At 44.4% G+C, this 144,179-nt stretch overlaps 1 protein-coding gene across 1 annotated transcript; it reads right to left on the bottom strand.

The window, feature by feature from the left end:
- Positions 1-66,919: 66,919 nt before the first annotated feature.
- On the bottom strand, positions 66,920-138,315 carry WDR81 (WD repeat domain 81). Its single transcript, XM_069761355.1, has 11 exons — positions 137,942-138,315; positions 129,106-132,664; positions 126,441-126,548; positions 125,150-125,325; positions 111,933-112,114; positions 99,972-100,137; positions 96,887-97,052; positions 90,093-90,758; positions 87,749-87,894; positions 87,279-87,458; positions 66,920-71,319 (listed from the first exon to the last, which is right to left on the bottom strand). Exons 2-11 carry the CDS (start codon positions 132,602-132,604, stop codon positions 70,993-70,995), a joined length of 5,616 nt encoding a protein of 1,871 aa, XP_069617456.1. The 5' UTR covers positions 132,605-132,664; positions 137,942-138,315; the 3' UTR covers positions 66,920-70,992.
- Between the last annotated feature and the right edge of the window lie 5,864 nt (positions 138,316-144,179).

Raw genomic sequence — 144,179 nt, 5'->3', positions numbered from 1 at the left:
CCGGTCACCATTCTGGTCGCTCTTCTCTGAACTTGCTCCAGTTTGTTGATGTCTTTTTTTAAATGTGGTGCCCAAAACTGGACACAGTATTCCAGGTGAGGTCTGACCAAAGAGGAGTAGAGGGCAATAATGACTTTGCGTGATCTAGACTGCATGCCTCTGTTAATACATCCCAGAATTGCATTTGCCTTTTTTGCCGCTGCATCACACTGTTGACTCATGTTCAGTTTATGATCTATTAGTATACCCATGTCTTTTTCACATGTGCTGTTGCTTAGCCCTATGCCTCCCATTCTGTAAATGCTTTTATTCATTTCTATTGCCCAGATGTAGTACTTTGCATTTTTCCTTGTTAAAAACCATTCTGTTAGTTGCTGCCCACTGCTCCAGTTTATTTGTATCTTTCTGAATCCCCTCTCTCTCTTCTCTAGTATTAGCTATCCCTCCTAGCTTTGTGTCATCAGCAAATTTAATTAGTTTACCCTCAATTCCTTCATCTAAATCATTGATAAAGATGTTGAACAATACAGGGCCCAGGACAGAACCCTGTGGTACCCCACTTGAGACATTCTTCCAACCAGATGTGCAGCCATTTATGAACACTCTTTGGGTCCGATCACTAAGCCAGTTATGAATCCACCTAACAGTTGCCTTGTCCATTCCATACTTAGATATTTTTTCAATAAGGATGGTGTGAGATACTTTGTCAAATGCTTTGTTAAAGTCAAGATATACTATATCTACAGCATTTCCCTGATCCACCCAGTCAGTGATTCTGTCAAAGAAGGAAACTAAGTTAGTCTGACATGACTTATTAGTTACAAACCCATGCTGACTCTGGTTAATCACTTCATTCTTATCCAGGTACTTACATACATGTTGTTTAATAATTTGTTCAAAGATCTTTCCTGATAAGGAAGTCAGACTCACCGGGTCCCTGGGCCAACTTCTTCCCCATTTTGAAGATAGGAATGACATTTGCTCTTCTCCAGTCTTCTGGGACTTCTCCATATTGCCATAAATGAAAAGGAGGTCAGATTCTATACTTTCATATTTTGAACTCAATTTGTCTCACAATGCAGCGCTCAGATCAGTGAGAAATTTCTCACTGCTTTTTCTCACGGTGCTGGCACCGTCTAGGTTGAAAACTGTTTATCTCCAGATATGGATTACAGCATGGGACAGAACGACGGATAAATAAGGAATATGGTTGTTTTTTCATTTTTGTTTTATTACAGGAGACAAGGGTTTCAATGGAATGGGCGTTAGGTGAGTATAACTGTGTTTTTTATTTTTAAAAATGAACAAGTGTGTTTTGTTTTTATTTCAGATAAAAGTCTTTTATACTTGCTGTGTGTTTATTTATTTATTTACCATACAACTATAGGATTAGTAATGGATAGGTGTCTTATAGACGTCTCTCTATTACTAATCCGTGGACTTGATGTCACCAGATGATACAAAGGTGCATCAACCCCACAAATATTACATCACTTGCCACAAACACAGGGCAAGTGGGAAGGGCCGGGCAAAGCACCACAATTCACGCATCTAATATATATGCCTTTTCAGGGTGGCTACAGGTTGCAAATGTTAGGCCTGGGGGGCCAATATCCATGGCCCCTTACCAGCCTTACCAGCCTGAGAATATCATCAAAAATATGGCTTGATGACACCTCTATTCTTGATAACCAGCCTTGTTGAAGCTGACAGCTCAGGGTTGCAGGCCCCAGCTGTGAATTTTGCCTGGCTGGTTATCAGAAATACAGGGGAAGCCACGCTGATTAAAAAAAAAATTATTTATTTACAGTGCAGGAGCCGGCTAATGAATACACCCATCAGCCGCTCCTGCTCTCGCTGTTATTAGCTGAAGCAGGTGTCAGATGATGGGAGCTGTAGCCCCATCAGCTGACACCAGTGACCGAAGGTAAACTTTATATCTCCAATCACAGCGCTCACACTGTCTTTTGACAGCATGGGAACTGCAATCATTAGCGGTGTTTGCCCCGCTGTCATGCACATGACAGCCTAACAAACACCCAGTATTTGGGCAGCCGAACCCAAACAGTAACATGGACTTATTGATGACGTCCGTGTTCGATGTACGTAACATAGCTCTGATTCTATTGAATGGAATAGACTGTGTTCTGCAGTATCCCCAGTTATTCCAAATAAATTTCGAACTGATCAAAAATTGATAGATAAAAATATTGTAAGTCTTGTACCTGCAACATGTTTCACCAATGGTTGAGCATCATCAAGGGAAAAACAGAACAAGAGACAACGCGTTGGCAGAGCCTCACTAGTGGAGTCGTCAGTATGCTGTATTAGGTGAGTATATGATTTTTTAATTTTAATTTAAACTTATGGGGGCATCATAAATATTGGGGGACTGAATCAGTGTGGGGGGTGCCTCAAACACTATAGGGAATTCTGTGTGGGGACTTATAAAGTGTGCGCCCATTATATAGTACAGGAGCTAATGTGGGCGCCATTATACAGTTTGGGAGGCTAATGTGGGGCCCATTATACAGTTTGGGGCTTATTGCAGGGGTCATTATACAGTGTGGGAGCTAATGCAGGGGCCATTATATAGCTTGAGGGCTAGTGTGAGGGCCATTATACACTATGGGGGCAATTATACAGTGTGGGTTCTACTGTGGGGGTCATTGTACAGTGTGAGGGCTTCATTGGAAGTCATTATACTGTGTTTTGGGGGAGCAGTGGGGACAATATACTGTGTATAGAGCAGCTGTACATTGGGGGACTCAGTGGGTATTATCAAATGTTAAGAATCATTATTGTTCTAGGGGCACTCAAGAGTAGTGTGGCCATCAAAGAGGCAAAATGTAGACATGGAGTTACCAGTTAGAGGCCCACTCAGGTTGCACCCCTCTCTCTTCTCCCCCTGAGCTGAACCCCTAGCTACAGGTCCTAGCGTAAGAAGGTCCTGAAAAAGTAAGACTTGAAGTGGGAGCCAGACAGAGCATCTAACCACGAACAAGACAGAAGGTAAACAGAGGGGGTGACAGCCTCATGAGTCTGAGTAAGGCCAGAAACAATGAACATACTCTGTTTCCTCTACATTTTCTATAACAGGTCAAGCAACAATTAACATTATGCCTCCAGTCTTGAGTAAATAACTTGCCATTGTCCATACTTAGCTGCATTAGGACTCCTCCCATATGGTCTGGACTGCGGTATTGTTGGTGCATGAGCCACAATTTGGTGCACTCTATACAAGAATACTATCTTCTCCATATTTGTGGTTCCCCTGCGCATGTCTTACTTACTGGCCACTGATTTGCAGAAGACTCTCTTTGTAATGCTGACACCTAATGGTTGAGCTAGTATTGTCTCTTTCAAGGAGGAAGAGATAGAACTAATAATGATTTCAGCATTTACTGTCCATAAGGTGGCATTTAAATATCCATGTATCATGGTTCGCAAATCTCAAAAGTGTTGGCACTCTTGAAATTGTTCCAGAAAATGAAGTATTTCTCCCATAAATTACACGTTTTGTTATACCTACAGTCATGGACAAAAATGTTGAGAATGAGACAAATATTATTTTTTCCAAAGTCTACTGCTTCATTTTTTCTAATGGCAATTTGCATATACTCCTGAATGTCAGAGTGATCAGCTTAACAGCAATTACTGTACTTGCAAAGTCAATATTTGCCCAGAAAATGAACTTTAACGCCCAAAGCACATTTCAACATCATTGCAGTCCCGCCTTAAAAGGAGCAGCTAACATCGTTTTAGTGATTGATCCATTAACACAGGTGTGGGTGTTGATGAGGACAAGGCTGGCGATCAATCAGTCATGATTAAGTAAGAATGACATCACTGGACTCTTTAAAAGGAGGCTGGTGCTTGGTTTCATTGTTTCTCTTCAGTTAACCATGGTTATCTCTAAAGAAACACGTGCAGCCATCATTGCACAGCACAAAAATGGCGTAACAGGGAAGAGTATCGCAGCTACAAAGATTGCACCTCAGTCAACAATCTATCGCCTCATCAAGAACTTCAAGGAGAGAGCTTCCATTGTTGTCAAAAAGGCTCCAGGGCGCCCAAGAAAGACCAGCAAGCGCCAGGACCGTATCTTAAAACTGTTTCAGCTGCGGAATCTAACTACCAGCAGTGCCGAGCTTGCTCAGGAATGGCAGCAGGCTGGTGTGAGTGCTTCTGCACGCACTGTGAGGCGGAGACTCTTTGAGCAAGGCCTGATTTCAAGGAGGGCAGCAAAGAAGCCACTTCTCTCCAGAAAAAACATCAGGGACCGACTGATATTCTGCAAAAGGTACAGGGAGTGGACTGCTGAGGACTGGGGCAAAGTCATTTTCTCTGATGAATCCCCTTTTCGATTGTTTGGGACATCTGGAAAACAGCTTATTCGGAGAAGAAGAGGTGAGCGCTCCCACCAGTCTTGTCTCATGCCAACTGTAATGCATCCTGAAACCATTCATGTGTGGGGTTGCTTCTCAGCCAAGAGAATCGGCTCACTCACAGTCTTGCCTAAAAACACAGCCATGAATAAATAATGGTACCAGAATGTCCTCCAAGAGCAACTTCTCCCAACCGTCCAAGAGCAGTTTGGTGCCCAACAATGCCTTTTCCAGCATGATGGAGCACCTTGCCATAAAGCAAAGGTGATAACTAAATGGCTCATGGAACAAAACATAGAGATTTTGGGTCCATTGCCTGGAAACTCCCCAGATCTTAATCCCATTGAGAACTTGTGGTCAATCATCAAGAGACGGGTGGACAAACAAAAACCAACAAATTCTGGCAAAATGCAAGCATTGATTATGCAAGAATGGACTGCTATCAGTCAGGATTTGGTCCAGAAGTTGATTGAGAGCATGCCAGGGAGAATTGCAGAGGTCTTGAAGAAGAAGGGTCAACACTGCAAATATTGACTTGCTGCATTAACTCATTCTAACTGTCAATATAACCTATTGGTACTCATAATATGATTGCAATTATATTTCTGTATGTGATATAAACATCAGACAAACACTAATAAAAACCAGAGGGCAGCAGATCATGTGAAAATATAATTTTGGTGTCATTCTCAAAAATTTTGGCCATGACTGTATGTTCATTTCCATTGTGTGTATTGGAACAACACAAAAAAAAAAGAAAAAGGCAAATTGGTCATGATTTCACACAAAACCCACAAAATGGTCTTTGTCCTGCTGAAAGACCAATGATCTAGAATGGAAACACAGCTTTCAAACACTGGGCACTACATTGCAACCTAAAATCCGTTGGTAATCTTCAGATTTCATGATGTCTTGCACACAGTCAAGGCACCCAGTGCCAGAGGCAGCAAATCAACCTCAAAACATCTTTGAACCTCAACCATATTTGACTGTAGGTTCTGTGTTCTTTTCTTCGTAGGCCTCATTCTGTTTTCAGTAAACCGTAGAATGTGCTTTACCAAAAGCTCTTGGTCTCATTTGTCCACAATACACTTTCCCAGAAGGATTTTTACTTACTTACGTACATTTTGGCAAACTGCTGTCTAGCTTTTTATGTCTCTGTGTCAGCAGTGGGGTCCTTCGGGTCTCCTGCCAAAGTGTTTTATTTCATTCAAATGTAGACAGATAATTTGCACTGACACTGATACATCCTGAGCCTGCTAGAGTGCTTGAATTTCTTTGGGACTTGATTAGGGCTGCTTATCCTCCATCCAGACTATCCTGCGTTGCAACCTTTCATCAATTTTTCTCTGCCATCCACGTCCAGGGAGATTAGCTACAGTGCCATGGGTTGTTGAAAACTTCTTGATTATGTTGCACTCCATGGACAAATGAACATCAAAATCTCTGGAGATAGACTTGTAACTTTGAGATTGTTAATATTGTTCAACAATTTTGGTTCTCAAATCCTCAGACAGCTCTCTTCACCTCTTTCTGTTCTCCATGCTTGGTGTGGCACACACACAGACACACAATACAAAGAATAATTCAACTTCTCCCCTTTAGGCTACTTTCACACTAGCGTCGGTACGGGGCCGTCACCATGCGTCGGCCTGACGTAGCGACGCAAACTGTGAAAAAAAGAACAACGTGGGCAGCAGATGCAGTTTTACAACGCATCCGCTGCCCCATTGTAAGGTCCGGGGAGGAGGGGGCGGAGTTCCAGCCACGCATGCGCGGTCGAAAATGGCAGACTGGACGCACCAAAAAACATTACATGGAACGTTGTTTTGTGCCGACGGTCCGCCAAAACATGACGCATCCGTCGCACGACGGATGAGACGTGTGGCGATAGGGTCGCAATGCGTCGCTAATGAAAGTCTATGGAGAAAAAACATCCTGCGTGCAACTTTGCAGGATGCGCTTTTACTCCAAAACGACGCATTGTGACGTACATCAAAAAACGCTAGTGTGAAAGTAGCCTTATCTGGTTTCAAGTGTGATTTTCACATTGACCACACCTCTTACTTGCCACATGTGAGTTTGAACAAACATCCCATGCTTGAAACAGAGTTGGTATTCTCAAAATTTTAGAAAGCTGCCAACAATTTTGCCCAGACCATTTTTTGCGTTTTGTGTGAAATTATGTCTAATTTGCTTTTTTCATTTTCTCCTTTTTTGTGTTGTTCCAATAGTCACAAAGGAAATAAACATGTGTATAACAAAACATGGGTAATTGCAATAATTTTCTGGGAGGAATACTTCATTTTCTGGAACAATTTCAAGGGTCCTAACACTTTCGGCTATGGCTGTATACAATATGTCTCTGGGGCTGTTAGTTCGGATCAGGAGACCTGCCGCAAGGATGTGAATCAGAGTCTGTGGTCAGACCATGACACACAGATGTGTAGATTGTGAACCTTCACATGCAGGTTCCTCTCTCCTCCTGTACCAGTCATGACTTGTATTGTTTAAGATTACTGTACTTGTTTTTCATTATGTATACCCATTTTCACATGTAAAGAGCCATCAAATAAATGGCGCTATAATAATAATAATAATAATTATGTGTGAATGTGGCATGACTTCTGGATATGGGATGGACTCTCATTCCTAGCACATGACCCAAACTACACAGTAACATATGTACAAAGGAAGGTTACAGATAAAGGTCGCAAAGATACATCAAATTAACCTAAACAGTTAAGTAAGACATCAAATATATAAGTTCACAGTAAAACAAGGAAAAAGGGGACGGCTCGTAAGGGAAAGGGGAAGAGACAGTGAGGCAGGAAGTTATATTTTTCCATAAACTCCTGCCTTCAAACAGTAATAAAAAAAACAGGCACACAGACGGACACTTGTTTCCAAAAGCAGAAACATCCAGCCTAATACAATCAATATAAATACAGATAATAAAAACTCCAGGAGTTGAGGGTATCCCCTTCCTCCGTTTATGTGTCCCCTTCGGTTAGTGCTCTGGGGAGCTCATTATGGTCACTGTTCCATCCAAAATGTGCAGACTCTAGAAATATTAGAGTTATAAAATACCCAACTAGGCTGGAAGGATCTTTGCAATTGGGTGGGTTAATCTCGCTATTTAAACTCTTTCCTTTTCAGATTGCTCAACTAAGTGGAAACTTTGTCTTGATGCATATTTGACAGTAATAGTTTGCGCTGTTTGTGCAGTGATTGTGTAAGGCTACGTTCACATTTGCGGCTTTGGACGCAGCGTCGTGGACGCAACGCACGACGCACGAAAGACGCAAGTAGAACGCATGCATTTATGACGCATGCGTTCAACCCTTTTTTAATATATAGATTCTTTTCAGTGTCTCTATTTTTAAAGTAAAGAACGCATGCGTCCTACAACGCACAACAACGCAAGTACTTGCGTCTTCTGCGTTGCCAATACACTTCAATGGAGGTTTTGAAGCTTCGACGACGCAAATACAACGCAAGTGCGACGCAAGCGTTTTTTAAAAATTTTGGACGCAGAAAAAATGCAACATGTTGCGTTTGCAACGCACTGCCAGGTGCGTCGAAAGGACGCATGCGTCGCAAAACGCACCGAAACGCATGAAAACGAACGCACATGCGTCCCCAATGTTTAAGATAGGGAAGCATGACGCGTGCGTTGTTTTGCGGCGACGCCGCTGTGTCCAAAGCCGCAAATGTGAACGTAGCCTAAGTTACACTTCTCGAGCTGTAGTACTAGATTAGTGCCTTCACTAATGTACCTGCCCTATGAAGTATGATTCATGGAGATCTGACTGCTGCTTAGAAAACAATATGTAGGACGGTTTTAGACCTCACTCAGACATCAGCGATTTTTCTTGTGAGCAAAACACAGGCTTATTTTTATTTTATTTGTTTATAATTTCATCAGTGTTTAATCAGTGTCAGATATTACCATTGGCATTTTATTAGCAGAAAAAAAAAGTTCAAAGCTTCCACCCATTACATTATGAATGGACAGCTCAAAAATTGCACGCAGATGGCATGATTTTCCCAAATCCATTGATTTGTATGGATGTTTTTGACCCATGACTCAAAATCAGACATGTCTTGGTCCAAAAACAGAGACATGTAAAATGTCACAGATTACAATGGGTATATGTTCTATCCCTGAAAAACACATATAGAACATGTATTTTCACCTGAAGTCTGAATAAAGCCTTAGTCATAATTGCAGGAGGAGCGCAGGCAGAGTCTGGGTTGTCTCCCTCCACTGGAATAACTCTACACTATGGAGAAGCCTGGTTCTTTGTTTTTTGGAATTTCTGTAATTTCCATTTATATCATTATTGTTGCAGTTCTGGTTCTTCCTTCTATTTACATTACGCAATAATGGCTGCAATTAGTAGTATAGTCCAATAATTGCTATGTATAAGTGACCCTTTAGCATATGATCAGTAATTAGATTGGTTGCACTCGTTTTCACACATCAGGTACAATATGTTCTCAAAATGAAATATATTTATCAGTAAGTAAACTAATGATAATTATAGTTTACGCCACATTAAGCTTAATCCGACATGTAATCCCTTCCTAATTCTTGCAACATCCATATCAGTATCCAATCACTGCCACTATAAATACTTTAATTAGGTCTGATACACACAAGCTGGGATCATGTGGCTTCACTGGCTTAGGTTCCATGTGCTATTCATCTCAGCAGGCATCAGCAATAATACTGAGCCACATATCCTGGAGATATTAACAGAGGGATCCATTTCTAGGCATGGAATAACTGGTCCACTTAGCAAGTATATATACAAGATTCTTCCATAAATGAATAAATTATAATAGATTTACCCTAAAATCATTAAAATTGGTCATACATTATGTAAATTAAAGACAAATGTAAACTTTTTTTTTTAATTATGTTCACTTCACTTGCAGATATACAGTATTTGTGTTATATTCATTTGTAAGGGCAGTCGCTTTTGGCACTATTTTTGTCACTTTTTCAATTTTCTCTGTAATTTGGCACTTTCATCCTGTCAAAATACCGTAACTGATTGTCAACAATTTTTGAACTCTTCCTGTAGTCACCTTTTCCAAAAATTTGAAAAAAAGCAGGAATTAATGTATAATTAATCCTTAAAAATGCCCTTGAAACTCATTTTGATGATTATATCTGGTCAACTGGCAAACATTTGTGTACTTTGTGGATCTTTTGCATTCCTGTCTGCTCATTCATCATTCATCTTGTCACGGCGCCGCTCAGCGCCGCCGCTCCTGCTGCCCCGCCTGCCGTTCTGCCCCCCGCTCGCCGACATACTTACCCTCTCCGGCGCACTCCTCCTTCAGGCGCGCATTCTTCCTTCTCCTCCTGATTCACCGCAGCTTCCTGGTGTCCGTCGTGTGCCCGTGCGCACTCCATCTCCCTCTGCGCACGCTCACTTCCTCTTTGATATGCTGGTGCACAGCTTCTCCTCTCTCTGACCCTGGAGGACCCTGACTCGGAAGTCCTTCTGCGTCTCTTCTATTTAAGGTAACTCCTTCCTCTGCTCCATGCCTGATTGTCATTTGTCCTCATTTGACCCAGGTCCCTCTGTACCTTGCTCTGTCCTGTGCGTTCGCCATATCTTGCTCTATTCTGTGAATCCACCATACCTTGCTCTGTCCTGTGCATCTGTCATACCCTGACTGTCCACTGTTTCCACCATACCCTGCCTGTCCAGTGTTTCCGTCATATCCAGTCCGTCCTGGGCGTCCGCCATATCCAGTCTGTCCTGGGAATTCGCCATAACCTGCCTGTCCTGTATTTCTGCCATATCCAGTCTGTCCTGGGCGTCTGCCATATCCAGCCTAGTCTCAGTCATTGCCAGTCTCTCCTGTGTCTCCGTCTAAGCCAGTTCTGCGTCTTTTTCGATCCTACTTCCTGTCCCCGGGTATCAGCTTCTGCGGCAATAGTCCCCCTCGGGCCTGCCCCTAACACTCCCTGTATTGGGGGTGGTCCACCTGGCCAGCTCACCCTTGGGAGGCTCGTTGTCGTAGTTCTGCGGCTTCACTTTAGGAGTTCCAAAAGAGCTGACAGATCTGTGTATTGTGTATTGGTGTCTTTGAGTAGCATGACAATTTCTCTTTTAGGAAAAAAATTTTTTTATTCATTGTAATAGGTGGCACTAGAGTTCTAGTCCTTTTCCTCTCTGAAGAGACAATTTGCATATTTCCCAGAGGACCAATGCGGATTTAAGTCTCCTCACCTCGACATGCTTATCATGTCACTCTCCGCAAGGAAAAACGATACTTCTTGGATCCCGGTCAGACGCCTCTCACTCAGCCAAATCAGATCCCCACTTTGCACTGATGAGGGGCAGTACCCCGAAACAGTGTCTGCAAATTGAGATTCTGGTTTGGCTTTTATCCTAAGTCATGTGACAAGGCTCGTTAAAGGGTCAACATTGACTGTTAAGATTGCTTCTTGCAATAGGTGGCGCTAGAGTTCTAGACCTCTTCCTCTCTGAAGAGACAATTTGCATATCACTTTGCAACTAAGGAACATACAAAGCATCCTAAAGAAAATGGACATAATATCAATGGAATTAAGAAAAGTAAACTGATCGTGGTTAGACTACTTCTGAACAAATGATTGAAGTCAATTTATGTCCAAACACAACAAATCATCAGATACGGTACCAAGGCGTTCAACAAGCAAAAACAAAGGAAAACCACCTGTACGTCTTTCATGCAAAGCATATGCATGTGGTTATAACCAATGTATTTCATGTCTTCTGCTATATATGTTGCATTTTTTATTGTGTAACACTATATTAACTCTGCTTGTCATTTTCTAATATGTTTATATTTGTAATACATTTGTATTCAGTATATTATAAAATGAAAAACAGTAATGCAGAGAGCTTTGAAACAGCCATATAGAGAAGATCGGTGATTGACAGTTGCTATAAACTATATACCAAGTAAAGGCCATGTATGGATCTCCTTGTCACGCTCTCATCTTTAGGAGAAGTGGTTGTTCTCTGTCACCTCTTGGAGACTGCAGTCTCTGTCAAATTATCTCCTATTCATTGTAGCTAACGTGACACACAAACACCTCTGTACTGTCTATAAATACAATACAAAAAGAAAGCCTTTATCTCTATTATCACTATACCACAATATTTTCTAAATTAAAAAAATCAATCAACTAAAAAAACAAATAAGAACATTAAAGAACAAAGTTAAAAACTATATTTAAAAAGTTTCATCAAATAAATGTATGACCCGTGAAAAATCAAACTTTTTAAAAAGTAGTTCAGCATAAAAAAATGCAAGTTTTTCAATTATAATGACTTGTCAAGCTAACCATCTAGCTGCAGACAAAACTTGTATAAAGAAAAAAAACTATTGAAAAGTGCTTTTCACTCTGTCTCCAAAATAATACAAAAGTCAAGTACATGTACCTAAAAATGATATCAATGAAAAGAAAATTATATTTGCAAAATAAAAGCCTTTACACAGCTAAGTCTTTGAAAAAAATATGAATCTTCAAATGTAGCATGATAAAAAAATGACTTTCTTCTAGGAAAAGTTTATATTTGGAAAAAATACTTTTTGTTTAAAAATCACTAAATTACTGTAATGCCATGTTCACAAGTTCAGCATGTGGTCAGTATTTTTCATCATTATTTGAAGTCAAAACCAGGAGTGGGTAATAAATACAGAAGTTGTGAGTGTTTCTATTATACTTTCCCCCTGATTTTCCACTCCTGATTTTGGTTTAGGCCGGTGTCACACTCAGCGTAGGGAAATATGGTCTGTTTTTTACGGCCGTAATATGCAGAAATGTTCCCAAAATAGTGGTCCGTATCTCCTCCGTAGGCAGGGTGTGGCTGCGTATTTTGCACATGTCACCCTCCGTATGTAATCCGTATGGCATCCGTACTGCGAGATTTTCTCTCCTTCTTGCAAAACGGACATACAATGGATCCATGGGCTCAAATATTCGTTAAAACATATATACAGTCTATATATGTATATATATATATATATGTATATTTCATACAGCGCTAGATAGCAGAAAAGCCGGTAATTCAATTGCCAGCTTTTGCTATCTCCTTCCCAAACCCGACAGGATATGAGACATGGTTTACATACAGTAAACCTTTTCATATCCCTTTTTTTTTTGCATATTCCTCACTACTAATGTTAGTAGTGTGTATGTGCAAAATTTGGGTGCTCTAGCTGGTAAAATAAAGGGTTAAATCGTGGAAAAAACTGTCGTGGGCTCCCACGCAATTTTCCCTGCCAGAGTGGTAAAGCCAGTGACTGAGGGCAGATATTAATAGCCTAGAGAGGGACCATGGTTATAGGACCCCCCCCTGGCTAAAAACATCTGCCCCCCAGCCACCCCAGAAAAGGCACATCTGTAAGATGCGCCTATTCTGGCACTTGGCCACTCTCTTCCCACTCTCGTGTAGCGGTGGGATATGGGGTAATAAAGGGTTAATGTCACCTTGCTATTGTAAGGTGACATTAAGCCAGGTTAATAATGGAGAGGTGACAATAAGATACCTATGCATTATTAATCCAATAGTAGTAAATGGTTAATAAAACACACACACACATTAGGGGAAAAGTATTTTATTGAAATAAAGACACAGGGTGTTGTAATAGTTTATTATACTCTCAATCCAATTGAAGACCCTTGTCACCTGAAACAAAGTTAAAATAAAAAATCAACAATATCCCATACCTTTCGTCATTTAGTCTTGTCCCACGCTGTAAATCCATCTGAAGGGGTTAAATAATTTTGCAAGCAGGAGCCTGCTAATGCAGCTGTGCTCCTGACTGTAAAATCTGGGGAATGAATGGAAAGCAGGGGAACTTAGCTACCTAGACTTGCGGTGCTGCGCCCCCTGCTGGCATAACCTCAGATGAACTTGAGCGTGGGAATTTTTCTGAATATTTCCTAAAAACTCAAAAAGAAGATAACATAAGTAAATCAATACGTTTATATAAAAAAAACCAACAAAACAATATACAGCTGCATCATTGGAAAAGGAAAAAAACCTATGGCTCTCTGAATGCAAGGTTGAAAAAAATAAACTGGTAATACAGGCCTTGGTGTTAAGGGGTTATTATTAGTGATGAGCGAATATACTCGTTACTCGAGATTTCTCGAATATGCTCGGGGGTCCTCCGAGTATTGTTTAGTGCTCGGAGATTTAGTTTTTCTTGCCATAGCTGAATGATTTACATCTGTTAGCCAGTATAAGTACATGTGGGGGTTGCCTGGTTGCTAGGGTATGCCCACATGTACTTATGCTGGCTAACAGATGTAAATCATTCACTGGCGGCAATAAAAACTAAATCTCCGAGCACTAAAAAATAATCGGAGGACCCCCGAGCATGTTCGAGAAATCTCGAGTAACGAGTATATTCGCTCATCACTAGTTATTATCACTAAAATAAAATGAGGCATTCCCTTTGATTCTTGTACAGTTTATTTTCAGCCCTTGTGGACTTCCAGGGCTCAAGCTCCTTTTTGACTTTTTAAATCTGAGGTTTTCATTTCTTGTTTTTTTTAGGGTATACACATAGTTAATATGTTTTCTCTACAAATTATTCATGAAATTATACTGGGATGTAGATTATTCAGGTTGTGAATCAGATTTACGACCTACAGGTCAGTTTTTAATTATGTTCTTCCTTATAATTGCTTGATGTTGTCGACTACTTCAGTTTATTATTGTTAATAAATAGACTGAACCAGAAAGTGGAGCGTGTTCCATGTGATTAATAATTGCTTTATTAATTTACAGTACACAGTCAGTTTGCAGCTGGAGGATAAGAAGATCATGATGGCTAATGGACTATTAATAAGTGTATTATAATTTTCTGATATCATTTTGCTTATTCCTCCATTGTAATATAATTAAGTTCAATAAACATTATGAGAAGTGACAGATACTGCCGGGTGTCAATTAAAATCATTTCACCACCTACCATAGCAGCATTTGATGAAACGTTTGTGGGAAAGAAGCCTAATCTCAAAGCTGCTCTATACATAAAAGGGGTAAACCATTAAAATTCACTTATAGTACATTATGTATTTCTCTTTAAATGGTCAATGTTCTGCCCCCGTTTTTATTGTATCTCTTTTTTTTCTAACTTATTAGTGGCTTGCAAGATATTGTACAGGTTGGTGGAGCTAAGACCTGCCAGTGTTGCAGGCTGCAGTGTGGTGTATGAGTACCGGTATCAGCCCCAGACTACATGCTTTATTCTCCATCTCTGAAGTACGCTGAGGAGCCGCATCCTGTGAGTTACAAGACATATAATATTTATTGATGAATGAGCATGCTCGCCACTGCTCGTTACTCAATCGAGCATCGTGGGTGCTCGAGCACCATACTGGAGTCCCCACCCCAAATCTTTTGCGGCTGTTAGACAGCCAATAAGGATGCAGGGATTGCCTGCCATACACAGTCATGCCATAGCCATGTTGGCTACTGACATTAGGTTGTGTGCCTTTGTCAGTAAAACTAGCATTTTGGACGCAGCGTATTTTCAGTGCATCCAAAATGCTGTGTTGGACAGTAGAACCGCAGTGGATAAGATTAATAGAAATTCTGTGCCCACTGTGCTTCTTTTATAATCTGCGTAAAATCAACTACCTTGCGGGTTTCCGAGCCACAGCATGTCTGTTTCTCTTCCGAGAACGCTCAGTTTTCTGTGTGGAATTTCCCCATAGACTTGCATTAGATGCGGTAAATCCGCAGTTAAATAAAACACATGAGTTGTCAGTGCATTTACACAGGTGTTTTAAGTCTGGCTTTAATAAACAAATAAATAATTTTTAAAAATGACATGGGGTCCCTCCTATTTTAGGAAAAGCAGACAGCTGCGGGATTATATTATGAAACTGGGAAGGTCCTTAGTTATTTGACTCATCCTAGCCTAAAAATACAAGCCTGCAGCCACCCCAGAATTGGCGCATCATATTAGATGCGCCAATTCTGGAATTTTGCTCAGCTCTTCCCGATTGGCCTGGTGCGGTGGCAATCAGGGTAATGGTAGCTAGGGTTGAAGACAGCTGTGATTAGTAATAGAGAGATGTCTATCAAACACCCCCATTATTTACCTGGTAATAAAAAATAAAATCACCCACAGAAATAAAACTTAATTTGAATAAAGACTCCCCCACACTATTCCTCATTTACTAATTTCTTGGAAAAAAGGTCCACATTCCTAACTCTGCCTCCAGAGACTGTGAATAGCAGTAAAGTCACTGCTATTCCTAGGCGCCAAGTCGTAAGTCAACAAGAATTCATCCATGGGTAAGTCTAATTATTAGAGGTAAATCTAATTATTAGTTAAACAAGTGTCCAGGGAACAGTTAACTATAAAAGGGTGTTTCTTAACAAAGAAAACTGCTTCCCATTTCATACTGTTGGAAATAGCACCACATGGAAGAGAAATGTCACACTATTATGAACTGTCCGAAAGAAAATCTGCCTTTGTTCCCCATAGCAACCAATCACAGTGCATCTTTCAGTTCCTATACTGCTGAGATAAAATGAAAGCTGTGCTCTGATTGGTTGCTATGAACACCACCAAACTTATGAACTGTAAAAAAAAATCTGTCTTTACTGCCCATAACAACCAATCACAGTGCAGCTTTCATTTCTTATACTGCTGTGGTAAAATGAAAGATATGCTATGATTGGATACTATGGACGCCACCACACACTCTTTGGAAGCTGGGTTAGGCCGGTTTCACACGTCAGTGGCTCCGGTACGTGAGGTGACAGTTTCTTCACGTACTGGAGACACTGACTCACGTAGACACATTGAAATCAATGTGTCTCTGCACATGTCAGCATGTTTTCACAGACCGTGTGTCCATGTGCAAAACACGGAGACATGTCAGTGTTCGTGGGAGCGCACGGATTGCACGGACCCATTAAAGTGAATGGGTCCGTGTAAAACACGTACCGCACACGACGCTGTCCGTGTGCAGTCCGTGTGCCGTGCAGGAGACAGCGCTACAGTAAGCGCTGTCCCCCCACGTGGTGCTGAAGCCACCATTCATATCTTCTCTCCAGCAGCGTTCGCTGGATAGAAGATATGAAAAATCCTTTTTTTTTTTCTCGTGTTTAAAATAAAGATTTTACCTTTGCAGACCTGTGTTATTAGGGCCAGTTCACATGGTGGATCTTCAAGCAGAAGTTTGGCTAAAAACAAAGCGAAGAAACTTGCTAACACGTTGCTCATTGTAAATTTAATTGTTGGTAATGTACAGGAACAGTTTCATCTTGTAGAAAGCACCAAGTTGGCATAGGCAGACTAAGGCTATGTTCACATGCAGCATTTTTGCAGCGTTTTTTGGTACTTTTTTTTTTATTACAATGCGTTTTACAGTACCACCAAGTCTATGACATTTTAGAATTATCATGCACACTCTTGCTTTCTTTTTCATGACTGAATTTGAGAACTGCAACATTTTTTGAAATTTGCAGAAAGTCAATTCTTTCAGCATTTTGGAAGCATTTTTTCACTCATAGAAAGCAATGAGAAAGTGAAAAAATGCAAAAGAAAAGCAGTGTTTTCACTATTTTTTGCAATATTTTTAAATAGTTTTTTTGTTGAATAAGCTAATTTTATTAAACATGTACTGTGAATAATAAAGCACTCATGCAGCAATGCTCCCTTGGTAATTGAAAACTGCAAATTGTCTCTTGAGGGAGGAAAAGAACAGAAACTCTAGTCATGTGGCAAGGCCCTTTAACGCTACTTTCCCATGATCACAAAGTAGCAGCACTTTGGACGCAACGTATTTTCGCTGCATCCAAAATGCTGCGTTGTAATCACACAGACACAGGTAAATCCGCATGTGATCACTGAACAGTGCGGATTTACCACATCCAATACATTATATTGTGGAAATTTCTATTGCGGAGACTAGTGCCTCTGCAACAGAAATTGACATGCTCCAGCTCATATATCTGCGCCGTGGGTGAGTTTACGCTGTGTCAATAAATCCCATCCACTGTGCTTGTATTTTACAAGGCAGCGTCTTGAACGCAGCGCAAGTGCGCTGCATCCAAAACTTTGCTATTCCTGATCGTGGGCACGTACCCTAAGGCCAGGTACCCACGATCCGGAAGTAGCAGCACTTTGGATGCAGTGTCTGTTCGCTACGCCCAAAGTGCTGCCTTCTATTGAACGCAGGTGAATCCGCATGTGATCACTGAACCGTGCGGATTCACCGCGTCCATTACATTCTATTGATGTAATTTCTCTTTCAGAGACGCTAGAAATTGATATGCTGCGGTCTTGATAGATGCGCTGCATGTCAGTGTCGGCGAGTAATCCGCAGTCTATACACACATAGTGGACATTGAATTTCTAGAAATCCCATCCACTGTGCTGTAACATCTGGCTGCTGCATAAATAGGCAGCGTCAATCCCGCAGCAGTTCCTGATCGTGGGCACAGACCCTAAGGGTCTTTATTAACTTTTAGTATTGGTACTGCTAATAGCTGGCAGAGTTCCTGTTCTCTTTCTCACTGAAGATACTATTTGCATATTGTGGTAATGGTATTCTAACATACATAAGAGCTTTGCAAGTGTCAGACTGACTGCGCTGATGAATCATCACCTAGGTCTTATCAGGTGCAACATGCCTCCCAAAGGTCCCAGCTAGTGATGAGCGAGTGTACTCGTTGCTCGTTTTCCCGAGCACCCTCGGGTGATCTCCGAGTATTTGTTAGTGCTCGAAGATTAAGTTTTCATCGGGGCACCTGAATGATTTACAGCTACTAGCCTGCTTGATTACATATGAGGATTCCCTAGCAATCAGGCAACCCCCACATGTACTCAGCCTGGCTAATAGCTGTAAATCATTCAGCTGAGGCGATGAAAACTTAATCTCCGAACGCTAACAAATACTTGGAGGTCACCCGAGCAACGAGTGTACTCGCTCAATACTAGTCCCAGCACATAATGCTTCATTTGTAGTGAAAGTGTCACAGATTGCATCACCTACAAAGGCAGATTGGCACAAGAACAAGTGTGAGGTTACTTTTTTTTGGCAGAAGAAGCAGAAATGTGGAGAAGGTGTTTTTGTAGGGGGTGTGACAGTTATAATGCCTTTTTCTCTCCCAATCTTTGTTTATATATTTGATGTCATGAATATGTTTTATACACGGTGGTACTGCTACACGGACGTATAAGTTTATTACCAGCCATGTATATGAGTATTGCTACACCTAAAGTGTATTACTCTGTATATGTATATATGTCTGATTGTTTACATGTTTTGCACAGTTATTGCATGATAGGGAAAGTGAGTACCCCAGGGCCGGTCATTAGGTAAAGTGCTAGGGGAATAGTACCACAAGTTGGCCACTAGATGGGGGCATTATAAGTAGGATAGCAAATAGATAACTGTAGGAGGGGCACGGTGGCATAAGTAGTGAGGTCTTCCCGGTTTTAGTTACTTGGGGCCGGGTGCCCGTATAGCTCACAGGGCTGGCTAGGCCAAGACAACACCGTGCCACGCAACATTGCAAGAAGAGTGGGCTCAACAGTTATCATCCAGGGGGACCAGAGTACAGAAGAGAGTACAGCAGCAACAGCAGTGTTAGCAGTGCAGTATCAGTGGGACTGCAGTTGCTAGAGGAAGAAGGCTGAGCAGAACGGGAGCAAGTTATCCAACGCTATTCTAAGGACCGGGGCGAAACGGCAGAGAATACCCCCACGAGAAGCAGAAATTCTGCACATTGAGGACACTGTGGGATTGGAACATATGATCAGTCCTGGGGACAGGCTTAGCAGCAGAGAGAAGAGGCAAGGGAAAGCATTGCCAATTGTTGTGATTGATCGTGCCCTGCATGATGCTGTATTGAGTAAAGAAGTTAAAGTGAAGCTGGACTGTGACTCTTTATTTGCGGAACCGTCTGTAGAGAACACATTCCCGTACTGGGAGATTCCAGATGATGCAGAGGAGCAGCACCGAGGTACTCAGGGAAGGAAACATGATCGTGCGCTGGGCGGGGGCCAGGGGGTGATGCAGGGGTTACTGCCGGCCATGACTGCAGCCCTGGTCCCAGCCTCCTACATTTTGCTGAGTTACAATAAGTTTGCAGACACTGCTGTTGTCTGTGGATATTGGTGGCACCGGAGGCATAGCTAGGGGTTCAGCTTAGGGGGGAATTAGTGGGCCCCTAACCAGGTAATGCTGATTACAACTACCTCAGCAGATGACTATGTTGCTACCAAAAATAAATCACTATAGAAAGGCCAACACCGATATTACCGCCGTATGGTGACCACATAATGGTAGATATCAGTCCTGCAGAATACACTGTATAAGAGATTACAATACAGTTATATATAGTGTTTTAAAGAGGACGTTCTTTCTGATATAATTGTTTACTTTTCCTGTCTTTTCTATCTGGCCCAGACCACCATGACAACTTCTTCCAGCCAGGACTCGTCCGCAGATATTACAACAACGACATATTTGACATCTCTCATTTCCAGCCCTGTCCCCATCTATCCCCAGCCTGCACAAATGCCTCATCCTGCATTTACTCCAATGCTGAGCCGCTGCTGCCATATGTGTCCCTACAGCTGCACCTGCTGTTTGGCACAATAGCAGTTCTCCTTACTGCCCCACATAATAATGCCCACACTGTACCCATTACAAAGTAAAATGCCTCCTTTGTGCAATATGGATCGTAAAATTTCCCTCTAGAAAATATTAATACCCTGTGCAAATTCTCTAGAAAACAGTGCCCACATTTTGCCCCTAGAAAGTAATAATGTCCCATGTGCACCTTTGATGGTCACAATAGTCTGAGTGCCCCTATAACAATAATACTTATTAATTGCCCACTTGACATTGAATAATGTCCCCTGAGTTCCCCCATGTACAGCTCTCCTATACACAGTATGATGTCCCCATTGCTCCCCCAAAACACAGTATAATGACCACCACAGTAGTCCTCACACTGTATAATGCCCCCCACACTATATGTGGCCCCCTCAGGAGCCCCCAAGCTGTATAATAGCCAAGACACTTTATGATGGCACCCAAAGTAGTCCTCACACTTTGAGGGCCCCCACACTGTTTAATGGCCCACTACAGTAGTCCCCAAACTGTATTTTATATTAATATAATTTGTATCACTTAATGCAGGACTAAGTATGCTGAGAGCCTCTATTTTCTGTTTGAGCCCCCACACAGCCCCCCTTATATACAGTATTAGCTCCCACACAGCCCCATATATACAGTATGAGCTCCCAGAAAGCCCCCTACATACAGTATGGGCCCCCACATAGCCCCTCTGTATGCAGCATGGACCCCCACACAGCCCCTACATACAGTACGAGCCCCCACATAGCCCCTATATACAGTATGAGCCTCCACATAGCCCCTATAGTGTGAGAACCCAATAGCCTCTCTGTATACAATATGATACCTCCACATAACCCCCTATATACAGTAGGAGCCCCCAGAGCCCTCTATATAAAGTATGAACCCAACATAGTCTCCTATATACAGTATGAGCCAGCACACACGCCATACACATGAAGAAAAAAAAGCAAACAATACATACTCACCTCACTCCCGTTCCCCTGGCACTCGACTTTGGTCTCTGATGCACTAACTCTCCTCACAGGAGACGAGATGTAGCGACATCATCGCAACTGCTGTCTCAGTCGTACATGCTGATTGGTGGAAGAAGGATTCGGCAGTGCCAACCTCCACCAATGTATTCTCCACTGTTCATCTCGAGGATGCAAATAGCGGTGACATCAGGAAGCAGCCAGCAGCAGGCGACAAAGGCATGGTGTGGCTCATGAGACTCTGTTTTCAGCCCTTCAGGTGTTTCTGTCCAGACTGGAAGTCTCAGAGTGCCAGAAAAGGTCCGTGAGCTGCACTTTTCCCAGCTCTCCATTATAACAATCTTTAAAAAGAGCAATTTCTGGTCATCCTTCCCACATATATTTAGAATTACAACAACTGAGCAAGTCATTGAAAAAGTTAAATGTATAAACTCCACTGTTGGAGTTGTCTTGTACATATTTGCAAACTGGATCATATTTACCAAAGTGGACCGACACCATGAAAAATCTGTGAGCAGAACCATAAAGGCAGATCTTAAACCAGATCAAACCTCAAAATTCCCCAATAATTTGTCTAATTTCTACTTGTTTTGGGGTTGTTTCTAGTGATGAGAGAGCATGCTCACCACTGCTCGATGCTTGATCGATGAGCATCGGGTTTCTCGGGTACTCTCGTTATTCGATCGAGTATAGGAGATGTTCGAATGCCATGCTCGGGTCCTCCACCCCGCTGTTAGACAGCCAATAAACATGAAGGAGGATTGATTGCCATACAAGGTAATGCCGTAGCCATGTTGGCTACTGGCATTACATGCGGTAAATCTGCAGTTAAAAAAAAGCACATGCATTGTAAATGCATTTACGCAGGTGTTTGTTAGCCTGGTTTTAATAAATAATTTAAAAAAATTAGGTGAGGTCCCTCCTATTTTTGATAACAAGCCAAGGTAAAGCAGACAGTTGCGGACTTACAGTCAGGCTGGGAAGGTCCCTATTATTGGGCCTACCCCAGCCTAAAACTACAAGCCCGCTGCCACCCCAGAAATGGTGCATCACATTAGATGATGGTGTCCACCTCTTCCTGATTGCCCTGATGTGGTGGCAATCTGGGTAATAATAGTTGGGTGCACAGCTGCCATCAAGCTCTTGGGGTAGCAATGGAGAGGTGTCTATCAGACACCCCCATTACTAACCTGGTAATAAAAACAGACACAGAAATGAAACTTTATTTGAATAAAGACTCCCGCACACTATCCCTCGTTCACCAATTTATTGTAAAAAATAAAAAAAATCCCATGCAGGTCCGCTGTAATCCAACAAATCTCAAGTAGTCCAGATATGGATACTTGAAAAACATGAAAAAGACATAATGAAAACAATAGACTGTCACTCCTTCACCAATTTATTGCCCAAAATATTGACACGAAGCTCCACCACTTTCCACGTTCCCTGATGTCTCCGGCGACTGTAAATAGCAGTAAAGTGATTTTTTTAAAATTTTTCTCAATAAATTGGTGAATGAGGGATAGTGTGGGGGAGTCTTTATTCAAATAAAGTATTTTTTTGTGTGTTCTTATTTTTATTACCGGGTTAGTAATAGGGGTGTCTGATAGACACTTGTCCATTACTAACCCCAGGGGTTGATGGCAGCTGTGATTTTTGACAAATAACAGCTGTCATCAACCCCAACTACCATTACCCCATTTGCCACCGCACCAGGGCAATCAGGAAAAGCCATGCAATGTACCAGAATTTGAGCATATAATGTGATATGCCAAATTTGGGGTTGCTGCGTGCTTGTATTTTTCGGCTGGGAAGGGCCCAATAACCAGGGACCTTCACAGCCTGATAATTTAAGCCCACAGATGTTTGCTTTAACCCCTTCACCCCAAAGCCTGTTTTCACCTAAGTGACAGGGCCAATTTTTACAATTCTGACCACTGTCACTTTATGAGGTCATAACTCTGAAACGCTTCAACGGATCCCGGTGATTCTGACACTGTTTTCTCGTGACATATTGTACTTCATGATAGTGGTAAAACTTCTTCGATATGACTTGCATTTATTTGTGAAAAAAACAAAAATTTGTCGGAAATTATGAAAATTTAGCAATTTTCAAACTCTTAGTTTTTATGCCCTTAAATTAGAGAGTTATATCACATAATATAGTTAATAAACAACATTTCCCACATGTCTGCTTTACATCAGCACAATTTTGGAAACATAATTTTTTTTTGTTAGGACGTTATAAGGGTTAAAAGTTGACCAGCGATTTCTCATTTTTGCAACAAAATTTGCAAAACCATTTTTTTACGGACCACCTCACACTTGAAGTGACTTTGAGGGGTCTATATGACAGAAAATGCCCAAAAGTGACACCATTCTAAAAACTGCACCCCTCAAGGTACTCAAAACCACATTCAAAAAGTTTATTAACCCTTCAGGTGCTTCACAGGAATTTTTTGAATGTTTAAAAAAATTGTACATTTAACTTTTTTTTCACAAAATTTTTACTTCAGGTCCAATTTGTTTCATTTTACCAAGGGTAACAGGAGAAATTGGACCACAAAAGTCGTTGTACAATTTGTCCTGAGTACGCCGATACCCCATATGTGGGGGTAAACCACTGTTTGGGCAAATGGCAGAGCTCGGAAGGGAAGGAGCGCCATTTGACTTTTCAATGCAAGATTTGCTGGAATTGAGATTGGAGCCCATGTCACGATTGGAGAGCCCCTGATGTGCCTAAACAGTGGAAACCCCCACAAGTGACACCATTTTGGAAAGTAGACCCCCTAAGGAACTAATCAAGATGTGTGGTGAGCACTTTGAACCTCCAAGTGCTTCACAGAAGTTTATAATGTAGAGCCGTAAAAAAAAATTTATATTAATTTTCACAAAAGATGATCTTTTTGCCCCAAATTTTTTATTTTCCCAAGGGTAAAAGGATAAATTGGACACCAAAAGTTGTTGTGCAATTTGTCCTGAGTACGTCGATACTTCATATATGGGGATAAACCACTGTTTGAGCGCATGGCAGAGCTCGGAAGGGAAGGAGTGCCATTTGACTTTTCAATGCAAAATTGGCTGGAATTGAGATCGGACGCCATGTCGCATTTGGAGAGCCCCTGACGTGCCTTAACAGTGGAAACCCCCCACAAGTGACCCCATTTTGGAAAGAAGACCCCCTAAGGAACTTATCTAGATGTGTGGTGAGCACTTTTAACCCCCAATTGTTTCACTAAAGTTTAGAATGTAGCATTGTGAAAATTAAAAAATCATTTTTTCTTTCCACAAAATGATGTTTTAGCCCGCAATTTTTTTTCCCAAGGGTAACAGGAGAAATTGGACCACAAATGTTATTGTCCAATTTGTCCTGAGTACGCTGATTCCCCACATGTGGGGGGGAACCACCGTTTGAGTGCATGGCAGAGCTCGGAAGGGAAGGAGCACCGTTTGAAATGCAGACTTAGATGGAATGGACTGCAGGTGTCATGTTGCATTTGCAGAGCCTCTGATGTACCTAAACAGTAGAAACCCACCACAAGTGACCCCATATTGGAAACTAGACCCCCCAAGGAACTTATCTAGATGTGTTGTGAGAGCTTTGAACCAACAAGTGTTTCACTACAGTTTATAACGCAGAGCCGTGAAAATAAAAAAAATTTTTTTTTCCACGAAAATGATATTTTATCCCCTATGTTTTTATTTTCCCAAGGGTAACAGGACAAATTGGACCCCAAAAGTTGTTGTCCAACTTGTCCTGAGAACGCTGATACCCCATATGTTGGGGGGAACCACTGTTTGGGTGCACGGCAGAGCTCGAAAGGGAAGGAGCGCCATTTGAAATGCAGACTTAGATGGATTGGTCTGCAGGCGTCATGTTGCATTTGCAGAGCCCCTGATGTACCTAAACAGTAGAAACCCAACACAAGTGACCCCATATTGGAAACTAGACCCCCAAGGAACTTATCTAGATGTGTTGTGAGAGCTTTGAACCAACAAGTGTTTCACTACAGTTTATAACGCAGAGCCGTGAAAATAAAAAATATATTTTTTTCCACGAAAATGATATTTTATCCCCTATGTTTTTATTTTCCCAAGGGTAACAGGACAAATTGGACCCCAAAAGTTGTTGTCCAACTTGTCCTGAGAACGCTGATACCCCATATGTTGGGGGGAACCACTGTTTGGGCACACAGGAGAACTCGGAAGGGAAGGAGCCCTGTTTTACTTTTTCAAAGCAGAATTGGCTGGAATTGAGATCGGACGCCATGTCGCGTTTGGAGAGCCCCTGATGTGCCTAAACAGTGGAAACCCCCAATTATAACTGAAACCCTAACCTCAACCCTAACCCTAGCCCTAACCCTAGCCCTAGCCCTAACCCTAGCCCTAACCCTAGCCCTAACCCTAGCCCTAACCCTAGCCCTAGCCCTAACCCTAGCCCTAACCCTAGCCCTAACCCTAGCACTAATGGGAAAATGGAAATAAATACATTTTTTTACATTTTATTATTTTTCCCTAACTAAGGGGGTGATGAAGGGGGGTTTGATTTACTTTTATAGCTTTTTTTGGCGGATTTTTATGATTGGCAGCTGTCACACACTAAAAGACGCTTTTTATTGCAAAAAATAGTTTTTGCATCACCACATTTTGAGAGCTATAATTTATCCATATTTTGGCCCACAGAGTCAAATGAGGTCTTGTTTTTTGCGGGACGAGTTGACGTTTTTACTGGTAACATTTTCGGGCAGATGACATTTTTTGATCGCTTTTTATTCCGATTCTTGGGAGGCGGAATGAACAAAAACCAGCTATTCCTGAATTTCTTTTAGGGGGGGCGTTTATACCGTTCCACGTGTAGTAAAATGGATAAAGCAGTTTTATTCTTCGGGTCAGTACGATTACAGCGATACCTCATTTATGTAATTTTTTTATGTTTTGGCGCTTTTACACAATAAAAACTATTTTATATAAAAAAATAATTGTTTTTGCATCGCATTATTCTGAGAGCTATAACTTTTTTATTTTTCTGCTGATGATGCTGTATGGCGGCTTTTTTTTGCGGGACAAGATGACGTTTTCAGCGGTACCATGGTTATTTATATCCGTCGTTTTGATCGCGTGTTATTCCACTTTTTGTTCGCCTGTATGATAATAAAGCGTTGTTTTTTGCCTTGTTTTTTTTTTTTTTTTTGCGGTGTTCACTGAAGGGGTTAACTAGTGGGATAGTTTTATAGAGCGGGTCGTTACGGACGCGGCGATACCAAATATGTGTACATTTATTGTTTTTTTTTTTTTTTACATAAATAAATGGATTTATTGGGAAATTTTTTTTTTTTTTTTTATTTGGGGATTTTTTTTTATTTTTTTTTACACATTCTATTTTTTTTTTTTTTTTACTTTCTAACATTGTCCCAGGGTGGGACATCTCTGTATTAGATCAGATCGTTGATCTGACACTGTGCATAGCACACTGTCAGATCAACGATCTGACAGGCAGCTTAGCTGGCTTTCCAGCGCCTGCTCTCAGCAGGCGCCGGCTAGCCAGGTCACTTCATGACCCGGAAGGAGTCCGGCGGCCATCTTGGATCCGGGGACTCCTTCCGGGTCACCGGAGCAACGCGATCTCATTGCGTTGCTCCGGTGGGAGAGCGCAGGGAGCCCCCGTCCCTGCGCGATCCCCCTCTATGCCGCTGTCACTACTGACAGCGGCATCAGAGGGGTTAAATGCCCGCGATCGGCGATAGCGCCGATCGTGGGCATTGCTGTGGGGTGTCAGCTGTCATGTACAGCTGACACCCGCACCCGATCACTGCGGCGCTCAGCGCGAGACCGCGGTGATCGGTGCGCCGTACTAGTACTGCTGCTGGCACTAATGCAGTGCCGGCAGCGCAGTACTAGTACGGCGCATGTCACGAAGGGGTTAATTTTGTTGGTTATCAAAAATAGGGGGGGATTAATACTCTGACAACATTGTTCTCAGCAGCGACCTGGGAGTCAGAGATGTGTCCAGGTATCTTCTCCATGCTGTTCCCATTCTATTTCAGCGATTTCAGGCCCCTCCCCCATCCCTACTGTTAGGGTCTTCCTTAAAAATTACTTCCATTATGCTTGTTTTATTTTTTGGGTTTTTTTTTTTTAACTCAAATAGTTTTTTATTAAGTATAAAATCACAATAAACATTTTACAACAATACAGGGATTCAGTGAAGCTCATCCGAACATTCTACCTGCACGATTCGAATACCAAGCACATCTTAGCGCTCAATCATCACTAGCTGTTTCGTTTGATCATGCATCCCGAGCGAAAGAAATTACAGTGTTTTAAAGAGCAAGACAGATTTGTTTTCTGATTATAAAGCTGGCTATTTGAGATATGTAGATATTTCTCCCAACTTCACTACATTGATATACACTTAACTCAGCTGACCGTGGATGTTTTATTTCCCAAAGGCAGATAGGAATAGGCAGCTGCCAGACTCCCACAGGAGTACAGGTTTGGAGGACATACTGACCGTCACTGAAATTTGTATTCATTAGCCTTCTGACTGAGCACTCCTCCTTTTAGCCATAGGTGTTTTTAATCACAGCAGGGCCACTACCCCTCCACAGAGAGAGAGAGAGAGATTTTAGTCAAAGAGAGGACTCACATTAGGTTCCCATTCAGATGAAGACTGTATTCTCAGAGAGGAAAGGCATTGCTAGTCCCTTGTATACGAGAAATGCCTTATAGTGGCTACAAGGTACACATAAATTGGCCAATTTATGCGCTAAACGTTCTCAATTTTTCATATTTCTAGTACAGTAATGCAATTCAATTTTCATGTTTCATGTTTGCAGGTTTTGGCGCTACAGTGTGCTGCCTTATTTATTTGACTGTATACGAGTTGGTGACTCTAGGTTCAGCACCTGTTCACACTTATTCTATGTTTGGATGTGACTTTCAGTTTTTTAAAATGTATAATCATTAGATCAGCAGTCAATCCTATTGGTTGGCCAACTTCTACTAAAGTGGATAGTCAGCTTAGACAACAAAGGTTCCTTTCAAATTCCTGCAGATTGTCAACACCGACATGGCAGTTAAGAACCAACTCATTATGGGTTGTATGATGCATAAAATAGTCACATCCCTGTCCAGCTAAACTATGAAATTGACAAAAAGCTTTTCTGACTTCCCTAAAAAGCCATAAAACAAAATTCATATAAAAACTTGAAATTTGTGGAATGTTTAAATATATGAGAACATTCTGACAATATCTATAATTTATTCCTTTTCCTGTTCTTTAGTATTAAAGGACCCCTTTTGTTCATGATTACAAGTTTCTCTCTATGTGTTGCTAAAAGGAAAATAATTCTAAGGTTCACTGTGTTCTTAACTACAGAAAAGAACCTTCAGAGAGTTCATCTGTGGTCAGCATGTGACCCAATATCACAGCTACAGCTGATCATATTACGAGAGGCTAGAACAGGATGAATTCTAGAAGTTATTTTGATAGTTATTCCCATTTTCCTCTGTTAGGGGACTCCCACACCATCATATAAATCAGCCGAGTGCTATACAATTTTTCATCAGATAGCTCTCGGACCAATGTTACTCTACAGAGCAGTGCTGATGGCCGATTTTTTTCACTGACAAACAATATCTGTAAAAAAAATTTGCAGCATGCTATGTTTCCACTTCGAAATTGGATGGGTGAGAGAAAAAAATGGGATGACATACGGATCACAGTAAAGCATCCGACTTTTATGGATACGTAACAATTCTGTAGCATAGGAAACTGTAAATGATTAATTGCTCCTGAATAAAACAAACAGATTGCACACGGATGACTAGTGAGAAAAAAAATAATTTCCGGATGAAAATCACACCAATTTTTATTACACTCATGTGACCCTAACCACCCCTTAACGACCGTTGATACGCCTTTTAATGGCGGCAGTTAAGGGTGCTTATGCCTCAGCACTGCTTTTTAACGACATTGAGATATAAGTGTATAGCGCCCCCCAGAGTCAGAATTTCTCCAGGGTCTCAGGTACTGGTGGAAGCTGAGACCACAGAGAACATGATTTGGGTCAGTTTTTACTGACCCCAGTGTTGCGAACACCGTTATTAAGGTAATAACAGTGACCCCAAAAAAGTCAGATTTCCCATTTAATTTCTCTTTTCTCTGATGTGATCGCACATCAGAGGAGAGAGAAATGGGATCCCCTGATCTCCTCCTGTTACCTCCGGTGTCCCTGCAATCCCCCGTGAAGTCCTCTGGCCGGCGTCTTCTTCAGGGAAGAAAATTTTTCCTATTGGTTCATTTTGATCACTGTGATAGACTCTATCACAGTTATCAAAATGCAAAAATAGTAAATTAAACCCCCTTTATCATCCCCTTAGTTAGCTGAAAATAAAATAAAAAAATGTATTTATTTCCATTTTTCCTTCAGGGTTAGAGTTGGGCTAAAGTGAGTTGGGTTAAAGTTAGGGTTAGGGCTAGGGATAGGGTTAAGGTTGTGGTTGGGATTACGGTTAGGGTTGGGATTAGGGGTGTGTTAGGGTTAGGTTGGTGGTTAGGGTTATGGTTAGGGTTGGTATTAGAGTTAGGGTTGGGCTAGGGTTAGTGTTGGGTTAGGGCTAGGGTTATGGTTGGAATTAGGGTTAGGGGCGAGTTAGGGTTATGTTTGTGGTTAATGTTATGGTTGGGGTTGGGATTAGGGTTGTGTTAGGGTTAGGGTTGGAGTTAGAATTGGGGGTTTCCACTGTTTAGGTACATCAGGGGGTCTCCAAACGCGACATGGCGCCACCATTGAATCCAGCCAGTTTTGAGTTCAAAATGTCAAGCGGTGCTCCCTCCCTTCTTAGCCCTGCCATGCACCCAAACATATGCGATATCGGCGTACTCAGGAGAAATTGCACAACAAATTTTGTGGTCCATTTTAGATTTTCTAACTCTGTTTTCTGCAAAATTGTATTGGAGCGATTACTTTACCTGAGCTGCTGTTTACAGAATTCAGAAATATGCAGCAGTTACATTAACCACAGGAAACAATAGACTGCGAATGTTCATTTATTTAAAGGGGAAGTGTGGTAGGTGAGCTCTGTGATTTGTACAGCAGTCACTGTGCATAAAGGGGAAGAAGTTGAGCTGTACTATCAGTTATTGTGAATTATGTGAAACTGTGTCGTCTATATCTTATACATAGCTGTTGTATTCCATTTTATTCTTGCCTGTAATGATAATGACATGAGTAATGAGTAGAATATATTGAGGAAAAATATTTGCAATGCCCTGGTCCGTCATTTGTATCAGTACTTTGTGGCAGTGAAAGCCTCCTTGGCTGGCATTCGTATGCCAGCATTCTGGGTATCACTACTAGGCCTCTGCAATGTCATGACATTGCAGGGACAAAAATCTTTTTGCTCAACTTTACTGCTGAGAAATGATCTCTACAGAACAATAAGTGTCATCTAATTATAGGACTTAGCAGTGAAAATGCAAGAATTCTCTACTTTTTCTTTAAAGGGAACCTGTCAGCAGGATTGTGCTGAGTAACCTACAGACTCTGTCAGGTTGGTGCCGTTATACTGATTAAAATGATACCTCTCTTGTAGTTGATGTTTAATCTTTATTTTCAGTTTTGAGTTAATGATATGCTCGTGCTCCGGGGCGGCCTGTGGAGGGTCTTCATGTGGTGCTCTGCTTAGGTATTCATCTGGATCCCTCAGTGACCTGCTCCCTATTTTACATAATGAATATTACATATATTGAGGGAAAAAAACACCTGCAACAGGCAGGCAGCGGAGGCACCTGCGCTATATGTGTAATGTGCAGTTAATTCTTTTATTTCATGCTATAAATTCATTAAAAAAAATTGTCTCAAAATGGCGCCGGCCGTGTCTGCGCGTTAGCAGCTATTGACCATCCAATATAAAAGAATCCACAATATCTATAAACAGAAAAATGGTGAGGGAGGGAACACTTAGCTAATTTAAATGAATTTAAATCTCCTAGTCCAGATGTATTGTGAAAATTGTCTCTTCAGAGAAGAAGAGAACTAGAACTCAAGTGCCACCTATAGGAAGTAGCAAACCTAGAAGTCAATGTCGACCCTTTAACGAGCCTTGTCACATGACGTAGGATAAAATTCAAACCAGAATCTCAATTTGCAGACACTATGTTTTGGGGTGGTGCCCCTCACCAGTGAGAAACGTTACCCCTTGGATCCCGGCCAGATGTCTCTCACCTAGCCAAACCAGATCTCACACTTTGCACAGCATAGGTTACAGTACAGTTCTAGTCCTCTTTCTCTTTGAAGAGACAATTTGCATTTTTCATCACTGCTGAGGGCTTTGCCACACACTTTAAAAATAAGATCTACCAAACAAGGCAAGTCTTCATTGTTCAACCACCACAACTCCTTTGTATACCAGACCAATGCCGAAACCACATAACCTCCCTATCCAACATCACTGAAGGGGAGCTTAATTGTCTCCTCTCCAAATCGCACCTCACCACCTGTGCGCTCAACCCCATCCCATCCCACCTCCTCCCCAACCTCACCACCACTCTTATCCCATCCCTAACCCACTTCTTGAACCTACCACTAACTTCTGTTACCTTCCCTTCTGCTTTCAAACATGCCACAATCACGCCTATACTTAAAAAGCCAACCCTCAACCCAACCACTATGTCCAGCTATCGCCCAATATCGCTGCTCCCATTCGCTTCCAAACTCCTGGAGAAGCATGTCCACACTGAACTTTCCTTCCACCTCTCATCTAACTTGCTCTTTGACAACTTCCAATCTGGTTTCTGCCCCCATCACTCAACTGAGAAAGCCCTGACCAAAATCACTAATGACCTGCTTACAGCCAAAGATAACGGACAATACTCTGTACTCCTCCTCCTAGACCTGTCCTCTGCTTTCGACACAGTTGACCACTGCCTCCTACTACAGATTCTCTTCTCCTTTGGCATCAAAGACCTCACCCCATCCTGGATCTCCTTATACCTTTCCAACAGCACATTCAGCGTCTCCCACTCCCACACTACCTCCTCATCCCACCCTTTCTCTGTTCTAGGACCCCTAATCTTCTCAATCTATACACTTGACCTGGGACAACTCATAAACACCTTTATGCTGATGACACTCAGATCTACCTCTCTGGCCCAGACGTCACCTCTCTGCTGTCCAGAATCCTGGAGTGTCTATCAGCCATATCCTCCTTCTTCTCCTCTCGCTTCCTCAAACTCAATGTGGACAAATCTCAACTCATCATCTTTCCTTCATCTCACAGATCTTCCTTACCTGACCTATCTATTGCAATTAACGACATCTGTTGTGAATTCTGTGGCTGAGTTCACTTCTGTGGTCACAAGTGGTATTGCAGTCTCTGGGCTTCCTCCCTCAGGTGTTTTGGTGAGCTCGTTGGCTGCCTTGCTATTTAGCTCCACCTGAGTCTGTCTTCCTTGCTCCTTGTCAATGTTCCAGTGTTGGATCTGAGCTACTGCATCTTTCCTTGGGCCTGCTGCTCTGCTAGATAAGTGCTTCTAGTTTGTTTTCTGTTTTTTCTGTCCAGCTTGCTATTAACTTTTGCTGGAAGCTCTGAGAAGCAAAGGGGTGCACCGCCGTGCTGTTAGTTCGGCACGGTGGGTCTTTTTGCCCCTTTGCGTGGTTTTCGTTTTAGGGTTTTTTGTAGACTGCATAGTTCTCTTTGCTATCCTCGCTCTGTCTAGAATATCGGGCCTCACTTTGCTGAATCTATTTCATTCCTACGTTTGTCTTTTCATCTTGCTAACAGTCATTATATGTGGGGGGCTGCCTATTCCTTTGGGGTATTTCTCTGAGGTAAGTCAGGCTTGTATTTCTATCTTCAGGCTAGTCAGCTCCTCAGGCAGTGCCGAGTTGCATAGGTAGTTATAGGCGCAATCCACTGCTGCTTATAGTTGTGTGAGGATAGATCAGGTACTGCAGTCTACAGAGATTCCACGTCTCAGAGCTCGTCCTATTGTTTTTGGTTATTGCCAGATCTCTGTATGTGCGCTGATTACTGCACGCTGTGTTGCCTGATTGCCAGCCATAACAGTACAAGGAGCCACACCAATGATTCCCAATAGAGGGAAAAAAGAAATCCTGACATCATTTTTTTTTCTTAGCTCTGTCTTCAGTCTTTTTTTTCCCCTAGACATTAGAATGCTTCAGGACACAGCTGTGGACATGGATATTCAGGCTCTGTGCTCCTCAATGGATAATCTCGTTGTAAATGTACAAAAGATTCAAGATACTATTGATCAGAAATCGATGCTAGAACCAAGAATTCCGATTCCTGATTTGTTTTTTGGTGACAGAACTAAGTTCCTGAGCTTCAGAAATAATTGTAAGCTATTTTTGGCCTTGAAACCTCATTCTTCTGGTAATCCTATTCAACAGGTTTTGATTATTATTTCTTTTTTGCGCGGCGACCCACAGGACTGGGCGTTTTCTCTTGCACCCGGAGATTCTGCATTGAGTAATGTTGATGCATTTTTCCAGGCGCTGGGATTGCTTTACGATGAGCCTAATTCAGTGGATCAGGCTGAGAAAAATCTGCTGGCTTTATGCCAGGGTCAGGATGATGTAGAAGTATATTGTCAGAAATTTAGAAAGTGGTCAGTACTCACTCTGTGGAATGAATCTGCACTAGCGGCTTTGTTCAGAAAGGGTCTCTCTGAAGCTCTTAAGGATGTAATGGTGGGATTTCCTATGCCTGCTGGTTTGAATGAGTCTATGTCCTTGGCCATTCAGATCGGTCGTCGCTTGCGCGAGCGTAAATCTGTGCACCATCTGGCGGTATTGTCTGAGAGTAAATCTGAGCCTATGCAGTGCGACAGGACTATGACTAAAGTAGAACGGCAAGAACACAGACGTCTGAACAGACTGTGTTTCTATTGTGGTGATTCTACTCATGCTATTTCTAATTGTCCTAAACGCACTAGGCGGTTCGATAGCTCTGCCGTTATTGGTACTGTACAGTCCAAATTCCTTTTGTCCATTACCTTAATGTGCTCTTTGTCATCGTATTCTGTCATGGCATTTGTGGATTCAGGCGCTGCCCTGAATCTGATGGATTTGGATTATGCTAAACGTTGTGGATTTTTCTTGGAGCCTTTGCGGTGTCCTATTCCGTTGAGAGGAATTGATGCTACACCTTTGGCCAAGAATAAGCCTCAGTACTGGGCCCAGCTGACCATGTGCATGGCTCCTGCACATCAGGAAGTTATTCGCTTTCTGGTACTGCATAATTTGCATGATGTGGTCGTGTTGGGGTTGCCATGGCTACAAACCCATAATCCAGTATTGGATTGGAACTCTATGTCGGTAACCAGCTGGGGTTGTCAGGGAGTACATGGTGATGTTCCATTTTTGTCTATTTCGTCATCCATTCCTTCTGACATCCCAGAGTTCTTGTCGGACTTTCAGGATGTATTTGAAGAGTCCAAGTCTGATGCCCTACCTCCGCATAGGAATTGTGATTGTGCTATCGATTTGATTCCTGGTAGTAAATTCCCTAAGGGTCGTTTATTTAATTTGTCCGTACCTGAACACACCGCTATGCGCAGTTATGTGAAGGAGTCCCTGGAGAAGGGACATATTCGCCCATCGTCGTCACCATTGGGAGCAGGGTTCTTTTTTGTAGCCAAGAAGGATGGTTCGCTAAGACCGTGTATTGATTACCGCCTTCTTAATAAGATCACTGTTAAGTTTCAGTATCCCTTGCCATTGATTTCTGACTTGTTTGCTCGGATTAAGGGGGCTAGTTGGTTCACCAAGATAGATCTTCGTGGTGCGTATAATCTGGTGAGAATCAGGCAGGGAGATGAATGGAAAACGGCATTTAATACGCCCGAGGGTCATTTTGAGTATCTGGTGATGCCGTTCGGACTTGCCAATGCTCCATCTGTTTTTCAGTCTTTTATGCATGACATTTTCCGTGAGTATCTGGATAAATTCTTGATTGTTTACTTGGATGACATTTTGATCTTCTCAGATGATTGGGAGTCTCATGTGAAGCAAGTCAGAATGGTTTTCCAGGTACTGCGTGCTAATTCCTTGTTCGTGAAGGGATCAAAGTGTCTCTTCGGTGTGCAGAAAGTTTCATTTTTGGGGTTCATCTTTTCCCCTTCTACTATCGAGATGGATCCGGTTAAGGTTCAGGCCATCCAGGATTGGACTCAGCCGACATCTCTAAAAAGTCTGCAGAAATTCCTGGGCTTTGCTAATTTTTATCGTCGCTTCATCTGTAATTTTTCTAGCATTGCCAGACCATTGACCGATTTGACCAAGAAGGGTGCTGATTTGGTTAATTGGTCTTCTGCTGCCGTGGAAGCTTTTCAGGAGTTGAAGCGTCGTTTTTGCTGTGCCCCTGTGTTGTGTCAACCTGATGTTTCTCTTCCGTTCCAGGTCGAGGTTGATGCTTCTGAGATTGGTGCAGGGGCGGTTTTGTCACAGAGAGGTTCTGGTTGCTCAGTGTTCAAACCATGTGCTTTCTTTTCCAGGAAATTTTCTGCTGCTGAGCGTAATTATGATGTGGGCAACCGAGAGTTGCTGGCCATGAAGTGGGCATTCGAGGAGTGGCGTCATTGGCTTGAGGGTGCTAAGCATCGCGTGGTGGTTTTGACTGATCATAAGAACCTTACTTATCTTGAGTCTGCCAAGCGCTTGAATCCTAGACAGGCCCGTTGGTCGTTATTTTTTGCTCATTTTGATTTTGTGATTTCATACCTTCCGGGCTCTAAAAATGTGAAGGCGGATGCTCTGTCTAGGAGTTTTGTGCCCGACTCTCCGGGGTTATCTGAGCCGGCGAGTATCCTCAAGGAAGGAGTCATTGTGTCTGCCATCTCCCCTGATTTGCGGAGAGTGTTGCAGAAATTTCAGGCTAATAAACCTGATCGTTGTCCGGCCGAGAAACTGTTCGTCCCTGATAGGTGGACTAGTAAAGTTATCTCTGAACTTCATTGTTCGGTGCTGGCCGGTCATCCAGGAATCTTTGGTACCAGGGAGTTGGTTGCTAGATCCTTCTGGTGGCCTTCTCTGTCACGGGATGTGCGTGCTTTTGTGCAGTCCTGTGGAATTTGTGCTAGGGCTAAGCCCTGCTGTTCACGTGCCAGTGGGTTGCTTTTGCCCTTGCCGGTCCCGAAGAGGCCTTGGACACATATTTCGATGGATTTCATTTCTGACCTTCCCGTTTCTCAAAAAATGTCGGTCATTTGGGTGGTCTGTGATCGCTTTTCTAAAATGGTCCATCTGGTGCCCTTGGTTAAATTGCCTTCCTCCTCTGATTTGGTGCCTTTGTTCTTCCAGCATGTGGTTCGTTTACATGGCATTCCTGAGAATATTGTTTCTGACAGAGGTTCCCAGTTTGTCTCGAGGTTCTGGCGAGCCTTTTGTGGTAGGATGGGCATTGACCTATCTTTCTCCTCGGCCTTCCATCCTCAGACTAATGGCCAGACCGAACGAACCAATCAGACCTTGGAAACATATCTGAGATGTTTTGTTTCCGCTGACCAGGATGATTGGGTGTCATTGTTGCCGTTGGCTGAGTTCGCCCTTAATAATCGGGCCAGCTCGGCTACCTTGGTCTCTCCATTTTTCTGCAATTCTGGGTTCCATCCTCGTTTCTCTTCAGGACAGGTTGAGTCTTCGGACTGTCCTGGTGTGGATTCTGTGGTGGACAGGTTGCAGCAGATCTGGACTCAGGTGGTGGACAATTTGACCTTGTCCCAGGAGAAGGCTCAGCTTTTCGCTAATCGCAGACGCCGTGTGGGACCCCGACTTCGTGTTGGGGATCTGGTTTGGTTATCTTCTCGTCATATTCCTATGAAGGTTTCCTCTCCTAAATTTAAACCTCGTTTTATTGGTCCGTATAGGATTTCTGAGATTCTCAATCCGGTGTCTTTTCGTCTGACCCTCCCAGACTCCTTTTCCATACATAATGTATTCCATAGGTCGTTGTTGAGGAGATACGTGGCACCTATGGTTCCATCTGTGGAGCCTCCTGCCCCTGTTTTGGTGGAGGGGGAATTGGAGTATATTGTGGAGAAGATTTTGGATTCTCGTGTCTCTAGACGGAAACTCCAGTATCTGGTCAAATGGAAGGGTTATGCTCAGGAAGATAATTCCTGGGTTTTTGCCTCTGATGTCCATGCCCCAGATCTTGTTCGTGCCTTTCATGTGGCTCATCCTGGTCGGCCTGGGGGTTCTGGTGAGGGTTCGGTGACCCCTCCTCAAGGGGGGGGTACTGTTGTGAATTCTGTGGCTGAGTTCACTTCTGTGGTCACAAGTGGTATTGCAGTCTCTGGGCTTCCTCCCTCAGGTGTTTTGGTGAGCTCGTTGGCTGCCTTGCTATTTAGCTCCACCTGAGTCTGTCTTCCTTGCTCCTTGTCAATGTTCCAGTGTTGGATCTGAGCTACTGCATCTTTCCTTGGGCCTGCTGCTCTGCTAGATAAGTGCTTCTAGTTTGTTTTCTGTTTTTTTCTGTCCAGCTTGCTATTAACTTTTGCTGGAAGCTCTGAGAAGCAAAGGGGTGCACCGCCGTGCTGTTAGTTCGGCACGGTGGGTCTTTTTGCCCCTTTGCGTGGTTTTCGTTTTAGGGTTTTTTGTAGACTGCATAGTTCTCTTTGCTATCCTCGCTCTGTCTAGAATATCGGGCCTCACTTTGCTGAATCTATTTCATTCCTACGTTTGTCTTTTCATCTTGCTAACAGTCATTATATGTGGGGGGCTGCCTATTCCTTTGGGGTATTTCTCTGAGGTAAGTCAGGCTTGTATTTCTATCTTCAGGCTAGTCAGCTCCTCAGGCAGTGCCGAGTTGCATAGGTAGTTATAGGCGCAATCCACTGCTGCTTATAGTTGTGTGAGGATAGATCAGGTACTGCAGTCTACAGAGATTCCACGTCTCAGAGCTCGTCCTATTGTTTTTGGTTATTGCCAGATCTCTGTATGTGCGCTGATTACTGCACGCTGTGTTGCCTGATTGCCAGCCATAACAGACATCATGCTTTCCCCCGTACAGGAATTCCACTACCTCGGAGTAACCCTTGACTCTGCCCTAACCTTCAAACCACACATCCAAGCTCTTTCCACCTCCTGTCGCCCCCAGCTCAAAATCTCCAGAATCCGTCCTTTCCTCAAACCTCAATCTACTAAAATGCTTGTGCATGCCCTCATCATCTCCCGCCTTGACTACTGCAACATCGTTTTCTGTGGCCTCACTGCTAACACCCTTGCACCTCTCCAGTCCATAATCAACTCTTCTGCCCAACTAATTCATCTCTCTCCTCGCAACTTCTCCGCTTCTCCTCTCTGCGAATCTCTTCACTGGCTCCCATTCCTTTAGCGTATCCAGTTCAAATTACTAATACTGACCTATAAGGCCATCTATAACTTGTCTCCTCCATATATCTCTGAACTTATCTCCTGATATCAGTGCTGCCTGTGCTTTGAGACAGAGGATTGTATGTTAAGGAACAGTTCTGAGGAGGAGGTGAGATGGATGGGGAGGATTGAAGCAGAGATAAACAGTTCCTTACTTGGTGTGGGGATTGGGGAAGGTACCAGAAAGTGAAGGATTATAAGGGTAAAAGAGAAAACAAGTAGAAACATTGTTTACAGTGACTGGCCAGTTACCTTCAGGTTCAATTCAGGTTTTAATTCTAATGTAATCCACACTTTTAGGACACACTTCTAGGGATCACACAGCAGACTAAAGTCATTGCAGACTTTTGCTATGCAATATATGGAAAACTAAGTGCATTCAGGTGTGAAGCAGAGAGGAGTGGTCTCTGCTCATCTTGGTCAGAGAATTAAGAGTGGACCAGATGCATACAATCAAGCCTGAGTAAACAAGGTCATAAATATCACAGGGTAAGCTGGGGTTAGCTGAAAGGCATACCATGTGGAAGCTAGGAGCAGAGGGAAGTCTATGTGCAAAGCTGGGTGATGTACTATGTGCGCTTCATAGACAGACAGCAGCAGAGCTGGGTGGATGAACATACCATGTGGAAGCTAGGAGCAGAGGGAAGTCTATGTGCAAAGCCATTAGCCAGAATCTTTTAAAAATCCTGGAGAACAGCAGAAGTCCCAGGCATTTGTTGTATTTATTGTGACAGTGTCACTGGCACTGTATGTGAGGGGAGATATGTGTCACAGAGATTGCTTTCCTCCATGATCTAGAAACCCATACGTTTCTTTTCAACATGCTATGTGCTAAAGGAGTTAAGCAGCCATGTTATGGGTGGGCTGTTAGGTGAGTAGGTAAAGAGATGGGGAGGACGCCTACTCGCCGCCATATCTCCGCCTCAACGATGTGGCTGGGGAAATAAATGTCCAGCGAGTTTTTTTTCTATCCTCGGTCTGTGTTGTGTAGAGGTAGGAAGCAACTGGACTGCTAGCTCCAGCGAGGACTGCCGTATGTATTGTCCCAGAAAACCTGTGCAGGACTGTAAATGAACTTTTTTATTTTCATTTGAGCTGGACAGGCTGTTTTTCTGTTACCGTTTTGGGTGTTTGGTTTATGATTAGTGATGAGCGAATATACTCGGTACTCGAGATTTCCCGAGCACGCTCGGGCGTCCTTTGAGTATTTGTAAGTACTTAGAGATTTAGTTTTCAGCGCCACAGCTGAATGATTTACATCTGTTAGCCAGCATGTGTGGGTTGCCTGGTTGCTTGGGAATCCCCACATGTAATCAAGTTAGTTTTTATTGCTGCAGCTGAATGATTTACATCTGTTAGCCAGCATAAGTACATGTGGGGATTCCCTAGCAACCAGGCAACCCCCACATGTACTTATGCTGGCTAACAGATGTAAATCATTCAGCTGCGGCGCTGAAAACTAAATCTCCGAGCACTTACAAATACTCGGAGGACACCCGAGCATGCTCGGGAAATCTCGAGTACCGAGTATATTCGCTCATCACTATTTATGATGCAATAAACCACCGAGAGATTTTAACCACATGTGTTCCTGTGTCTACCTCGAGGAGCAGCTTAGTGAGCCAACCTGCCACACTATCTTCAAAAAACGAAAGACGATGCAGTCAGGAAACTACAGGCTAGTGAGCCATACTTCTATACCAAGAAATATATTTCAACAAATTATTAAACAGCATGTATATACAGTCATGGCCAAAAGCATTGACACCCCTGCAATTCTGCCAGATAATACTCATTTTCTTCCTGAAAATGATTGCAAACACAAATTATTTGGTATTATTATATTCATTTAATTTGTCCTGAATGAAAAAACATGAAAAGAATTGTCCTAAAGCCAAATTGGATATAATTCCACACCAAACATAAAAAGGGGGTGGACAAAAGTATTGGCACCGTTCGAAAAATCATGTGATGCTTCTCTAATTTGTGTAATTAACAGCACCTGTAACTTACCTGTGGCACCCAATAGGTGTTGGGAATAACTAAATCACACTTGCAGCCAGTTGACATGGATTAAAGTTGACTCAACCTCTGTCCTGTGTCCTTGTGTGTACCACATTGAGCATGGAGAAAAGAAAGAAGACCAAAGAACTGTCTGAGAACTTGAGAAACCAAATTGTGAGGAAGCATGAGCAATCTCAAGGCTACAAGTCCATCTCCAAGGACCTGAATGTTCCTGAGTCTACCGTGCGCAGTGTCTAACCTCCCTAGATGTGGACGGAAAAGAAAAATTGACAAGAGATTTCAACGCAAGATTGTGGGGATGTTGGATAAAGAACCTCGACTAACATCCAAACAAGTTCAAGCTGCCCTGCAGTCCGAGGGTACAACAGTGTCAACCCGTACTATCCATCGGCGTCTGAATGAAAAAGGACTGTATGGTAGGAGACCCAGGAAGACCCCACTTCTCACCCCGAGACATAAAAAGCCAAGCTGGAGTTTGACAAAACATACCTGAAAAAGCCTAAAACATTTTGGAAGAATGTTCTCTGGTCAGATGAGACAAAAGTAGAGCTTTTTGGGCAAAGGCATCAACATAGAGTTTACAGGAGAAAAAAAGAGGCATTCAAAGAAAAGAACACAGTCCCTACAGTCAAACATGGCGGAGGTTCCCTGATGTTTTGGGGTTGCTTTGCTGCCTCTGGCACTGGACTGCTTGACCGTGTGCATGGCATTATGAAGTCTGAAGACTACCAACAAATTTTGCAGCATAATGTAGGGCCCATTGTGAGAAAGCTGGGTCTCCCTCAGAGGTCATGGGTCTTCCAGCAGGACAATGACCCAAATCAAACTTCAAAAAGCACTAGAAAATGGTTTGAGAGAAAGCACTGGAGACTTCTAAGGTGGCCAGCAATGAGTCCAGACCTGAATCCCATAGAACACCTGTGGAGAGATCTAAAAATAGCAGTTTGGAGAAGGCACCCTTCAAATATCAGGGACCTGGAGCAGTTTGCCAAAGAAGAATGGTCTAAAATTCCAGCAGAGCATTGTAAGAAACTCATTGATGGTTACCGGAAGCGGTTGGTCGCAGTTATTTTGGCTAAAGGTTGTGCAACCAATTATTAGGCTGAGGGTGCCAATACTTTTTTCTGGCCCATTTTTGGAGTTTTGTGTGAAATGATCAATGTTTTGCTTTTTGCTTCACTCTCTTTTGTGTTTTTTCATTTAAGACAAATTAAATGAGGATAATAATACCAAATAATTTGTGTTTGCAGTCATTTTCAGGAAGAAAACGAGTATTATCTGACAGAATTGCAGGGGTGTCAATACTTTCGGTCATGACTGTAAGTACTTGGATAAGAATACAGTAATTAACCAGAGACAGCATGGCTTTGTAGCAAACAAGTCATGTCAGACTAATTTAATTTCCTTCTATTATGGAATCACTGACTGGGTGGATCAGGGAAATGTGGTAGATATAGTATATGTCACGGAGTTACCGCGACAGAGCAGTACCAGAAGACCGCGACGTCTGATGACTCCTGCTTTGCCGCTGAGAAGAAGCGCTTCTCCAGTGTATTAAAGGTGTTTGTTTTCTTTCAGCAGGACAGGGCTTAATAGGCCATGTGGAAATCCCTGCTTTCAGCTGTGCTTGGTTAGCCACTCTTCTCTCCTATAAAAGCTAGGCCTTCTGGTCAGATCCTTGTCTGAGATAGCAGTTGCTTGATAGACCTGGAGTAGTGATGAGCTGGTGTTTGGAGAGCTGGAAGAATTTATTGTGCGAAAGTTGTTTGGTTTGTACACTTGGAAATTCCTCATCCTTACCTGCCTTATTTACTTCCCCCGTCCTTCACACCCTGGTGAATACCTCTGCATACAGGAGGAGGGGGGAATTATGAGCCATGTATACAGGAGGGGGGATCTGAGCCATCATACAGGAGGGGGGATATGAGCCATCATACAGGAGGGGGGAATATGAGCCATGCATACAGGAGGAGTGGGGAATATGAGCCATGCATATGGGATGGAAGGGAGATGAACCATGCATACAAGATGGGAGGGGGGCATTATACAGTATTGAGCATCATGTGGGGTCATTATACAGTATGGAGCATCATGTGGGGTCATTATACAGTACTAGATGGTGGCCCGATTCTAACGCATCGGGTATTCTAGAATATAAGTGTAGTTTATTTATGAAGATTTTAGAATAATACAATGAATACACAGAATTCAGCTGGCAGGGCGCGACCAATTAGCGAAGCGTGGTTCAAATCCTGCGCCAATTCGCGCCTGTCGCTGATTGTTCGCGGCCGGCCACGTAGTATATAGCACGGCCACGTAGTATATAGCACAGCCACGTAGTATATCGCAGCCCACATATCATATAACACAGCCACGTAGTATATAACAGCTCACGTAGTATATAATACAGCCACGTAGTATATAACACAGCCCACGCAGTATATAACACAGCCCACTTAGTGTATAACATAGCCCATGTAGTATGTAGCACAGCCCACGTAGTATATTGCTCAGCCCACGTAGTATATTGCACAGCCCACGCAGTATATAGTACAGCCTACGCAGTATATTACAGCCACGTAATATATTACACAGCCCACGTAGTATATTGCACAGCCGACGTAGTATATAAAACAGCTCATGCAGTATATAACACAGCCCACGTAGTCCCACGTAGTATATTGCACAGCCAAGTAGTATATTGCACAGCCACGCAGTATATTGCACAGCCACGTAGTATATTGCACAGTCCCCGTCATCTATAGCACAGCCCATGTAGTATATTGCACAGCCACATAGTATATTGCACAGCCGACGCAGTATATAGCACAGCCCATGCAGTATATTGCACAGCCCATGCAGTATATTACACAGCCCACGCAGTATATTACACAGCCCAAGCAGTATATTACACAGCCCACGCAGTATATTACACAGCCCACGCAGTATATTACACAGCCCACGCAGTATATTACACAGCCCACGCAGAATATTACACAGCCCACGCAGTATATTACACAGCCCACGCAGTATATTACACAGCCCACGCAGTATATTACACAGCCACGTAGTATATTACACAGCCCACGTAGTATATAGCACAGGCACGTATTATATTGCACAGCCGATGTAGTATATAACACAGCCCACGCAGTATATAACACTGCCCACATAGTATATAACACAGCCCACGCTGTATATAGCACCATATCCCTGTTAAAAAAAAAAAAATTAAAATAAAAAATAGTTATATACTCACCCTCCGACGGTCCCCGGATCCAGCCCAGGCCTTTCCCGCTCCTCGCGCGCCGCTCTGGTCCCAAGCGGCAATAACACGTGATTATGTAACGGTCTCGCAAGACCGCTACGTCATCTCCGGTCATTGCTGCATTGCATTCTGAGGACCGTAGCGGCGCGCGAGGAGTGGGAAATGCCTGGACTGGATCTGGGGGCCGTCAGAGGGTGAGTATATAATGTTTTTTTTATTTTTTTAAATTATTTTTAACATTATATGTTTTTACTATTGATGCTACATAGGCAGCATCAATAATAAAACGTTGGTCACACATAGGGTTAACGGACTGCCTTACACCGCGTTATGCTGCAGTGTAAGGCAGTTCGGTTAACGCTATGTGGGCGCTGACTGGGGGGGGGGAGTAGGGAGGGGGCACTGACTGCAGTGGATGAGGGAGGGGCCAATTCGTGGCTGGACTGTGCCCGTCGCTGATTGGTCGCGGCCTCGGGCCGCGACCAATCAGCGATGCGGGATTTCCGAGACAGACGGAAGTGACCCTTAGACAATTATATAGTAGATGGAGCATCATGTGGGGCCATTATACAGTATTGAGCATCATGTGTGGCCATTATACATTATAGAGCATCATGTGTGGCTATTATACAGTATTGAGCTTCATGTGTGGCCATTATACAGTATGGAGCATCATGTGTGGCCATTATACAGTATGTAGCATCATGTGTGGCCATTATACAGTATTGAGCATCATGTGTGGCCATTATACAGTATTGAGCATCATGTAGGGCCATTATACAGTATTGAACATCATGTGGGGTCATTATACAGTATGGAGCATCATGTGTGGCCATTATACAGTATGGAGCACTGTGTGGCCATATTTATTTTTGTTTATAATTATTGTATATGAAACAGTGTGATCAGCAGTACTAAATGGGTGTGGTTGGGACGTGGATATGGGTGTGACTAGTTGTGAAATGGGTGTGGTCAGAGGCATGGCCTAAAATTTGCCGCGGCGCACTACGTGCACCACAAACTTTATACCTCTTTCCCTTCTTCAAAAGTTGGGAGTTATGGTACCACATTTGCCAGATCACGGCAAGTGCCACAAATCCCATGGGGAATGTATGAGGCCGAACGCAGTGTGGCCGTAAGTGATCCGTTACATGGCAGATGCAGAAAAACTGCCAGATCTGCTGCAAAAGGCGACTTTCACATCAGCGATTCTTGCCAAAGTCTATGCCGATAGTGTCATACTCAACAATGGGGGAGGCAGCACTAAAAGTGCCAAGGGCAGCAGAAACTCTAAATACGGCCCTGGGTATACACAGACTGAGGTATACAGTGCATATGAGACACAGCCTGAGGTATACAGCAGATAGGGAACACAGCCTAAGATATACTGACCCTTGGAGGTGGGAGCAAATTTGATCACCACAGTCCATCTGACGCCAATGGGAGCTGGTTTAAGTGCTAACTGCTGAGAAGAACAGGAAATCAGAGCGTGTAAAGTAAACTATGTAAAAAGAGTCAGCGTCGGACATAATATCGCTTGCACATCTCAATAATTAAAGGGTCCGTGGTCAAAAAATGGTCCGAGTTCCTGTAAGTATTTTTTTTAATGCCTTTAACTTCATACACAGGCACACAAATTTTTTTGTGTGTGATGTGAATTTTGCCTCATGTCAAATCCAAAACCATGACATGCTCTATATAAAGCTATGTAAAGGCCATGTGCACAGTATTTGTAAGCAAAAACCAAGAGTGGGTGAGAAATGCAGGAGTGGTGATGTTTTTCTATTATACTTTTCCACTGATTGTTCCACTCCTGATATTGGCTTACAAATACGGAGGTAAAATACTTACCAAATACTGAAGTTTATTCCACTGCAGTTGAGAATACCTTTGTGAGAACAGCAAAACCTTCTTTCAGATCCACAAGGTATGAGCTCACCTGAAAAAGTGCTTAAAGGAGTATCTGGAACTTTATTAAAAAAAAAAAACGATATACCTACGTGTGGCGCCCCTGGGGTCCAGACGCTACAGAGATACTGTGAGTCGCCCGCCAGGGCTGTGGGGTACTCGGTACCGGGTCCGGTGCTTAAAGGGGATGTCATGGTGGCTGTGACCCGGTCTGTGGCCCTGGGCGCCCAATTAAATGGAATGTCTTTTAAAGGTTTAATAAAGTTTGTTCGTGACGCCACCTGTGGTATTCGGTCAGTAGGGACTGACGCTGCTTAAAGGGGTCCTCTGGGGTGATGGTATGGCAGCTAGATGGTATAACTTCCCACAGACGAAGTAGGTCCCCAGGGCTCCCATGTGTAGATGGAGATGGTGAATAGTTCAGTAAAGAACGAGGACACAGGAGTGCAGTCTCTTTACCTGGTTTACTGTAGCTTCAGGCAACCGCAGTCCAGGGCACCAGATTACAGGTACAGGCAGGTCCGGCCGGCTTGGAAGCAAGTTCAGAGGTCCAGGTGGAGATGAAAGCCTTCCTCTTAAGGTGGTGGTATTGTAGTCCCTTACTGCCTATGGCTTCTGATAATGTCCTCACAGTTCCTTTCTGTCCTCCATAAAGGTGGGACCTGTATGACAGGTGGCTCAAGCCTTTTTATAGGTTCTCTATCATGACCCGGGGTCTATGTGCCACTGTGCTTCCTGGGTATTAGGGTGGACAGGTTACTTGTAATAATCCAGCTGTCCTGCCGGTTTCTGCTGTAAGTCTTAGAGTCCCTCACAACCTCGGTTTTCCGGCTACCGGTATCTGCGCTTCACAGGGAGATAGCTCAATTGCAGCTGGCCTCCCCTGGTGTCACTCGCCTGTGCTTAGCTCTCCTGCATGCTCACTACAAATCTGTTTGTCTTTCTATGTCTCTGTCCAGGAGCTGCACCTCTTTCTCGTGGCTGCAGGGTCCCTCAGTTCTTTATCTCTCTTTCTGCCAGGAGCTGCAGACTCCCACGTCTGCTCAGCTATTCTCCTCTCGTACCAGCTCCGCCTAGCTGAAGTTCCGTGACAAGCTCCCTTCTGGCAATCTCGCTCTAACCCCCTCTGAGAGGGAGTTCCTTCTTAGCACATCTTTCCACTTTGCTGTCCTCTCTCAATCTGCCTTTCCCTCCAAAACCAGAATCTATAAATTGGGGAGTTTCCCTGAAAACCAGGTTCAGAGCTCCCCCTTCTGGCATGGAGTGTGAACATGTTGTGTGCATTGTGGTTACCTAATAGAAGAGATCTTCCCTTGCTTCCAAGCGTGACATTACTCTCCTCATGAGGAAAGCAATGTCACTGTGACAACCAGGACCCTGGGGCGTCACAACTGCACCTCACCCAGAGGTGTGGAATCCCACTCTCAGGTAAGGAGGGAACACCACCCAGGACTCTAACACTCACATCCAACACACACCAGTTCAGTTGGGGCACCTGGGTGTACCCTTAGGGAGGAAGGCCTCATCCCAGGCTGGATAGGAAAGGGTGTTGAGGGAGTGGGTGGGGTAGGTAGAGTAGGGCACACTATAATAGATAACTTATGGCCCCCCAGGAAGAAGCGACAGCGAAACGTGCATCGGGGTATCCCCCCCCCAAAGCACCTTCATCCATACAGCTACTGGTAGCACCCCCTTAAACAAAAAAATCTTTCTTTACTGTGACCTCATTGCTACAATGGTCCTTATGCACTTTCAAGCACTTGCACTTTAAAGAGACTTCTCTATTGGGCGCACTTGCCTTTTTTTATTTTTTGTGCAATATAACATTTTAAGCAGTGGTCATTTGTACCATTCATCGTATATGTATATACATTGTGCACAGGGTGCCACCAACACGCATATATTGTATTTATCGCTGTATATGTTGCCCTTTCTTTTTTGCTGAAAATAATTTTCTCCATTGGGTTGATATTATAAATCTATCTATAGCAACTGGGTATGCTTAATAGCATTTTATATGTTATAGCGTGTGTAGTTACCGGTGTCACTTGATCTGTATTGGTTGCTTGGAGGTCACTCTGCTCAGGGTTCTTTCCCCTATATTATGAATACAATGGTTTCTAATTTTATGTGAATTTCATTAATAAAAATTTTAGTATTTTATCTTGGGTTGTGCGCTTCCCTTTTCTTTGGGTATACTGTTCAATATTGGAAGTCTACCTCTCATATCTCTTTATGGTCTTCTAAATTGGCTTTGAGAGTAGGGGAGGAGCTTAGGAAGCAAGAGTGAGTCAGATTGTTAGAGGAAGGAGATGCAGTGAGGTGTGCTGAGAAGGAGCTCCCAGTCAGAGGGAGCTAGAGAGAGCTTGTGAGAGAAGTTGAGGTGAGCAGATGTGTGGGTGTGCAGTTCCTGACAAACAGAACAGAGAAGTGAGAGGGAGAAGCATAAAGAAGCTCCCAGAAGGACAGAAGGGGTCCTAGGGGCATGGGTAGTGCAGAAGTCACCTGTGGGGCCAGTATCCAGAGTGGAGGGACCAGGTTGCAGGCAAGGGGCCAGGCCCCAACTTAGTGGAATACTTCAAGTTCAGCTAAGAAACCAGAGGCTGTTGCTTTTGCAAGTAGCACAGCCACATCCACCCATACTTCGCCGAAAAGGCAGCCGGATAGACTCCAGGAAACACAGAGAACGTCACCCAACCAGGTTTGTGGCTGCTGGATTGGGACACTGTGGGTAACACTGGGCAGGAGAAGAGGAAAGCGAGTGTAGTGAAACAGCTCGAGAAAGGAACATAACAAAGGAGTCCTAGAAAGGTGCATCCCAATCTGCCTGGGAGTTTGCAGGACCACTAACCTGAAGAACGCAGCATCAGACTTGCGTTTGTGGACTGGAGAACTGTGAGTAAAAGTGGAAACTGCATCTTACTGTGTCCTTTGCGTTATTTCTACAACACCTGCCTGGCCTACAACATTCACCATCACGTTTTACACCATACAGTTGCCGTGGGGTCTAGCTCTTCCTATAAAAAAAAATCAACCTATTGTTGAAGGAGCTTCTACTTTGAAGTCACTCAATAGTTCATATCAAAATGCCCCTTCCCCCACAAATAAAACGCTGGCAAAAACAGTGTAAATTAGATAGAAAAGACACCAGAAATAGCGGCTTGTCCACCAGTGCACCAATGTCTAAACAACTTTGTGTGCACATACCGTTGGTCAAGCTTTCCTCAAACAAAACAATGGCTCAATTCACTACCCTGTTACCCTTTGTCGAAATCTATGCCCCATCTATGCCTCCATCTTCTTCTCCATGTGGGTGGATGATATACAGAAATAATAAATGTAGACTGTGACATCACTGTAGCCTCCTGAGAAATAGAAAAAAAAGCACTATTTTGTTTCATAATTTTGTTCTAAAAAATATCATAAAGCCTAACTCTATGGGGAATACAATCAGGCAGTCATCAGCGCCACAAGTACTTGAGGGAATTTTAATTTTTTTAATTCCTAGCATCTCTTGTCAGACTTAAAATTTTCAAAGTGATCCAGTTCTGTCAATCATTACTTGGTTTGAAAATGATATTCGCACTGCAAAAATATGTGGATTACGTTATTAGCATCAGATGCATTATACACAATGTCCAAACAGGAGATCAGTCATGGCATAATGCTGTGTACTGATGATGAGCTCTTGGTGAGAATTTGACAAGGTGTATTTTTACCGCATTAAAACGCAGTGCCTTATGGAACCGGAAGAGTGGATGAGATTTATAGAAATCTGCTCGTTTTGCTTCTTTTTCAAATTTCAAATCCGCAACATGTCAATTTCTCTTGTGGAGACACTGTGTTTTCGGTGTGGAATTTCCCCATACACTTGTATTAGATGCGGAAAATCTACAGGAAAATAAATGCTCATGGGTTTTTAGTGCGTTTCTGCAGCAGAAATGCATTTAAAAAATGCACGTAATATGCACATGACTATATCAATAAAGTTTTATCAAGGCGAAATACCAGGAAGTATAAAAAACAAAGCAACTTTTTTTTTTAAATCAAGACACGTCAAAAAAGAGACGCATCAAAAACCCGAAAAAAGTTCAAGTAACCTTATTGTCATAATAGGTGCAGAAATTCTGCAACATGAAAAACTCACCGAAAGCTCATCGTGGGAATCTAGCCCAAGGCCACATTCACACGTTCAGTATTTGCTCGGTATTTTACAGTACAGTATTTGTAAGCCAAAACCAGGCGTAGTTTAACCCCTTAGTGACAGAGCAAATTTTTGCAATTCTGACCACTGTCACTTTATGAGGTTATAACTCTGGAACGCTTCAACGGATCCCGCTGATTCTGAGATTGTTTTTTCGTGACATATTGTACTTCATGTTAGTGGTAACATTTCTTCGATATTACTTGCAATTATTTATGAAAAAAACGGAAATATGGCAAAAAAATTTAAAATTTTGCAATTTTCAAACTTTGTATTTTTATGCCCTTAAATCAGAGAGATATGTCACGAAAAATAGTTAATAAATAACATTTCCCACATGTCTACTTTACATCAGCACAATTTTGGAACCAAAATTTTTTTTTGTTAGGGAGTTATAAGGGTTAAAAGTTGACCAGCAATTTCTCATTTTTACAACACCATTTTTTTTTTAGGGACCACATCACATTTGAAGTCATTTTGAGGGGTCTATATGATAGAAAATAATGAAGTGTGACACCATTCTAAAAACTACACCCTCAAGTTCTCAAAACCACATTTAAGAAGTTTATTAACCCTTTACGTGCTTCACAGGAACTGAAACAATGTGGAAGGAAAAAATGAACATTTAACTTTTTTATGCAAACATCTTAATTCAGAACCATTTTTTTTATTTTCACAAGTGTAAAAACAGAAATGTAACCATAAATTTTGTTATTCAATTTCTCTTGAATACGCCAATACCCCATATGTGGGGGTAAACCACTTTTTGGGCGCACCGCAGAACTTAGAAGTGATGGAGCGCCGTTTGACTTTTTCAATGCAGAATTGGCTGGAATTGAGATCGGACGCCATGTCACGTTTAGAGAGCCTCTGATGTGCCTAAACAGTGGAAACTCCCCACAAGTAACACCATTTTGGAAACTAGACCCCTTAAGGAACTTATCTAGATGTGTGGTGAGCACTTTGAACCCCCAAGTGCTTCACAGAAGTTTATAACGAAGAGCCGTGAAAATAAAAAATCGCTTTTGTTTACACAAAAATGATCTTTTCGCCCACAAATTCTTATTTTCACAAGGGTAACAGGAGAAATTAGACCACAAAAGTTGTTGTGTGATTTCTCCTGAGTACACTGATACCCAATATATGGGGGTAAACCACTGTTAGGGCGCACCGCAGAGCTTGGAAGAGAAGGAGTGCCGTTTTACTTTTTCAATGTAGAATTGTCTGGAATTGAGATCGGACGCCATGTTGCGTTTGGAGAGCCCCTGATGTGCCTAAACAGTGGAAACCCCCCACAAGTGACACCACTTTGGAAACTAGACCCCTTAAGGAACTTATCTAGATGTGTGGTGAGCACTTTGAACCCCCATGTGCTTCACAGAAGTTTATAACGTAGAGCCGTGAAAATAAAAAATATTTTTTTTTCCACAAAAAAGATATTGTAGCCCCCAAGTTTTTATTTTCACAAGGGTAACAAGAGAAATTGGACCCCAAAAGTTGTTGTCCAATTTGTCCTGAGTATGCTGGTACCCCATATGTGTGGGTAAACCACTGTTTGGGCGCACGGCAGAGCTCGGAAGGAAGGAGCGCCGTTTTGGAATGCAGACTTTGATAGAATGGTCTGCGGGCATTACGTTGCGTTTGCAGAGCCCCTGATGTACCTAACCAGTAGAAACCCTCCACAAGTGACCCCATTTTGGAAAATAGACCCCCCAAGGAACTTATCTAGATGTGTGGTGAGAACTTTGAATGCCCAAGTGCTTCACAGAAGTTTAGAATGCAGGGTCGTGAAATTAAAAATTTTTTTTTCACAAAAAAGATATTGTAGCCCCCAAGTTTTTATTTTCACAAGGGTAACAGGAGAAATTGGACCACTAAAGTTGTTTTCCAATTTATCCTGAGTATGCTGATGCCCCATATGTGGGGGTAAACCACTGTTTGGGCGCACGGCAGAGCTCGGAAGGAAAGGAGCGCCGTTTTGGAATGCAGACTTAGATAGAATGGTCTGTGGGCGTTATGTTGCGTTTGCAGAGCCCCTGATGTACCTAAACAGTAGTAACCCCCCACAAGTGACCCCATTTTGGAAACTAGACCCCCCAAGGAACTTATGTAGATGTGTGGTGAGAACTTTGAATGCCCAAGTGCTTCACAGAAGTTTATAATGCAGAGTCATAAAAAATATATATATATATTTTTCCACAAAAAAGATTTTGTAGCCCCCAAGTTTTTATTTTCACAAAGGTAACAAGAGAAATTGGACCCCAGAAGTTGTTGTCCAATTTATCCCAAATACGCTGATGCCCCATATGTGGGGGTAAACCACTGTTTGGGCGCACGGCAGAGCTCAGAAGGGAGGGAGCACCATTTGACTTTTTGAGCGCAAAATTGGCTGTCCTGTTTGGAGACCCCCTGATGTACCTAAACAGTGGAAACCCCCCAATTCTAGCTCCAACCCTAACCCCAACACACCCCTAACCCTAATCCCAACCTGATCCATAATCCTAATCACTAACCCTAACCATAATCACAACCCTTACCCCAAAACAACCCTAATGTCAACCCTAACCATAACCCTAATCAAAACCCTAAATCCAACACACCCCTAATCCTAATCTCAACCCTAACCTCAAACCTAACCCTAATCCCAATACACCCCTAATCACAACCCTAACCTTAACCCTAATCCCAAACCTAACCCTAATCCCAAGCGTAACCCTAATGCCAACCCTAACCCTAATACCAACCCTAATCCAAACCCTAACCCCAACTCTAACCCTAACTTTAGCCCCAACCCTAACCCTAGCCCTAAGGCTACTTTCACATTTGCGTCATTTGGCATTCCGTCGCAATCCGTCGTTTTGGACAAGAAACGGATCCTGCAAATGTGCCCGCAGGATGCGTTTTTTGCCCATAGACTTGTATTGCCGACGGATCGTGACGGATGGCCACACGTCGGGTAAGTCGTGCACTGGATCAGTTGTGTTTTGGCGGACCGTCGGCACAAAAAAACGTTCAATGAAACGTTTTTTTGTACGTCGCATCCGCCATTTCTAACCGCGCATGCGTGGCCGTAACTCCGCCCCCTCCTCCCCAGGACATAGATTGGGCAGCGGATGCATTGAAAAACTACAGCCGCTGCCCACGTTGTGCACAATTTTCACAACGTGCGTCGGTATGTCGGGCCGATGCATTGCGACGGCCCCGTACCGACGTAAGTGTGAAAGAAGCCTAACCCTAAATTTAGCCCCAACCCTAACCCTAAATTTAGCCCCAACCCTAACCCTAAATTTAGCCCCAACCCTAGCCCTAACCCTAACCTTAGCCCTAACCCTAGCCCTAGCCCTAACCCTAATTTTAGCCCCAACTGCTGTTCTCCTGCCGGCCAGCAGATGGAGACAGATGGTGGGCGCACTGCGCATGCGCCCGCCATTTTCTTTTGCCGGCGGCCAGGAGGAGCAGCAGGAGGATCCAGGGACACAGGTGAGTATGATAGGGTCCCCAAATCCCCCTATTTCTCTGTCCTCTGATGTGCGATCACATCAGAGGACAGAGAATTACACTTTACTTTTTTTTTTTTTTTTTGCGGTCGCCGGTAAACAGTTAATTACCGGCGATCGCAAAACAGGGGTCGGTAAAACCGACCCCGATCATGCTCTTTGGGGTCTCGGCTACCCCTGGCAGCCGAGACCCCAAAGATTCTCGCGGGGCCGGCCGGCGGGCGCACTGCGCATGCGCCCGCCATTTTGAAGATGGCGGCGCCCACTGGGAGTCACGAGGAGCACCGGGGGAGACAGGTAAGTATTGGGGGGCTACCTGGGACCCCTTTTCTCTGTCCTCCGATGTGCGATCACATCGGAGGACAGAGAAATTGAAAAGAAATCGTGTTTTTTTTATTTTTTTGCGATCGCCGGTAAACGGTTAATTACCGGCGATCGCAAATGCGGGGTCGGTTAAAAACCCCCCGAATCATGTTCTCTGGGGTCTCAGCTACCCCCGGCAGCCGAGACCCCGGAGAAAATCCAACTCTGGGGGGCGCTATTTACTTTTTCCACAGCGCCGTCGCTGTGGTTTAAGTACCCTTAGCGGCCGCCGTTAAAAGGCGTATCGGCGGTCGCTAAGGGGTTAAAAATACAGAAGTGGTGACGTGTTTCTATTATACTTTTCCTCTGATTGTTCCACTCCTGGTTTTGGCTTACAAATACTGAGGTAAAATACTGACCAAATACTGTGAACGTGGCCTTAAAAAGGTTATGTGTATAGCATTGATTACCTTATTACATTGATTAAGGGCCAAATTGTAATGGTTTGAAAGCTGGGACAGAACATTTTCAAAACAACAGGCCTTATGGTACAGTAGTGTTCAAAATAATATCAGTGTGTTCAATTTAATCACAAAATCTGTATACTAGTCTTTATTTCCATGCATTGGGAATATTGCACACTGTTTTCTAATTCAAAACATGAAGAGAAATGTATATAATTTTTAACTACTTTACAGAAAATTACAAAAAAAATTTATCCCTGATGAAGCCACTGCTGTGGTGACACGCGTCGGGTCTAGGACCCCCTTCCGACCTCTGATTTGGTTTGCACATTTCTGGGCATGATTGATGAGACTTATATTGCGGCCATTTTGGCTGATATGTAGATCTGGCTGATGCATGTTGTCTATCCATATGGCCACATGTTGTGTATATACTTTTCTTTATGGGTATGTGGCTTTATTTTTGAGCTTTATTGTCAGGCATTTGTTTATAAATTGATGACATTTGTTATTCTCATGTGCAGTACGGCTGGTCATATGTACTTACCCCATTCTGTCTGAATCTACTATATAATTGTCTAAGGGTCACTTCCGTCTTTCTGTCTGTCTGTCACAGATATTCATTGGTCGCGGCCTCTGTCTGCCATGGAAATCTAAGTCGCTGATTGGTCGCGGCAAAACAGCCACGACCAATCAGCGACGGGCACAGTCCGGCGGAAAAATGGCTGCTCCTTACTCCCTGCAGTCAGTGCCCGGCGCCCGCTCATTTACAGTGATGAATATGCGGCTCCACCCCTATGGGAGGTGGAGCCGCATATTCATGACTGTAATCGGCGGCCCCACGTGACCGCTCATACTGTAGAAGGTGCGGCCAGGACAGGAAGCAGCGCCAGCCAGCGAGGGAGCCGGGTGAGTATTTTAAGAACAGCGGGCAGGCGCACAGGGGCTGGGAGGGAGGTGGGGACATGGACCTTTATTTTAAACATGAGAAACAAAAAAAAAAGGATTTATCATATCTTCTTTACAGCAAACGCTGCTGCAGAGAAGATATGAATCGCGGCTTCAGCACCAGATGCAGGGGACAGCGCTAAACTTTAGCGCTGTCTCCTGCACTGTGCGTGTGGTACCCAGTGGGCACATGGGCGGCACACGTGTGCCCCACTGATATGCCACAGAAACGCACGGGCACACGGACAATTCCGGTACCGGAATTATCTGGACGTGTGGGACTGCCCTTATACAGGTAAGGAGTTCAAACAGGTTCAATTAATACAGGTAATGATGAGTGCAAAGTAGGAGGGCTTCTATAAGAAAAACAAACAGGTCTATGATGAATTCTTGCTGGTTGGTAGATGTTCAAATACTTATTTCATACAATAAAATGCTATTTAATTATTTCAAAATTATACAATAGTTTTTACTTTTAGATTCCGTCTCTCACGGTTGAAGTGAACCTATGATAAAAATTAGACCTCTCCATTCTTTATAGGTGTGAAAACTTGCAAAATCGGCAGAGTATCCAATACTTACCATATTTTCCCCACTGTAGAAAGACTTCCGCGAGATATATAATTAGTGCTTTGCCTGTCGGTTTTTCTTTACATGTATTAAGCAAATAAATGAAAAAAACTATATGGGGTTCCACCTATTTTTGATTGCCAAAGCACCAGGCAATTTACTGTGATGTGCCATTTCTGGGTCGGCTGCATGGTGGTATTTTTAGGCTGGGAAGGGCCCAATAACCAGGGACCTTTCCAGTCTGATAATATCCGCTGTCTGCTTTGCCTTTGCTGGATATCAAAAATAGGGCGACTCCACGATTTGTTTCATTTATTAGCATAAAACATGTAAAGTCAACTACACACACAAAACATTAATTATATATCTCATGGAAATCTATCTAGCCATCTCTATCTTAGCACATCTTTAACACCTAAACATCTGTAATTAATATTCTGCATTTTATTTCCAGTATGTGTCACTTGCACTGCACAGGAATGTCACATTTTGTCACTCATGTGCAAGTGTGCGGGATGTATTAACGTCTGTGCAACGGAAAAAAAAATGTGCTCAGCCCCATATATTATAACTAGATGGTGGCCCGATTCTAACGCATCGGGTATTCTAGAACAGGGGTCCCCAACTCCAGTCCTCAAAGCCCACCAACAGGTCATGTTTTCAGGATTTCCTTTGCATTGCACAGGTGATGCAATTATTACCTGGGCAAGACTAAGGAAATCCTGAAAACATGACATGTTGGTGGGCCTTGAGGACTGGAGTTGGGGACCCCTGTTCTAGAATATGCATGTCCACGTAGTACATTGCACAGCCCACGTAGTATATAGCCCAGCCACGTAGTATATTGCCCAGTAACGTAGTACATTACCCAGTGACATAGTACATTGCCCAGTGACGTGGTATAGAGCACAGAGCCACGTAGTATAGAGCACAGAGCCACGTAGTATATTGCCTAGTGACATAGTATATTGCCCAGCCACATAGTATATTGCACAGCGACGTAGTATACAGCAGAGCCACGTAGTATATTGCACAGCGACGTAGTATACAGCACAGAGCCACGTAGTATACAGCACAGAGCCACGTAGTATATTGGCCAGCTACGTAGTATATTGCTCAGCCATGTATGTAAACAGGTTAAAAAATTAAAAAGAAATATATACTCACCTTCCGAGGGCCCCTTGTAGTCCTGTCGCCTGTGTGCGGTGCACGCGGCAGCTTCCGGTCCCAGGGTTGGTATGAGCGCAGGACCTGTGACTAGGGTTGAGCGACCTTGACCTTTTTAGAGTCGAGCCGTGTTTCGCGAAACCCGACTATCTTAGAAGTCGAGTCGAGTGGAATCGGCCGATTATCGCAAAAAGTCGGGTATCGACCGAAACACGAAACCCAATGCAAGTCAATGGGGGAGCATAGTCGGCAGTGAGTGGAGGCCAGGAAAACACCTACACTGCCCATTTTAATGGCAAAAACATCCATTCTTGTTACAGAAGCTTGTCAATCGTAATTTAGCTTATAATAATTGGAAAGCATTTGAAATTGGGGGTCATTTGGCTAAAGTTGTGGGGGGTAGGGCTGGTTCAAGTAATTAGTGGGCCCAGTAAATCTGGACCATGTCACGGCAGTGGAGCAGGGAGAGGTAAGTATTTCAACTTTGCAAGTGCTGTGATCCTGAGCAAGCAGGGGGGGCCCACTCGTTGGCATTGGCACTGGCACAGGGCCCCTCAAAGTACAGCGGTGTGTTTGCACGGCGGGGGCGCCTCCCACCGGCAGCAACACTTTTGCGTACTATGAGAGGCCCTGTGCCAGTGACGTCGCCAACTAGTATTCCTCCCCCCACCTGATGAAGGAACCTGCACTTTCATCTGCACCTTCCTCTTTGTCTCCGTGTAAGGTGGTATGGTATGCGGGAAGGGGGACCTGACTTTCAGCAGGGTCACAATCTTGCAGTGTAGCGTGCACGAGAAATGTTGCGTTATGGGTCAATGTACCAGCAGACTCATCTATCACTGGCTGGGCAATGGGCAGGATGAGGAGGAAACACAGATATAGGCCCAAAGAATAAAGTGGGCTAAATGCAGTTCAAAATTGGTAACACAGGAGTAACCAGGGGGCATTGCAGTGGAGGACAACTGGAATGAGAGGCTGACACAGAGAGTAGGCCCAAATCAGTAAGTAGTCGAAATGCAGTTCAAAATTGGCAACAGTAGTAAACAGGCGGCACAGCTTTATTCAGTGGAGGAGAACAGCAAGGAGCGGCAGACACCAATAGTAGGCCCCAACCCAACTAGTAGGCCAAATGCAGTCTAACATTAACAACTACTTAACGAGAGCCTGAAAATGGAATTTCAGGACAGGAAACCAGGAGAACAGCAAGGAGCGGCAGACACTGTTAGTAGGCCCCAACCCAACTAGTAGGCCAAATGCAGTTGTTCCATTTAACAACTATTTAACACGAGCCTCAAGATTGAAGCAATGGAGTGGCAACCTGGGGAACACCTTGGAGTGGAACACACCGTCTCTACACCCCTGACCCAACTTGTAGGCCGCATGCAGTGTTGTTTTCAACAACTACTAAACGAGAGCCAGAAGATTGAAGCAATGGAGAGGCAACCTGGAGAACACCTTGGAGCGGCAGACACTGGTAGTAGGCCCCAACCCAAGTACTAGCCCCACTGCAGTTAGATTTACCAAAAAATACTAAACGAGAGCCTGAAGAGCAAAGCTCAGAAAAGGCAACCCGGAGAACACCTTGGCGCGGCAGACACTGGTAGTAGGCCCCAACCCAAGTACTAGCCCCACTGCAGTTAGATTTACCAAAAAATACTAAACGAGAGCCTGAAGATCAAAGCTCAGAAAAGGCAACCCGGAGAACACCTTGGAGCGGCAGACACTGGTAGTAGGCCCCAACCCAAGTACTAGCCCCACTGCAGTTAGATTTAAAAAAAATACTAAACGAGAGCCTGAAGATCAAAGCTCAGAAAAGGCAACCCGGAGAACACCTTGGAGCGGCAGACACTGGTAGTAGGCCCCAACCCAAGTACTAGCCCCACTGCAGTTAGATTTTAAAAAAATACTAAACGAGAGCCTGAAGATCAAAGCTCAGAAAAGGCAACACGGAGAACACCGTGGAGCGGCAGACACAGGTAGTAGGCCCCAACCCAAGTACTAGCCCCACTGCAGTTAGATTTAAAAAAAATACTAAACGAGAGCCTGAAGATCAAAGCTCAGAAAAGGCAACCCGGAGAACACCTTGGAGCGGCAGACACTGGTAGTAGGCTTTAAACCCAAAATTTTGGTCAATGGAGTTTATAAAATGTTCCAGGGGTACACAGGCAGCATTGGTGTGGTAAGTGGAGGACAATTTCTATTTGGGACTGCAGACAGACTTAGTAGGCTGTCCCCTGTGGACCATGCATCCACAACATTAACCCAGTGCGCCGTAATGGACATGTAACCTTTCGTGGACATGCCTACTGGTCCATGCATCTGTTGTCAGGTGCACCTTTCTACTATTAGAGAGCCTGAGAGCATGGACAATGCGGATTTTTACATGATGGTGGAGGGCTGGGATGGCTTTTCTCGCAAAAGAAGTGACGACTGGGTAGCTCTTACCGTGGTACAGCGTAGTCCATCTGGGCTTTATAATTATAAATAAAAGAAAAAAAAGTAGGCTGTATGCACTTTGAAATAGGTTCCAGGGGTACACGGGCAGCAGTAGACAGGTCAGTGGAGGCCTAGTGGAAGGAGGGACCGCAGACAGGCTTCGAAGGCCTAACATAAAAAAATATTGGGCTATAGGCACTTTTAAATTCGTTCCAGGGGTACACGGGCAGCAGTAGACAGGTCAGTGGAGGCCTAGTGGAAGGAGGGACCGCAGACAGGCTTCGAAGGCCTAACATAAAAAAATATTGGGCTGTAGGCACTTTTAAATAGGTTCCAGGGGTACACGGCCAGCAGTGGTCTGGTCAGTGTAGGCCTAGTGGAAGGAGAAACCGCAGACAGGCTTCGAAGGCCTAACATAATAAATTAGGGCTGTGGGCACTTTAACATTGGTTCCAGGGGTACACGGGCAGCAGTAGACTGGTCAGTGGAGGCCTAGTGGAAGGAGGGACCGCAGACAGGCTTCGAAGGCCTAACATAATAAAATTGGGCTGTAGGCACTTTGAATTCTCTTGCAGGGGTACACAGGCAGTGGGCACCATTGGTGTTGTCAGCGGCGGCCGATTGTAATGAGTGTCTGCCAGTTAGTAGTCCCAAAAAATCAATACATGTTAATGTCTCGCATTACAACAAAAAGAAAAACCAAAAGGGTGCAATCATTAGGTACAGGGTTGGGCTCCTCTGCGTAGTTTCAGACCTAGTAATTTGGCACAAAGTATTTACTTGGGTAAATATAGGACACTGCCCCTGACTATGTTAAGTACCATCATACATGTCAACACAATGGTATTGTCAGTGGCAGTAATTTACGGATGTCAGCGCATAGACTAAACATAGGTGTAACTGTGAGAGATAATTGTGCAAGTGGTAGAGCAATGTTTGAGCTGGGGGTGGGTGAACTCTCTTTTGGCCGGCGGTACATGCCCAGGGCCCCTCATGTTACAACAGTGTGTCTGACGTTGGGTGCGCACCACCACCGCCAGAGACACTTTATTGTACTATGAGGGACCCAGTGGCAGTGCCGTAGACCAAAAGCGTGCACACCCACCTCTTCAGACAAACAGCACTCTCACGGGTGCTTGCGCCAAGTGGCGATACCACGGCCCCGTGTGGGGAGTTTGGCCATTTAGGGAGGTGTAAACATGTCGTATGCTGGACAATCAGCTGCTGCAAATTACGAGATTGGTAAAGTCATTCAGAGTAGTCCACAGGCAATACCTTTTCATAGGAAAGCTAGGTGTCGGCCGGGCAAGGTGGGGCAAAAGAATTCGAAATCCAGTTGTGGTTCATTTTAATGAAGGTTAGATCATCAACATTTTGGGTGGCCAGACGAGAACTTTTTTCGGTTAATATTGAACCTGCAGCACTGAATACTCTTCCTGATAGGACACTAGCTGCCGGGCAAGCAAGCTCCTGCAATGCATATTCTGCCAATCCTGGCCAGGTGTCTAATTTGGATGCCCAGTAATCAAATGGGAATGACGGTTGAGGTAGAACATCGATAAGGGATGAAAAATAGTTAGTAACCATACTGGACAAATGTTGTCTCCTGTCACTTTGAATTGATGCAGCAGTACCTGTCCTGTCTGCGGTCATAGCAAAATCACTCCACAACCTGGTCAGAAAACCCCTCTGTCCAACGCCACTTCGGATTTCTGCACCTCTAACACCTCTGGTCTGCTGCCCCCTGCTGCTCGTGTGAGAACGATCACGGGCGCTGTGTGCTGGGAATGCCTGAAGCAAACGGTCAACAAGAGTTGATTGTTTGGTTGCGAATATTAGTTCCAAGTTCTCATGTGGCATAATATTTTGCAATTTGCCTTTATAGCGAGGATCAAGGAGGCAGGCCAACCAGTAATCGTCATCGTTCATCATTTTAGTAATGCGTGTGTCCCTTTTGAGGATACGTAAGGCATAATCCACCATGTGGGCCAAAGTACCAGTTGTCAAATCTGCGGTTGTGATTGGTTGAGGGGCAGTTTCAGGCAAATCTACGTCACTTGTGTCCCTCAAAAAACCAGAACCCGGCCTTGCCACGCCACCAATTTCCAGTGCCCCCAGGAAAGCTTCCTCATTAAAAATATACTCATCCCCATCATCCTCCACCTCCTCTTCGCCCGCTACCTCGTCCTGTACACTGCCCTGACCAGACAATGGCTGACTGTCAACAAGGCTTTCCTCTTCCTCTGGTGCTGACGCCTGATCCTTTATGTGCGTCAAACTTTGCATCAGCAGACACATTAGGGGGATGCTCATGCTTATTATGGCGTTGTCTGCACTAACCAGCCGTGTGCATTCCTCAAAACACTGAAGGACTTGACACATGTCTTGTATCTTCGACCACTGCACACCTGACAACTCCATGTCTGCCATCCTACTGCCTGCCCGTGTATGTGTATCCTCCCACAAAAACATAACAGCCCGCCTCTGTTCGCACAGTCTCTGAAGCATGTGCAGTGTTGAGTTCCACCTTGTTGCAACGTCTATGATTAAGCGACGCTGGGGAAGGTTCAAAGACCGCTGATAGGTCTGCATACGGCTGGAGTGTACAGGCGAACGGCAGATATGTGAGCAAAGTCCACGCACTTTGAGGAGCAGGTCGGAGAACCCAGGATAAGTTTTCAAAAAGCACTGCACCACCAGGTTTAAGGTGTGAGCCAGGCAAGGAATGTGTTTCAGTTGGGAAAGGGAGATGGCAGCCATGAAATTCCTTCCGTTATCACTCACTACCTTGCCTGCTTCAAGATCTACTGTGCCCAGCCACGACTGCATTTCTTTCTGCAAGAACTCGGACAGAACTTCCGCGGTGTGTCTGTTGTCGCCCAAACACTTCATAGCCAATACAGCCTGCTGACGCTTGCCAGTAGCTGGGCCATAATGGGACAACTGGTGTGCAACAGTGACAGCTGCCGATAGAGTGGTTGGGCGACTGCGGTCTGTGGAAGAGCTCTCGCTTCTGCGGGAGGACGAGGAGGAGGGGGTGCAAACGCCTACAGCCAACTGTTTCCTAGACCGTGGGCTAGGCACAACTGTCCCGAAATTGATGTCCCCTGTGGACCCTGCATCCACCACATTCACCCAGTGTGCCGTGATGGACACGTAACGTCCCTGGCCATGCCTACTGGTCCATGCATCTGTAGTCAAGTGCACCTTTGTACTCACAGATTGCCTGAGTGCATGGACGATGCGCTGTTTAACATGCTGGTGCAGGGCTGGGATGGCTTTTCTCGAAAAGAAGTGTCGACTGGGTAGCTCGTAGCGTGGTTCAGCATACTCCATCAGGGCTTTGAAAGCTTCGCTTTCAACTAACCGGTAGGGCATCATCTCTAACGAGATTAGTCTAGCTATGTGGGCGTTAAAACCCTGTGTACGCGGATGCGAGCATAAGTACTTCCTTTTTCTAACCAGAGTCTCATGTAGGGTGAGCTGGACTGAAGAGCTGGAGATCGTGGAACTAGCGGATGTGCCGGTGGACATGGCAGACTGAGAGACGGTTGGAGACGCTATTGTTTCCGCCGGTGCCCTAGATGCAGTATTTCCTCCTACGAAACTGGTGATACCCTGACCCTGACTGCTTTGGGCTGGCAAAGAAACCTGCACAGATACTGCTGGTGGTGCGGAAAATGGTGGCCTTACAGTGACGGAAGGGATGTAGCGTTGCTGACTAGCTTCATTGGCCGAGGGTGCTACAACCTTAAGGGACGTTTGGTAGTTAGTCTAGGCTTGCAAATGCATGGTGGTTAAATGTCTATGCATGCAACTTGTATTGAGACTTTTCAGATTCTGACCTCTGCTTAAGCTAGTTGAACATTTTTGACAGATGACTTTGTGCGGATCAATTGGATGTTGTTTAAAAAAATGCCAGACTGCACTCTTTCAAGCCTCGGATCCCTTTTCAGCCATTGCAGACTGAGCTTTAACCGGATGGACACGCTGTCCTCCAACAGTTTTTGGCTTTGCCACGCGTTTTGGGCCAGATACGGGCCCGGCCGATGGAACCTGTTGCGATGTTGATGCCTGCTGCGGCCCATCCTCCTCCGCTTCAGAACTACTGCTGCCTGCACCCTGTTCCCCCAATGGCTGCCAATCAGGGTCAACAACTGGGTCATCTATAACCTCCTCTTCTAGCTCGTGCGCAACTTCGTCTGTGTCACCGTGTAAGTCGGTGGTAGAGTGTTCGTGATGGGGCAACATAGTCTCATCAGGGTCTGATTCTGGATCAGTACCCTGCGAGGGCAATGTTGTGGTCTGAGTCAAAGGACAAGCATAGTAGTCTGGCTGTGGCTGTGCATCAGTGCACTCCATGTCAGATTCAACTTGTAATGGGCATGGCCTGTTAACTGCTTCACTTTCTAAGCCAGGGATGGTATGTGTAAAAAGCTCCATGGAGTAACCCGTTGTGTCGCATGCTGCATCCTTCTCTGTTGTTGTTTTTGCTGAAGAGGACAAGGAAGCGACTTGTCCCTGACCGTGAACATCCACTAACGACGCGCTGCTTTTACATTTACCAGTTTCAAAAGAGGAGGCAAAAGAGCTAGAGGCTGAGTCTGCAAGGTAAGCCAAAACTTGCTCTTGCTGCTCCGGCTTTAAAAGCGGTTTTCCTACTCCCAGAAAAGGGAGCGTTCGAGGCCTTCTGTAGCCAGACGACGAACCTGGCTCCACAGCTCCAGACTTAGGTGCAATATTTCTTTTCCCACGACCACCTAATGCTCCACTACCACTACCATCATTACCAGCTGACAATGAACGCCCACGGCCACGACCTCTTCCACCAGACTTCCTCATTGTTTTAAAAACGTAACCAAAGTAACGGTATTTGTTGCTGTCAAACAACTTACACGGTGAGCTATAACTTCAGTATGATTTAGATATCCCTTTACAGGTTGGTGAGACCGCAAGGAAAATCAGGCACAATGTTACACACTCTGTTTTCTGTGGCACCAAATCAGAGAGATGCCACACACGCAGGACTGTCACTCAAGCACAAATGTCAATATTAATCTCCCACTGTATTTTTTTTTTTTATTTCAGGGAGAATTTAGAAAGCAAAAAAAAAAAAAATTGCCTTTCTATGGCCCAGTGCCCACTATTTGAGAGAGAGAGATGGCACACCCAGGAGTCAAGACTGGCACACAAGCAGAAAGGCCAATATTAATCTCCCACTAATTTTTTTTTTTTTCAGGGAGACTTTAGAAACAAAATAAAATAAAATGATTTTTTCAGGAAGAATTTAGAAACCAAATAAAATCAAAGGATTTTTACCGGGAGAATTTAGAAACCAAAAAAAAAAAAATATATAGGCTTTCTATGGCCCACTGAGTGAGAGATGGCACACACAGGAGTCAGGAGTGGCACACAAGCCCAGAGGCCAATATTTATCTCCCACTGATTGATTTATTGATTTTTTCAGGTAGAATTTAGAAACCAAATCAACCAAAAAAATAAATAGGCTTTCTATGGCCCACTATGTGAGAGAGATGGCACACACAGGGATGGCACTCTAGCAGAAATGCCAATCTTAATCTCCCACAACTTATTTTTTGTAGGGAGAATTAAGAAAAAAATAAAAAAATAAAAGGGACTGTCCTACAATTACTATCTCCCTGCAGTAATCTCAGCCAGGTATGGCAGGCAGCAATAAGGAGTGGACTGATGCACAAATTAAATAAAAAGTGTGGACAAATAAAAAAGATAGCTGTGCAGAAAGGAAGGAACAAGAGGATTTGTGCTTTGAAAAAAGCAGTTGGTTTGCACAGCGGCGTACACACAGCAATGCAGCTATCAGGGAGCCTTCTAGGGCAGCCCAATGAGCTACAGCGCTGAGAAAAAAAAAAAAATGTAGCTTCCACTATCCCTGCACACCGAAGGTGGTGTTGGACAGTGGAAATCGCTACAGCACAAGCGGTTTGGGGGTTAATGGACCCTGCCTAACGCTATCCCTGCTTCTGACGAAGCGGCAGCAACCTCTCCCTAAGCTCAGATCAGCAGCAGTAACATGGCGGTCGGCGGGAACGCCCCTTTATAGCCCCTGTGACGCCGCAGACAGCAAGCCAATCACTGCAATGCCCTTCTCTAAGATGGTGGGGACCAGGACCTATGTCATCACGCTGCCCACACTCTGCGTTCACCTTCATTGGCTGAGAAATGGCGCTTTTCGCGTAATTGAAACGTGACTTTGGCGCGAAAGTCGCGTACCGCATGGCCGACCCCACCCAGGGGTCGGGTCGGGTTTCATGAAACCCGACTTTGCCAAAAGTCGGCGACTTTTGAAAATGAACGACCCGTTTCGCTCAACCCTACCTGTGACGTCATGGCAGGTCTTTCTCGCAGGACCTGTGATGACGTTGCGGTCACATGACCGTGACGTCATGGCAGGTCCTTCTTGCATACCATCCTTGCCAACGGAACCTGCCACTTGCATGGAGTGGTCACAGGAGCGTCGCGATGAGCGGGAAAGGCGGTGAAGGTGAGTATATAATAATAATTTTTTTTTTTTTTATTATTTTTAACATTAGATTGTTTTACTATTGATGCTGCATAAGCAGCATCAATAGTAAAACGTTGGTCACACAGGGTTAATAGCTGCGTAACCGGAGTGCGTCACACCACGCTCCGGTAACCCTGGCATTAACCCTGTGTGAGGGATGACTGGAGGGGAGTATGGAGCGGGCACTGACTGTGGGGAGGAAAGAGCGGCCATATTGCCGCCGGACTGTGGCCGTCGCTGATTGGTCGTGGCAATGGTCGTGGGCGTTTTGCCACGACCAATCAGCGACTTGGATTACATGACAGACAGTGGCCGCGACCAATGAATGTCCGTGACAGACAGAAAGAAGGACAGACGGAAGTGACCCTTAGACAATTATATAGTAGATGACACCACATGTACTGGAAACAGCAACATGTGAAGGTAGCCTTACAATGCCACTTAGGAATTCAGCTAAGTTTTCAGGGTTGTAATTGTCAAAAAGCTTATTGACAGCAGAATTGTGAAGTCAGCTCCAGGTTATAGCACAGGCTATGACTCAGACAAGTAAAAGGAACTAATGCAATATATTTACTAGGTTACTTCACTTTCATATACATGAGGCAGGTGATCACAGTATTTCACTTTCATGCTCACAAGGCAGCTAGTTTCCATTGTTGCAGTGAGGTAAAGGCACGGAGCATGACCCCAGCCTTAGTGCTCACACGAGCATATACATCAAACGAGTACTAGCTGATGTTTTATCGGATAGCACTCGGACCAGTGTTATTATATGAGGCAGTGATGATCAGCAATTTTCCTTTTACAGATTCAGTAGTAGAAAAATAAAAAAAAGAATTGCAGTAAGCTGCGCATGATTCCGCAAGTCGGACGGCACGCACCCATTCACGCATGTGCGGTGTGTGGGAAATAGACTGCACTCGGATGTCATCCGCAGACTCACACTGGAGGAGATGGAGAAATCTTGTTCTCTGTCTACTCCTCAACTGTGCCGTGATTCTCTCATTCAAGAGAATCGGATCACACCAAGATGAAACTCCGATCAGAGTGTCCGTAAATCGGTCAGATTCTCTCACGTGAGAGAATCTCCCCTCGTGTGACCCCGGCCATACAAGCACTGAAACAAGAATACCAATGTAACGATAAAACATTGCACACAAGCGGGGTTATTGCTAGAATCATGAACTTTAATAGAAATCTGATATTTCAGCTTGGACTCTTTGCTTCCTATACACTGGAATGAAGAACAATCTTGTCGTTCATCATATTTGCCCACAGCAAGTTCATTACCATTTGTATCATAATGCAATAACGTTTTCTCCGGTCACCGGGATAATACCGGGTACCTATAGTCACCCCTTCAAGCAATATATATTAGGAGATGAGATTAATCTGACTTTGAAATTATTCCAACTTCTGCAAGTGATAAAAATAAAATTAAAAAAAAAAATTCGCTACATATCCACAGGTTTCCCGTTTCTGGATTTTTTTTTTTTTACAGTATTTACAAACAAAAACATATCTTTAGACATTTCTTATAGATTGAGAATACGGACGTCACAACTTGCTTCACCGGACTTCCTCTGACAACACTTGCGTGATGCAACAGGAGCGCAAACATGGAAAAATCATCCTGCGGAAGTGGTAAAGTGGAGTGCGAGCCTGAAGTAGACATATATATTTCCTGAGATGGTCAGGCTGGCACTTCCAAACAAAATATATACATAATGCTAATTCATGAATATGCAGATGAAGGTTTACTGCGTGGCCTTACTAAGCTGAAGGCGTCTTAATATTTACTTCTTTTATGGCGTGTCTGAAGAAGCTTTGGGAATCAGAATTAATTAGTACATCCAATTTGGTGGAATTTGACCAAGGGATCGTGCACATGGCCATATTTTTGGTCCGAATGCGATCCTTTAAAACATCAGATTGCACTTGGACCATTGTTAGTCTACTGGGCATGTGCACTGCAGAATCTTTCCTCGGAACGAGGTGGTCCGAGGGAAAAAAAAAGAAAAAATCACTTCATGCCATAGTGTGGTCTGATGTTCAGATCACACTAGTCCAGGCAACTCAACGAGTCCGTGGAAACTGTTGGACTGCATTCAGATGACATCTGACTGCAGTTCAATTTCCACACACTGACACAATGGAGAAGATGGAGAATTTGCTCTATCTTTTCCTGATCCGAAAGAATCGGATCACACTATGCTGACACGCTGTTCAGAGTGTAAACAACCCCAATTAACTCGGATGAGAGAATATATGCTGGTATGCACCTGCCCGGAGAATGACAGACAAGTGTGTGAACTACAACCCCCAACAAGATGAAGCTGCTGTTTCTATAAGTTCAGGTAAGTACTAAATAAATCAGAAGCTTTTAATCAACTTTTGTTTTTCTATGTGTTAAGGCCTCGTACATATTAGATAGAGGTCAGCGGGATCGGCCAACCATCTAATGTCTAAGGGGGCCTCCCGACAGTTGGAATTAAATCGCTTGTTAAGAAATAAAAGCAGCATTATTTTCGTGGAGAACACAGGAACGTACGATCGAGGTGAGCGTTCCTGTGTACAGGGAAGTCAGAGGAGATAACTGTCCAAGAACACAGAAACGAATGACCGAGATGAACGTTCCTGTGTACAGGGAAGTCAGGGGAGACAGCTGTCTGAGAAAACATGAACGTAAGACTGAGGTGAGTGTTCCTGTGTACAGGGAAGTCAGCTGTCCAAGAACATAGGAACGCAAGACCAAGGTGAGTGTTCCTGTGTACAGGGAAATCAGGGAAGTCAGCTGTCCGAGAACACAGGAACGTAAGACTGAGGTGAGTGTTCCTGTGTACAGGGAAATCAGGGAAGACAGCTGTCCAAGAACACAGGAACGCAAGACCGAGGTGAGTGTTCCTGTGTACAGGGAAATCAGGGAAGACAGCTGTCCAAGAACATGGGAACGCAAGACCGAGGTGAGTGTTCCTGTGTACAGTGAAATCAGGGAAGACAGCTGTCCGAGAACATAGGAACGCAAGACCGAGGTGAGTGTTCCTGTGTACAGGGAAATTAGGGAAGACAGCTGTCCGAGAACATAGGAACACAAGACTGAGGTGAGTGTTCCTGTGTACAGGGAAATCAGGGAAGACAGCTGTCCAAGAACATGGGAACGCAAGACCGAGGTGAGTGTTCCTGTGTACAGGGAAATCAGGGAAGACAGCTGTCCAAGAACATGGGAACGCAAGACCGAGGTGAGTGTTCCTGTGTACAGTGAAATCAGGAAAGACAGCTGTCCGAGAACATAGGAACGCAAGACCGAGGTGAGTGTTCCTGTGTACAGGGAAATTAGGGAAGACAGCTGTCCGAGAACATAGGAACACAAGACTGAGGTGAGTGTTCCTGTGTACAGGGAAGACAGCTGTCCAAGAACATGGGAACGCAAGACCGAGGTGAGTGTTCCTGTGTACAGGGAAATCAGGGAAGACAGCTGTCCAAGAACATGGGAACGCAAGACCGAGGTGAGTGTTCCTGTGTACAGTGAAATCAGGGAAGACAGCTGTCCGAGAACATAGGAACGTAAGACCGAGGTGAGTGTTCCTGTGTACAGGGAAGACAGCTGTCCAAGAACATGGGAACGCAAGACCGAGGTGAGTGTTCCTGTGTACAGGGAAATCAGGGAAGACAGCTGTCCAAGAACATGGGAACGCAAGACCGAGGTGAGTGTTCCTGTGTACAGTGAAATCAGGGAAGACAGCTGTCCGAGAACATAGGAACGCAAGACCGAGGTGAGTGTTCCTGTGTACAGGGAAATTAGGGAAGACAGCTGTCCGAGAACATAGGAACACAAGACTGAGGTGAGTGTTCCTGTGTACAGGGAAGACAGCTGTCCAAGAACACAGGAATGTACAACTGAGGTGAGTTTTCCCGTGTACATGGAAGTCAGGGAAGTCAGCTGTCCAAGAACATAGGAACGCAAGATCGAGGTGAGTGTTCCTGTGTACAGGGAAGTCAGGTGAGGCAGCTGTCCGAGAACACAGGAACGCAAGACCGAGGTGAGCGTTCCTCTTCACTGGCAGCTGTCTGATGTATATGGCCAACTTTATGTTCCATCCGTACTAGCCTAATGCTTTCTGTTGATACTGAAGCCATGATGTGCATCACAGATCCATTGGGTGCCAGAAATTCACAAAATCTCATTCACTTGCTGCAGAGAAAATCCACAGTATGAATTTGAATTTACAGATTACACTGCAGACTTGAATGTAAATTAAAGATCCTGTAGGTGTTTCCACAGCGGAAAGGTCTTGTGGGAATGTACCTAATGGAAAAACACCAGGTATATATGATACTGAAGTTACAAAAACGTACAAGAGATCAAAAATGTACATGCAACATTTGGCTGGTGTATTTTATAGGGACACGCCACACAAATGCCCCATGTGATCCTGGCTTAGGTGATCTGAAAATACTGAAGGGCAGCAATGGTTATGCCCTGTGTTCCCATCAGCCGGCATTTATGGCAGTCTTGGATCCACAGATGATCTGCCCACAGAGCAGGCGTTGATGATGGAAAATGTTCCCAGCTGTCCGGCTTTATTTTCTCCCATTGGATAATTTCTGTTCTACTTTGTGGAAAATGCCCCCAAACCAGACACAATGAGCCTTCTTTATCAAAGTTGCCCAAAGAAAATGAGGCTTTACTCCCCATAGAAGCCAATCATTGAGCAGCTTTCAGCCTTCTAGCACAAGTTAAGAAATGGAAGCTGTGATCGGATTGGGCAGGTTTGGATAACGTAGACCAAGTGTTTGAATACATAGTAATGATGCTACTGGTATGATCCGTACAGCTTATATACAATGCATAACTAAGGGGAAATCATTTAAAGTGTGAACTACATACACTTGGCTCTTCAGCACAACAATGGTTTTCCTGTAGAGCAGATCACCGTGTCTATACTTTTGTTCGCAGTGCTATGATGTTATCCTGAATGTGGCTGTACATCTAGAATATACACTGATTTAATAAAAATAAATATGAAGGGTCCCAGTCTCTTCACCTCTAGCAGCACCTCCTGTTTAATCCTTGATGGGTAAAAAGGTCACCTGGGCTTATAACAAAATGCTTGCTGGTCTTGCCATAAATCTTATTAACACTAGAAGGTAATGGGTCTATGGCTTTTTTTAAGAACGTTTTCCAACATCACAGATACAGTGAGGCTAACTCCGTTCCCTAAATAGTTATTAATGTCTTTTAAGCCAACAGACGGACTACTCCATTGTCAGAGCCCAGGAGAAGTAGTCTCTTGGTGGGTAAAACGGCCAGGTTGGTTAAGGTCCCCTTGAAGTTCTCCGAGCTGAGTTTGGTTGTGCTGTTCGGCTGTGTCGAGGAGTCAAGTAGAGAGTAGATGCCAATTTTATTCGCCACGGTCCCGGTTATTATCTCACTGCCGTACAGATCAAGGGCGTGAATGGGGTCAGAATTAGACTTGAAGTGATGTAACGGTTTCTGCTCAAGCTCCTTCCAGACAGCGAGGGAATGGTCAGATGAGGAGCTCACGATGAGGTTTCCATCTGCTGCCTGCAGGACAGAGAAGTCATTGGTGAACTGGACAGAGAAATCAGCTAATATATTAATAAAGATATCAAAAGGAAAAGCCTACGACAGACAAGGAAGCTATATTTTACTTATATGAGTGCACCCATTGAAATGTAGAGCAAGATCCGCAGTGATACAGCGACGGAGCCAAAGTCCACTTCCACTAACTATTAAGACATTTTATGATACAGTTGTGTTGAGTATTTGATTTGATATATAGGAAGCCATTATCTACACAGGATCAACATATACTACGTAAGCTTATAATCAAATAAAGTTTAGGAAACTGCTTAAGCAGGAATTTCTTAAAGGGTTATTTGTGTCCTCTATCTTCAGGAGCACACTGCTCCTCAGCCTACTGGCTTCCTGCTTGCCGTGGGCTGGTGTATTCCTGAAGATTGAAAGTTTGGACCAGCGGCATAGTTGAGGTCTGCCATGCTGCTAGATGAGGCACTTTTGCCTCTGCAGTATCTCAAGCACAGGGGCTCTTAAGTAGGCAGGATCAAGAGATCCGAACAGGTTCAGAACAGCACTTACAAGCTCCATAGAAAAAAATACTGTTAAAGATAGGAAACCAGACACCTCTGATAGATTACTAAGGAGCTGGTAACCTAGACAATGAGTAGTAAACTATAGCATTAATGATTCCTCCAGTCTTCAGAGCAGAGAGGATGTTGATAAAAACAGACTGCAAAATTGTTTGTTTTAATAAGCACTTTAAATGTTACCCATTTATGATCATGAGAAAACCCCCCTTAGTAGCGTGGTTACTTAAAAGGGAAACTGTTAGCGGATTTGCGATGCCCAAACCACAGAAAGAACGATTCAGAGACGGGCGACACGACTGCAGCCAGGAGTATTTCTAAATATTCTGTACAGAGCCGACTGTGGGCTGAGATGAGACTAGGCCGGCGTCCCCCAGCGTCACTGCAGGTGATGGACAGGTCTCTTGATTGCAATAAACTCAATCACCTCTAGAAGGTGCAGGTCTGATTAAAGCAGCCTGTGGCTTGGGCAGCACCAGGCAAGTGAAACATTCGCTAAAAAAAAAAAAAATATATATATATAACACCCCTGCAATTCTGTCAGATAATACTCAGTTTCTTCCTGAAAATGATTGCAATCACAAATTCTTTGGTATTATTATCTTCATTTAATTGGTCTTAAATGAAAAAACACAAAAAGAATTGTCCGAAAGCCAAATTGGATATAATTCCACACCAAACATAAAAAGGGGGTGGACAAAAGTATTGGCACCGTTCGAAAAATCATGTGATGCTTCTCTAATTTGTGTAATTAACAGCACCTGTAACTTACCTGTGGCACCTAACAGGTGTTGGCAATAACTAAATCACACTTGCAGCCAGTTGACATGGATTAAAGTTGACTCAACCTCTGTCCTGTGTCCTTGTGTGTACCACATTGAGCATGGAGAAAAGAAAGAAGACCAAAGAACTGTCTGAGGACTTGAGAAACCAAATTGTGAGGAAGCATGAGCAATCTCAAGGCTACAAGTCCATCTCCAAAGACCTGAATGTTCCTGTGTCTACCGTGCGCAGTGTCATCAAGAAGTTTAAAGCCCATGGCACTGTGGCTAACCTCCCTAGATGTGGATGGAAAAGAAAAATTGACAAGAGATTTCAATGCAAGATTGTGCGGATGTTGGATAAAGAACCTAGACTAACATCCAAACAAGTTCAAGCTGCTCTGCAGTCCGAGGGTACAACAGTGTCAACCCGTACTATCCATCGGTGTCTGAATGAAAAGGGACTGTATGGTAGGAGACCCAGGAAGACCCCACTTCTTACCCTGAGACATAAAAAAGCCAGGCTGGAGTTTGCCAAAACTTACCTAAAAAAGCCTAAAACGTTTTGGAAGAATGTTCTCTGGTCAGATGAGACAAAAGTGGAGCTTTTTGGGCAAAGGCATCAACATAGAGTTTAGACGAGAAAAAAAGAGGCATTCAAAGAAAAAAACACGGTCCCTACAGTCAAACATGGCGGAGGTTCCCTGATGTTTTGGGGTTGCTTTGCTGCCTCTGGCACTGGACTGCTTGACCGTGTGCATGGCATTATGAAGTCTGAAGACTACCAACAAATTTTGCAGCATAATTTAGGGCCCAGTGTGAGAAAGCTGGGTCTCCCTCAGAGGTCATGGGTCTTCCAGCAGGACAATGACCCAAAACACACTTCAAAAAGCACTAGAAAATGGTTTGAGAGAAAGCACTGGAGACTTCTAAGGTGGCCAGCAACGCGTTCAGACCTGAATCCCATAAAACACCTGTGGAGAGATCTAAAAATGGCAGTTTAGAGAAGGCACCCTTCAAATATCAGGGACCTGGAGCAGTTTGCCAAAGAAGAATGGTCTAAAATTCCAGCAGAGCATTGTAAAAAACTCATTGATGGTTACCGGAAGTGATTGGTGGCAGTTATTTTGGCTAAAGGTTGTGCAACCAAGTATTAGGCTGAGGGTGCCAATACTTTTGTCTGGCCCATTTTTGACTTTTGTGTGAAATGATCAATGTTTTGCTTTTTGCTTCATTCTCTTTTGTGTTTTTTCATTTAAGACAAATTAAACGAAGATAATAATACCAAAGAATTTGTGATTGCAATTATTTTCAGGAAGAAACTGAGTATTATCTGACAAAATTGCAGGGGTGTTAATACTTTTGGCCATGACAGTGTATGTATGTATGTATGTATGTATGTATGTATGTATGTATGTATGTATGTATATATATTCACACTCGTGATAGCATGAGACGGACTCTACAATAGTGGCTCAGGTAGTGCAGCTTATCCAGGATGGCACATCATTGCGAGCTGTGGCAAGGTGGTTTGCTGTGTCTGTCAGCGTAGTGTCCAGAGGCTGGAGGCGCTACCAGGAGATGTGGAGGGCACCATAGGAGGGAAACAACCCAGCAGCAGTACTGCTACCTCAGCCTCTGTGCAAGGAGGAACAGGAGGGGCACTGTCAGAGCCCTGCAAAATGACCTCCAGTAGGCCACAAATGTGCATGTGCCTGCAAAATGGTTAGAAACAGACTCCATGAGGATGGTCTGAGTGCCCGGCGTCCACAGATGGGGGTAGTGCTCACCGCCCAAAACCCTCCAGGATGCATGGCATTTGCTACAGAACACCAGGATTGGCAAATCCGCCACTGGCGCCTTGTGCGCTTCACAGATGAAAGCAGGTTCACACTGACCACATGTGACAGATGTGACAGAGTCTGGAGATGCCGTGGAGAGCGATCTGCTGCCTGCAACATCTTTCAGCATGACCAGTTTGGCAGTGGGTCAGAAATGGTGTGGGGTGGCATTCCTTTGGAGGGCCGCAAGACCCTCCATGTGCTTGCCAGAGGTAGCCTCACTGCCATTGGGCACCAAGATGAGATTATCAGAGCCATTGTGAGACCATATGCTGGTGCGGTTGGCCCTGGGTTCCTCCTAATGCAGGACAATGCCAGACCCCATGTAGCTGGAGTATGTCAGCAGTTCCTGCAAGATGAAGGCATTGAAGCTATGGACTGGCCAGCCCATTCCCCAGACCTGAATCCGATTGAACACATCTGGGACATCATGTCTCGCACCATCCACCAACGTCACGTTGCACCACAGACTGTCCAGGAGTTGTCGGATGCTTTAGTCCTGGTCTCGGATGAAATCCCTCAGGAGACCATCCGCCGCCTCATCTGGAGCATGCCCAGGCGTTGTAGGGAGATCATACAGGCACATGGAGGCCACACACACTGCTGAGCATCATTTCTTTGTCTTGAGGCACTTCCACTGAAGTTGAAGTCCACTGTAATTCTGTAATTTGATTTTCCACTTTGATTTTGAGTATCATTCCAACTCCAGACCTCCATGGGATATTCATTTTGATTTACATTGATCATTTTTATGTTTTACTGTTCTCAACACATCCTATGTAATGAATAAATATTTACAACTGGACTATTTAATTCAGTGATGTCTAGGATGTGGGATTTTAGTGATCCCATTATTTTTTTGAGCAGATTATATATATATATATATATATATATATATATATATATATATATATATATATATATATATATAAACACATGAAGTTAGACAAAAAATGTCACATTTCCTACAGCTTCTCTGTCACCTGTGGTTTATGAATCAGCCTCTAATAGGAACACTACTGATCGTCTGTCTAAAAGGTGCAAGAAGGGTCTTGTAAGCCATAATGATATAAAGCACAACTATTATAACTTATTAAGAAACTGTGTAGTAAATCTACTACTATCCAAAATTGCAGGGGTTGAATAAAGGGACCATCTCTTTAGGATAATAAACAAGTTGTGATGGGATGGACGTTATTTCACCTTGACTCAGAACAGGTTAAACAAACTATCCCAACGAGCACTGGGGCAGGTAAATATAAAGAAGAGTTAATGATTACTGGGGCTTGGGTAAGACACCCACGGACACTTGTCTTTCTGATTTAAACAAACTGCTTAATACAGTCCACAAAAGGGCTGGTTACTAGCACCGTATAAATCCATTACCATCAGCAGGAACCCCGCATACACTGGCAGTGTGGTCATCAGCGGAAGCTGGGAAGCTAAAAAATTACCTAAAAGCAAGGGTTTATTAAATAAAGTACAATTCAAGTGGTCCCCCATCTCTGCAACTGAGACTAGACTATGTATTGCAAATGTGACTTCTGGATAGTGCTGCACCCCACCACTCCGAGCTCTGGGGCTCCTGCCAATCTTGTGTCGAGGTCTTGTGAGCACTGCAGCCTTCACAATTCCATCACAGCAAACCTCTCTCAGACTCATAGATCTATATTATATTTTAATTTTTATACATACATATATATTCTAAAATCTCTATCTCTCTAGCTCTACATCCTAGAGCGATAGATATAGATCTAATCATCTCCGCAAATTAAAATACTTTATAACTCCAGCTTGAAAAATGCTGAGGTGTTATGGAAGCCCAGGTTGCTTTGCTAGCAGCCTTCAGCTTGTCTGCATTGCTGGGTCTGGTGTCTCTCATCTTCCTCTTGAGAATACCCCATAGATTCTCTATGGGGTTAGGGTCAGGTGAGTTTGCTGGCCAATCAAGCACAGTGACACTGTTGTTTGTAAACCAGGTATTGGTACTTTTGGAAGTGTGGACAGCTGCCAAGTCCTGCTGGAGAATGAAGTTTCCATCTCCAACATGATTGTCGGCAGAGGGAAGCATGAAGTGCTCTAAAATTTCCTGGTAGACGGCTGTACTGACTTTGGTCTTGATAAAACACAGTGGACCTACACCAGCAGATGACATGGCTCCCCAAACCATCACTGATTATGGAAACTTCACAGCAGATCTCAAGCAGCTTTGATTGTGTGCCTATCCACTCTTTCTCCAGACTCTGGGACCTTGATTTCCAAATGAAATGCAAAATTTACTTTCCTTCTGAAGTGTGTCAATGACTGCCTTCTGGACATCTGTCAAGTCAGCAGTCTTCCCCATGATTGTGGAGCATACTGAATAAGACTAAGGGACCTTTTAAATACTTAGGAAGCCCTGGCAGGTGTTTTTTGTTAATTTTTTTTAATTTAGTGAGATAATGACTCAGAGGGAACAGTAAAATCCCACATCCAAGATATCACTGAATGAAATATTCCAGTTGAAATCTTTATTAATTACATAGTGGAATGTGTTGAAAACAATAAAACCTAAAAATTATCAACGTAAATCACAACTAATATCCCACGGAGGTCTGGAGTTGGAATAATGCTCAAAATGAAAGTGGAAAATTAAGTTACAGGCTGATCCAACTTCAGTGGAAATTCCTCAAGACAAGGAAATGTAGTGTGTGTAGTCTCCACGTGCCTGTATGACCTCCCTACAATGCCTGGGAATGCTCCTGATGAGGCGGCGGATGGTCTCCTGAGGGATCTCCTCCCAGACCTGGACTAAAGCATTCGCCAACTCCAGGACAGTCTGTGGTGCAACGTGACATTGGTGGATGGTGCGAGACATGATGTCCCCGATGTGTGCAATCGCATTCGGGTCTGGGGAACGAGCGGGCCAGTCCACAGCTTCAATGCCTTCATCTTGCAGGAACTACTGACACGCTCCAGCCACATGAGGTCTGGCATTGTCCTGCATTAGGAGGAACCCAGGGCCAACTGCACCAACATATGATCTCACATGGGGTCTGAGGATCTCATCTCGGTACCTAATGGCAGTCAGGCGAGCACATAGAGGGCTATGCGGCCCTCCAAAGAAATGCCACCCCACACTATTACGGACCCACTGCCAAACTGGTCATGCTGAAGGATGTTGCAGGCAACAGATTGCTCTCAACGGCATCTCCAGACTCTGTCGCGTGCTCAGTGTAAACCTGCTTTCATCTGTGAAAAGCACAGGGCACCAGTGGCGAATTTGCCAATCCTGGTGTTCTGTGGCAAATGCCAAGCATCCTGAACGGTGTTGGGCTGTGAGCACAACCCCCATCTGTGGATGTCAGGCACTCAGACCATCCTCATGTAGTCGGTTTCTAAACGTTGTGCAGACACATGCACATTTGTGGCCTGCTGGAGGTCATTTTGCAGGGCTCTTCCTGTTCCTCCTTGCACAAAGGCTGAGGTAGCGGTCCTGCTGCTGGGTTGTTGCCCTCCTACAGCCCCCTCCACGTCTCTTGGTGTACTGGCCTGTCTCCTGGTAGCGCTTCCAGCCACTGGACACTACACTGACAAACACAGCAAACCTTCTTGCCACAACTCGCATTGATGTGCCATCCTGGATGAGCTGCACTACCTGAGCCACTTGTGTGGGTTGTAGAGTCCGTCTCATGCTACCATGAGTGCAAAAGCATAACCAACATTCAAAAGTGACCAAAACATCAGCCAGAAAGCATTGGTACTCAGATGTGGTCTGTGGTCCCCACCTGCAGGACCACTCCTTTATTGAGTGTGTCTTGATAATTGCCAACAATTTCTATCTGTTGTCTATTCCATTTGCACAACAGCATGTGAAACAGATTGTCAATCTGTATACAGTCTGATTTCACAGATGTTTAATTTACTTGGAGTTATATTCTAATGTGTAAGTGTACCCTTTATTTTTTTGAGAAGTGTGTGTGTGTGTGTGTGTGTGTGTGTGTATGTGTTTGCGCGTGTGCGTGTATGTACAGTCATGGCCAAAAGTATTGACACCCGTGCAATTCTGTCAGATAATACTCATTTTCTTCCTGAAAATAATGGCAAACACAAATTATTTGGTATTATTATCTTCATTTAATTTGTCTTAAATGAAAAAACACAAAAAGAATTGTCCTAAAGCCAAATTGGATATAATTCTACACCAAACATAAAAAAGGGGGTGGACAAAAGTATTGGCACTGTTTGAAAAATAGGGATTTTTGTGTACTCACCGAAAAAATCCTTTTCTCCGAGCCATTCATTGGGGGACTCAGACCGTGGGTGTATGCTGCTGCCAATAGGAGGCTGAAACTAAGTGATACAAAAAAAGTTAGCTCCTCCCCTGCAGTATATACCCTCCTGCTGGCTCTCAGCTAACCAGTTCGGTGCAAAAGCAGTAGGAGATCAATAACAATATATGAGCGTATAGCATGTCATATTCTAAAAAACAAGCATAAGCTAATAACAGGGTGGGAGCTGTGTCCCCCAATGAATGGCTCGGAGAAAAGGATTTTACGGTGAGTACACAAAAATCCCTATTTCTCCTTCGCCTCATTGGGGGACACAGACCGTGGGACGTCCCAAAGCAGTCCCTGGGTGGGGACAACAATAGATCAGGCCCTGTGTAACCGCTACTTACAAGTGCGCCACCGCGGCCTGCAGAGTCCGACTGCCCAGACTCACATCTGTGGAAGTGTGGGAATTATAGTGCTTCAAGAATGCATGCGGACTGGACGAATCCGCAAGCTTGCAGGCGTGCCTTGCTGACGCCTGGTGCCTAGAACCCTTGATAGACAGGGAGATAGGCTGACATCTAGCACGGAAGGACTCCTGGATGGTGAAAAGAATTCACCATGTTATCATGGTCGATGAAACGGCTAAACCCTTCCTGAAAATGTCAGGAAGCCTTCCTCTACCGTCAGGAAGCCCAAATAAAATGTCCAACCTTCAGAAGGACGCTGTCCTCAAGACGTACCTACTCCGAGCACTCACTTCGTCCAGAATATGGGGGATCTTATTCCATTTTGTGGACTGGAGCCAAAAGAGATGAGAGAAGAACTATGCCCTCATAACAGTGGTAATACAGTACCACCTTGGTAACAAGGGATGGAGATGGCCTGAGGACAACCTTGCCTCGAAGGTAATAAGGGAAAAAAGTCTGAAAGAGCAGAGAAGCTAGCTCCAAAGACTCGTCAGAGTGAGAATATCGCAGAGGAGAACGGGACGACTTTCCCTGATAGTAAAGTCTGCCCGGATGAAAAAGGAGCCTACTGTAAGGCTCCTAGGAATAATAAGGTCCCAATGATCTAACGGTATGCGATAGGGAAGAACTACATGTGAAAACTCCCTGTGAGAAAGTCCCTACTTGCAGTTGTGCTGCGATAAGGCGAGAAGATACTAGCTCCGCAAACAAAAAACGGACGTGGTCAGTGCGGATCTCTGAGGATCACTGGGGCCCCTTTCTGCTTCCGAAAGGCTTTCGGAAGCAGTGGAAGGGGAGTTATGGAAACTGGTACCACGGCAGAACCAGAACATGGAAAGCGATGGCTCTTGGATCTCGAGGCCGAACCACGAACTCGAGTACATTGGCCTTCCGTCTGGATGTCATCCCACCTACAACTGGAGAACTCCAGTAAGGACAGATCTGATGGAAGACTTCGGGGTGAAGTTCCCACTGACTTGAGGCGGAACCCTGACGGCTGAATTTGTTTGCCGTTCAGAGTTCTACTTCTGGGATATATACTGCCGAGATCACCGAATAATAGACTTCGGCCCATCAGAGAAAGTGAGGTACCTCGGTCATGGCGCCTGATCGTGGGTAGCTGCTAGATGACTGACGTAAGGCACCGCCGTGGCATTATCCAATTGAATTCGGATAGGGAGACCCGCCAGAAGGCAGTGGACCTGATGTAAGACTACCGTTCGGATCTCCAGAACAATGATGGGGAGAAGAAGACTGGCATTGGTAGTTACTAATAACCATTGAACCGGGAGAAAGGCCCTGGATAAAGAAGGAGCTCAGAGACTATTGTCTGAAAGTCTATTTGACTTGCTGAAAACGAGCGGAGCGAAGGAAACCGCTTCCATTGTCGTCACCATTTTTCCTCAGAACTCTCTTAGCAAATCGAATGAAATGAGGGGGTGAGTAATCAAGTCCTCAGAACTCTCCTTGCGTGAGCTCCCTGTTGAAGGGCCATGACCTTGTCTCGAGGAAGAATTACCATCCTTCTAGAAGTGTGCAGGATCATCCTCAAAAAGGATATCTGCTGGGCTGGAAATGAGGAGAACTTATCTAAGTGTAGCTGCCAGCCCAGGAGAGAAGGTATCGCAAGAGATATAGACGACTCAGCGTAGTCCTGGAAGGGCAGCTAGACAGACCAAACAGGGCAGGACGAGCACGCCTCTAGAGTGCAAGAGAAACATGACATCCGCCATGACCCGAGCGAACACTCTGGGTGCGGAAGCAAGGCCAAAGGACAAGGTTGTGACTTAAAAATGCTGTTGACGAATGGAAAGGCGAAGGAATTTTTGCAGAGGGCAAGCAACCCGAATGTCGATGGATGCCGGAAACTGCACCTTTTTCTGTTGAAGTAATGGCTGAGCGGAGGAACTCCATCCAAAGAAGGAGGACCATGTCAAAGGTTGTTAGAAGTTTGAGGTCCAGGGTGGATCTTACTTTTCGTTCCCCTGTTTGGAACCAAGATCCCTTAGATCTAGACTGTGCTGGACAATCCTTATACAATCCTTTGTCAGTCTCCCGCTCAAAGGATTTGATTGGCCAGTTGTTGCTGGTGTGAATCAAGGTAGTTAAGGTCTCCAGCCAGGAGACCATTGCTCCAGCAATCCATGCGGCCGCTAGGGAGGATAGAGCGCTGGACTCGAAGCCGCAAGACGGAACGAACCAGATTTGCTATCTGACAGTCCGTGGTATTTTTAATTGATGACCCATCAGGTAGGGATACTGGTAGGAATACCACAGGAGATTCTACCCGGTTAATCTGCCCCATGGCAGAATGTGCGGCTGCATCCAGCAGGTCATAGTCTCTTGCCATCTCCTCTTTTCACGGTGCAGAGATAAAAATTAGGAACCCTCGATCCATCAACCTCTTAACAGGGAAGTGGAGAGGAATTGTCCGCCTTCTTGCATCATCCACTAAATAGTGGTGATGCAGAGGGGGGAGCTCGTACGCCAAAAAGGGTGCCTCTATATGTCCACAGAGTACAGGTCTCCAGGTGGACAGGACAGGTTGTCTGGCGTTAGGCCTGGATGCAGAAGAGGAAACATGGAGACGACACTCCGTGTGCTCGTCTGTTGATGGTGTGGGGAGATCGGTGCCCTTTAAAGGACCCGTCGCCCTTAAAAAACAGGTCAGGCATGCCATCCCACGTAGAGGCTTCTGTCCAGTGAATCGCTTATCCGAATTGAATGGCAAATGCTCTCGAGGGAGTTTAGTCTCTGAAGCTCTGGCAAGCTCAGGCAATATCCAATCCATATTCAGAGCCTTGTTGTCATCAAATCATTGGTGAGGGAGCAGGAAACGAAAAACTTCCGTTTTCTAGATGCCTGTATGTTTCTAGACGCCTGCACGTTTCTAGAATACTTGCGGCCCCTGCTAGCCGACGGCTCCCATGTAGGATAGGGACCATGTAACACAGAGGGTACACAGAGGGATTCAATCTCTTGGTCAGAGAACCATGGATTGGTCAGTGAAGAAGTCCACTGAGGGGAACTAGAGGATAAAGCTGGGGTCGGCGGCGGAGGGCTCCTCGGACTGATCAAGCGCCTTTAAGACCAGGAAATATTGATCATACGCCTTTAAGACCAGGGAATACTGGTCATGCGCCTTTAAGAACAGAGAATACTGGCCATGCGCCTTTAAGATCGGCGAATACTGGCCATGCGCCTTTAAGACCAGGGAATACTGGTCATGCGCCTTTAAGACCGGGGAATACTGGTCATGCGCCTTTAAGACCGGGGAATACTGGTCATGCGCCTTTAAGACCAGAGAATACTGGTCATGCGCCTTTAAGACCAGGGTATACTGGTCATGCACCTTTAAGACCAGAGAATACTGGTCATGCACCTTTAAGACCAGAGAATACTGGTCGTGCACCTTTAAGACCAGAGAATACTGGTCGTGCACCTTTAAGACCAGGGAATACTGGTCATGCTCCTTTAAGACCAGGGAATACTGGTCATGCGCCTTTAAGACCAGGGAATACTGGTCATGCACCTTTAAGACCAGGGAATACTGGTCATGCACCTTTAAGACTGGGAATACTGGCCATATGCCTTTAAGACCAGGAAATACTGGTCATGCACCTTTAAGACCAGGTACTTCCTTACCCGGGTACTGATGTAGAGTCGATGTGCCCCTTTAATGCAAAAATACTGTCACCCCAGTGTGAGCTGGCCGGGTGGACCAAGATGGCCATCGGGAGCTGCAGAGTTGATAAAATCTCGCAGAGAGCGAGAAGCGCCAATTTGGGGGGCGGAGCCACAGACACGATGTTGAATAGGCCCAAGCCGGGGCCTAAATTTCTATACCCGGCGGGCGACAAAAGCGGGGCGTTCCAGGCAAGACTTCCAGGATGCGGCCTACAAATCGGCCGAAGCCGGGGACTAAATTTTTGCAGCCATCCAGAGCGTTACCTCAGAGAGGTAGGCCACAGGGAAGTGGCTGAGGCTGCCTGTCAGCATGTGGATACTGAAGATGGATCCACTCACCATTGGTGTGCGTCCCGGCATGGAGCCGCCGCGGATGTGGGTTTGAGCGCTGTTCTGTGCAGCGTGGACGGTGCAGGGATAAGCCTCAATCCATCATACCTTTGTTAGGGAGGTGGAGAGGAACCGTCCGCCTCCTTGTGCCATCCGCTTTCACAGTGGCGGGACAGTGGGGGCTGCTCGGACGCCATAGAGAGGGGCCTCTGTACAGCCACGGAGTTCAGTCCGGGTGGACAGGGCCAGTTGTCCGGCATTAGGCCTGGCTCCAGGAGAGGAAACATGGAGGCGACACTCCATGTGGTCGCCTGCTGCTGGTGTGGGGAGATCGGGACCGTGAAAGGAACCGTCGCCCCTGAAGTGAGCTCAGGCATGGCTTCCCACGTCGCAGGAGAGGGTACGGGGAGGTATACTCGCCGTGCTCGCCTGTTGATGGTTCGGGGGAGATCGGAACCTTGAAAGGAACCGTCGCCCCCTTCACTCCGTTACTTAAAAAATAAAAATTTACAGAAAAGTAAACAATAAAATAAAAACGTTGGGGTCTGAAACAGACCCATGTGCCTCCTACAGACACTAAGCAAGAACTGGTTAGCTGAGAGCCAGCAGGAGGGTATATACTGCAGGGGAGGAGCTAACTTTTTTTGTATCACTTAGTTTCAGCCTCCTAGTGGCAGCAGCATACACCCACGGTCTGCGTCCCCCAATGAGGCGAAGGAGAAATCTTGTGATGCTTCCCTAATTTGTGTAATTAACAGCACCTGTAACTTACCTGTGGCACCTAACAGGTGTTGGCAATAACTAAATCACACTTGCAGCCAGTTGACATGGATTAAAGTTGACTCAACCTCTGTCCTGTGTCCTTGTGTGTACCACATTGAGCATGGAGAAAAGAAAGAAGACCAAAGAACTGTCTGAGGACTTGAGAAACCAAATTGTGAGGAAGCATGAGCAATCTCAAGGCTACAAGTCCATCTCCAAAAACCTGAATGTTCCTGTGCCTACCGTGCGCAGTGTCATCAAGAAGTTTACAGCCCATGGCACTGTGGCTAACCTCCCTAGATGTGGACGGAAAAGAAAAATTGACAAGAGATTTCAACGCAAGATTGTGCCGATGTTGGATAAAGAACCTCGACTAACATCCAAACAAGTTCAAGCTGCCCTGCAGTCCGAGGGTACAACAGTGTCAACCCGTACTATCCGTCGGCGTCTGAATGAAAAGGGACTGTATGGTAGGAGACCCAGGAAGACCCCACTTCTTACCCTGAGACATAAAAAAGCCAGGCTGGAGTTTGCCAAAACTTACCTGAAGAATTTTCTCTGGTCAGATGAGACAAAAGTAGAGCTTTTTGAGAAAAGGCATCAACATAGAGTTTACAGGAGAAAAAAAGAGGCATTCAAAGAAAAGAACACGGTCCCTACAGTCAAACATGGCGGAGGTTCCCTGATGTTTTGGGGTTGCTTTGCTGCCTCTGGCACTGGACTGCTTGACCGTGTGATGGCATTATGAAGTCTAACAACTAACTAACTACTAACAAATTTTACAGCATAATGTAGGGCCCAGTGTGAGAAGGCTGGGTCTCCCTCAGAGGTCATGGGTCTTCCAGCAGGACAATGACCCAAAACACACTTCAAAAACCACTAGAAAATGGTTTGAGAGAAAGCACTGGAGACTTCTAAGGTGGCCAGCAACGAGTTCAGACCTGAATCCCATAAAACACCTGTGGAGAGATCTAAAAATTGCAGTTTGGAGAAGGCACCCTTCAAATATCAGGGACCTGGAGCAGTTTGCCAAAGAAGAATGGTCTAAAATTCCAGCAGAGCATTGTAAGAAACTCATTGATGGTTACCGGAAGTGGTTGGTCGCAGTTTTTTTTTGGCTAAAGGTTGTGCAACCAAGTATTAGGCTGAGGGTGCCAATACTTTTGTCTGGCCCATTTTTGGAGTTTTGTGTGAAATTATCAATGTTTTGCTTTTGCTTTATTCTCTTTTGTGTTTTTTCATGTGAGACAAATTAAATGAAGATAATGATACCAAAGAATTTGTGTTTGCAATCATTTTCAGGAAGAAACTGAGTATTATCTGACAGAATTGCAGGGGTGGCAATACTTTTGGCCATGACCGACTGACTGTATGCGTGCGTGCGTGCGTGCGTGCGTGCGTGCGTGCATGCATGTATATATATATATATATATATATATATATATATATATATATATATATATATATGTATGTATGTATGTATGTATGTATGTATGTATGTATGTATGTATGTATGTATGTATGTATGTATGTATGTATATATATATATATATATATATATATATATATATACATATGTAAGCAGCCATCTAGGAGGTGGGCAATAGAGATTTAGCTCACTCCAAGTGCATCTGGCCAAAAGCTGAAGTTCCTGGACTTCAAACATTACAGAACTGTATTCAACGTCATATTCATGTTAATGAGGCTTGCAGACATCCATGCACATGCTGCAGAAACTGCCCCATTCACATATATGAAATCAATTTTCAGTTATAGAAATGCCAGAAGGGTTTTCTCAAAAATCTCAAGTAATTCCCCATCCCGACAACAAGGGATAACTTGCTGATTGCTGTGAGTTCAACCCCAGGATCACTAGCAATCCCAAGAACAAGGCTCTATATATAACCCAGAGAACAAAGCTGCGTAGAGTCCAGTCTTGAATGGAGCAGAGACGCACATGCTCGGCTCTATTCACTGTGTATGGGACTGTGCTCAGCTTCTGTCCCACAGAGAATGGCTAGACTGACAGCGTACATGCTTCACCGCTGCGCCATTTAAACTTGATCAGACCCCACTAACTACTATCCTGGTGATCCTAGAAGATAACTTGATCTTACCAGAATGCCCCATCAACGCTTCAGCTATATTAATAGAAGAAAACGAGTGCATCGAGATTTCACTTTTAGCATAAATGTATAAGTGAAATTTTCCAAAGGCATGTGTTAAATGTATCCATAGACTTCTATGGACCAGGCTCATGGAAAATTATAATTGGAAATGCCCTTAAACAGGCAGTCGTAGGCAGCTGTATAGTAAAACATTTCATACATTTGCTTTATATACGTCCATATATCACAGACAAAAAACTGTAAAAACTGGTGAGAACAAAGCCATATTGCTCTAAACCAGAATACTCCATCTTCGATGAAGCCTTAATATACACCTCTGATGTGACTCCGGAAAGAGAGAAGACTAAAGAAATCCAAACATCAAGAGAGGAAACTTTAAACGGAACCTGTCAAACTTCTACACCCACCAAATTATTTATATGACTGATCTATTTAGGACCCCATAGCAATGCTCCTGCAGCGAGAAAATGGGTTTTGAACTTCTGTATAAAATTGTGTATGGACGTGCAGTAGGCCGTGATGATGCACTTCTCAGCCTCACCTCTATTCCGGTCCTCTGGTTGACTGACAGGTCATTTACGGTTGATTCATGGCAGTGAATATAGCGCGAGGATAAGGAGCTGCAGATGCATCATCAGGCCCCAACGCACGTTCGGACATACATATACAGAACCCCAAATCTCTCTGCTGGAGCATCCTTAGGCTTCTTTTACACTTACCGGGTTTTTTGTATCACCGCAATTTTCATGGTCTGCCGCAATAACGGACTGCAAAAAACGTGCGGATCGCTGTTTTTTGGGTTCCCAATACTATAGCAAAGGTATTGGGAAAAAAATGGCGGCACACAAAACTTGAAGTCACAGCGCCCCGCAAAAACACCCTTCTGTTGTTTTTGAAGCTTCATTGATTTACAATGGGGGTCGTGTCCATAAGCCGAGCAGGCTTGATCTTTTTTCACGGCCGTAAATACAGCCCTCACGGCCATACAGCACACCGTGGAATTATTGCGGCCCCATAGAAATCTATTGGGGCCGCAAAATCACAGCAAGTGTAAAAGAAGAAAGGGATTAACTTGTTTACCTACACAGTTATATAAATGGTTTAGGGGCGTAAAAATTTAAGACAGATTCCCTTTATCAAAAAATGAACTCTTTTTATTTTACCTTCATTTGCAGGATGTCACCCTCATGTGCAGGCCACCCTCGGAGAACCAGACCAGTCCTGGTGTCCAGTAGGATAATGAATCCCGAAGAGTAGCCTGCAACGACGCTGCGTCCGTTTGGGCTGACGGTCAGGTAGCGGATAAGCCCTGCATTCATATTGCTGGCCAGCTTAAATTCATGCTGAGGGGAAAACAAATATGAGCAGTGAAGCAATTCTGTGGACAGATTTAACACCAATAAATTCAATTGGTCCTATCTACCCAACATTAAAAAAACAGCCAGTATTCTTGTTATATTGCCCTGGGCTCCTATACACAAGGGTTGCTTTGTAGGAGGAATAATCTTTAATCAAGCAGTAAGTAGAAAGAAAATGGAGAGAAGGGCGGTCTAGAAAGATGAAGTGGAAAACCGCCCCATTAAAGATGGTGATCAAAAGCAGAGAAGCGACACTGAACCATATACGTCAGTACCTGAAGCCCTGGTTTCCGAGGGTCAATGAAGCGCAGCACAGAATCGGAGCTGCCAAACGTCACACTGCAGTAAGGAGGCGGCATTGTGGCCACGGCCGTTATGGGGATTTTCGTGTCTCCAGCCTCATAAGTGCGAATGGTTTTACCTGTCAATAAAACCGCTTGACACGTTAATGCTGATCTCCAGGAGCGCCACCTTCTGCCACAAGCTGGAATAACGGTTCATGGATTCCTCCTACTAGCCCCAATTCCCATAGGTAGATGATCTAATCACCACATTTCCAAAAGAACAACGATGTAAAAGAGCCGAGCGAATAGAACACATATCAATAGTGTATAGACATGTATGGTATAGGGGGCTCTGCGCTGAATGTCGGCTGTCAGGCAGTGCTCCGGGGTGCCCTCACAGCCGCCAGTCACAGTACTGTGACAGCACCCTGGATGACTGAAAGCCGGCAGCTCTTGGGAGGAATAAACTTCATTTTTCTACCGAGTGCTGCACTTTCAATATGGCGGCCGGGCACCTTATGAACGCTAGGAACTTACAGATTAACTCTATATCTGCAGGTCAATACAGTGTCTTCAGACGTGAAAGGTTCCCGTTAGCTTCCAAAATAAGAAGTGCAAAAACTCTAATGTGTTTTTTCTACTTTTTTTGTAGCTAGTTGTGAGTTTTGTACTGAAGATTTTTGGTGCATAATTCCCCCTGAAAATCTGAAATGTTTCTTTAGACGTGCAGAAAGAGAACATTTCCTGGAAACATCCATAACATACATCAGGGGTAAATGGATTCACAGAGACGTTACAAAGTGTGTCAGTTGATTTTACGGTGTTAATATGTGGCCATCAGATGAATAATGGCTCTCTAGTGTGGCTCATAAGGGGGATTCTGAACAGAAGGCCCCACGCTACGGCGGCCATCTCAGACAGCTCCTCTTGTGGTGACATGCGATCCGTATCGATGGACTATTACATGGCCGCACTGGCCAAACACTGAGCACAGCACTCAGCTTTGTAAGTTTGGGATTTTAGAAGATGTACCATATAAACAAGCCACTAGATGGCAGTAAAGGGGTTCTGATCTTACATTACTATCGGATTTATTTCACCTTTGTAGTTATTAATGAGTTACAGATGTCATCAAGGCCGACAATCCTGAACGGTGGACTATAGTCGCCAAGGCAAATATACTGCGATAGTAAGACAGTATAGTTCCAGGGGCTTTACCGTATGTGAACAGAAGGTGCACATATTAACTAGGAAGTATGAAGCAGCTTCTCCTTCGCTATCAGAATCAGTGGGGAGCCCAGAGGTCAGACCAGGATCGATCATAAAGTGATGGAACTATGTAAGCAATGGGCCCTCTAAATAACTAAATACACAGCCATTAATGTCTAAACCGCTGGCAACAACAGCGAGTACACCTCTAGGTGAAAATGGCCAAATCGTGCGCAACGTGTCAATATTTTGTGAGGCCACCATTATTTTCAAGCACATTGGAACAGCACAATGCTCACCAGTGGGTGCCAAGCCTCCTGGGCAAGATGGTCCAAACACTTGCCCAAAATTTAGACCAAATAGAAAAAGAAGGCAGCACTCCAAATTCATCCAAAGTGAAAAAAGGTTGTGTAGTTTATTCCGACCCACATGTCTGGGCGACGTTTCGGTTCGCACTGAGGCTTTCTCAAGCAGGCTGGAGTGCTGCCTTCTTTTTCTATTTGAAATATACATTATATATATATATATGTGTGTTACTTTTTTTTGTTCAGGGCTTGTTTGATAATACATATTATATTTAACTCAAAAGTGGGAGTTCAGAATTAATTACATGACCAACAGAGATGATACTACCCAAAAATATATGAAACAAATCTTTATTGAATACAAATAGACTGGATAAAATACAAATTATAAATTGTACATTTTTATTCTATCCAGTCTCTTTGTATTCAATAAAGCTTTATCTTTTATACATTTGCATTCTTGGGTAGTTCCATCTGTTGGTCATGAGAATTGTCAAACTCAATCGTCATTTCACTTGATTTTTGAGAATACAATTATCATAAGTATACATGAAAAACAATGTTTCCGACCAGGATATGAATAGTATCTTGCTTATTTTTTTCCATCTGCAGGCTCCATCTCAAATTGGTCCCGCTCACAACACAAACTCACTGTTTATATGGTATACTTTTCCCTGGCATCAGAGGAGATTTTGAATATGATTAAGAATTGAAAAAAAATCAGATTAAAAAATGTACTGCGTTTTTAAAGTAAATGGCTTTTAGGTTATTTGGAGGACAACTCCTCTAATTTCTGCCAAGGCTGTAACCACGGTTCTTACCTGTATACTGGTCCCATATACAGACCCCTCCATCACAGCTGACAATCTGCTGCACAGACTGCAGCTGACCCACATAAAACACGGTCTTCTTATGTTCTGTGTAGGTCAGACGTGGCTCAATCTCCCTAGTGCCATCCCCATAGTTATACAAGGGCCAGAGACGGACAGTTTTGTCCTTGCTGCCGCTTAGAAAGAAGTCTTCTCCACTTAAGGGTTTAACACACTTGATGGCCCCCGAATGGCCCACAAAGCTCTGAAGCTTGATCTGGTGGAAGTAGAAGTGGGGCTCCTGCTGACTGACACCAATCTCATACTGCCAGTATGCCAACCAGTTGCCACAAAGCCCATGGGCGCTTTTCTGAAGATCTTGCTTGAAGGTGTTCTCATCGCAGTGGAAGTTCTCCACTACAGGGCTGCGGCACGACGACCTTGGTGATGGCTGCTGGCTATCTTTTGGTACTTGAATACGGTTACCGACCAGGACACTCCCAAAAGTGCCAGACTGAGTGTCCTCCTCTGAGCGGAACATAGGCATGTTCATTCTTCCACCATATTCAAATGCCTGTGTCCTGCTGTCGCTTTCCTTTGGAATTACTGCTTCTTGATAAACCATGGTCAGTCTCCAGATTAAATCATGGTTTGGAAGCAGTTGGGCAATGACGTCCCCTACAAGACATAAAACGTATAATAGCTACTTTACATATGTAACACATTGCCACTAACCATTGGTAAGAGGACACTGGAGAGTTTTTTGGCCATCAAGGACACAAGGCTACTGAGGAACGGCACATAAAAAAGTTTGGACTATTTTCTATTTAATCTAACTTTTGATTGCAAACGTTCTGATTAAAAGTGAACCTGACAGCAGGTTTTCAGATCCTCAACAATCATCTATGAAAAGCTCTGAAATGTTGATCAGGTCTATACCTTTGTACTGTAAGTTAGTGTCTCTGGTTTCCAGGAATACATTGCCGAATGTTTACGCACTCAACCTTGCAAGTGTGAGTGCTTGGTCTACACTTACAGCTGTCCGGCCTCTCTCCCTCTTTCTTCTCCCACCGCCGACCTCCTGTCAGCAACTGACGGGTCACTCTTCTCTGTGACCTACTCCCCCCTATGTGAGATCTCACGCAGGCGCCACCACTAATGGTGGCAGCACAACACAGTAAGGTCCTGATGACATTGCAAGAGCCAAACCTATCAATCTGCGCATTTGCCGCCTCTGGGAATAATGGCACCTGTATGAGATCTCTTGGTAGGGGAGCAGGTCAGAGGGTAGAGTGACCTGTCAGTCACTGACAGGAGGGCGGAAGTGGGAGGAGAAGAAAGGAGAGAGGCCAGACTGGTGTAAGTGAAGACCAAGCCCTTGTACTTCACAGCTCATATGCATAAACATTCGCCGATGGATTTCTAGAAAACGGAGAAATTCGATTTTAATACACAAGCATTGACCTAATCGACAATTCAGATGCTTTACGTAGATGTTAGTTTAAAAACCTGTCGACAGGTTCCCTTTAAAGTTGACGTGGCCACTATCTGAAAATGACATTTGTTCAATCATGTTTTTAAAGAATTTGTACCAACATTAGAAGTTATCTCCTATCCCTAAGATAGGGGATGACTTACTGATCACCGCGGGTCTGACACTTGGGACCCCCATTATTCCCTAGGACAAGGCTTTGAAGAGCCCTGTGTGAATGGAGAGATGTTGTGAGTCGTACAGTCACAATCCTGTTATGTACTAATATAGGAATTGTTCTGTGCATAATATGTAATACCAGAACATTAGTATAATAAAGAAACGAGAATTACTCTGATCGCTCAAATGGAATCTTGATTACATCAACCATGTGAATTGTGGAATATGAACAAGAGAGGGTGGGGAAATTAACTCAAAAGTGGGAGTTCAGAACTAATCACATGACCAACAGAGATGGAACTACCCAAAAATGCTAATGTATGAAACAGAAATCTTTATTGAATACAAATAGACTGGATAAAATACAAATTAAAAATTGCACATTTTTTATTTTATCCAGTCTTCTTGTATTCAATAAAGCTTTATCTTTCATATATTTGCATTCTTGGGTAGTTCCATCTCTGTTGGTCATGTGAATTGTCAAACTGAATCGTTATTTCACTTGATTTTTTAGAATACAATTATCATAAGAATACATGAAAAACAAGGTTTCCGACCAGGATATGAATAGTACCTTGCATTTTTTTCCCATCTGCAGGCTCCATCTCAAATTGTTCCTGCTCCAGTATCTTTCACACACTCAGAAGCAGCATTGATTAGGACATGAGAACTCAGTGTAATTATTTGCATAACAATGGTTAAGTTAAAAAAAAACTGGATTTAGCACTTGATATGTGGAGCGACCTCTATTTTATTGTCTAAAAACTAGTTTTTAGACAGTAAATTCTCCTTCATGATGTCATGCCCTGATCCATCTGCTTTCATCCACAGGTACGTCTGAACTATCTCCTAATCTGGAATATGCACTGCACCCCATGTACTCCTTTTCCTCTGTTTTAACGGACCTGCTCTTTAACCTCAGACCTCTCCTACCAAAATATAATATAAGCCAATCACTCTCCTTCACCCACCTGCTTTCTCATTCTCTCCTCCTTCTCACTGCTGGCGACATATCCCCCAATCCTGGCCCCCCTGCCTCATACACCCCTCTAATCCTCACCCCTATCCTTCTCACCCTAAGGGCTCCTTCTCACTTGCGAGAAATCCGTCCGAGTCTCACAGGTTAAAACCCTGCTCTGGCGCCGGCACTCCAGAGCGGAGCGTGCGGCCGCACAGCAATACATGAAGCTGCACGCTCAGCTCTGGAGTGCCAGCGCCAGAGCAGGGTTTTAACCTGTGAGACTCGGACGTATTTCTCACAATTGAGAAGGAGCCCTAAGAGAAACTACCGCAATCCCTCACACTTAAAATCTGTACCACTGACCCCCCACTCCCCGGCTTCCTCTCTCTGGAGCACTTTGGAATGCCCGCTCCGTCTGCAACAAGCTCCACGTGATCCACAATCTCTTTACTTCCCGCAACCTTTCCTTCCTGGCTCTCACTGAGACCTGGCTGATGCCCCCAGACACGGTCTCCCCTGCTGCACTGAGTTACGGTTGCCTCCAATTTACCCACACTCCTCACTCTGGCAACAGACATGGCGCAGGAGTGGGTTTCCTTCTTTCTAAAATCTGCTCCTTCAACCCTATCCAACTGCCCCCCTTATCCTCCCTTCTGTCGAGGTTCACTCTGTCCGTATCTACTCTCCCTCTAATCTCCAAATGGCTATCATATACCGACCACTGGGCCCAGCCACTGCCTTCATTGACCAATTCTCCACCTGGCCTCTTCACTTTCTCTCTGCTGACATCCTCACCATCACATTGGGTGATTTTAACATCCCTACTGACACCCGCCAGCCAGCAGCCTCCAAGCTCCTGGCCCTTACTTCATTCTTTGGACTTACTCAGTGATCCTCCACAGCAACCCACACAGACGGACATACACTGGACCTCATCTTCACCCGCCCCTGTTCCCTATCTAATCTCACAACCTCTCCCTTCCCCCTTCCTGACCACCATCTACTCACCTTCTCATCCTTGTCCTCCTCACCCACCCTCCATGTCCAGCCACTACCACATCCTCGCAGAAACCTTGCACACCTAGACATTCACAGACTCTCTTCTACCCCTGTCCTCCATACCTTCACTCCATGACAGGGACAGAGCCACAGTTTTCTATAACTCCACCCTCACATCAGACTTAGACTCAATCACCTCTCTCATGCATGGCAAAGTGCAACAAATCAATAGGCAACCCTGGCACAACAATCTCACCAAAAAACTTCGACAAGCATCCAGGGTCGCGGAGCAGCGTTGGAAGAAAACACGCCTGCCAGATGACTTCACTGCTTTCAAACAAGCTATACTTGCGTTCAAATTAGCCTTCACCTCTGCTAAACAGACCTATTTCACAAACCTTTTATCTTCATTATCCTACAACCCAAAACAACTGTTCAGCACATTCAACTCTCTCCACTGACACCTCCCCTCATCTCTTCCGAGGACTTTGCCACTTACTTCAAAAACAAGATCTACCAAACAAGGCAAACCTTTACTGTTCCACCACCCCAATCTCTCCATATACCAGACCTCTGCCCTTCCCTAATAACCTCCCTCTCCAACATCACTGAAGGAGAGCTTACTCACCTCCTTTCCAAATCACACCTCACCACCTGTGCACTTGACCCCATCCCTTCCCACCTGCTCCCCAACCTCACTAACATGCTACATGCTCATTCTAGCCCTAACCCATCTCTTCAACATATCACTATCTTCTGGTACCTTATGTTTGCTTCAAAACTCCTTGAGCAGCATGTCCATGCTCAACTTTCCTCCCACCTCTCATCTAACTCCCTCCTTGACAACTTCCAATCTGGATTTCGCCCCCACCACTCCACCGAAACTGCCCTGACCAAAATTACTAATGACTTACTCACAGCCAAAGCTAACAGACCGTTCTCCCTCCTCCTCCTTCTCGACCTGTCCTCTGCCTACTGCTACAGATTCCTTACCTTGCTCTGTCCTGGATTGCCTCATACCTTTCCGACCGCACATTTAGCGTTTCCTACTCCCACACTACCTACTCATCCCGCCCTCTCTCTGTTGGAGTCCCTGAAGGCTCTAGGGCCCCTACTTTTTTCCATCTGTACCCTTGGCCTAGGACAACTCAAAGTCCCATGGCTTCCAGTACCACTTGTATGCGGATGACACTCAGATTTACCTCTCTGGCCCAGAAGTCACCTCTCTGCTGTCCAGAATCCCAGAGTGTCCATCAGCCATATCCTCCTTCTTCACCTCTCACTTCCTAAAACTCAATGTAGACAAAACCGAACTCATCATCTTTCCCGCATCTCGCGTATCCCCCCTACCTGATCTGTCTATTATGGTAAACTGCATCATGCTCTCTCCCGCACCTGAAATCCGCTGCCTCGGGGTAACTCTCGACTCTGCCCTCTTCTTCAAACCACATGTTCAAAAGCTTGCCACCTCCTGTCGCCTCAAACTCAAAAATATTGCCAGAATTCGTCCCTTCCTCAGCCCACAATCTACTAAAACTCTTGTGCATGCCCTCATCATCTCCTGCCTCGATTTCTGCAACACCCTCCTCTGTGGCCTCCCCACTAACTCTCTTGCACCACTCCATTCTGTCCTCAACTCTGCTGCCCGGCTAATCCACCTCTCTCCTCCCTACTCCCCTGTTTCTCCCCTCTGCAAATCCCTCCACTGGCTCCCAATTCCCAAATGAACCCAGTTTAAACTACTAACACTGATCTACAAAGCCATCCACAACCTGTCCCCTCCCTATATCTCTGAACTAATCTCCCAATATCTCCCCTCACGTAATCTTCGATCCTCCCAAGACCTCCTACTCTCATCCACACTTGTTTGTTCCTCACACAACCGACTCCAAGAATTCTCCCAAATATCCCCCATACTCTGGAATTCCATGCCTCAATACATCCGATTATCCACCACCCTCGGATCCTTAAGACGGAACCTGAAAACCCATCTTTTCAGGAAAGCCTACAGCCTGCAATAACCATTCTGCCACCTCACCACCACCCAAGCTGCCGCCTCACCACCAACCGAGCTGCCACCTCACCACCACCACCGGAGCTGCCACCTCACCACCACCACCGGAGCTGCCACCTCACCACCACCACCGGAGCTGCCACCTCACCACCACCAGAGCTGCCACCTCACCACCACCAGAGCTGCCACCTCACCAACACCAGAGCGTCCGCATCCCGGCCTTCTGTCTCTTCCCCATTATCCTGTAGAACAGGGGTGTCAAACTGCATTCCTCGAGGGCTGCAAACAGGTCATGTTTTCAGGATTTCCTTGTACTGCACAGGTGATAATTTAATCACCTACACAAATAATGAGTTGGTGATAAAATTATCACCTGTGCAGTACAAGGAAATCCTGAAAACACGACCTGTTTGCAGCCCTCGAGGAATGCAGTTTGACACCCCTGCTGTAGAATGTAAGTCCGCAATGACAGGGTCCTCTCCCCTCTGTACCAGACTGTCATTGTACATTTGTTTACAGTAAACGATATCTATAACTCTGTACGTAACCCCTTTCTCATGTACAGCACCATGGAATTAATAGTGCTATATAAATAAACAATAAAATACTTTGCTCCTTTACATTAAGTGCTGGATCTTGAAGGTTTATATTTATTTTTTATTATTTGACTTTTTTTAATGTAAATAATTAACACTACAGGTTCCTTACGCCCAGAAAAAGAGGTCTGAAGGTGTGAATTTTATAGGAATGAATCTGGACCCCCACGGATCTGCACAAAGTATTGCCAAATATGAAACAATTACTACTGATTTATTTGAAAAGATTAAGTAAACTTTTTCACATTGTTTTCATATTTGTCAAGAACGCTAATTAACTGCAGATCGGTGGGGGTCCCGGGTCCGCTGACTCACACCGATCACTTGATTAACCCCTGAACAGTTCACAGCTCCTGTCTGAGTGTGCACAAAGAGCACTACAGAGGAGGTCGGCATTCATCTTCATTTCTAGGGAAAAACCGGCCACCTCTGTCCTGACAGTAGCACATGATACCTCTGTATCCTTTTATAACCTAACCTGTGGGCCCACCATAAAAAGTATGAGATGGGAACAACCATATTCTGTGTAATGTAGAAATATTAGATCAGTGTGAGTTTGGAATTGACTATAGGGCTTGTACCTACCTATAAGACAAGAGAATGGAATGAATGTTGCATAGGCCATTTCTGCATTAAACACTTTCTCCAGCTCCTCAATCAGAGTCAAGTCCACGGGTAGCATCCTTCCATCGGAACAGATAACAGTCTCCACAGACACTTCCCCTGTATTCTGGGTTTCCATTACTAGGCCCTAGTGATGGGAGATGAACAGGCAGATAACACAAAGACACTCAATGCACTGGCCTTGATGCTACATAATCCTGTGCTTATTTTCCCTGATGATAGATCTACCCACACACTAGAGCACTCAAAGAATAAAACGTCTGAAGCTGGAATTGTGTATTTAACAAAAGACGACTTTTCAATCTTTAGTGGAAAGAGACGGCTGTAGAGGAAATGTGACAAAAGCTCAGGGAAAACAGTTCTCAAATGTTCTAAAGCGAGATACGGCGTCCAGTCAGCCGGCAAGAATTCTCTGAAATCATTGCAGCCACCGATGACTAATTGTCACTTCTTTTTTTCTCAACAACTGTACGAGGGGCGATCCAAAAGTAATGATAATCGGTTATTTCTATTGCACACAGAAATTAAAATAAAATGTTTTCTTCTCTCTTAGGTACCCACTAGTCCAGGGAAAAAAAAATTACTTAAATAGACCACGATTCCCGGGAGCTACATTCATTTGAATATGAACTGCCGAGGAGTGAACATCAAAATGGAAAAAAACGAGCTCAGAGCTGTCATCAAATACCTCTGCTTGAAAAAAATGACTACCAAAGACATACACAGCGACTTGGTGGAAACATCGGGGGACTCTTCTCCTCCATATTCCACAGTTGCACGCTGGGCCAAGGAATTTAAGCTGGGAAGAACATCGACGGAAAATGAACATCGTGAAGGACGCCCATCCACGTCCCTCAATGAAGAAAACGTGAAAAAAGTTGAAGACGTTGTATTGGCAGATTGAAGAGTGACTATCAGGCATGTAGCTGAGGTCACAGGGATCTCATATGGCAGTATTCAAAGAATCCTTGCAAAAGAATTGCATATGAGAAAGGTCTCCGCGCGTTGGGTGCCAAAAATGTTAACTGACGAACAAAAGAAGAAACGAGTTGACAGTTCAATAGCAAATCTCGAAAAGTTCCAAGCAGACAAGGAAAATTTTGTGTCACGTTTTTTGACCATGGACGAGACCTGGATCCACCACTTTGATCCCGAAACTAAACAACAATCGATGACATGGAAACGAGCCGACGAACCGACACCGAAGAAATTCAAAGTGTCAAGCTCAGCAGGGAAGGTTATGGCGTCCGTTTTTTGGGACGCTGAAGGAATTATTATGGTGGACTATTTGGAGAAGGGAGCCACTATTACGGGCTCCTACTACGCAGAACAAATAAGAAGATTGCGGGAGGCTATCAAGGAGAAAAGGCGCGGCAAACTGCGGGCTGGAGTGTTGTTTCACCAAGATAACGCGCAGGCTCACAAAGCTGCTGTTGCCATGGCTACCATTCAAGAAGCGGGCTTTGAACTGGTGGAACACCCCCCCTATTCACCAGATCTAGCCCCCAGTGACTTCTTTCTCTTTCCTCGGCTCAAGGAACACCTCCGGGGCAAGAAATTTGACGACAATAGCGACGTGATAACCGCTGTTGGGGATTTTTTTGAGGGTCAAGATCAAGAATTTTTTTCTAAGGGAATTCTAAGTTTAGAAAAGAGATGGACTAAATGTATAGACTTGTTAGGAGACTATGTAGAAAAATAAAATTTATTTTTTGACTATATTCATTGTGTTTAGTATTGATTATCATTACTTTTGGATCGCCCCTCGTATATATCTAATTAAAAACTGCTGAATGCTCTTGTGCTTAGGAGATCTCTTTGGTAACAGTAATACAAAGATGTATTTACAGTGTAACTGACAGTAAGAAATGTCTGAAGCCACGATGCACTCGGCCTTGCTCCTCTGCATCCCAAAAAAAAAAAAAAACGCAAACTGACCATTAAAAAGGTGTGCCACCAACCATAGCGATCAGCACCAGTTATCTGCCCAACACCTTCAACATGACCCCTAACAGAATTGCTACTCTCCTCAGTGGCACCAGCAAGACTGGATGCCTTCTGTGCTCATTTAAATATTCTTCTAAATGAGCAAAGAATAACGTTAAAAGAAAAAGAAAATCACATCTATTGATGAGACCAAAATTAAACTTTTTAGCCACTAAGGTAAACGCTATGTCTTGTGCCAAACCAACATCGCTCATCACCCCAAGAACACCTTCCCCATAGTGAAACATGGTGGTGGCAGCATTATGCTGTGGGGATGTTTTTCGGCAACAGGGACATGGAAAATGGTCCGAGTGGAGCGGAAGATGGATGGTACAAAATACAGGAATATTCTTGAGCAAAACCTATTTCAGTCTGTCAGTGATTTGACACTGTGACGGAGGTTCACCTTCCAACAAGACAATGACCCAAAGCAAACTGCTAAAGCAACATGAGTGGTTTAAGGCGAGAGATGTAAATGCTTTGGAGTGGCCTAGTCAAAGCCCAGACTTTAAAGCAATTGAGAATCTGTGGTCATACTTGAAGATTGCTGTTCACCAGAGTAAACCGTCTAACTTGAAAAAGCTGGAGCAATTTTCCCTTGAGGAATGGGCAAAAATCCCAGGGAGTCCCAGTAACATGTGGAAAGCTCATAGAGACTTATCCAAAGTGACTTGCAGCTGTAATAGTAGCAAAAGGAGTCTGTACAAAGTACTGACATTTTCAGTTGCAGTGACTGCAGACTTATCAATTTGGACCGGACAACCCCATTAAATGTTTGGCCACGCCAAGGGTGCACAGAGTGCCTGTACTTGGTTTGAAAAGTAATTCTGGGCGCACAGACTCCCTTTTAATTGCTCAATTGGGACATCTCTGAATTATTGGTGTCCACAAATTAGGGCCTTTTGGTACAGAAAACCTGGCTTGTCCATTAAAATCAATATAACGCATATGATGCTGCAGAAAACATTTGATTATTGTGGGCTGTCAGATTGCTAGTTGCGCCCCCCACCTCCCCTCCAGGGTTGCCGACTTCGGTTTTTTGATAGTTTTTAGCAACTACCTGTTTATTAATGTCCTGAACGACAGTGAAGTTACTGAAGAGGATTCTCAGAGCGTCACCAAGATGTTGCTGGACCATTTCTCTTCCTATTCGGAGACAGATGAGGGAGATCAGGCTGCTGCATTTCACACAAAGAGCTACCCGAGCTTGGGGACCACTTGGAAACCTGCAAGGCAAAAAAAAAAAAAAAAAAACTTTAGTACAGGTCAATGTCCCTGTAGAAAGTGTCTCAACTCCTGCACACAAGAAATTGCAGAATCTTAAGCCAACTGCACAAAACTAAACCAACATGCTGTCCATTCATCAAAATAACAAAATGGCGCAAGATGATGATGCCAGGGCAGTAAATCTACTGCTAAGGTCTTATCCATGGTGCTGTAGACCAGGGATCAGCAATCTCCAGACTGAATGTCAACAATTGCTGGGAGTTATAGTTTTATATCATCTGAAGACCAGAACCTTGATGACCCCTCTGCTCCATCAATTCCCCCATGTAACATCTCCATACAGCTATGTGGTCTACATCAGGGGTGTCAAACTGCATTCCTCGAGGGCTGCAAACAGGTCATGTTTTCAGGATTTCCTTGTACTGCACAGGTGATAATTTAATCACCTACACAAATAATGAGTTGGTGATTAAATTATCACCTGTGCAGTACAAAGAAATCCTGAAAACATGACCTGTTTGCAGCCCTCGATGAATGCAGTTTGACACCCCTGGTACATGACCATAATAATCGGCAAAAAATGCTGCCTAAAAAAAAAAAAAAAAAAAAATGAACGTGGAGATGGAAGGTAAGCATAAAAGCTCTACAGATCAGCGTCTCCTGCCAGCATTTCAGGTCATGTTATTACGTACGCTAACATTAGAAATATTACATTATTGACACTGCAAATACAGCACACGGCGTTCCTGAATGACCTTGAGGAGAAAGGAAACATCTTTGTGTACACACTACAGATCAAGAGGAAATTAAAAGGCAATTATGGTGGAGTATTCGCTCGTGATCAAAGCTTTGCTTTCTACCTAGATCTATTCTAGCTGCGAATATCAGAAAAAAGATCCAAATGCGTAATAACCATTGCACGGTGCCCCTAGGCCTCAACGTCACATAATCAGCTCCAGAATTAGAAACACGCCAATTTTTTTTTAAAGGGAATACCATCTTGTTACAGGTAAAGGCCGTTCCATCTCAGGGATTTACAGCAGACCCTCATTGCTCTAGAGCACTGTTCCCCAACATCAGTCTTCAGAAGCCACCAACAGGTCATGTTTTCAGGAGTTCCTTAGTATTGCAGCGGTGATAATTGCATTACCTGCACAGCCAAGAACTCCATCACCTGTGCAAAGCTAAGGAAATCCTGGAAACATGACCTGTTGGTGGTTCTTCAAGACTGGAGTTGAGGAACATTTCTGTGGGGACACTTCTGGAGCTGCCAGACAGGTGGCAGCGCATACTTGCGCTTTAAATTCACGTGTATGGGAGTTTCGAAAACATTTTTGGAATTTCCAAGTGAACGTAGAAGGCGGTGCGCAAGCAGCTTCACTCCCAGCAGCAATGATAGAGGCCCCGATCTCTTGAAAAAGAGGAAGCCCAGCGGTGGTATTTTTTTGGCATAACCTATATAAGTGTTTGAGTGAAGAACACCTAGGTCTCGTTCACATGATCGCATTGTTGGGCCAAGGTTATTCAAATTGGGCTGTTCAGGTATCGCTTATTTATTTTGCCCATATGGGGGAATATATAATCTATCTATCTATATATTACACTAATCCACGTTTTATGTATGTCAACCTCACAGCATCTCATTTTTATGGATACATTGCAATTCTTAAACTAAGAAACAGATGCCATATGGATGGGAATAGAGAAAAAACATCCTCGACCTTGTCTACGCTCATGTGGACATAAGCCCAAGAAATATCAGACTAATGTTGGATGCATTAGTCGATATCGAGGGGTTCGCTGACAGTCTAATGTGTATGGGGGCGCCAGCCAACTAATTATTGGGTAGATGTAGGTCTGGGCATGTTGGATTTTGGACTGCCAATTGTTTTGTTCTCCCAGTGAAGTTACCAAAAGAGATGTCTGTCGACGGCTTTCATAGAGCATGGAGCACTTCCTCTCAGCTGAACGAACGTCCCCGAGTATTGGAAAAATGGCCGAGGTGGTTGTCAGCCAAAGGATGGCTGAAGTAACATTCAGCTAATTGCCATATAATGTACAAATCTGTAGTCTCACAGTAAGACCTCCTTCACATGTCCGTATTTTTGGTATGTGTGGTATCTTTTTTTTTTTTTCCCACAGATACAACACGTACCCATTATAACCTGCGTTGCTATACAAATGTCTGTTTTTTAGGTGGACCGTGTGTCCGTGTAAAACACACACAGAGACATGTCCGTTTCTTCAGGCAGCACGGATGACAAGGGCCAACACAAGTTTATGGGTCTGTGAAAAACATGTACAGCACACAGACGCCATCCATCTATCCAAGCGTTCCTATGTTCCCTATGAAAAAGTTAACAACAGAAATGTCTGCCAGTTGCTTATCTCTGGAAGAAAGAAGCGATTGGCAGCCTGAAAACAGACATGCCCCATCGACTTCTCTCCTGATAATCAGTTGGCCGGCGCCCCCATACACAGTGTTGGACGATGCCCCTGATATCAGCGGGTGCAGCGACAGTCTGTGTACGGGGGGCTTTAGGCACTCAGGAGACAGTGGGATGTCTTATTTCTTCATCAGAGAGAACCGCTGTCAAGTCACTGATCAGAACAATGCATTACTACTGAAGATCTAAATAGCAGCCAAGAAGCAAATACGGGACTTAAATAGCAGCTAAGCATCACTCATGGGTTAAGTGGCTTTAATATAATTTTTAAGACCTCAAATAAAATCCCTTTTTAGGGGACCATTAGGCATATTAACGTGTTCTCCCGAGTATTTATATGATAGGTACTGTGTGTGCACATCATAACGTGCTGAATGTCGAAGTAGCATTTCTACTGATGATAATAAAAAAAGCACTTTTCATCTAGTCACCCGCTTTTGTGTTATTAGGCAGGCAGCAGATCTACAAATCCTTATGTAATGAATACAGAGATTACGCGGAGTTTCTTCAGAACGTTTATAATGATACAGAGATTCCAAGAAACCAGGCTACATGGAGCTGTGAAGAAGCACGCTGACGGAAACTGGGCCTTGGGATGAACACCTTCAAAGTTTATACTATTAAAAAAAGTTTTGCCTGCAAGTCTGCCCATATCTGGGTGCACTAATTAGTTCCACGCATCTTACTATATATTTAGGTGTACGTGCTGCCTCAATTTTATTAAGGTTTCTGGGTAATATATTACAAAGGACTATGACCCATTTTGCGAGGAAACAGTAGTCACAGCACCACTTTTTTAAATGAGGTCACCATTAAAATCACTAAGGCTCTGTTCACGCAGATTATTTTTACCCAACATGTGTAAGAGTAGCCAGGGCTGTGGAGTCGGAGTTGTGGAGTCCATTTTGGTGGAGTCGGAGTTAGAGTTGGTAGAAAATGGACCGACTCCTAAAATATATAATAAATTGGGTACAGTAGTTCAATGCAGTTTGTGGGAAATATTTTTTTCATAAGAATTTGGGAAAGTTATGAAATGTCCTATAAATGTCTGTCCTATTCCTGATCTAAGGTCTAGACTTTTGGCCGAGATGAATTTCTGCTGCAGTTTATGTTCATAAGTAGTGAAGCTCCTCCTCTACAGATAAGAGGAAAAAAAATAAACACACAGGGAAGGAATGCCTATATTTATCTCAGAATTTCTGGAGTGAATAGGAAAGCAGGATTAAAGAAGGCAAGTACTTGCTAAAGCATATCTAAACGTTCAATAAACTGTGCATAAATCAATAGTCCAGTATATGTCGTCTCTGTATGCTTGATGTTTTAGTTTGTTTTTCCTCTTAGCTCATGTTTGGAGAAATTAACTGCTCTGATGACTTATTTTTTCCCCTTATATTCTATGTATAGTGTATATGTTTCCAAACATCTCAAATTTGGAAATACAGTAACAAGATCGATAAGGATTTGTATGTATGTATGTATGTATGTATGTATGTATGTATGTATGTGTGTGTATGTGTGTGTGTGTCTGTGAAGAAATATGGGGTGAAGCATTTAGTGAGCTGTACCCTGCTGAGACAAGCCTCGACATTGAAAATTCAGAGAAAAGCTATTTAGCAACACATTTACAAACTTTATACTTATCTGTCCTACTGATTTATGCAAAGATTTATTTATTTCTATCCCAAATTATACAGCGCATGATTCCCTATTCTTGCAAGAATTACAATATACAGGACAAAATTATTTTTAGAGCGAATTTACATAATCACAAAATGTCTAAGAAGAATCTTATGAAGTCAGCTGTATTTGAGAATTTCACAGTGACTCAAGATAATAAACATTTTGTGTGTCAGTTTCTAAGTGACCCAGATGAAAACAAATGCTGTGATGCCAAAATCAGTGAATACTCAGGCAGAGGTAAAAATGCTCCTTCGAGAGCTCCCAATCTAAAAGACATTTACAACGCTGCCACCCAGAAGTTTACAAAGCTGTGACTGAAAAATATCACAGCAGCACCAAGAAACCAGAGACCAGCACTTCCAGTCAGGCAAAGGAGGAGGAAAGAGCGTCTCAAACGTCAGTTACAAGATATTTTGTAAATTACTGTAACAACGACAACAGATGTGTTTAAAAGACAGCTCATCCAGCTTGTTGTGAAGGACAGAGTACCATTATCATTATTTGCGCGGCCAGCTTTTACAGCTCTTGATGGAGAAATGGCTCACAAACTTGGTGTTTCTCTGGAAAGAGAAAGTATTAGAAAACTAGTGATTGAAGAAGCCTTTAAACAAAAGGAAGATCTTAAAAAGACTCTCAAAAGATGCTTTGTATTTCTTAAAATGATGCCTGCACACGTCACAGAGTGAACTATTTTGATATCAAAATTCGATATATTTGTGACAACAAAAAATTGTTACTAAGACACTGGCAATAAAAGATACTAAAGCTCATCACAGCAGCCAGTTTCTCCAGACTTTAGTGGAAAAAGTTCTGCAAGATTATGAACTCAAAAAAGAACAGGTTCTTGTTACTGATAGTGCTTCAGACATGATAAGTACAATTAAACTGATGAATGAAAATAATGAAGGTGAACAGCAGCTAGAAGAACATTTCACCTTCAGTATGTTGGAGATGGAAGGCCACAGTCCTGTTCCCAAAACGGAGGAACAAATAGATATTACTACAGAAGAACAGCAAAATGATTCTTTACAATTAGATGATCTTGTTGAAGCTGCTTCACACCTCTTTCCTATTCATCACATGCGCTGTGTTGTGCACACGCTGCAGCTGGCAATAAGGGAGAGTCTGCAAGAGGGACATCCTGGAACTCTGATAAGCAAAGTGAGGAAATTGGCTATTGCTGCCAGAACCCCTAAAATTGATTCCATCTTGAAGAGACGTGCTGGAAAAGGGGCAACTGTGGATCAAGCCACCCGGTGGGGCAACACCTATTTAATGATTGAGCGATTGCTTGAGCTGAAACCCTTCCTTGTAGATATGGCCAACCCTCAGGTAACACTACATGAAGGTCAATGGACACAGGTGGCTGAATTGAAGGAATTGCTTCATCACCCATTTACAGTGACTAAAAAGTTACAAGCTGAGGATTTAACTCCTGGCATTTTTATAAAGGAGTGGAGAAACTTGTTGTTTTGCCTGTCCCAAAGAGGAGGTTTAATCGCAGATGGCATTGCTGCTTCAATGAATTGGAGAGAGACACGGCTATTAGAAAATAAAATTCCTCTGGCGGCTGTTTATGTGGACCAGAGTCATCGTATATTGCTGAATGATCAACAGCTTACTAAAGAAAAATAAACTTTAATTGTGGTAGCAGTTAGGATGAGTGGGCTACAGGACGGCCAAGAGCAAGAGGCCTCGGGTCTTGTCAGTGCTGCTGCTGCTGTACCTTGATCCTCATCAGATGAGGAGTTTGATTTCGACAAGTATTTGGACAACATGGAGCAGGCAAAGCTTTGCTGCAAGCAAAAAGATTCCACTCCCATAGAAAACAGATTGACCATATTTCAGCAAAATTTTTCACTTGCTCTCAAAGAAGTAGAAGAGTTCAATCGTTCATATAAACTGACTGTGCACGAGGCAATTCCTTTATACCCTGAAATTGTTAGAGATGTTGCTCATGTGGTTACTGCTTTGCCACCAACCCAAGTTAGTGTACAGAGGTTGTTCTCTAGCCTTAAAATAATTAGGTCAGATTTGAGGTCACTTATAAAGGAGGATCTGATGGAGGCGATACTATTTCTCAGAACAAATTCATAGACTGCACAAATGTTATTCAGTAAGTTTTTGTTGAAAACTTTTTTTCCCCCACTTACTGCAGAGTGTATAATATATTGTAAATATGAAAAAACAATTTTGTTCTAAAGTTGTATTTCAATAAATATATTTTATGTTCTATCTAAATGGCTTCATTATTGTATCATTATAAAGATTAAAAGCCTGATGTTACCATTTTACTACAGTAAATTTATCACTTAAACTTAATCATGAGCCATGTATAAGGGAGTCGGAGTTGTTGTCGGTGTTATGGGAATTGAGGAGTCTGAGTCGGAGGTTTGGCTTACCCACTCCACAGCCCTGAGAGTAACTCTGTATATTGTCAGCATACCTTTTCTCAGCTCTGCCAAAAAGCATAGCCAGGCATGCTGTCAATAAAAAGGTATCCAACAAAAGAAACTTTACAGTAGGGTGCTTGTGCCAAGGGTTTACACAAGTCAGGAGCAGAGATGGGCGGACACTTGGATGTTCAGGTCTGGCTGAACAGTTACGGACCCGAACCCCATTCACTTGAATGGGGACCCTGAACATCCAGTGTTTGCCACGCTGTCATGTGCAGGGTTGCGACATGACAGCGAGACAAACACCCAGTAGGGCCGAACCTCAGCAGTAACATGGACTTCCTGGTGAAGTCCGTGTTCGGCAGGGTTGTCAAACTGCATTCCTCGAGGGCTGCAAACAGGTCATGTTTTCAGGATTTCCTTGTACTGCACAGGTGACAATTTAATCACCAACTCATTATTTGTGTAGGTGATTAAATTATCACCTGTGCAGTACAAGGAAATCCTGAAAACATGACCTGTTTGCAGCCCTCGAGGAATGTAATTTGACACCCCTGGTGTTTGATGTCCGTGTCTGAACAGTAGGTATTTGGTACAGACGCCGAAATTAACTGTTTGGGTTTGCCAATCTCTTAGTCAGGAGTAGAGTTAAGCAACTTTTTAAAAATTCGATTCTGATAGTTTTTTTAAATATTCGCCGAACGTCTGAGCATAAACTAAGAAGGAAGTATGAACCGAGTCAAATCTCTACAGAGACCTTGCTAAACAAATTGCTCATATTCCTGTATCAGGCCAAATTTTTGTACTAGTGAATTTAGGGAAGGTGGAAATATGATGAAAGGAAATAAAAGTTACAAAAACACTGTGTAATTATAGATCTTCTGTAATTTCTTCAAGGGAACCTGTCAACAGGTTTTCCCAACATAAACTTTGATCACCACCTTTAATGCCCCTTTTACAATAGTCTGTTAAGCTGTATATAAGTACCCCAACCTGCACATACCTTTTATAATCCCCCCCCCAGAAGGCACAGTCCAGTAAGATGGGCGTCGTTGGTCTTGCGCCTCTTCTCTTGTTGTAATAGCTGGCCTCCTGCTTGCTTCATGTGGAAGATGCATCCTACGTCATCCACACAATGTCCCCCATCATGGACCTGGGCAGGAGCCCTTCTCTCTGCCCAGCTGAGGTCAAAGAGTGTCCTAATGTGCATGTGCTGGGAGAGGCCAAGGAGCACCGATGACCCGGAAGGTAAAACCGGAGTGTGCGCACTACAGTACTTTGCTCTGCCCTTAGCAGGGCAGAGAGAAGTACGACTGCGGAGGAGCGAGATGGAGGACACTGTGTGGATGATGTAGGACGTGTCATCCACATGGAGCAAGCAGGAGGACGGTGATTACAACGAGAGAGGAGGCACCAAATTAAGAGCGGTAACACCTATCGAACCGAGCCATATGGGGAAGAATTATGAAAGATCTTTCTGGTTATGCAGAGGGAGTTGTGGACTTACATACAACTTGCTAGACTTGCTATACTACTGTGAAAGATGCATTAAATGTGGTGGCCGTAGTTTATATTGGGAAGACCTGGTGACTGTTCTCTTTAACCCCTTTCTGCCATATGACGCACTATCCTGTCAAGGTGACCTTGGACTTAATTACTTAATTCCCAGGGATAGTACGTCATGGGCGATCAGCCGCGCTCACGGGGGGAGCGCGGCCGATCGCAGCTGGGTGTCAGCTGATTAGTACAGCTGACATCCGGCACTATGTGCCAGGAGCGCTCCCGGCACATTAACCCCCGGAACACTGCGATCAAACATGTTCGCAGCGTGCCGGCGGCATACAGAAGCATCGCGCAGGGAGGGGGCTCCCTGCGTGCTTCCCTGAGACCCTCGGAACAACGCGATGTGATCGCGTTGTTCCGAGCGTCTCCTCCCTGCAGGCCCCGGATCCAAAATGGCCGCGGGGCTCCTTCCGGGTCCTGCAGGGAGGTGGCTTGCAAGCGCCTGGCAGGCGCCGGCAAGCCTGCTGATCTGACACAGTGCTTTGCAAAGAGTCAAATCAGCGATCTGAGACTATATAGTCATGTCCCCCCAGGGACAAAGTAAAAAAAACAAACAAAAAAAAAAAACATTAACATGTGAAAAAAAAAAAAAAAATTCCTAAATAAAGAAAAAAATATATATTGTTCCAATAAATAAATTTCTTTATCTAAATAATAATAATAATAAAAAAAACAATAAAAGTACACATATTTAGTATAGCCGCGTCCGTAACGACCCGACCTATAGAGCGGTCTTACTAGTTAACCCCTTCAGTGAACACCGGAAAAAAAAAACAAAAAAAAAAAAACAAAGAGGCAAAAAAACGCTATATTATCATACCGCAGAACAAAAAGTTGAATAACACGCGATCAAAAAGACAGATATAAATAAACATGGTACCGCTGTGAAAACGTCATCTTGTCCAACAAAAAAAAGCCGCTACACAGCATTATCAGCGAAAAAATAAAAGCTGTATTCCTCAGAATAAAGCAATGCAAAAATAATTATTTTTTATATAAAATAGTTTTTATCATATAAAAGCGCCAAAAAAATGATATAAATGAGGTATCGTTGTAATCGTACTGACCCAAAGAATAAAACCGCTTTATTAATTTCACCAAACGTGGAACGGTATAAACGCCCCCCCCCCCAAAAAAAAAAAAGAAATTCATGAATAGCTGGTTTTTGGCCATTCTGCCTCACAAAAATCGGACTAAAAAGCGATCAAAAAATGTCACGTGCCCAAAAATGGTACCAATAAAAACGTCAAACCGTCCCGCAAAAAACAAGACCTCACATGACTTTGTGGTACAAAATATAGAAAAATTATAACTCTCAAAATGTGGAGACGCAAAAACTATTTTTTGCAATAAAAAGCGTCTTTTAGTGTGTGACAGCTGCCAATCATAAGAATCCGCTAAAATAGTAAATCATCACCCCCTTCATCACCCCCTTAGAGAAAAATAATAAAATAAAAAAAATGTATTTCCATTTTCCCATTAGGGTTAGTGATGGTGCTAAAGTTAGGGTTTGGATTTAGTGATGAGCAAATATACTCGTTACTCGAGATTTCTCGAGCATGCTCGGGGGTCCTCCGAGTATTTTTTAGCGCTCGGAGATTTTGTTTTTCTTACCGCAGCTGAATGATTTACATCTGTTAGCCAGCATAAGTACATGTGGGGGTTGCCTGGTTGCTAGGCAATCCCCACATGTACTTATGCTGGCTAACAGATGTGAATCATTCAGCTGCGGCAAGAAAAACAAAATCTCCGAGCACTAAAAAACACTCGGAGGACCCCCGAGCGTGCTCGAGAAATCTCGAGTAACGGGCATATTCGCTCATCACTATTTGGATTACATTTACGGTTAGGGATGTGTTGGAGTTAGGGATGTGTTGGAGTTAGGGATGTGTTGGAGTAAAACAGTGCTCCTTCCCTTCCGAGCTCTCCCATGCGCCCAAACAGGGGTTTACCCCAACATATGGGGTATCAGCGTACTCAGGACAAATTGGACAACAACATTTGAGGTCCAATTTCTCTTGTTACCCTTGGGAAAATAAAAAGATCATTTTTGTGAAAAAAAATATGTTTTTTTATTTTTCCGGCTCTACATTATAAACTTCTGTGAAGCACTTGGTGGGTCAAAGTGCTCACCACACATCTAGATAAGTTCTCTTTTCCAAAATTATGTCACTTGTGGGGGGTTTCAATGTTTGGGCACATCAGGGGCTCTCCAAACGCGACATGGCATCCTATCTCAATTCCAGTCAATTTTGCATTGAAAAGTCAAATGGCGCTCCTTCCCTTCCGAGTTCTGAAATGCGCCCAAACAGTGGTTTACCCCCACATATGGGGTATCAGCGTACTCAGGACAAATTGAACAACAACTTTTGGGGTCCAATTTCTCCTGTTAACCCTTGGTAAAATAAAACAAATTGGAGCTAAAGTAAAATTTTTGTGAAAAAAAAGTTAAAATGTTCATTTTTTTTTAAACATTTCAAAACTTCCTGTCAAACACCTGAAGGTTTAATAACCTTACTGAATGTGGTTTTGAGCAACTTGAGGGGTGCAGTTTTTAGAACGGTGTCACACTTGGTTATTTTCTATCATATAGACCCCTCGAAGTGACTTCAAATGTGATGTGGTCCCTAAAAAAAATGGTGTTGTAAAAATAAGAAATTGCTGGTCAACTTTTATCCCTTATAACTCCCTAACAATTGGTTCCAAAATTGTACTGATGTAAAGTAGACATGTGGGAAATGTTACTTATAAACGCAGATAATATCCTAGAAATTTTACCACTATCATGAAGCCCAATATGTCAGGAGAAAACAATGTCAGAATCATCAGGATCCATTTTAGAGTTATAAGCTCATAAAGGGACAGTGGTCAGAATTGTAAAAATTGGCCCATCATTAACGTGCAAACCACCCTTGGGGGTTAAGCCACTAAAGGGAAAATAACAGCTTGACCATAAGGCTGTGTGCACACGTTGCGTTTTTTCCGTGGTTTTTCCCGATAAAAACGCTATAAAACCGCAAAAAAACCCGCATACAATAAGCATCCCATCATTTAGAATGAATTCCGCATGTTTTGTGCACATGATGCGTTTTTTTCCACGAAAAAACCACATCGTGGTAAAAACCGCAGCATGTTCATTAATTTTGCGGTTTTTTTGCGGATTTCCCACTACAAAATACATTGGGAAATGTCCGGAAAAAAACGCGGCAAAATCGCGGCAAAACCGCATGCAGATTTCTTGCGGATTTCCTGCAGAAAATGTCCGGTTTTTCTCAGGAATTTTCTGCGAGAAATCCTGAACGTGTGCACATAGCCTTACACTAACATAACAGTTGTGGCACCATTAGGCTGCAGGGACGCTTCTCTACAAATAGTCCTGGGCAGGAACAAACGAGTGACATCCTGAAAAAAAAAAATAAAACAAAACCTGTTGTTGCCTGAAATACAACTGCAAGAGAAAAGGAACCTCAAGAAGCAAACCAAGGCGGCTAAGAAATTTCTTAAAAACAACAGTAATTTTGTGCAGAGTCTAGACCTCAGTCCTTAGAAGACTTTGTATAAAAAGATTACTTCCATAGTGTAGTCCATGCAAGTTACAAAGCTTCTATGGACAGTCACATTTCATGGTCACATACTGTGTGTTACATATAATTCCATTTTTCATACAGAATTTGTGTGGCATTAATGCAAAAATAAAACATGCGTTACCCAACAGTGGTGGAGGTTAGAAAACTCAGAACTGGTAGTAGAACATCCTGGTTGATCTTGGGTAAAATATCCATGAGGGTGGTGTCAGAAAGGTAGATGATGATCTTCTGAGTTAAGGTGACAGCAGCAAGGAGTCCGGCTTCTTTACGGCTGTTAAGTCTGCACCCGCTGCTGGGGGCCACCTGAAGGAGTCCAATCAAAATACAGCGAAATGAGAAGTTTAGCTGTGCAGCCTAGAGCCACCCCTCTAACTGCAGTCTGGCTCTGTAATCAGTCTGGTTGTGTAATCTGGAGTCCCACTTCTACAAGTCTGGTGGCGTAGTCTGGAGCCCCCCCTTCTACAAGTCTTTTTTGTGTAGTCTGGAGCCACCCCTTCTAGCAGTCTGGTTGTGTAGTCTGGAGCCCCCCTTCTAAAGTCTGGTTGTGTAGTCTGGAGCCACCCCTTCTACAAGTCTGGTTGTGTAGTCTGGAGCCCCCCTTCTAGCAGTCTGGTTGTGTAGTCTGGAGCCACCCTTCTACAAGTCTGGTTGTGTAGTCTGGAGCCCCCCCTTCTACAGGTCTGGTTGTGTAGTCTGGAGCCACCCTTCTACAAGTCTGGTTGTGTAGTCTGGAGCCACCCCTTCTACAAGTCTGGTTGTGTAGTCTGGAGCCCCCCTTCTACAAGTCTGGTTGTGTAGTCTGGAGCCACCCTTCTACAAGTCTGGTTGTGTAGTCTGGAGCCACCCTTCTACAAGTCTGGTTGTGTAGTCTGGAGCCACCCTTCTACAAGTCTGGTTGTGTAGTCTGGAGCCACCCTTCTAGCAGTCTGGTTGTTGTAATGTCTGGAGCCCCCTTCTAGAAGTCTGGTTGTGTAGTCTGGAGCCCCCCTTCTAGCAGTCTGGTTGTGTAGTCTGGAGCCACCCTTCTACAAGTCTGGTTGTGTAGTCTGGAGCCCCCCCCTTCTACAGGTCTGGTTGTGTAGTCTGGAGCCACCCTTCTACAAGTCTGGTTGTGTAGTCTGGAGCCACCCTTCTACAAGTCTGGTTGTGTAGTCTGGAGCCACCCTTCTACAAGTCTGGTTGTGTAGTCTGGAGCCACCCTTCTACAACTCTGGTTGTGTAGTCTGGAGCCACCCTTCTACAAGTCTGGTTGTGTAGTCTGGAGCCACCCTTCTACAAGTCTGGTTGTGTAGTCTGGAGCCACCCTTCTAGCAGTCTGGTTGTTGTAATGTCTGGAGCCCCCTTCTAGAAGTCTGGTTGTGTAGTCTGGAGCCCCCTTCTATGAGTCTAGTTATGTAGTCTGGACCATCCACTTTAACAAGTCTGGATTTGTAGTCTGGACTAGCACAGCTGCAATGTAGTGATCAAACTTGTAGGTTGATCTAGATTTACAGTAGTTTACAGACCAGCTTTTTTCAAGCAAGGAAACGGGAACGAGTAGTCCATTATTCTGAGAAATAGTTTCACTATCACAAAAAACGGTGGGACTATTTACATGTTCCTTAAAGAAAAGGGAGGAAAACATCCCCACACTAAAATCTGCATAATTTTCTTCCTGAAATAGTAGAGAAAGAAATCCTACAGAGAAAACAGGACTATATCTTCCCCACAGCTCATCTAAATAAAGCTGGAGAACCACCGAGAGTCCATGCTTGTAAGAAGAGCAGACAGTTTTGTTCTACTGTCGAAGCATCTCCTGCTGCAAGTTGTCTAAGGCCACGTTCAGTATTTGGTCAGTATTGTACATCAGTATTTAAAAGCGAAAACCAGGAGCGGGGGATAAATACAGAAGTGGTGACGTGTTACTATTATACTTTTCCTCTGGTTGTTTCAATCCTGGTTTTGGGTCACAAATACTGAGGTAAATTACTGACCATGTGAACATGGCCTTAGAGCCAGACTCCGTACAGTGAAGAAAAGGGAACAGATGGCTAGTGTCCTGGAGAATTTCTCTTAATACCTCTCACTTTAGATTTTATTTTGTATCATGTTATAAAGAAAAAAAGGTGATTAAAGAAGAGAATGCTGGGATATTTTTGTTAATACCAACATTTAGGCCCTGATTCATTAAGAATGCCGTTTTGTACACCTGTCTAATTTGGCACATCTTTCATCTGCCATGAGACATCACCAGAAATATATGCCGGTCCTTTGCTCTGATCATACAATGTGGCCACAGTGGAGGTGGGAGGCAGTTTATCGCAATATGTGAAAGCAGTCTTAGAGACATTTATTAAAGGGAGTTATCCACTACTAGAGATGGCCTTATTTAAACAATTCAGTGCTCCACAGAAAATAAGGCTATGTGCACACGTTGCGGATTAGGCTTAGGAATTTCTGGTGCGGATTCTGCCTCTACTGGGAGAAAACGCAGCTGCAGATTTGTCACGTTTTTTGTGCGGTTCCGCAGAGTTTTTGCTGCAGTTTTCTTGCGTATTTGCTGCGTTTTTTACGCCTGTAGTTTTCTATGATGGAATGGGTACAAAAACGCTGCAGATTCACAAAAAAGAAGTGACACGCTACTTCTTTTAAACCGCAGCGTTTCCGCAGCAGATTTTCCACAGAGTGTGCCCAGCATTTTTTTTTCTCATTGATTTACATTGTACTGTAAATCAATTGCGGATCTGCAGAGAAAAAAACGCTGCGGATCTGCAGAGAATCCGCAACGTGTGCACATAGCCTAAGAAGAATCGATGCTCTCTTTCTTCACTGGTAAAGGGAATCCGACAACTTATACATAGGGCAGCATGTATTAGACACTTTCGGTATAATGTCAGCCATATATGTTTAAAACTTTGCAGTGTTTTAGAGTTAGAGAAATACATAGTTTAAAAGCCACTAGGGAGACTAGGCAGGACCCCGCGGCACTAGTCATACAGGCAGGACCCCGCGGCACTAGTCATACAGGCAGGACCCCGCGGCACTAGTCATACAGGCAGGACCCCGCGGCACTAGTCATACAGGCAGGACCCCGCCAGAACTAGTCAAACAGGCAGGACCCCGGCAGTACTAGTCCTACAGGAAGGACTCCAGCAGCGTCTCCCCTTTCTGCATGTTTGTATAGAGAGACCACTCACTGGCAACAGATAGGGAGAAGCTGCTGGGGTCTGACTAGTCTCCTGTGCAGCTCGGCATTTCAGAGTTAAACAAAGCTGGCTGAAATCATATCAAGATTGCCTTGCGCTGGCGTGTACTACGGAGGACAGAGAATGAACTTCAATCCAATATTGCGGCCAGCATGCAGCCAGCGGGTAAGGAAAGGGTGAATCAAACACCCGAAAACTCCGCCCATATGACCGAAAATCGGTCCCGCCAAATTCAGGTGACAGGTTCCCTTTAATCAGGGGGGTGGATCAAACATGCTTTGGGGTTGTGTTGCAGCCAATGGCACAGGGAACATTTAACGGATAGAAGGAAGAATGGATTCAATGAAATTTCAGCAAATTCTTGATGCAAACATAACACTATCTGTAAGAAAGCTGAACTTGAAAAGAGGATGGCTTCTACAAATGGATAATGATCCTAAACACACATCAAAATCAACAATAGACTACCTCAAGAGGCGCAAGCTGAAGAATTTACAATGGCCCTCACAGTCCCCTGGTCTGAACATCATTGAAAATCTGTGGATAGTCCTCAAAATAGCAGCGTATTCAAGAAAACACAGGAATCTCACAAAACTGGAAGAATTTACAAGGAAGAATGGATGAAAATCCCTCAAACAAGACTTGAAAGACTCTTGGCTGGCTACAAAAAGAAGATACAAGCTGTGATACTTGCAAAATGGGGGGCTACTAGGTACTAATCATACAGGATGCACAAACATTTGCATCGGTTTATTTTCCTTTTTCTAATTAATAAAATGTAAAAGATGAAAATATACATTTTTTTTTGCTTAAAATACAAACATGGCAACTTTAATTTTAGGTATTTTAGAGATCATTTCATCTCCAACTTGTTTAACTGTTCACAATAAAAGTAATTTTGACCATGGTGTCCAAACTTTTACATGCCACTATATCCCCTTTAAGAAAAAAATAAAAATCTCTCAAAAATATTGACGCAAAGTAAAACAACTAATAAGTTGTTAGAGCTAGCGGAACGCACCGAGTAAATATAAATGTTTTATTGTAATAGATGCGTTCGCAGCCCGGGGTTCACCGTGCAGGAGAACCTGCTGCTAGCAAACGGCGGAACTATATGGCGGTATGAACTAGCTCGTTTAATTCACAGAGTAGCTGTGAAATCAAAGCACTGCGCCCTGTTAGACTTCACAGAGGCACAGGCTAACTACCCAACTGAGAGCAGTCAGTGGTCATGCATGCACACAAAACTCCTCGCCGGAGGTGCCAGCATTCTAGGGGCTTATTTCAGCCGGGTCCCTGAACACAAACTTACATAACCACACTGGCGCAAAGCACATAACATAGAAAGATACTAGGGCATGGCCGTGCAGCCATGCGAGCCTTAAATAGTTGCAGCACGTACAGGACCTTCCTAGAAGGACCAATGAGAGGCTGCCACAGAGCCTGAGCACCTACAGGACCTTCCTGAAGGACCAATGGCTTTAGCTGCAGAATCTGAACATGTGACCCTCAATCTCCACTGAGAGATCTTACTCTGGGCATGCTCAGAACGAGAAAAGCAGGACTTAGTTCCAGAAGCGTCTGCTCGCCGCTGCCCAGCACTGACCTCAATGGCAGAAGCAGGAAAAGCAGCAGTAACTCTTTGTACAGAGTCAGACTGAGCGAGATGCTGGGACTGACGTCTCCGCTGAGCAGGCTCCACTGCGGCAGGAGAAGAATGGGAGACCACAGCGGAGATGGCCCGAGATTCCCCTGTGCAGAGGCGGAAACTCGACCCCTACCATTACCCCCCTCCTAGAGCCCCCCTCCTTGGGCCTCGCTACGTTCGAAGGCAGCAATGAGCTGCGGAGCCTGAATGTGCTCAGCAGGCTTCCAGGACCTATCCTCAGGACCGTAACCCTTCCAGTCCACCAAATAAAATTTTTTGCCACGTACCACCTTGCACCCCAAAATAGCGTTCACCTCGTAATCGTCCGTAGACGAACCCGATGTCCCGGCAGATGACTCAGAAAACCGGGACATGTATACGGGCTTAATGAGAGACACATGAAAAGTGTCGGTGATACCTAGGCGTGGAGGAGGGGCTAGACGGTAGACCACAGGATTAACCTGTTCGAGGACGTTGAAGGGACCCAAGCAGCGAGGTGCAAACTTAGTGGACTCAACACGCAGCCTGATGTTACGGGCGGAGAGCCACACTAAGTCACCAGGAGCAAAGGTCGGGAAAGGGCGCCGATGTGCATCGGCGGAGGACCTTATTCTCTCCATGGAGGCCCGGATGGCATCCTGAGTGCGGTCCCAAATGTCTCGTGCGTCCACTGCCCAGTCTGCCACCCTGGAGTCAGCAGAGGACACGGGCATAGGCACAGGAACCCGCGGATGCTGGCCGTAATTAAGGAGGAAAGGAGTCTGACCGGTGGAGTCGGCTACAGCGTTGTTAAGGGCAAACTCTGCCCATGGTAACAAGGATGTCCAGTCATCCTGCCTGGCAGAAACAAAATGTCGTAAATATGTGACCAGAGTCTGATTGGCCCTCTCAACCAACCCATTCGTCTCGGGATGATAAGCCGAGGAGAGATTTAACTCAATACTGAGTAGACGACAAAGCTCTGGAGACGCAAACTGGGGACCCCGGTCACTGACAATCTTGTCCGACATACCATGTAAGCAAAAGATATGCTTGATGAACAATGCTGCCAGAGCCCGTGCAGAAGGTAGCCGTGGAAGAGGCACCAAATGAACCATTTTGGAAAAATGGTCGGTGATCACCCAGATAATGGTGCAGCTACGAGACTTGGGTAAGCCCACCACAAAGTCCATCCCGACCATCTCCCAGGGCCTGTCCGCCACCGGCAGAGGGTAAAGCAACCCAGCTGGCCGTTGCCGAGGAGACTTGTTCTTGGCGCAAGAGACACACGTCCGAACATAGTCTGCGACATCACGAGCCACATGCGGCCGCCAATATGTCCTCGCCAGTAACTCAGATGTCCTTTTGGAACCAAAATGTCTTGCCCGGAGGCACAGACTCTAGCGAAACCGGGGCTACAGTTCTCAGGCTCTCGGTGGGGACAATAAGCCGAGGCTCCTCTTCCTCCTCCACAGATCATACAACGGAGCGAGAGAGAGCGTCGGCACGAATGTTCTTTTCCCCAGAAAGAAAATGGAGGGTAAAATGAAAGCGGGAGAAGAACAAGGACCATCTGGCCTGGCGAGAATTTAACCGCTAGGCTGTCTGCAGGTACACCAAATTCTTGTGATCTGTGAAGACTTAGAAGGGAAAACGAGCTCCCTCCAAGAGATGTCTCCACTCCGAGAAAGCCAACTTCATAGCTAGCAACTCCCTGTCCCCGATGGAATAATTCCTCTCTGCTGGCGAGAAGGTATTAGAGAAGAAGAAGCAAGGATGCTTCCGACCTTGCGCATCCTTTTGGAAAAGGACTGCTCCAGCACCAACAGATGAGGCATCCACCTCCATTATAAATGGCTTAACTACATCGGGGCGATGTAGGATGGGAGCGCTAGCAAAATGTGACAATGGAGTTAAAGGCCTTGGAGACCTCCTCAGACCACAATTTGGGATTTGCTCCCTTCTTGATGAGGGCAACCAAGGGAGCTACCAAAGTTGAGAAGTGTGGAATGAACTGGCGATAGTAGTTAATGAACCCCATAAAGCGCCGCACCGCTTTAAGAGAATGGGGTTCCTGCCAGTCCATCACTGCCTGTAGTTTGGCAGGATCCATAGCCAATCCCTGGGCGGAGATGATATAGCCCAGGAAAGGTAAGGACTCCTGCTCGAACACACACTTCTCCAACTTGGCATAGAGGGAGTTTGCCCGTAGGAGGTCGAAGACTTTGCAAACATCTCTCCGGTGGGAGTCAATATCTGGAGAGTAGATGAGAATATCATCCAGATAGACTACGACCGAGGTGGAGAGCACATCCCGGAAGATGTCGTTCACAAAGTCTTGGAAAACAGCTGGGGCATTACAGAGCCCGAAGGGCATCACCAGATATTCATAGTGCCCATCCCTGGTGTTAAAAGCCATCTTCCATTTGTCCCCTTCACGGATGCGAATCAGGTTGTAAGCACCCCGCAGATCTAATTTAGTAAATACCCTTGCTCCCCGAAGCCTATCAAAAAGCTCAGATATTAGGGGCAAAGGATACTTATTCTTAACGGTGATGGCGTGAAGACCCCTATAATCTATGCATGGGCGTAGTTCCCCATTCTTCTTCGGCACGAAAAAGAACTCTGCCCCAGCAGGTGACACTGACTTCCTGATGAACCCTCTTGCCAGATTCTCTGGAATGTACTGAGACATTGCCTCCGTCTCCGGGAGAGATAACGGATAGACTCGACCCCGGGGAGGCTCAGCACCAGGCAAGAGATCAATAGGACAGTCATAGGGGCGATGGGGCAGAAGCGTCTCCGCCGCCTTTTTGGAGAACACGTCCGCATAGGACCAATATTGCTTGGGGAGAGAGGATAGATCTGCGGGGACCTCTGTAGTAGCAACCTGAACGCACTCCCTCTGACACCTACCCCCACAAGATTCACCCCATCCCAGAATTCTGCCTGAGGACCACTCGATATGAGGAGAGTGGTACCGTAGCCAAGGTATTCCCAACAGGACCTCATCAATTCCCTCAGGAATGACGAGCAGAGATATAATCTCCTGATGGGATGGCGACATGGACAGAGTAAAAGGGATCGTCTGGTGTGTTATCTGTGAGGGCAGTGTCGACCCATTCACCACTCGTACCGTTACTGGTTGAGCTAGCATAACCAGGGGTATTGCGTGATGTTGGGTGAAGGCAGAAGACATAAAATTGCCCTCCGCTCCAGAATCCACGCACAGCTCTACCGAGTGGGAGGATGAGCCTATAGTAATTGTCCCATTTAAGGACAATTTGGAGGCAAACGTCGCCGTGTCTAGTGTACCTCCACCTACTACCACTAGACGCTGACATTTCCTCGACCGCTGGGGACATCTGGTGGCAAGATGTCCTGACTGCTGGCAAACATGACAGACCTTGAGTGCACAAGTGGTCCGGGACTTAGATCCCGCTAGTGACATTTCCATGGCCTCATGTGACTCAGGGACCAGGACCGGAGATTCCAGAGGTTTGGCGAAGGTGGGAGCTAGCCGAAACCGCTGCCTACACTGGGCTCGCTCTAACCTAAGCTCGTTAAAATGGAGGTCAATACGAGTGGAGACAGCTATTAACTCCTCCAGTGTGGCAGGAATCTCCCTAATGGCCAGAGCGTCCTTCACGTGACCAGCCAGCCCCCTCCAAAATATGGGGATAAAGGCTTTATCCGACCACTCCAGCTCAGATGCTAAGGTACGGAAGTGCACGTCAAAATGGCTGACCAAGGACAAACCCTGAGTTAATGCCAGCAGGTGGAGCGCCGTGTCATGGGTGACTCGAGGTCCTAAAAAGACCTGATTCAGAGTGCTCGGGAACAGCGGAGCACTCGGCACCACATGATCGCCACGCTCCCACAGCAGCGTAGTCCATTCCAACGCCCTGTCCGACAAGAGAGACACAATAAATCCCACCTTTGCCTGTTCTGTGGGAAAACATGCAGCCAGGAGCTCGAGGTAAATAGAGCACTGACTCACGAATCCCCTACAAGATTTACTATCTCCAGAAAAATTTTCTGGCAGCGGGAGGCGAGATAATGTCGGAACAGGGGTGGCAGTGGACAAGGTTGCTGCAGCCACGCTAGCAGCCTGTACAGCAACTGCGCTAACATCCACAGCTGAGGTTGTGCTCTCGAGAGCAGCCAACCTACCCTCCAGCTGCTGGATATACTGCAAGGATTGCTGAATGCATTAAACCATATATAACAACGGAGTTCAAGTCCAGATTAGTATATAAAAATATCAATTTTATTAATCTTCAATGTTAATAACAATCATAATAAAATACTACATATCTGACATTACATGCTCAGCAAGGGAAAGCAACAACGGTACCAGACCTGTGTGATCAGCCACTCACTGCCATAATCAAAATAAAGTGCTTAGTGCTACTATCCAATATAGTGGGACAGGAAAAAGAACCCCAGGACCAAATATTATTATATATCTGACATCAAATGTAACTTATTCCTCCTGGCACTTTTCCTTACCCAAGTGCCAGGAGGAATAAGTTACATTTGATGTCAGATATATAATAATATTTGGTCCTGGGGTTCTTTTTCCTGTCCCACTATATTGGATAGTAGCACTAAGCACTTTATTTTGATTATGGCAGTGAGTGGCTGATCACACAGGTCTGGTACCGTTGTTGCTTTCCCTTGCTGAGCATGTAATGTCAGATATATGATTGTTATTAACATTGAAGATTAATAAAATTGATATTTTTATATACTAATCTGGACTTGAACTCCGTTGTTGTATATGGTTTAATGCTCTAAGTATGGAGTGTCCTTCTGTGATTTTGTGGCCCAGTGTTTATGGTTCATCTATGATAAGATGAACAAACATAGGAGCAGGATTGTATCCACTATGGGATTTAGTTATAAGGATTGCTGAATGTCCGCAATTTACTAGCCAGACCCTGGCGCTAGTATTCTGTTAGGGCTAGCGGAACGCACCAAGTAAATATAAATGTTTTATTGTAATAGATGCGTTCGCAGCCCGGGGTCCACCGTGCAGGAGAACCTGCTGCTAGCAAACGGCGGAACTATATGTCGGTATGAACTAGCTCTGTTAATTCACAGAGTAGCCGTGAAATCAAAGCACTGCGCCCTGTTAGACTTCACAGAGGCACAGGCTAACTACCCAACTGAGAGCAGTCAGTGGTCATGCATGCACACAAAACTCCTCGCCGAAGGTGCCAGCATTCTAGGGGCTTATTTCAGCCGGGTCCCTGAACACAAACTTACATGACCACACTGGCGCAAAGCACATAACATAGAAAGATACTAGCGCATGGCCGTGCAGCCATGCGAGCCTTAAATAGTTGCAGCACGTACAGGACATTCCTAGAAGGACCAATGAGGGGCTGCCACAGAGCCTGAGCACCTACAGGACCTTCCTGAAGGACCAATGGCTTTAGCTGCAGAATCTGATCATGTGACCTTCGATCTCCACTGAGAGATCTTACTCTGGGCATGCTCAGAATGAGAAAAGCAGGACTTAGTCCCAGAAGCGTCTGCTCGCCACTGCCCAGTACTGACTTCAATGGCAGAAGCAAGAAAAGCAGCAGTAACTTTTTGTACAGAGTCAGACTGAGAGACGCTGGGACTGACGTCTCCGCTGAGCAGGCTCCACTGCGACAGGAGAAGAATGGGAGACCACAGCGGAGATGGCCCGAGATTCCCCCTGTGCAGAGGCGGGAACTCGACCCCTAACATAAGTGGTGGAGAACAACCAACCACCAGAGCAAGAGACCTAACCCCAAGAACAGATCACATAGCAGGGTATACGTTTTATAACAATAAATCTTTATTAGTAGTGGTAATACACATAAATAAAGTGCACATGCTGGATAAAAGACAAATAACCAAGATAAAATCTCCAAAGAAGTTATATATAAAAACCAATATAGGTATGAGGTGTACCAACAAAGGAAAAAATATATCAGGACTCCTTAAAAACAATCTGAATTAGTAATATGTGACAACAGTGGAAAAAACGCGCGTTTCGGATTGAAAATCTTTCGTCCTTGAAGGATTTTTAATCCGAAACGCGCGTCGGGGTGCACATTGGTTGGATTCGGTGACGCCATTAAGGTACAGGATCTCCGCTACAATCTTTCATTATCTCCCTTCACTGCCCCTTTTTGTTTATATTGTGTCTATTTGCACTTATCATATTTTGGGTGCCTTCCACACTATTAGAACACTGCAGGTTTGCACATTTGCACTCTTTTTTGCACTTTCTCCATACAAAAGTTGCTTTTACAGCTTAACCCTATTATGGGTTATTTCTAACCCCATAGTGATTGTGTATTGGACGTTCACGTTGTTTATTTTATAAATTTTACCATTTTTTCCACTATTGTCACATATTACTAATTCAGATTGTTTTTAAGGAGTCCTGATATATTTTTTCCTTTGTTGGTACACCTCATACCTATATTGGTTTATATATATAACTTCTTTGGAGATTTTATCTTGGTTATTTGTCTTTTATCCAACATGTGCACTTTATTTATGTGCATTACCACTACTAATAAAGATTTATTGTTATAAAACGTATACCCTGCTATGTGATCTGTTCTTGGGGTTAGGTCTTTTGCTCTGGTGGTTGGTTGTTCTCTGCCTATATGAGTGGTTTCCACTCGCTCTATCTTGTTCTCACTGGGTTTTTTTTAATATTTTCATTTATATTTTATCTCTCTCTCATATCGGATCTGATTTTATTGCCCCTTTTAGTGTTAACAATTTTTGCATAAGTGGTGTAAACATATGCAACATTTATTTAATAGCAGGAACTCTGATATAATGTGGCTCATTTTAAGACTGTCTAGTCTATGTTTGCAGTTTCTAAAAGTAAGAGTTTTAGGAAATGTCTCCCATTGCGCAATTTGGGATTCCCCATTTCTTGCTGATTTTGTGGTCTGGGCTTTTGCATTGATAAGTGCGAGCAATGGATTTAGGCCTGAATGGTGAATTTATTGTCATTCACATCCAACTATACAAAAAGGTCACAAGACAATAAATCATCTGTATACATTTCTGCACAAAACAGGAAGAGTAAGTAATCCTTGAGAAATTGTGCTGATAACAGATGGATATGCACAAGATAACAGATTTATTTTAGCAATACTTGCATATTTCAATATTCTGAGGCATTTCTGAGTAAGTGCAAGTAAAATGTGCCTGAAGAGAACCTACTGGCACGTTAAATAATGAGTGCTGTGTATACCATGCAGACAACGTTCGCTCCAAGTAATTAAACAGTCTTGTGGGATCAGACTTGGCAACACTGTCACGGTTATTTCCAGCGATACAACATGTTACAATGCAAAATCATCTATTAGGCATGGCTCCAGAAATTACAAACTGATTGTAACATTAGATACTTCACACTAAAAATGCAGAATCGAATGAAGAATAAAATGCATCTGTGGCGCATCCTTCCTCCATCTGGCCTATGCAGTGTTCATCTATTTAGGAAGAACTAAAAGCATAGAATAAAGGATAAAAAGAGACGGACACCACTGGGATGGAGGGCAAACAAGGTAAGTAAAAAGCTACTCCCATCTGCATCATCGTAGGGAAAGGTTCTTTCAGGAGGATGTCCAAATCCAGTTTTTCAAACATTCAGGCAGAAACCTCGAAGGAGTCATGGACGTGTGACCTTGGCCTCTCAAACTGAAGTCCTTGCAGGCTTGAGCCATCAATGCATTATGTGGTCACTCAAGTTGATACAGATCGATGGCAGAAGCCGGTCAGTAATCTATGGCCACTGGACAGAAGACCCAAGAACCGCCTCTTACCTGACGGCATCCGTGGCTCTTCTTTAGACTGGCCAGGTAGTGCGACGCAACACATGTCATGCTGCAATAAGGACGTCGCACCAAGCTGCCTCATCAAATGAGGAGCTGTGGATGTCATTAGGTAAGAGGAGGTTCTCAGGGCTCTCATTTAGCAGCCACAGAACACGGACACTGGACCAAGTCCTGTAAATAAATTTGGACCTACCCTAGTGGTCATTGAAGAGGCCAAATGTACAAACTAGTCAACGGTATATTAGTTGTTTGCTGCCCGTTTGAGAAGACAACCGCCCAAAATTGCACTGAAAAGTTACCTTCTCCAAGAAGATGGCAAATATTCATAAAATACATTGGCACTGAAAAATCTGTCAAAGTTTGGATAAGGTTGGGGTCGTTTTAAAGAGGTGGTTGTTTGGGCAAGATGTCACTATGTATATGAAAAAGTGAGCTAACAATAAAGAACATCAGTCATGTCAATCAGCTTCTGTTCACATTTGATCTGCATTGGGATTTGGGTTTAGACTTAGGCTCCATGATAGAAGCAGGAACAATAGAGTTGCAAACAGCAAATATTTTTCCTGGGAAATCTGATAGAATCACTGAGAAATTGTCTGACTTGAGCTTCTGACGCAGATGTGCACAGAGCCTTAGTCAATAATCATACAAGTTCTGCTTTGAACAGATTAATGAGACTTACCAGGTAGCTAATGTAAGGCAGATACTGATATGTTAGGAAGGGTTCTCCGTAGAGATGGGCCATATGCATCAGACAATCCAGCACTGGTTTGGACACCTGATCTCCACACACTGGTCTCTTGACATTAAGTGGGCTATTCTCTTCCATGTTAGATAAAAACTGATGTCTCTGGTGACCTAGACAAAGAAAGGTTTTATATGCACCAATCTGACCAGCACTACAACACATATACACTGTGTATGGGGAGTACAAAGACATCTACTAACTGCACCATGATGTCCTCAGGATGTCCATATTCTGTGAGTGATGTATCTTATTGTAACTGTACGGTGCAGGAGTCAGGTCTACAACGTTTGACTCAGTATGGAGACCACTGCCATCTGGCATGATGTATATGTAATGACACAGTAACTTAATGACATTGCAAATTTGATTGTGGCTCCAGGTATAGCTTTTGCATTAAATAGTCACTGTAATTTCAATACCTGCATAAATCAATAGTAAAGGTGAATAGAAGAAAGTCTGTAATAGATCCTACTGAAACCCACCATGGTCAAAGCACAGTGAGGTGCCAAGTTACAGCTCCTATTCTACTCTACAGAGTGTGGGGAGAATAAGGGACGAGAAAAGCACTCAAGACAATGAAAATCAGGCATACACGTGGGGATTAGGCTACATATTTAAGTGACTGCTTAATCTCACACTAAAGCTGGATTCACAGCCACACAGCTTGGTACCGCTATATGATAGCCTCTGTATTGCGGCTGTTGCTTCTGTCTGTAGGATACAGATAAATAAGTGCAGGAATCCATCTCTCTGCATGTGCTGTGTATGGAGACAACATAGCAGCTAGATAAAACTGTTAAAAATTATAGCTAGAGCCTATAGAGGTGCAAACTGACACACTATAAATAAGTTATATAATGGCCTAAAATTGTGCAATTCCCCAGGACCATGTGCTCTGAAAAAAAAAAAAAAGTTATCTGAAAATGACAGTTACACTTTAATGTGCAAAAGCTCCGTCTGCCATGAGCGGCTTAGATGGGCAACATGTAACCCTCCTAATACAAGTCTATCCATAGACACATGCGACACTTACTGGGAGCCATTAGCTTTACTGCACAAATATAGGAACAGAATATCTCTACAACTAGGACAACCAGACTGAGTGTCGATTTCATGCACATCCTTCAGAATATGGCTCTGCTAGAACAAGGCCAGGCATTGATTTGGTCGTCTATCATACAGCAGGTCACGCATCCATCCGAGAAGACAACAGGCAAACAATTACCAACATAACAGGAAGTCAGCAACCTCAGCAAATTCCTTGCAATGCAGCGGGAGGTCACCGTAGGACCTAACTTGGCGGACAGCCATCTCACCATTTTACAAGCTGTATCTGCAAGACAAGCAAACAGTTTGATAAACATACAATAAGCAGGAAACACGCCTGACATCCCCTGATAGAGCAAGAAAAAAGAAACCCGTTTGTGCTGAAGCCCAGCGATAATATTGTGGAGAGCTCGTATAATCAGACACTCCTACCCCATAATAATAAAGTCCACAAACTGCAGAACACAGCAGCCCCAAACATTAATAAACTACTCTAATAGCATTAAAGATGTAGGACACTTACCATACATCTGTAGATTTGTTACAAATAACGCATGCATCTTCGTAACAAAACTTGTATTTGCAAAGCGGTCCCCATTCTCAGATACCAGCAGTGTTCTTTGTCCCAAAAACTACTTTTGACTTCTGCATTGTAAACAGGATCGTTTCATGGGCATCTTGCCATATAAACAGGCTGCTGATCACCGATGAATGAGCAAAATGTTTGTTCATTGGATGTAATTATTTTTGGGGCAGTGTATAAAAATCATCGTTCTACTATGGTAGCCGGTGTGTCCTACGTAATGAATATAGATCGCTCCGTGTGCATACCTTACTTTGGTCTACCTGTGTATACAGGCTGTAGTGATGAGCGAACATGCTCGGATAACGTGTTACCCGAGTATCTTGGGCGTGCTTTAATCATTATTTTCGAGTTCCTGCGGCTGCATGTTTTGTGGCGGAAGACAGCGGCAACAAATGCAGGGATTGTCCACATGTTGGGGCCGTCTACCACCACAAAACATGCAGCCTCAGGATCCCGAAAATATTATCTGAGCACGTCAAAGATACTCGAATAACACATTATCTGAGCATGTATGCTCATCACTAATAAGCTATCAAAAAAAAGGACCTGTCAGATCCCCCAAGCCCTCCAACCCAGCAGCATTCACTTATTTATGAGTAAATTCCCTCCCCAACTATCCCTATATAACATTTTCCTGTACAAATGAGGTTTAAGAAAACCATTAATATTGCCCCTGTTTGCTATGCTAGTGAAGGCTTTGACTAATCGATGGGGAGTTAGTTGCCCACAGACCAGTCAGCCATCTTTCCATATGATCACACCCCTACAGATGTGATAACAATTTGCATGAGTGTCTCTGAAGCCAGGTGTAGGTCTCTGTAGCCATCTTCTGAAGCTGGGTGTACGCTTCACGGCTTCAGGAGGTGCACACTGCGCATGTCCAGCTTCATGACACCGCTTGTGCAAATTATGTTATCACATCCACATTAGCATAGCAAACAGGGGCAATATAAATACTTTTATTAAAAGCTCGTTTGTACAGAAAAACATTATACAGGGATAGCTAGGCAGGGAATTGACTAATACGTGTATGCTGCTGGGTTGGAGGGCATGGGGGACCTGACAGGTTCCCTTTAAACAACTGTCGAATGGTAAGGTTTATCGATCAGCGGTCGTATTATGCCACCTCTCGGTCCATGTAAACGGAAAGCTAGCCATACATATTAGATGGCTGTTAGCTAAACAATGCTTTGGCCGATAGTTCAGCCAACAACCATCTCAGCCAAAACGCACATACAAAAGGAGTGATTATTCGGCCTTCATTCATTCAGCAGAGAGCAGTCACCTTCTTTATGAAAAAGCAACAGACTGACGTCAGCCAACAGCTTATCGCCAGAACAATTCAATCAGCAGGAAGAAATTGGACATGCGTGACAGACATCTTCCCTGGTGACCACTATTCAGACAACCCTTTCTCAATCTCTATGTTGCCTCCTTGTAAAATAACACCATCTATACTCCCCCTCCGGTCCTGGCACCGTGCCAGCACTGGCACTTTTGGGGATTGATTGACAGGTCACGAGATCCCTGCAGTGAATAGGCACTTGCTTCACTCTCCCCACCTTCGGACAAATCACATACCTGTACATCCAGAAGAAGTGAGATCTGCTGCTCTCTCACTTCCTCCAGTTCTAAGTGACACGTCTGAAGGTGGGGAGAGTGAAGTGGACATTGACTGGTTGCAGGGATACAATGTCACTCGATCCTCGGGAGAGCCATTGCCAACAAAGCTGGAACGGAGGAACCGGAAACTAGTAAAAATGTTATCTTTACAACGGGACAACATAAGGATTGAGAAGAGGTTGTCAATGTAGTGGACGACCCCTTTAACAATGAGCAATGCATCTAGAACAGATGGTTTAGTGCGCACAGGCTCCCATTTTTCTAGGTAGCACAAGTTCAATTTACACAGGACGATGCACTACCGAGAAAAAATATTTTTAAGCACCTTAAAAATAATTTCACCCTATGAACAAGACTTTTGCTCATTCATCTGTTGATCAGCAGCCAGTTTACGTTCCTAGTAAAGCCCGTTAACAATGTTTCAGTGTAAATGCACCTTAACTTTAGAGCAATTAATTTAATGCAGCACTGGTTTCCAACTCAGAACAGCGAATGCTGAACTTTAAAGAACTATTCAGTAACTTGGAAACACGTTATTGAATAGTTTGCTTGTCTTGTCTCTGGCAGTCCTCTCTCATATCAATATTTTACTATTATTTCCAGATTTACACAGAATTAAGTAATAATTTCTTACCTATTAAGATCTTCTGTTCTTTTTCCTCCGTTTGGTTAGTTAAATCAGGTTCCTCCTCTTCCAGTTCTCTACTGTCATTGGCCAGAACTGTATCAGAAGAGGTATCAGTATTGACCGATAGGGTTAGCTCTGAGAGACCGGAGGAACATTCTCGCTCATCCTCTTCTTCAGATTCCTCACTTTGCTTTAGGTCTTGACTGCTGTCTCCAGATTTCATACTACCCTTTTCCCTAATGGAATCATTATCCAGGGCTTTTTCATCTCCTAGAGAAACTTCACTTGCGCTGCTTTTGTCACTCAACCGACCAAGACTGAGAGATTCTGGTTCTTGTGGCTGAAGAGGATCACTAACATACAGGCCAGACTGAAAGTCCTCATTTTCGGCCATGTACACTTGATCATGAAAGCTGACTCCAGATGTATAGTCCAAGAGTTCATGGGACGAGGAACTTCGATCTACACTGTTGTGTCTACCTTCACCAAATTCACATGACACTGGGCTTTCACCGCCACTTTCCTCATCTTCGGCAGTTCCAGACAGGAGTTTTCCTTCATCACCTGAACTTTCCACACCGACAAGTATTTGCAACACATGATTAAGTAGATTCGAAAGAAATGCTTGTAAGCCCAAACGTACTATTAGCTGGGCCACAAAGCAATCAGTGTACATGTAAAATCTTCCATGCAGATATGAAGGATTTTCATATGCACCAATGAGTGGCTTCATTAGATACTTATTTGCATTTTTAGGACCTAAAGCTTTGGCTACGGGTTCAAAAAGATACCAAGCAGCATATACAGCTGTGCTCTGATCGGTCATAAGCGAAAGGACAAATGGAAGAATGATCTCTAATCCTTCAGGGGTGATATCGCAAAGAATACCATCTATTTGCTGCCACAGTTGGAACACAAGTTCACGGCCTTGGCTGTCATCTTCTGTTCTTCTGGACTGATACATTAAAATAAACTTATGCAAGTTTGGAAAGTATTTAGGGAAAGGAATGGTGGAACAAAAAGGACTAAGGAGTTGTGAAGGACAGGGCGGAGGAAGACCATTATAAATCTGGGGGAATTCAAACACTTTGACTTGCTCCTCGAGGTTTATTCCACCGAAAAGAAAGTCATCTGGAGTGTGTATCTGCAGCAAAGACTCCAGCGTCTGTAAGAGAGGAGTTGGAATCTCTTTCATGTGGTGTCTGCTCAGATTACGGACCAAATAATACCGCTCTTTCACTGAAGCATTTGGTGCTGTGGTGTGAATTTTAGGTGCAAAAATAATCTCTGCCATCATTACACCCAGAGCCTGAATGTCTCGCTGAAAAAAATCCAGAAGGCTCAGAGTAAGTTTCTTTTCAGACTCTGTTACAGGAAGAATAGTGCTATGTAAACCTCGAACTAGAAAATTGTCCAGTTTTTCTAGTTCTTCTAGAGCCTGTATAGGGTTGAAACCTTCAGGAAGTGATATCTTTCCACCATTTTCATCAGATACGCCCTTATACTGTCTGGTTGACTTTACTGGTGGAGCTCGGTTTTCGCTTGAAAAGGTACCAGCACTACTGACTTGAAGGGAGGGTATAGAAGCAGGCTCATTATTCTTTCCCGCAGATCCTAAGGCATCTAGAGCTTCAGTCCCTTGTTCCAGATCATCATCCACAGAGCTTACCTTTTCACTCGTCCAATGGCTTTCACAAGCAGTGGCCTCTAGAACCAGACCGCTGACAGAGTCCTTATCACATATAGTCATCTCAATAATATTGTGTTTAGATGGGACTATATTAGGGGCTTCATATAAGGAATATCCAGGGCCCAGAAGACGCTTAGGATGTGGTTGGTCAAACAATTGGACAACTCCATAACATGTCAAGTTAGTATGGTTATCCACCAGATGAAGACAAACATTTTTTTCTTTAATGGCATTTTTCCCTGTCAACTTGTACCCAAATGTGAGATCAATCCAATGGTGAAGATCCTGAGAGACATCCCTGCTTTCTAAAAGTGCTCGGTGTACATGTATGAAGTCTTCATAGGAGCTGCACCAAGATGGAATGTCTAGATCCGGCATGTCTGCATGAATGGATTTGAAAATGGTATGATCTGTATAAAACTCTGGAATACATTCATCTGGTGTCCACCCTTGCATTCGTTCCATGCTCGCTGGATATTCATTAGGTTCCCACTGAGACCGTACGTGATTGCAGAGAACTGCTTTTGGTGTCCTTCTGGCTTTATATACGTAGTATGTGATGTCAGATAGAACATCGGAAATATGATGTGGAACATGCAACTGGTCAGAACTGCCACCTCCTGCAACAAAGGCTTGCTTTGTCATCTCATATGTGAATTCTAGTTGTTTATCCCCTTTATTAAGTCGGAATTTAGATTTCTTTAGGTCTCGAAATTTGCCATTTTTGGTAGTAAAATCAACAACCCATGGCAAGACTGGATGATAATTAGGATCGCCTTCTCTTCTTCCAGCCAGCTTATTGAGGTACATAAGGTAGTCAAAGTTGCTCACTCTTCCATGAATCCAGCCTATTACTAGCTCTTTCAGCTCACTGTTGCATGATGCACACATTCGATTACATTTTACTAGGTCAACACCAGTTGCGGAATTTACTTTATCTTTACTGTCCAAAACGCTTTCGAACGGTGTCTCATAATCAATAAAGTTGGGTCTTAGCTGACTACAAAGTTTCTCGTCAAGAGCTATGTTACATAATGAAATTGCTCCACTTGATAGGCCTGCCTGATGACAAGCTTTCATGGCCTGCAGGACATTATACAGGATAAAGAGTACTTTGGCGTGGCTGTTTGCAAGCTTGGCTGGACTGAAAGTGACTGCATCATACAAGGAATACTGCACATAAGGTAATAGAATATAGATCATGTCACTGGACTCAATCAGAGCATCAGCTGGAACTATATTTGGACAAGTAGGAGACCCAACAACAAAATTGGCACTTTCTTTAGAGGGCGATACACTTGTTATTGCCTTAGTTACGTTTAAGAAGGAACAACTGTAGACTTTTTGGAGAGACAATTTTAGGGCATCCAGGGCCTGCATGCTTGGCACTTTAGTTAACTTCTCATAGGGTTGCACATAAGTCCTACAAGCTTTGTTCCACATGTTCTTATAGTTCTGCTTGGCAACATTGTGCATATACCCAATCAAAGACTCAGAGTCACCACTATGTCCTTGCAGGAGACCATTGTCTAAAGCTACAGAATAGCCTAGCTTTTTTTTCCGAAGTCCGTGGATCTCTATCCTCGTCCAGCCAACTGGGATCTTCTGAACAGATTTCTGCAAAAAAGTCTGTATTTCCACACAAGTGAATCCCTCTGGCCTTGGGCATTGGACTGGAACTCCTCTACGCTCTTTCAGGTTCAAAAGCCATTTTTGAGAGACAAGGGCGACCACATGATTCTCAGACTCACAGACAGAGAGCTGATTTTGGTCAATGCCAAGTTCTTTCTTAATGGACTTTACCAACCATTCCATTTTGGCAAGGATAACGAGTAGTGTAAAGGTGTAAATTTTTCACATTTTAGTATTGGAAGCCTACAAAATTAAGCAAAGGATTAAAGTAAATACCAAGTAGATGTGCATCATTAACATATAAGGCTTAGTATTATCAGTCACGTGCTACATATCTGAGTGACTAAAAGGATATTTCCTGTAAGCCGGATTGCTTTCTATGTAGATCCTGAACATTCAGAAAGCATAGAAACAGATTTAGCATGTATTCAAAAAGTTATCAAATATTTCTCCTAAAGCAGACACTGCCATAAAAGTACATAACCGGTCTACATAATTCCAACATTTAGGAATTTAGTAATTAATGTAATTAGAAAGCTGGTGAGATTTAAGTGTTTTACAAGCCAAAGACATGTATTACCTATACATAGGTGATCAACATCGTCTATAATTGCTAGAAGCTGACCCATCACTAGAACGGCCAAACACCCCTTGGAAATTTTTCAAGGGGTTGTCCACTACGCTGAAAAACTCCTCCCCAATCTCCATGTTGACTCCCAGCAAAACGACACCTATATTCACAGACCCAGGAAGCGACCGCTACTGCTCTCTCACTTCCACCAGATACAGGCGATTAGTCCGATGGCGGAGAGAGAGTGACGCCAGGGTTGATTGGCCACAGGGATCATGTGACATGAAAACCTCACGCGATCGGTAGAGCCAGTGCGGACACCACTGGCCCGGGTGGAAAGTGTAGGTGTTATTATTTTACTGGGGAGGGAAACATCAGGGATTGAGAAGGGGTTGTCCTAGTAGTGGACAACCTCTCTAAATTTCGCATTGTAATACAGGATTATAAAATGAAAAAAAAAAAAGACCAAAAATTTCTAATAAAAAAAATTTAAAGTGTAACCATCGTTTTAATTTTTTATTCATAAATCAATAGTAAATGTGAAAATAAAAAAAAACTTTGCAAAACTTTGTTTGGACAGTTGCTACTTCTAAGATTCTCACTCCGTAATAGAAGAATCTCTCTTTACGGAATACACATTTTACCCATGAATTGAGAATGATAAGTGCTTGAGGGGAACGCTGCAGATTTCTCTGATAAGATATATTACAAAGTTTCTCATTTTCATGCGTACTACCGATTTATGAACTAAAAATTAAAGATGACGGGTTACGCTATAACATATAAACCTATTTAATACACCAGATCATTTTCCGATCATGCATTCCCTTTAACGTTCATTCTTAGTAACAGCTAATAGTGTCTGTCGGAGGCATTGTATCTAGTGAAAAAACATTTTAATTTACATTTGTACCCTTTTGTACAATAACCCAACGATACAGATGACTAAGGCTATGTTCACACGTTGCGTTTTTGCAGCTTTTTTTTGTTGTGTTTTTTTAATGCAAATTTTATGCTGCGTTTTACAGTATTAAAGTCTATGAGATTTCAGAAATCTCATGAACACCCATGGTTTTGTTTTTTCCTGACCGATTTGGAGAACTTCTGCGTTTTTGCAAACTGCAGCATGTCACTTCTTTCAGTGCTTTTTCAGCATATTTAACGCATTTTTTTCACCCATGGGAAACAATGGGTAAGTGCAAAAACGCAGCAAAATAAAAAAAAAAAAAAAACAGGTATCCGTTTCTCCTGCAAAAACCTAAGGACGTTAAATTGTGCTTTTTTGGGGGGCCACTAAACTTTTTCAACATGAGCAAGAGACAGTAAAAACGCAGCAATAAACACGCAGCAAAACCTGCTTTTTGGAAGCAGCTACTTTACTGCCAATCAAGAGAAAAAAACGCAGCAAAAACACAATGTGTGAACATAGCCTAATAGTGTCATCCTAAATTCCATCTAATCTGTATGATGTCAGTCTACTGTCCTGTACAGTACGAGTCAGAATTTGCCAGTAATAATTCATGGCCTAATTTAATTACCTACTTTCTGCCAGATTTCACACTGCCATGAGACAACACGGTAATGACCTTTACATATGAGATCCTACAATGTGCCCCACAGTCCTGCGCTCCATTCATAGGACTGCACATCACCCGGTTCCTTCCTTCTAGCTACTTCCTAACCTCTATCCCACATCTTCATTTCTATTCCCCTTTTTAGTTCCCTTTTCATTCTTTGATTTAGACTACGCTCCCATGACGAATATTTGATGAGTTTTTAATGATGCAGATTTTCATTTGTACTAATTAGATAAAATAGGTGTTTTTGTCGGCTTTTTTTTCCTGCTGCAGTTTTTGACTCTTTTTGTTTTAAAGAAAAAAACGGACTGCTTTTGATACATCCCGTTACTTTCCTGATAAAGTCATTTGCAGATAAATGCGTTTTTAGTACGTACCCTCTGCGTTTTTTACCTGCAGAAATTCCTCATCTGAGTCTATGGGAAGATCTGCGAGTAAGGCCATGTGCCCATGTTGCAGAAATGCTGTGAAAATGTCAGCAGCATTTCCGCAACTCCCTGCCGCGGGTAAAACGCATGCTGAATTCGCATGCGTTTTTAGCTTGAAGAATGCTTGCACTTTACAAGCGATTTGAAGCATTGCTTGGAAAAGTGAATGACAGGTTGGTCACACTTGTCAAGCATAGCGCTTGACAAGTGTGACCAACTTTTTACATTGATGCTGCCTACGCAGCATCATTAGTAAAAGATAGGTTGTTAAAAATAACAAAAAAAAAAAAAAAAATAATAATATATATATATATATATAGTTATTCTCACCTTCCGACGGCCCCCAATCTCCTCAGCGGCGCTCCCGGTACGTTCCGCTCCCAGGGATGCTTTGCGCAAAGAACCTTTGTGACGTCACGGTCACGTGACCGTGATGTCATCTCAGGCAATTTGTGCAATGCATCCCTGGGAACGGAAGCCGCCGCGTGCACCGCTGAGAGGTGGGAGGACTCCGGGGGCCATCAGAAGGTAAGTATATCCCTATTTTTTATTTTAATTCTTTTTTTTTTTTTTTACAGGAATATTGTACCCAGGGCCTGAAGGAGTCTCCTCTCCTCCAGACCCGGGTACCATCCGCACATGAAGCGCTCACTTTAGTCATGGTGGGCATAGCCACAAGCGTAATGTGAGCCTTTCAATGCAATCCTATGGCGGCGGAATCGCCGCGATTCCGCAGAAATAATGAACATGCTGCAGATTTTACCGCTGTGCGATTCAGCAGTGGGAAAATCCGCAGCATGGGCAAAGCAACTGCGGAATCCCATAGGATCGCATGGGAATGTGTTTAAGCGTTTTTGCTGCGGCTAAAAACACAGCGGAAAAGCATAAAAAAACGCAATATGGGTACACAGCATAAGGGTATGTGCACACGTTGCGGATTCCTTTGCGGATTTTTCTGCGCGGATTCTGCAGAATCCGCATGTAAACTGACCTGCGTTTTACCAGTGGTTTTCAGCCGGGACGACCACATCTGTGCACCGTCCAGGTTGAAAACGATTTAATCCCCAGACATGGAGTACACCGTGGGACACAACGAACGACAAGTATGGTATATTGTTGTTTTTATATTTTACTTTTATTACAGATCGTGGGCGTTGGGGGATTAGGGGTTGCAGTAAGTATGGTTTAATTTAGAATAAAGGAGTCTGTGTCATTTTTTTCAAATAAAGGACTTTATTCTGGTTGTGTCTTCATTCACAATACAACTATAGGATTAGTAATGGATAGGTGTCTTATAGACGCCTTTCCATTACAAAGCCGTGGGCTCAGTGTCACCTGACATTACAGAGGTGACATCAATCCCACAAATATTAACCCCACTTGCCACTGCTACAGGGCAAGTGGAAGAGCCTGGCAAAGCGCCAGAATAGGTGCATCTAATAGATGTGCCTTTTCTGGGCAGCTGCGGGCTGCTGTTTTTAGGCTGGGGGGGTCCTGTATCAATGGCTCCTTACCAGCCTGAGAATAGCAGCCCCCAGCTGTCTGCTTTAGCAAGGCTGGTTGTCAAAAACCGGGGGAGACCCCACGCTGTTTTTTTAAATTATTTAAACAATTAAATAAAACGGCATGGGGACCCTTCTACTCTTGATAGCCAACCTTGCAGAAGCTAACAGCTGAGGGTTGAGCCCCCAGCTGTGAATTTTGTCTGGTTGGTTCAAGAAAATAGAGGGGAGCCCATGCCGGGTTTTTCATTCATTTATTTCATTATATCGCAGGCGGCGGCTGAGGAGTACTCCGATCATCCACTCCTGCTGTCACTGTTATTAGCGGCAGCAGGTGTCAGATGATGAGGGTCAGAGTCCCAAAAGTCACCACCTGCTGTCATCGCTCGGACTTTAAGATAACTCTTCATTCTCCTCTGCTCGCGCCGATTGCTGGCAGAACAGGGGAGAATGATGAGAACCGGATTCAGCACCAGGCGCCGGGGAACAGCGCTTACTGTAGCGCTTCTTCCCCGGCGACCGTCCGTGTGATACTGATGCATCATTGGGACGGCATCGGTGTGCGATATGTGTTTACATGGACCCATTGACTTGAATGGGTCCGTGTGATCCATGCAGCTGCACAAAAACGGACATGTCTATGTGTGGGTCACTCAGACAAACGGTCCGTGAAACAACACAGATATGTGCAGAGACCCATTCATTTGAATGGGTCTTCATGTGTCAGTGTCTCCGGTATGTGTGAAAACTGTCATCACACTTAACGGAGACACTGACATTTGAAAGAGGCCTAAGGAAAAGAAAAAAAAAAAAGACATCTGCCATGTGCACAGCCCCATAGAATAACATGGGGACGAGTGCTATCTGTCAGAAAGAATGGCGCTCATCCGATATTTACAGTCACATGCGTGAGCCCTGATTAAAAAAAAAACACATTCTATGGCTAAAGAACCATCTACATACACTGGGGAGAACTGAACAGTTAAGGAAACATTACAATCATTTATGGGTTTACACCAGTGTTCTGTTATCAGGACAGTAAAAGGGACCTCGTCCACGAGAAGTATCAGGACACGAACAGCGCCGGACGCATCCATTATCTAGAATACAGTCCTTGGGGTTTCTGACGGTTTCCCAGTGAAGGTGACAATGGCTGCAATGGGGCGAAAGCCGGCAGATACAGAAGAGCGTTACTCCAGAACCAACCATAAGTACGAACATCAGCAGAGTTTACAAAAACAGGAAAAATAACTCAATTTCACAAAATGACGTTCATACATTTATATTATATATAACAGATTTACACAGGATGAAGTGCTACAATAATCCACAAAGCATTACATATACAAATACATACACACGCCTTATTAGAGAGCTGATGATGTGTTACAGACTCCATATGATGGTGCACTACACACAGTGGACAATGATGTGCTGCTCACCTGCTCCTGCACACACACGCTGCAGCCGATCACTGCTGCAGCCGATCACTGCTGCCTCTGCACAGGACACGCAGCCTGTATATGAGCTCCGATCTGCAGGCACACAGTACATGACATGGGGCACCGAGCACACGATGCGGTTGCACGGCGCACAGTCGCGGATGCCCCTGATCGGTGTCATGCACAGCGGGGGCGGACAGCTCCAGCACTGCTGCCCAGGACCGGGAGCAGGCAGCTCCGGGCGGAGGGGACGTGCTCGGCTTTCCCCGCTATTCCCGCACTATCCTCCCTGTACCGCCCGCATCGGCGCTGCCAAACTGGGTCAGGTGAGATCAGGGAAGTCTGGGCTCAGCCATGTTTGATCAGCTGACACCGGTCATGTGACCCGGAGCGTCACTACGAGCAGGGCAGCGGCACGTGGTTGTGTGTGGCGGCGGCGGCGGCGGCATGGCACGTGATCAGCGGGTAGGGAAAAGCTTCAGGTTGCAGGGAAATAGTGTCTCGGGCACCGTACACACAGACTGTGCAGATTATATGTCCCCGCACTGTACACACGGACTGTGCAGATTATATGTCCCGGGCACCGTACACACAGACTGTGCAGATTATATGTCCCGGGCACCGTACACACGGACTGTGCAGATTATATGTCCCGGCACTGTACATACAGACTGTGCAGATTATAATAATGTCCCGGGCACCGTACACACAGACTGTGCAGATTATATGTCCCCGCACTGTACACACGGACTGTGCAGATTATATGTCCCGGGCACCGTACACACGGACTGTGCAGATTATATGTCCCGGCACTGTACATACAGACTGTGCAGATTATAATAATGTCCCGGGCACCGTACACACAGACTGTGCAGATTATATGTCCCCGCACTGTACACACGGACTGTGCAGATTATATGTCCCGGGCACCGTACACACAGACTGTGCAGATTATATGTCCCGGGCACCGTACACACGGACTGTGCAGATTATATGTCCCGGGCACCGTACACACGGACTGTGCAGATTATATGTCTCGGGCACCGTACACACAGACTGTGCAGATTATATGTCCCCGCACTGTACACACGGACTGTGCAGATTATATGTCCCGGCACTGTACACACGGACTGTGCAGATTATATGTCCCGGGCACCGTACACACGGACTGTGCAGATTATATGTCCCCGCACTGTACACACGGACTGTGCAGATTATATGTCCCCGCACTGTACACACGGACTGTGCAGATTATATGTCCCGGCACTGTACACACGGACTGTGCAGATTATATGTCCCGGGCACCGTACACACGGACTGTGCAGATTATATGTCCCCGCACTGTACACACGGACTGTGCAGATTATATGTCCCCGCACTGTACACACGGACTGTGCAGATTATATGTCCCGGCACTGTACACACGGACTGTGCAGATTATATGTCCCGGGCACCGTACACACGGACTGTGCAGATTATATGTCCCCGCACTGTACACACGGACTGTGCAGATTATATGTCCCCGCACTGTACACACAGACTGTGCAGATTATATGTCCCCGCACTGTACACACGGACTGTGCAGATCATATGTCCCCGCACTGTACACACAGACTGTGCAGATTATATGTCCCCGCACTGTACACACGGACTGTGCAGATTATATGTCCCCGCACTGTACACACGGACTGTGCAGATTATATGTCCCCGCACTGTACACACGGACTGTGCAGATTATATGTCCCGGGCACCGTACACACGGACTGTGCAGATTATATGTCCCCGCACTGTACACACGGACTGTGCAGATTATATGTCCCCGCACTGTACACACGGACTGTGCAGATTATATGTCCCGGCACTGTACACACGGACTGTGCAGATTATATGTCCCGGCACTGTACACACGGACTGTGCAGATTATATGTCCCGGGCACCGTACACACGGACTGTGCAGATTATATGTCCCCGCACTGTACACACGGACTGTGCAGATTATATGTCCCGGCACTGTACACACGGACTGTGCAGATTATATGTCCCGGGCACCGTACACACGGACTGTGCAGATTATATGTCCCCGCACTGTACACACGGACTGTGCAGATTATATGTCCCGGGCACCGTACACACAGACTGTGCAGATTATATGTCCCGGGCACCGTACACACGGACTGTGCAGATTATATGTCCCGGCACTGTACATACAGACTGTGCAGATTATAATAATGTCCCGGGCACCGTACACACAGACTGTGCAGATTATATGTCCCCGCACTGTACACACGGACTGTGCAGATTATATGTCCCCGCACTGTACACACGGACTGTGCAGATTATATGTCCCGGCACTGTACACACGGACTGTGCAGATTATATGTCCCGGGCACCGTACACACGGACTGTGCAGATTATATGTCCCCGCACTGTACACACGGACTGTGCAGATTATATGTCCCCGCACTGTACACACGGACTGTGCAGATTATATGTCCCGGCACTGTACACACGGACTGTGCAGATTATATGTCCCGGGCACCGTACACACGGACTGTGCAGATTATATGTCCCCGCACTGTACACACGGACTGTGCAGATTATATGTCCCCGCACTGTACACACAGACTGTGCAGATTATATGTCCCCGCACTGTACACACGGACTGTGCAGATCATATGTCCCCGCACTGTACACACGGACTGTGCAGATTATATGTCCCCGCACTGTACACACGGACTGTGCAGATTATATGTCCCCGCACTGTACACACGGACTGTGCAGATTATATGTCCCGGGCACCGTACACACGGACTGTGCAGATTATATGTCCCCGCACTGTACACACGGACTGTGCAGATTATATGTCCCCGCACTGTACACACGGACTGTGCAGATTATATGTCCCGGCACTGTACACACGGACTGTGCAGATTATATGTCCCGGCACTGTACACACGGACTGTGCAGATTATATGTCCCGGGCACCGTACACACGGACTGTGCAGATTATATGTCCCCGCACTGTACACACGGACTGTGCAGATTATATGTCCCGGCACTGTACACACGGACTGTGCAGATTATATGTCCCGGGCACCGTACACACGGACTGTGCAGATTATATGTCCCCGCACTGTACACACGGACTGTGCAGATTATATGTCCCCGCACTGTACACACGGACTGTGCAGATTATATGTCCCCGCACTGTACACACGGACTGTGCAGATTATATGTCCCGGCACTGTACACACGGACTGTGCAGATTATATGTCCCCGCACTGTACACACGGACTGTGCAGATTATATGTCCCCGCACTGTACTCACGGACTGTGCAGATTATATGTCCCCGCACTGTACACACAGACTGTGCAGATTATATGTCCCGGGCACCGTACACACAGACTGTGCAGATTATATGTCCCCGCACTGTACACACGGACTGTGCAGATTATATGTCCCGGCACCGTACACACAGACTGTGCAGATTATATGTCCCGGCACCGTACACACAGACTGTGCAGATTATATGTCCCGGGCACCGTACACACAGACTGTGCAGATTATATGTCCCGGGCACCGTACACACGGACTGTGCAGATTATATGTCCCCGCACTGTACACACGGACTGTGCAGATTATATGTCCCGGGCACTGTACACACGGACTGTGCAGATTATATGTCCCGGGCACCGTACACACGGACTGTGCAGATTATATGTCCCGGGCACCGTACACACGGACTGTGCAGATTATATGTCCCGGGCACCGTACACACGGACTGTGCAGATTATATGTCCCGAGCACCGTACACACGGACTGTGCAGATTATATGTCCCCGCACTGTACACACAGACTGTGCAGATTATATGTCCCCGCACTGTACACACAGACTGTGCAGATTATATGTCCCGGGCACCGTACACACAGACTGTGCAGATTATATGTCCCCGCACTGTACACACGGACTGTGCAGATTATATGTCCCCGCACTGTACACACGGACTGTGCAGATTATATGTCCCGGCACTGTACACACGGACTGTGCAGATTATATGTCCCGGGCACCGTACACACGGACTGTGCAGATTATATGTCCCCGCACTGTACACACGGACTGTGCAGATTATATGTCCCCGCACTGTACACACGGACTGTGCAGATTATATGTCCCGGCACTGTACACACGGACTGTGCAGATTATATGTCCCGGGCACCGTACACACGGACTGTGCAGATTATATGTCCCCGCACTGTACACACGGACTGTGCAGATTATATGTCCCCGCACTGTACACACAGACTGTGCAGATTATATGTCCCCGCACTGTACACACGGACTGTGCAGATCATATGTCCCCGCACTGTACACACGGACTGTGCAGATTATATGTCCCCGCACTGTACACACGGACTGTGCAGATTATATGTCCCCGCACTGTACACACGGACTGTGCAGATTATATGTCCCGGGCACCGTACACACGGACTGTGCAGATTATATGTCCCCGCACTGTACACACGGACTGTGCAGATTATATGTCCCCGCACTGTACACACGGACTGTGCAGATTATATGTCCCGGCACTGTACACACGGACTGTGCAGATTATATGTCCCGGCACTGTACACACGGACTGTGCAGATTATATGTCCCGGGCACCGTACACACGGACTGTGCAGATTATATGTCCCCGCACTGTACACACGGACTGTGCAGATTATATGTCCCGGCACTGTACACACGGACTGTGCAGATTATATGTCCCGGGCACCGTACACACAGACTGCAGATTATATGTCCCCGCACTGTACACACGGACTGTGCAGATTATATGTCCCGGGCACCGTACACACAGACTGTGCAGATTATATGTCCCGGGCACCGTACACACAGACTGTGCAGATTATATGTCCCCGCACTGTACACACGGACTGTGCAGATTATATGTCCCCGCACTGTACACACGGACTGTGCAGATTATATGTCCCCGCACTGTACACACGGACTGTGCAGATTATATGTCCCCGCACTGTACACACGGACTGTGCAGATTATATGTCCCGGGCACCGTACACACAGACTGTGCAGATTATATGTCCCCGCACTGTACACACGGACTGTGCAGATTATATGTCCCGGCACCGTACACACAGACTGTGCAGATTATATGTCCCGGGCACCGTACACACGGACTGTGCAGATTATATGTCCCGGGCACCGTACACACGGACTGTGCAGATTATATGTCCCGGGCACCGTACACACGGACTGTGCAGATTATATGTCCCGAGCACCGTACACACGGACTGTGCAGATTATATGTCCCCGCACTGTACACACAGACTGTGCAGATTATATGTCCCCGCACTGTACACACAGACTGTGCAGATTATATGTCCCGGGCACCGTACACACAGACTGTGCAGATTATATGTCCCCGCACTGTACACACGGACTGTGCAGATTATATGTCCCGGCACCGTACACACGGACTGTGCAGATTATATGTCCCGAGCACCGTACACACGGACTGTGCAGATTATATGTCCCGAGCACCGTACACACGGACTGTGCAGATTATATGTCCCCGCACTGTACACACAGACTGTGCAGATTATATGTCCCCGCACTGTACACACAGACTGTGCAGATTATATGTCCCCGCACTGTACACACGGACTGTGCAGATTATATGTCCCGGGCACCGTACACACAGACTGTGCAGATTATATGTCCCCGCACTGTACACACAGACTGTGCAGATTATATGTCCCCGCACTGTACACACAGACTGTGCAGATTATATGTCCCGGCACCGTACACACGGACTGTGCAGATTATATGTCCCGGGCACCGTACACACAGACTGTGCAGATTATATGTCCCCGCACTGTACACACGGACTGTGCAGATTATATGTCCCCGCACTGTACACACGGACTGTGCAGATTATATGTCCCGGGCACCGTACACACGGACTGTGCAGATTATATGTCCCGGGCACCGTACACACGGACTGTGCAGATTATATGTCCTGGCACCGTACACACAGACTGTGCAGATTATATGTCCCGGGCACCGTACACACAGACTGTGCAGATTATATGTCCCCGCACTGTACACACGGACTGTGCAGATTATATGTCCCGGGCACCGTACACACAGACTGTGCAGATTATATGTCCCGGGCACCGTACACACGGACTGTGCAGATTATATGTCCCGGCACTGTA

The sequence above is a fragment of the Ranitomeya imitator genome, chromosome 3, assembly GCF_032444005.1.
Source record: "Ranitomeya imitator isolate aRanImi1 chromosome 3, aRanImi1.pri, whole genome shotgun sequence".
NCBI lineage: Eukaryota > Metazoa > Chordata > Amphibia > Anura > Dendrobatidae > Ranitomeya > Ranitomeya imitator.
The sequence above is the reverse complement of the archived record's forward strand: the minus strand, read 5'-3'. Positions and strand labels throughout refer to the sequence as shown.

Coding starts and splice junctions, on each gene's coding strand:
- WDR81 (XM_069761355.1), bottom strand. CDS start 132,604: ATGGAATGGTTGGTAAAGTCCATTAAGAAAGAACTTGGCATTGACCAA. Junction 90,759..96,886: donor TCCATTCTCTTGTCTTATAG/GTAGGTACAAGC, acceptor TATGTCTTGTAG/GGGACGTCATTGCCCAACTG. Junction 87,895..90,092: donor TATATGGGACCAGTATACAG/GTAAGAACCGTG, acceptor TTTTATTGACAG/GTAAAACCATTCGCACTTAT.